Source organism: Lepidochelys kempii, chromosome 5 (assembly GCF_965140285.1).
Source record: "Lepidochelys kempii isolate rLepKem1 chromosome 5, rLepKem1.hap1, whole genome shotgun sequence".
Lineage (NCBI taxonomy): Eukaryota > Metazoa > Chordata > Testudines > Cheloniidae > Lepidochelys > Lepidochelys kempii.
In genome coordinates, this window is record NC_136384.1 from 84,979,109 (window position 1) to 85,123,287 (window position 144,179).

At 41.2% G+C, this 144,179-nt stretch overlaps 1 protein-coding gene across 4 annotated transcripts; it reads right to left on the bottom strand.

Moving 5' to 3' along the window:
• Nucleotides 1–1,246: 1,246 nt before the first annotated feature.
• Nucleotides 1,247–88,710, bottom strand: LOC144930558 (uncharacterized). Of its 4 annotated transcripts, none has more exons than XR_013635825.1 (5): nucleotides 8,492–8,595; nucleotides 6,704–6,803; nucleotides 5,697–5,728; nucleotides 4,903–5,038; nucleotides 1,247–1,577 (listed from the first exon to the last, which is right to left on the bottom strand). XR_013635825.1 is itself a non-coding variant. In XM_078852858.1 (5 exons), the coding sequence occupies exons 1-5, from the start codon at nucleotides 88,406–88,408 to the stop codon at nucleotides 1,560–1,562; spliced, it is 321 nt and encodes a 106-aa protein (XP_078708984.1). In that variant the 5' UTR covers nucleotides 88,409–88,710; the 3' UTR covers nucleotides 1,247–1,559. The 4 variants fall into 4 exon arrangements, 3 of the variants coding, with proteins under 3 accessions (XP_078708984.1, XP_078708982.1, XP_078708983.1); XM_078852858.1 differs by lacking the exon at nucleotides 8,492–8,595 and adding an exon at nucleotides 88,344–88,710 and having other exon boundaries at nucleotides 4,933–5,038; XM_078852856.1 differs by lacking the exon at nucleotides 8,492–8,595 and adding an exon at nucleotides 88,344–88,710 and having other exon boundaries at nucleotides 4,907–5,038.
• Between the last annotated feature and the right edge of the window lie 55,469 nt (nucleotides 88,711–144,179).

The window sequence follows — 144,179 nt, forward strand, 5'->3', positions numbered from 1 at the left end:
GTGGGGACACACACAATCGACTATATAAAAACAATGTCTAAAAAATCGACTTCTATAAATTCAACCTAATTTCGTAGTGTAGACATACCCTTATTTTTTGCATATCTTTTTAAACCACTGACCATCAGACTACAGGCCTTAAAAAAATACCAGTTTGAACTACTTAGAGGCTTGGAAACTCTTAAAAGCTGGCAGTGGGGACTGTGGGGAAGCACCCACTTGGAAGTGTTATACATTTAATACTCTGGGGGTCACTGACAGCCATTGCAGTTTGCTGTATCCTTCAGCCTGCTCTGATCTCTGCTGGAGGAACCACCATAACCTGAGCTAGATGAAGAATGGTGGGACACAAAAGGCATCTTTGACCACACACCCTTCATGAGCTATGCCAAGCTGTCTGCCCTGCAGCTCACAATCTGGTGCCAGGAGCACAAAGCACCATTTTAAAAAAAGGATACATACATGAACACCTTATATGAACTGCTACTACAAGGAAAAGGTAGTAGACACGACAGTACCCATCACTAAGTTGGCAGAGATGGCAATGGCCAAAATAGCTATGGCTGGGGCACAGGTCAGTGAAAGATTAATGCCATGGCTGGTGAAAACACTGCTTAGTTTTAGCAAATCATGGGATGTACTGTTGAGTAAACCAATTAGCACCGTACTATCACTGGCTGGCATTAGGCAGCTTGTGAAATCAGAGTGGATGGGCTGTGAAAAAGAAGGAAATTCATTCACAGAATCTCTTGAGGAAGCCCTGATGGGGTTGGCAGAGTAAAGGGATGTTGGAAAAATCTCAATCCACTGGGAAGGGGAGCTTGATGTAAAGAATAGGAAGTACAGAAGGAAGTGGTGACATCAAGGGACATGATTGTGTGGAGAAAGAGGTCTTAGAAGACCACATTGTGGAACAGATAAGAGGAGACATAGAAATCTAATGTTCCTATACCTTGGAAAGGGGACAGCATGCCACAGTGTTGCAAGTGGGTTATTCTGGATTGGGAATAAAATTATTCTATAAAAGGTTATTGCAATGCAGATGCCGTGAAAAAATGAAGTGCAATCTGTGCCCTGGGTTCTCGATTTCGTCCTTCTTTCTTTAATGGAAATACAATGGGTCACCACTAAAACATTTAGATTGCCTTAGTGACTGAAAAGGTGTTGTTAAACCTTTCCAGATGAAGACTTTTTTCTTAGCTTGAATTTCAAAGAGATGAAGAGACAAAAATTAATGAAATGCACACTAAAATTTATATTCATTAAAGAAGCTTACAATTAAATTGCATGCATCAGGGAGGGCATGTCTGGGAGCTTTTATCATTCACTGCCTGCTTAGGCTTTGTTTGTCCTTCTGGTGATTACGGTGGTAACAGTGGCAGCTCTGGAAGGACTGATAGTGGTGGCTGCGACAGTAGGGATGGCTGCTGTCCTGACTTTGGTAGCTCTTGCGGTTGTGGCTTGTGAATTGCCCGCGGTGGTGGCTGAACTGGCAGCTCCAGCTGCAGTAGGCTTATTAGCTGTGGTGGTGCCGGCCGGTGTGGCAATGGTATTGCCAGCTACGCAGGTGATGGTGGCTGGAGAAGTTAAATGAATTTTTTTAAAATAGTAAATTTTCAGACAACATCAGAACATAGAGGATCAGACAAACCTTTACAGAACACTGTCCTACTCTAGGAAGACCACTCATTCTTAGGGTATGTATGAGGGCGTAATTTACAGCTTGGGAAGACAGCTTGCTAAAGAGCATAGCCACTACTGCAGAGGGGCTAGCCACCCCAAGTATGTATCCATCCAGATGTTAGGCACACACTCAGGGCCATTTGCACCACTGTGGCTACACTCTACCTATAGCATGCCAGCTCAGCCAGCACTAGTGCAGGCATGTATGTCTCCTCGATCTGGGAATTACGCCCCCAGCCTCCAGTGTAGACATTCACTTAGAGAGATTAAACCAATAGGACTCTACAGAGATCACACTGAAATCCATATGGTTTAACTGATTACATCCTTTCTAGAGAGGTTTATTATTATTTAAACTAGCTGACAGAATTCCATGGCAGCAATTTGATTTTCAATTACATTTTATAGGATATTCAAAAAGATAACCAAAGAAAAGCTCTCATTCTTTATTAAATTAGGTAGGACTTTTCCAGGAGGGATCAAATGCTGTTGTAGTTTTATGTGGGATTATCCCATTCCAGGGAGGGTAGCAATGCAAACATAAAAGGGAAAACATTACATAATTTAAGAGCTGAGGTTCTGATTCTGATCCACAACAGTGTATCTGGACTGGCTCAATCGGTGCAACTGCTGGTTTGCACTATTGTAAATGAAAGCAGAATCAGGCTCTAAGACGTCACATGGAGCAGTCTAGCTAGTTTATTTTAGATTACATAATACTTATAGGAACACTTTGAAGATTAATCTTAAAACTAGTGAGGGAAAAATATTGAGAATGATGGAAAGGGGGCTATTCTGTCTTGTTTTGTTGGGCATGACTAAAAAAATCAATTTTTGTGGTATGTTTTGAATGTTACTTAAGTAGGATGTATCTTGGTTGTAATTGAAATTGTAATTTTGAAATGGGTAATATTGTTTGTCTTGTTGTGTATCCTGAAATTACATATTTAATTCTGATTTAACCAGAGGGAGTAAAGAGGCACCAAAACAACTCTGAATGCTTCATGATCTCTTTTTCTTTAGTGTTTTGAAATAGAAATAATAAGACTCTTTCCAAAATCTACATTAACATTCTATTGCTGTTAAAAATTCTTCTTGAAGGAAGTGAAATAAAAAATACTTTATCATGAAGGTGTTTCAAAACCACTTGATCAAAACTGATTAGGTGAATTCTTGACAAGCTGAAACAAAATGTTACTGTTCATGAATATGTTCAAGGGGGCATTTTCAAAAGCATGCAAGGGATTTAGGAACACAAGTCCCATTGATCTTAAATAGGGCTTCTACTGCTAAGCCCTCTACACACTTTTAAAAATCTCCCCTAAAATTCTTGAATAATTAGGAAACTGATAAATGTTTGGGTCTCCTTAAAACACTTTTGTTGGGTTTCATATGTAGAAGTTAGTGATAATAATAACTGTGATTCCAAGAGAAAAAAAAACACAAATTGTCTGAAGTTCTGAAGGAAACAAGTGCTTTTGTGATGCTCTTATTTTATATTAGGGTTCTCTTCATTAATGGTTTGTAAAGGGTTACTAGATGGTCAATGAATGTTATAAGCAGATTACAAACATGAACAGAATATGTTCTATATGATTGTAAACACATCAATGGAAGCTTTTATAAATGGTTACAATCTATAGTTATAAACAATCTATTGAACAGTTGGACTCTAAAGCAATCTATTAAAATCAATTTATTAAATCATATGTTATATTTTTATTAATCTTTTCTAAATCATGGATGGATGGAACCCTAATACAAAAATTGACTGTAGTAACTAAGTTTTCCAGTTTGGTTACTGGTTCTTGAAACAAAGGAGTTCAGCTAACTGGTAACAGAAATTCTCCCTGAGTTATCTGGTGCTCAGTAAGAGTAGAACAGATTTTATTAAGTACATTCAAAAGATTCTATTAAGATTCTAATCACTATGTTAAAATACAGGAGAGTACATAATTGGATTTTTTCTAAAGATATGTTATAGCTCAAACAAAAGATTTGGATTTGCGGAGAAATTATTGTGTGAGGTTGTATGGTCTGTGTCATGGAGGAAGTCAGACTAGATCAGTGGTTTTCAAACTTTTTTCAGGCAACCCAGTTGAAGAAAATTCTTGATGCCCATGACCCAATGGAGCTGGGGATGAGGGGTTTGGAGTTTGGGAGGGGCTCAGGACTGGAACAGAGGGTTGGGGTTCAGGTTTGAGGGCTATGGGATGGGGTTGGGGGTTGGGGGTTGGGGTGCGGGAGGGGGCCAGGGCTCTGGGCTGGGGGTGCAGACTCTGGGGTGGGGCCAGGGGTGAAGGGTTTGGGGTTCAGAAAGGGGCTCCAGGTTTGGGACAGGGCTCAGGGCTGGGGCAGGGGATTGTGGCATGGGCTTACCTTGGGCGGCTTCCAGTCAGTGGCGCAGCAGGGGTGCTAAGGCAGGCTTCCTGCCTGTCCTGACACCGCGGACTGCAATGCACCCCGGGAGCGCCCAGCAGCAGGTCTGGCTCCTAGGCGGAGGCACGGAAGTGGCTCCATGCGGTTCTCGCCCATAGGCACCACCCCCTCAGCTCCCATTTGCAGGTTCCCGGTTAGTGGGAGTGCAGAGCTGGTGCTCGGGGAAGGGGCAGCACACGGAGCCCTGTGCCGCCCCCCTCCACCCTGCCGCCTAGGAGCTGGTCCTGCTGCTGGCCGCTTCCGGGGCACAGCACAGTGTCAGAACAGATAGGGACTAACCTGCCTTAGCTGGGCAGCACTGCTGATGGGACTTTTAATGGCCCAGTCGGTGGTGCTGACCAGAGCCATCAAGACCGAGTGCCTTAAATTCCATGAGCCAGTATTGGGTTGCGACCCGCAGTTTGAAAACCACTGGACTAGATGATCACGATGATCTCTTCTGACCCTAAACTCTATCAGTCTATGAAATGGAATATACTGTTTGCCTCTGAAACCCAGAGATCTGTCAACAAAATAAAAGAGTAAATAACCTCTAAACCTTAGAAAGGAAAAGCTTACCCCAAGTAGGAAATGAACTAACTGTTGTACTGTCAAAAGTGCTGCTATGCTAATCCCCCATGCCACAGAGCTACTGACAAACCCGACCCATAAACAGCGGGGACAGAAAGAGTGCACCTACGCTAATGCTAGTATCATAGCAGCTATACTGCAAGTGCAGTAAACGGGCACACCACTGAGAATTGCCTATAATATTATCCAGTGTTAATATGTCACACTCACATACATGTGGGAAGAAGGAAGACACAATACCAAAGCAACGCAATTCCTGTGCTCAGTGTTGATAGCATAACCAATGTACACATGCAGGGTCCCTGTCTCCAGGATGTCACAGTGCTTACTGATTTTAGACACATGACTGAAAAAAATAAATGAAATATGATGACAAGACTGTTTATGAAAGAAAGAAAATAAACTTTACAAGAAGTCTTTTCTCACTTTTGTTTCCTACGTACCATGAAACATGTTCAGTGACCACAGTTACGGGTCACATTGTAGTCTATGTCAGACAACAGTATGTTCTGTGACACTGGCTTGTGAGAGGTGACATCAGTTTCCAGTGTCAGCTAATATAATGTACATATGTATACATATGGTAATAATGCTGAGTGTTGTATTCAGTGAAACAGGATGTGTTGTGTGCAGGCTGGTGTTGTTTGTGTGAAGTCACATTGCATTCTCTGTGAGGTTTCACGTCTTTTCTGTCAGGTTCCAATCTACTGAAAGTGAGCTCCATGCTAGGTCACCTAATGTTTTACTACATATTGTATTCCATTTCAGGAGATTTGGGGATCAGTACCTGGTGAGATGTTCTCTTTGGAGGAGTCACCCTTTCTTCAGTCAGTTGATATCGCACTGTATATGGAATAACTCTGCATTCCATGTGAGGCCTTGATGTGTTGTGTGTGTGGTTACATTGCCTGCATAGTTGTATTATGTAAAACAGTAGAAATATCTTAAATAGAACAATGTGTTTTTGTTCAAATTTGGAGTTTAAAATTGGAACACAATCTTACCAGGAAGCCAAGAGATAAGGAACTACAAGGATCTATAATATAAAGAGAAAAGTAGTTTAGATTTAAGATATGGTACTAACTAGAGCTAATTGAACCTTTTTCTGTTGAAAAAGGCCTTTTTGTGGAAACTGAAATGTTTTGAAGAAACATATTGGTTTAGAGAAAAATTTAATTGGGAAGTCATTTCTGGCCAAACTGAGAGTGAGACAACACAGTGGTTAGCAAGCTGGCCTGGGATTTGGGAGATCCAGGTTCAAGTCCCGGCTCTGCATGATTAAGAGCACAAGTTTGTCCTCCCAGATCACAAACACACTTTCTCACACACAGATTTTTTCCTTCACAGGGCCCCTACCAGTGAGGCAGGAGTCTGTTTTTGGCACCAGCACAAGAAGAGTAGGGTTGGGAGAGCAGAGTACTGGAGGGAATCAAGGCAGCTTGGGTGGGGGAGCAGTGGGAACCTGGGACTTGGGGTTGTTTCAGGGACGTATCAAGGGACAGCTTCAGTCATTCCATCGCTGCTTCCTGTTTCCCATTTGAACCCCCAAATCACTCCCCAGTCTGTTTTCCCTTGAGCTCTGTCCCCAGTTGGTTCCCCCTTGAACCAGTTCTGACTGTTTCCTCAGCCTGTCCATCCCTCACTTTTCTCTCCTCCAAATTCTGGTGGCACGACCCTGAGGTAGCTGGTGCTGCTACCTCTTACTCCCTGGTGACATCTGAATACAAGGCTACTCAACCCGCTGGGTCCAAGCTTGGGCAACTAGCCAGTGCTGCTGCCCATGTTGCAACATCCACCCTGCTATTTTTAGTGCACTAGCTTAAGCAGAGCTAGTGCATGTCTGTCTACCTGGGCTGGGAGGCACATTCCCAGCTGCAGTGTAGACATATACTTGGAGAACAAGGGAGGCACTTAAACAGGATGAATGAAGTGTTCACAAATATATTACAATGGTTAATATATGATCAATTAATGTAAACAGAATATGTCAGCACAAGCTGTTTAGTCTCACCTTCTCTGGCTGCCTTTCTTCATCTCTCACATATTCTCGGCAACCAGCAGTTGTTGCTATCCTAATTGTGACATCACAGTGAGAGTTCTTTATGGAGAGGCTTGCAACAGTGAGGAGGAAAAGGCAAGTGAGAGCAATTTAAAGTATTATTAAATGAGCGTGCATTACACTCTTATTCATGGTATATGCAGTATATATTTTTCCAAAACTATACTGAATTTTTGGCTGTTTGTGAGCCCCAATTTGGAAAAGTGTTTAGAAATTTTGAACCCAGAAACAACTGCAGGTGCAATTCCATTTCAAATCTTCACCCTTGCAGATCACCAGGGTATAGGGAAGCTAGGAGAGGATGTTTAGGAAGCAAATCAAGGACAAGAGATTACCATGTCCCACTAGACCACTGACAGAGTTGTCTAGATGTTGGACAGTATTCTTGCCCAGGGTCATCCATAATATAGATTCTACACTTTGACAGAACCTGTTTTGTGTCAAGATGACAAAGACTAGCCACTATATGCAGTCATTTGACCCTTCATCACTTGAACAGACTCTTCCATATAATATTAAAAGAGTACAGTAACTTTTTAACCTAACCTTACACACACACTCAAATATAATAAAGTACTACTAGTACCTAGCTTTTACACCACACTTTTCATCAACAGATCTCAAAGGGCTTTACAAAGGAGGCCAGTAGCATTATCCCCATTTTACATATGGGGAAACTGAGGTACTGAGTGGTGCAGTGTGTTGCCCAAGATCACCAGCAGAGCCACGATTTGAACCTAGCACTCTGAAGTCTGAGTCCAGTGCTCAATCTTCTAGACCACACTGCCAAATATCCTGTTTCATTGCCTGTTCCTGGTTGGAGCCTTCTAGGGCATTAGTGAAATGTTAATAAACAACAAAAGCAGCTATGGAGACCCTGTTTAAAGTTTCTCTGTGCATAAGAACTATACATTTTGATACACAATGGGTTCTATACCAGGGCACCTGACCCTGCATCACTAAAGTCAATAGAGTTTTGCCACTGAGTTCAGTGTGCAGGATCTTGCCCCAGCTCAGCATTTCTTCATCTAGTGTGCAGTAAATTTGTCTGTTCTTACAAGGAATATGCCTGTTTTAGGACTATGGTTATTTGGACCACAAATTGACCAAGTATACTATTTTATAACTAGTACCCATTTTACGAGCAATAATTAACAAATTGTCAGAGAGGAAAGAGAGGTGCTTGATATCATGATTCTAAATAATATCTCTTGGGGCAGGGGAATGGGACTTCAGATATGCTTTCACAACTATGTTTTTTTTTTATCTTGAGAATATTTTATCTCAAGAATATTTTACATCTGTTCTTTCTTCTGTGAAAGCATAGTCCATCAGATCACATGCTGTGTTCCCTTCACTGATTAACTATTGCCTTGTGTTTCCCCCACTTCATCTTGTAAATGTAAAGTTTCTTCTTATGCATCTGAGGATCTGATTATGGAAGGCATTGCTTTGAAGGTTGAAGGGACATACATACATAACAGCATAGAAGGGGAGTGCTGTAGGATGCTGTCAAATAGTAAAAACAAGATTACCTTATCCAAAAAAAATGTAAATCTGTGTAGAAACTTCCCCCTGGTTTGTGCAAAGGCTGAAATAATATTCAGGGAGTAAGTCCAAAAGGAAATTTCCAGCAAAGATTGACAAGAAGAATCTAGAATGCATGTACTACATGTAAATACAATGTACAAAATAGAATATGGAACTTCCAGAATACAATAATAACTAAGCATCACATACTGAATAATTCTTTATCCCCAAATTGCATATATGCTGCTGCTGACTGAAATCCTAGTTGATAGCTTTTGAGGCTTGTTGCGTAATGATGAATGTCATTTGTTGATGGAAGCTGAGAAAAGATTAAGTAGAGATTTCCAGGGTCAACCTATTTCCCATCCATTCAGATTTACTATCATTTCAAAAGCTTTCTTTGCTGACATACAGAGTCACACGCTGATGGCTAAACTTTAAATATGGTAAGGGATTAGACAAAGCAATATCTTGTTGCCACTGCTGTATCCAGGTCTTTATTTAAAATATTTTTGTGCTCCCCATGAAAACTGCAGGATCAAGTATTGACATTTTTGTATGCCCAGCTCTCCCATAGAATGAATGAGTCTAATCAATTCAAAAGGAAATTCTGCCACTTAAAAACCCTGCTCATGATCATTTTGTTTTTTTACAACTAAGCAGTCCAGATAAAGGACACATAATCATCACCTTTTTACACACTACATTTCCAGAGATTCATAGAGATCTCAGACACTTTTACTTCATTTAATTTTACTATCAAAGGGCTTCTGAAACATATATTCTTATAAAATTTACACATGTGTGTGCAGTCAAGTCAGGTAACTGCACTTAAGATTCGATTTCTGTGCAAATGAGAAGGTGGCACTTCTCATGTGTAAATGAAAAAGTTTCAGAAGCCCTTTGAAAAATGTAGCCAGAGCAATCCTATTAATTCTGCTTTTGTGAAGAATATGTGCCTTACTGGAGTTGTAAACAAGTTATATAATGTAAACGACCTCACTGAAGTCATTTGCATTGTTGTTGTGTTGGTCCCAAGATATTAGACAAACCAGGTGGGTGAGGGCCAATAAGAGATATTACGTCATTTACCTTGTGCCTCATTGAAGTTGAATAGCTGATCCCTTCAGCCTTTTTGTTTGTTTGTTTTCATATTCTGGATAATCAAGTGCGGTAGTTGCAGCTACACCATTATTCCCCTGTACTGCACCTTTAAGTTTCTAAGGTGTTTGTAGGAGCAGTTGTTATTTTCTGACACTCAGTTGATGTAACACGAGGAGACAAAACACTGTGCTGTCTCACAAAGACCTTTGTTATGTTTTATCGGGTGCTCCAACTTAAAATAAAAATTGAAACTGAACCTACATGCATGGCCATTGTGTATGGAAAATCATAACAGGTTAAAACATTATTAGGTATTAAAAATACCATCTGTAGAACTGCCAAGTTTTCACCAGGCATGATATTATGCAAAACGAATGAATTAATATTTTTATAAAAGTGCAAATTAATACTGGCAAAAGGCATTGGCTCTGTCCTGGTAAAGGACATCCTTGATTCATCACCAGCAGTACGGCAAAACTTCTCATGCACACAGCATGTTCTTCAACTGCACTGCGGGGCGAATGGGGCACTTCGGTCACCATGGCCCTTGCAGTTCTTGGCCTTTCTACTAAGATTGCCAGCTAGTGTAAAGTATGGGGGTGAGTTTACACCATGGGAGCTGGAAAACAGACCAAAATGAATCTCATATAGGCCATCAAAGATCCATTAGATGGGAACAACTTTTCATCCCTACTGGCATGGGTTAGATTGAGGCTATGTCTACACTAGAGACTTTACAGCTGCATGGCTGTAGTGATGCAGCTGCACCGCTGTAAGATCTCTCATGTAACTGCTCTATGCCAACAGGAGAGAGCTGTCCCATCGACATAATTAAACCACCTGCAATGAACGGCGGTAGCTATGTTGGCTGGAGAAGCTCTCCCACCGACATAGTGCTGTGCACACTACCACTTATGCCAATGAAATGTATGTAGCTTGGGGGCGGGGGGTTTCACACCCCTGAGCAACGTAAGTTTTGCAGACATAAGAGGTAGTGTAGACATGGCCTTAGACTGGTGATCTACAGGCAAAAGAGTCTGAAGCTCATTAGCAATATCTTTAGGTATCCAGTCTCCTACTAAGTGCCAGCCTCCGTTCCAAAAGTTGATTAAATCAGGTTCTGACCTGTTGAGTTTACACAGGGAGCATCCTCCCTCTCTGACTACAAAGGTCAAAACTCTCACACACTGCTCAGTGAAAACACTCCTAATTAAGTGCTCCACCCCATTCTTAAAGGAACAGCTCTCATTAAGCAACACACACACACACACAAACACACTAAAAATACAACAAATATTAACACAATGATCAAATTCACTTTCAATACAATGTGCTGTAAGGTAAGATCATTCCAACTATTCAAGATCCTCACACTAATTAAAGAGGCTGATTATATAATTCTGTCTCCCACGTCAGTTATCAGTAGGGTCTGAGGCTATGGGCCACTTCCAATTCAGCTGTAAGACCAACTGGTGACAAAAGCAAACTGGGACCCTGTGTGAACCAGTTTGTAGAGGTAGTCTGCAAGACAGTACTAGAATATTGGGTGTCATTATTCCTGGATTCTGTTCCTGCCTCTGAGGGGCTAAAAGTGAGCAGGCCTGTTTAAGGTGTTCCAAATTAGGTACCCAAAAGTTGAGGCTCCCCAATCACTGAGCCTTATGTCCTTACTGTTTTTTGTTTTGTTTTTCTTTGCAAATGTGGCAATAAAACGAAGTAGAAGAAATATCAGCACATTTCATAACAGAGGCAGAAGAGCTCATTAAAAGATTTGGGCTTGTCTACACTTAACAGGCTGCAGAGGTGCAGCTGCATCTGTAGCACTTCACTGAAGATACTACCTACACTGACAGGAGGGCTTCTCCCACCAGTGTAGGCAATCCACCACTCCCGAGTGACATAATTATATCAACATAAATTGCTAGTGTAGACAGACCAACCCTCTATTTCCCACCCACTGTGTGTTGTTTTGTCTTCCAAACTACTTTTCTTCCAAGAGAACAATTTTTATTCCCAACAAATATTAAATGTGGGAGTGCAATCAGCTATCTACATAAGGCAGAGACGCTTTACAGGTTTAGTGGAGAAGCATATTCCCATGGTCCATATATCATTTTATAGCTTTTATCTACTTTGAGTAATTTTGTTTCAAGGTTCCTCTTGTATTGAGGGATGAATCATACACCACACAATACAGTGAAAACAGTTAGATACCTCTCAGGTCTCTACCATTAATTTTTTTTGCGTTATATTTTAATGGTAAATCACCATTATGACTAGATACATGGGTTTTAAATTATACAGCTGTGTGCACATACAATATTATTTACACATTCACAGACATAGGGAGGTAGTTATGAATTAGGAAATAACCTGGGATCACTAGCTACTTCTTTTGAGACACATTCCAAACCAGGAATCAGTTTGCATCAGCGTTTGCAGTGAGATGTACTGCTCTAAAAAGCCTCTCTGGATCAGATAAAACTATACTAAGGCCTTGATCCTGCTCCCATTTCCTTCTTTTTTTAATTAAAGATACAGAAAAAGGAAAATAAAGTTCTAGCATTAGAAATGTAAAATATTAAGAATGGCTTTCATTTTAACAATATTTCTTATTGCCTGTCCCCTTTCACTATAAAATGTTTTTAGCAGGAAATCCCTGATTGACAGTCTTTTAGATGATATTAAAGATCATAATAACTGGGGGGAAGGGAGAGTAATGCATAATCCACCAGTGCGGACTCAGCTGCTCATTCTTTCTTCCTCATTTCCAATAAAAGGGCATCAGACAGCAAAGAAGGGTGTGGGGAGCAGGCCTCTTGTCATTGAGGAGGTAAAATAAGGGAAGGAAGTTGGACTGCGCTGTTCCATCTGTCCCGGTATCTGGGCACACATTGGCATATAGCTCAGACCAAGACACAACCAAGAAAAAAGCAAACAGCAATACTCTTCTTGCCCTGCTCCACTCCCCTTTATCACTTTTCCAGGTATAACACTCCTCTTTCACTCCGGCAGCGTGTAAACTGGTCCAGCTTACACTAATTTATACCACAAAAAGAAAAGGAGTACTTGTGGCACCTTAGAGACTAACAAATTTGAGCATAAGCTTTCGTGAGCTACAACTCACTTCATCAGATGCATACATTGGAAAATATAGTGGGGAGATTTTATATACACAGAGAACATGAAACAATGGGTGTTACCATACAGACTGTAACAAGAGTGATCAGGAAAGGTGAGCTATTACCAGCAGGATAGCTGGGGGCGGTGAGGGGGGGACCTTTTGAAGTAATAATCAAGGTGGGCCATTTCCAGCAGTTGACAAGAACAGGAGGGGGGGAATAAACAAGGGGAAACAGTTTTACTTTGTGTAATGACACATCCACTCCCAGTCTTTATTCAAGCCTGTTAATTGTATCCAGTTTGCAAATTAATTCCAATTCAGCAGTCTCTCATTGGAGTCTGTTTTTGAAGTTTTTTTGTTGAAGAATTGCCACTTTTAGGTCTGTAATCGAGTGACCAAGGAGATTGAAGTGTTCTCCGACTGGTTTTTGAATGTTATAATTCTTGACATCTGATTTGTGTCCATTTATTCTTTTACATAGAGACTGTCCAGTTTGGCCAATGTACATGGCAGAGGGGCATTGCTGGCACATGATGGCACATATCACATTGGTAGATGCGCAGGTGAACGAGCCTCTGATAGTGTGGCTAATGTGATTAGGCCCTATGATGGTGTCCCCTGAATAGATATGTGGACACAGTTAGTGATGGGCTTTGTTGCAAGGATAGGTTCCTGGGTTAGTGCTTTTGTTGTGTGGTTGCTGGTGAGTATTTGCTTCAGGTTATACCAGCATCCCAACCTGTAACTTGCACCACCACCATTAAAGTCATCTCTGAATTTGGCTTCCTCAAGCCCTCCTGATTATGAAGAGAGAGATGCTCTTCCAATCAGTGAACAGAAAATTTATGATGTGACTTAGGTTACCAACCAGTTTGAATTTCAAAATTAATACCTAGAATAATTACAGGCAGCATGCTGTTAATAAGCTATCAAAGGGTGAGGGGAAATTAAAAACGATATGTTCATACCACATTTACTAATAATTAATAAATTTGAAGAAACCACATTCTGCTCATGCATATTGTGAGCAGAAAAGGAGGTTACATTTGTTAGTGAATTATTTGCTGTGAATTATTTACTTATCTCTAAAACTGATTTGATGTGGAGGTCACAGATGGCTAATATGCAGCACCAGCATATACTTGAACAGTCATTTTTGTAACCCTGACCACACTTTTATCAAAGCAGAAATCAAAGGTACTCTTTTTGTAATCTTGTTTGTGCGCTTCATTCTATTATACCAGTATAATCTTTTTGATTATTTCCCTAGGAGTTCTGTACAGAAACACCCAGAAGAGGCATATTAAAGGAGGTTAAATATTCTGAGATATCCATCAGTTACACCAAGAAGCTAAAAGGAACAAGGAAATAAAAAATGACTTTCCAGCATAAATGAAGGGTTCATTGCGGCAAAACGATCACCTTTTCATTTCTGAAGCAATACAGGGATATCTCCCCTGCACGGGGTCTGTTACAGATAAAATTGCCTCCCCCACTCCCATGTCAGCTGTAGATTAAAATACATTCACTACCATCAAGGACAAAAATTCTATGCAAAAATTATGTGGTTTACAATTGCAGAAGAAACTGAAATTTGAAACAGAGGAAACCAAAAATTATAAAGGATTGCAGCACACTGAAATTGCATGTTATCTTTTGCAACTTTTATCATTTTTAATCTTGGATTTGCTCACACTATAACCAGTTCTAGGTGGGGAACAAAGGGCCAAATCCTGATCCCAGGGAAACTCATGACAAAAGTTCCCATTTGACTTCAAATTGGACCAGGATTTGAAAACAGTCCGATTTCCTTCTCCAGACAGATTTCTTCAAAGACTTAAGTCTTCCCTGTTTTTTGTCTATACACAGAAACACCTTACCTCTACCCCTAACTGGCAAGAAAATTGTGCCCTCTCCTCACAGAAGACGACCTGGCCACAATGATCCATGCTTTTGTTATTTCAAGACTGGACTACTGCAGTGTTCTCTAGTACCTGTGCTACAGCTAGGGTGGGAGAAATTGAGAATATACTCAAGTGTGGAAACAGCCACTGTACTCTGTTATCAACTCTTTTGTAGCTGCTCTGCCACTCAAAGAACATTAACCAGTATTCGGCTTAAGCCTTATCTACCAAATGGGTTGACCTACCCTCCTTCCTTCCTTGGCTGGTAAGAAACTTAATATGTCCCCCTTCTGCACATGCTTTATGAAAAGTCTTTATGTACATTATCTCACAATCTTTTTTCCACAGGACTCATTCAGTGCACCTGATGGCAATCATCAAGACTGTTCAATAAAGAAAGAGGCTTTTGTAGGACCCCCCTGACCTTATATAAGTCTGGTATTTCCTAACTTCTGAGGGCTAAAATTTGCAAGCTTAATGTTCTTTTAACTTGGAGGGTGGGAAGTTTGGGAGTGAGATAATGTGTGGTAAAAAAAATAAACGTGCTCGTTCTCTTTCATTTATGGTAGGCCCATACTTTCAAGCTCTTACAGCTCAAGATCTGTGCACCTGTTGGTACATTTATGGTAAGTATGTCTAAAGGACTTAATGCCACTATATTTAGAGCATGTTTGTGTATGTACTTTTTCCACACACAAATACCACAACTACACATTCAAATCAGGCATTTTCATAAATGAATGCTTTAAATCCAATTTCTGTGTTAAAATGCCTGATGTGTGCATTCAATTGCATCATTTGCATGGAGGCATCGAGGCATCTGAACTACAGCTGTCGTGAGGTATTGCAACAGCTCACATGGGTGCTGTTCAAAGTCAAACTGTTCCAAAACGTTTCAGCATTTCAGAATTGGAAATTTATCAGAACTTTCCGTTACCAAAAAAAAAAATGATATTTTAATTTCTCTTTCAGATTTGGGATGAAAATAAGTTAAAATATTGGAATTTCCCATGGAATGGAAATTCTGATTTTCAGCCAGCGTTGCAGACTAACCCCTGTGCTCAGAGAAGGTTTAGACAACTAGTTGTTAAAATGTAAAGGGCCACCAGCACCTCCTCTGCACTTGCACTTTCGCCACTGCTATCACGGTGGAACTGCATCAGTGGGAGAAACTGTAAGAAATGTTAGGGGAAAAGGTTAGATCGGCAAAGCCAGAGGGTTCATTGTGTTGTACTGGGATTATACCTTCAAGGCTTGAGCTTCCCAGACAGAGAGTCTGAATGGAGTGTGGTGACGTTCTTGTTATGCATAGCCATTTGAAAGAGGATACATAATAAAGCAGAGCACTTACAAAGCAGCTTAAATAGTGCGACCGCTGAATATTAATATGCAAGAAGATAGAGAGCTACCTAACAAAGTCACACATAGGGAAATAGGCGGCATGTCTAGTGAATAACAAATACGAGCAGCACTGTTACCATTGGAGCTGGAATGGCACACGTGCAACACCGAATATTGTTTATATGACTGGAATTTGTTTTATGATGGGATCTGCTGTCTTCACAAAGGTGCCCTTAGCTGTCCAAAAGATACTGAGAAATTACAAATGCACAAGGAGTGTTAAGAAAAAGAGAACATCAATTCTGATTGCATTGGAAGTTCTGTCAAGGTTACTGTTTGTCTTGCCACTTTACATTGTTGTTCATGGCAGTATCACTCAGAGCCAGCTTGCTTATGGTAGGTGTGATGTGACACTAAATAACACAGATATCAGAGTAGCTTTCAGTCTAAGCCCCAAATTTCCTGTGTGAACAGTGATTATAACCCTGTTTAGAAACAATATTCTAAAATATATGTCTACTGACCAAAGGACAAGACTTGACACATATTCTTTCCTATATGAGTGGGAGTAAAGGTGCAGGGAAGGGAAGATAGAAACAATAAAATAATTCTATTAACAGAAAACAAAATCCATAACCATAGTAACTGCTCAAGAGTTACAGATCTGATTACTGCCCACCAAAGTGCCACCCATATGGCTCTGTCAATGTGTATCCTGGCGTTCTGTTCAAATTAATTATAACACAACCAATTAGACAAAACAAATAGATATCTGGGCACCTAGTTACCCCTCAAATGAATGTGTTACCCCTTCTTCTTAATCTGTCCCAACTTGTATTTATCTCAGATACCCTGCTTCCTTCCCCAGACCTGAAGAAGAGCTCTGTGTAGCTCAAAAGCCTGTATCTTTCACAAAACAGAAGTTGGTCCAATAAAAGGGATCTCATCTACTTTGTTTCACTACATTGATAAACGCAGTATTGTTTTAGCCGTGTCTCCCCAACACACTGATAAATAGCATTTAAAATAAAATGCACGTAGTCTTGAGCCAAAGCACCTACCTTTCTTAATTGAGTATTCATGGCAGGCAATTACACTGGTAATAGAGGTATAATCAGAAATTGACACCACTTTAAACACACAAGGGTGTTTAGTTTTCCGATGTGGTGTATAATCTTCAAATTATTTCTTCCTGGTCTGAAAAAGGCCTTTTCCTAGTAATCAAAACACATCAAGTCTTTTTATGCTGGGCTGAAGACATAGGATAAAAATGTATAAGGGATGTAACATTCTTGCTTCAGGGCAGAAGCAGATTACTAATTGTCTGCCAACAGGAAAAAATTCCCCTGTTATTCTACTGCAGCACCTTGTGCTGGCTACTGCTGCAGGTGGAACCTGTGAGGAGGTGGATCACTGGCCTTACCACTTTGGCAATTCCTATGGAAAACCCTACAGTTCATGTAGCACACTGTTGCAAAGTTTGCATACTGCATTTCTTCCTACAGGAGCTGTTTTTCTGTGTTCTTCTTTTACTGTTCATTTTGTATTACAGCAGCACTTAGGAACTTAGTCATGGACCAGTAACCCCATTGTGCGAGGTGCTGCACAAACAAAGAGTTGTAGACAGCTGCTACCCCAAAGAGCTCACAAACTAAGTATAAGATGAGAGAAAAAACAGGTACAGGAGAGCACAAGGAAACAATAGGATAATATTGGTCAGCATTATAGGCTGTGGTTTCAGCCACCAACTGACTGTCAAGTAGGTATAAACAGGATAAACGATTGTCAAGTAGGTATAAACAGGATGGATCTGAAGGAAGACAGAGGTGACTTAGTGGACATTTTTGAAGGACAACCTGGAGGAAGAGCATGATGGTGCTTGTTTGAAAGTTTAGAGTGCTTCCCTCAGCCTGTAACATACAAGAAACAAACAACGAACAGTAATAATGCCAGAATAAAGTGGCATGGCCTCTGAAGCAAATGCCACCTCGAGGCATGTAATGGATTAAATTTAACCTGAACACACACTCTGGAATCTTGCTTTCTGATAATGCATTTATTTTGCTGTGCTCCCTAGAATGACTTGCTTTTAGACTACTTTTATGTCCCAGCTTCTAAATGCCAGTCATATGTATGCGTGCCAGTCAGCTTGTCCATGTGCCTCTAGGTTTCTGGTTTGTGCAATTGTCTTAGGCTGTGTGCTGCTCACTGAATGCCAGTTCAGCTGTGTGTTAAGTAAACTCCTTTCAGGCATGTAAATGATCTGTTATTCTTCTCTGCATTCTTAAAATGGCTTCTCTCTAAATATAAACTGGATTTAATGATAGCACAACCAGCAGCAATTATGATTTTGCATTTCATTATATTCAGCATTTATGAAGAGCCTCTGATCATTATATATATACTTGTATGGCAGGCTCTGAAATGTAAGAGTATTGTGTCTGAATGCAGTCATCCAGCTTTTTGATTCCTGAATGAGTGTCACTCTCTAGATTCCATCTCCTGCTTTCACAAGGAGGCCTGATTAGCTACATAAATCTCTCTTATTCAGATGGAAATGTTGCTTGAATTTTTCAATGCCATCAATAAAAACTTTGACACAAGACTAGTTTCATAGTGTGATACACAAGGAAATAGCTACAGAGCACCATTAACACAGCTGGGATCTTCACAGATTAGTCAATCGAGTAGAATACAGTGAAAGTGCCCTATGTTGCACCTTTCCTGCTAATACTCTTCCTTGGCACTTTGTTGTGCTGCCATCATTGTAGATCAGTGGTTTTCAACCTCTGTCCCTGGGGCGGGGGGGTCCACAGATTATGTCTAAGAGGTCTACAAAAGGTGACTATGACAATAAAGTTTCAGATCCCAGAAAAGGAATTCTGTTTTTGTGATTAATCAAAAGTATGTGAATACCCCCACCTACAGGTCAATACCTAGAAGTGTTGTCATTACCTTAGGGCTTGTCTATATTACCCACTGGATCGACGGGCAGCAATCGATCCAGCGGGGGTTGATTTATAGCATCTCAACTGCCGAGCACTCTCCCATCGACTCCGGTACTCCACCACGGCGAGAGGTGCAGGCGGAGTCGACAGGAGAGCGTCAGCCGTCAACTTACCGCAGTGAAGACACCATGGTAAGTAGATCTAAGTACGTTGACTTCAGCTACGTTATTCATGTAGCTGAAGTTGCGTAACTTAGATCGATCCCTCCCTCCCACCGCAGTGTAGACCAGGCCTTAGAAGCCCACAGTTTAACACCCTTTCTCACGATGCATCAAATGCCATGCCAAGCATGTGCAACATTTATCGTTGAAATCGGTTCAGTCAGTTTTCAGTCTAAGACTTAACTTACTGGGAGGCTGGACAGTAAAGGGGGGGGTCCCATTTTTGATAGGTCTAGGTTGGCAAGTGGAAGCTTTTCAGGAGCCCCAGAAGGAATTCTGGGAAGACTGGAGACTCGAGGTGCTATGCAGCCTCTCTATTTAACCTCTGTCTGCTGAAGGTACAATCTATTATGTTTCTAGTATGTGTACTTCTGGTAGATTAAAAGTGTTACTGCTATCCAAAAGCCCTTTGGCAGTAGTGACTCATGAATTCAATTAATAAAAATGCCATGCTTGAGAAAAGTGGTTCTCATTTTTGATGTCTGTTTTCCTGGAGCACGTGCCTACAACCTCTAAAAGCACAGAGGACAGCTGGCCATTGTCAATGCATCAAATACTATCTGAAGATAAAGGGAATCAATAGCCCATTTGAGTAAGAAAAATATATCTTGGCATTGCTATCACCTGCCAATTTTAACAGCAAATTCTGATGTTAACACTTTAAATCTGTCCTGTTGGTGAAAGAGACATGCATGTTTGTTTCACTAAAATTAAATTACCAACAGCCTATATTCTTTAGAGAAAGAGAAAAATGATGGTGATCAGGAAACTACTGCAATCATTTCCCATGGGGGTCAGTTTGTGAGGGGAGGAATGAGGGAGGAAGGTGATGGTATTCTACCAAGCTCCACTCACAAGATGCCACTCACAGTAAATTATATAGATCTTATTTATATGATCTTCCCCATTTCTTACGTGATGAGCACTGAAATAGTTTACATCTTAAACATCAACATCACTAGGCATCTGAATTAGCTTTCACTGAGATGAACGGGACTGCTCACACTTCTCTAAATTGTTGTTTCAGGTTCTGCAAAGGCAAGCAGATGTCAGTACCTTGGCTACACTGTGCTCATGCTTTCAAATCTCTCTCAGCAACCAAAACAGCTAGAGGCTTAGGACTCGTCCACATGGGAAAGTTGGTTTGATATGATTTGGAGGGGGAGGTGGGTCTTAGCCTAAATTGCCTAAAGCTCACACACAATTATTATTATTTTATATTTATCTGGCATTTTATCTCACTTTAAATAATCCACTTTGAAAGGGAAATAACTCCAGAATGAGTTACATCTGAATAAGGTTTGTGTGGAGGCATTCGTATTTCAGATTACATATTCTGCTTCTGGCTATCCTCCCACTGCTTTCCTTATGGTAGAAAAACATTCCAGAAAAAACTTCCCCACATGGACAAGGCCTGACTTTCTTTCTTTTTCGTTTAAATGAAAGTTAAAGTTGTGGACAATGAGAAGTCAATAGCAAAGAAGTGCCTGTATCCCATATCAGCTGAATCTGCTATTTTCTGAATCCATTTGGGTGGGTGAGAGCCCTCACATGCGCATGCTATCTCTGAGAAAGTGCTGAGTGAACACCCCAGAGTCTGGCTTTTCCTGAGTCCATTCACAAGGATTGCCTTCTGAATCTACGTTAACCCTGCAGATTTGGCTTCTGGAACGTGAGCCTCTAAGTCAGTGGTGGGCAACCATGGGCTGCAGGGACATGTTGGCCGCCGCTTCCCGCACCCCCCATTGGCTGGGATTGGTGAATCACAGCCACTGGGAGCTGCGGGTGGCCATGCAAATGTAAACAAACTGTCTTGCGGCCTGCCAGCGGATTATCCTGATGGGCTGCGTGTGGCCTCCGGGCCACAAATTGCCCACCACTGCTCTAAGTGGTACCCCAAGACTTCCAGGGACTGCCCCTACATACCTTTGCTAATTCTGTTGAGGGAGGAGAGCAAGGTGGTTTGATCAACCTCCTATTAACTTCTGAGGACAGGCTGACCCTTCTAAAGATAGCGTCCTTATTTGCTCACTTAGTCTATTGGGACTGTACTGTCTCTGCTGCTTAGCAAAGCAGCAATTGTACTGACAGGGGCAGAGGGCATAGAAAATGTTTCCCCTCTTTTGCTGCTATTTACCTTCCTCCCTTTCCCAAGAAAAACAACAAACTCCTTTCCCTACCTCACCCCCTCACACCTTATCCCCAGCAGAAAGAGGCAGAAGAAGAGCTGGAGACTCCAAAAAGTTCACCAAGAGCCTTGCTTTTCCAATTTAATTAATGTGGAAGGTGCTCAGCTACTGAGTGGTGAGTGTCAGTATAAATTATAAGAGACATACAGTATCACTTCCTGACCATTCTGAAGATCTTAAGTATATTAAATCTGATGCATGGGTTACCAAATTATCCCCTCTCTTTATGTAATTTTAGGTTGAATTAATGGTCCTAGTTAAGTATTTGTAATGGGATTTTCCTGGCTACTCAGATTGCGTATTTAAAGTGGCAATTTAAAGTCTTAATTACAGAATAGCTTTATTATTTTCTTTGACTTCCTTGGTTTTTTATTTTACTTTTGATCTTCTCCTAAGTTTCATGAAACCTTAATAGAGAACACTGTGACCTATGCATGACTAACACTGTTAAAGTGATGTGGATTCCCTAAAGTCTGGTAGCAGCAAGAGACTGGACTCTTCACAACGGGTCGTGTAGGATGAGAACACTGGATAACATTTATAAACCAGTCTGAGAACACTTCAATCTCTCTGGTCACTCGATTACAGACCTAAAAGTTGCAATATTACAACAAAAAGACTTCAAAAACAGACTCCAACGAGAGACTGCTGAATTGGAATTAATTTGCAAACTGGATACAATTAACTTAGGCTTGAATAGAGACTGGGAGTGGATGGGTCATTACACAGAGTAAAACTATTTGCCCATGTTTATATCCCCCCCCCCACACACACACTGTTCCTCAGACATTCTTGTCAACTGCTGGAAATGGCCCACCTTGATCATCACTAGAAAAGGTTTTCTTCCCTCCGCCCCCACCCACCGCCCCGCTCTCCTGCTGGTATTAGCTCATCTTAAGTGATCACTCTCCTTACAGTGTGTATGATAACACCCATTGTTTGATATTCTCTGTGTATATAAATCTCCCCACTGTATTTTCCACTGAATGCATCCGATGAAGTGAGCTGTAGCTCACGAAAGCTTATGCTCAAATAAATTGGTTAGTCTCTAAGGTGCCACAAGTCCTCCTTTTCTTTTTGCGAATACAGACTAACACGGCTGCTACTCTGAAAACTGGAATACTAATGTTTGAGGACAAATATTGGAGGTGCAGGGTCTAAATAACTTATTTTAACCATCTGAGCAATAAAGGGTATGTCTTTATAGCACTTTGGAGCAAACAGGTGCGATCCCCCTGTGCAGCTTGACAGACTTGAGATAACAGGGCTCACACTAGAACCCTAAAAATGGCAGCATAGACAGCACTTTGAAGTTGTGGCTAGGGCTGGAGCCTGGGCTCTAAAGCCCCGGGAGGGCAGTGGGGGCTTCATAGCCTGAGCTCCAGCCCAAGTCACAAGGAACAGGGCCTCTGATTAACACAGGCAAGAGAGAGTTTTGTCTGCTTTTTCATTCTGATGTTAAGTACTCTCAACTTGGTTTATGGATACACCACTTACTTGAACCAGATATTTCAGATATCCACTTGGTTTGGAGGAATTTTAGTCTAGTGCCTCAAGGACTAGAGATCTGCCTGAATATTCCTTTTAGGAAGGAATTTGGAACAAAATAGAGCTTTGGAAATGGGATAAGGAGACATGTGAGCACCTTCATAAAAAATGTTCTTATTTATGAAGGTTACATGCATAATGGGTTACTGCAAAGAGATCCTCCATAGAAGGAACACTAAAGTTTATAAAGAGGAAAGAGGATATTATGAATAAAGAAAATACAGGAGAAAATAAAATAGGAGTTAAAACAGAAGAGATGAGACTAGCTGTGACTTTCAAAATCTATCCCTTTTACTCAGATACATTTTATTCTGTCCCCACAAAAATTTAAGTAGGATATATCTGGAATAAAAGTCAGCAGGGTTTGGGGTTTTTTAAAGCTTTTTCAAGCATCCTTTATGTCTGATGCTGACTTGAAAAACTACAAGGCTAGGTATCACCAGATCAATCTGACAGGACTACCATTCATTTTGTGAACTGTAAATCTAATGGAAACTATTCAAAATATAAACCATTAGCCTATAACAAAAAATACTACAGGGTAATTATTGTAGACAATTTGTTGCCCAAGAAAGATTTTTTCCTGCTAATGAAGGTTTATGATAGAAGGTTCCTAGGAATCAACAGTGTGATCTGACACTACCTCAAACTATAGTTCTGAAACAGTTCTGCTTGCAGCGTAGGTATGCAAGTGGTAACCTACTCTCAGCTTCTGTTTAGCAAGCAAGAGTTTCTTCATTGTATGTTCAGTTTTGATTAGCCTTGGGGAAACTACATTCATGTCTAGAAGAGACAGATAAGAATGCTAGCCCTGATTGAACTCTGGTAAGACACCATCTACCCAATCACAAGATAAAGCAGTAACTGATATGGGCATATCCTCGGTGTGTTTTTCTGGCTGATACAGTGTTCTCTCTTCCCCTAATATTTTTTTCTTATTTCATTCACAGACTTAGTGCTTGTGAGTGAGGAAGTTATTACTTATTAATGCCACGCAGGGAAGTATTTAATGAGCTCAGAAATTCTGGGCAGGTATTCAAGCTGGTGGTGTTTGTTAGCTAGGGGTCCCTCACAAAGCTATTTGAACACAGCCCTTGTTGAGGTTGAAAACACCTGGCTTAACAGAAGACTTTGCAAAAGAGGTATAAAGCTAGGCTTACAGTCTTCAGCCCAGTGGTAAGAATCTCATTCACTTCTACAGGAGCAGGTTTGGGCCATCAGGGTGAAATTCATCCCCATGCAGACGGCTAGCACAAGGCACAGGAGTCACTTAAACCCTCAGACTAAAGAGGATTTTTTAAAAAAAAAAAAGTAATGAGAAAAATAGGCAAATAAACTGGCACTAGCTAATCTGAGGAAGGGACAAGCATTTAAGTGACACATAGGCCTAATGCTTGCCCAGTGGAGAGAAGTGAATTCTACTGCAATAGAATAAAAGAAACTAAGTCCCTTTATTATTCAAATTCTTCACAAAATAATAGAATCAATGGTGTAAAAGAAGGTTTCTATATTTTCTTTATTATGGAACATCTTCTTAACACAAAAAAAACACAAGCACCAAGATATTTACTAGACCCACTATCACACCTACCCACCCCCACCCAACTCTCAACCAGGGATTAAAGAAAGAGGAAGCACAGCTCCCCATACTCTTCAGAAAGTAGAGGCAGAGTTCCTCCTTCTCCCCCACCAGAGCTTTCAACATAAATTTGAACTAATGCTACCTCCTCCTCCATCCCCCATGAGGACCTCAGGCAATGCCCCTTGTTCTATGGGCCATCGACCTTGGGGTATGTCATAAATATAAAGGGAAGGGTAAACCCCTTTAAAATCCCTCCTGGCCAGAGGAAAAATCCTCTCACCTGTAAAGGATTAAGAAGCTAGGATAACCTCGCTGGCACCTGACCAAAATGACCAATGAAGAGACAAGATACTTTCAAAAGCTGGTGGGAGGAAAAAACAAAGAGTCTGTCTGTGTGATGCTTTTGCCAGGGACAGAACAGGAATGGAGTCTTAGAATTTAGTAAATAATCTAGCTAGATACGAGTTAGATTATGATTTCTTTAAATGGCTGAGAAATTAAGCTGTGCTGAATAGAATGGATATTTCTGTCTGTGTGTCTTTTTGTAACTTAAGGTTTTGCCTAGAGGGATTCTCTATGTTTTGAATCTAATTACCCTGTAAGGTATTTACCATCCTGATTTTACATTTTATGGTGATTCTTTTTTACTTTTTACTTCTATTAAAATCCTTCTTTTCAGAAACTGAATGCTTTTTCATTGTTCTTAAGATCCAAGAGTTTGGGTCTGTGGTCACCTATGCAAATTGGTGAGGATTTTTACCAAACCTTCCCCAGAAAGTGGGGTGCACGGGTTGGGAGGATTATGGGGGGAGAGATGTTTCCAAACAACGCTTTCCTAATAAATAAACCCAGATAAACGTTTGGTGGTGGCACTGGAAGTCCAAGGGCAAAGAGTAAAATAGTCTGTACCTTGGGGAAGTTTTAACCTAAGCTGGTAAAAGTAAACTTAGGAGGTTTTCATGCAGGTCCCCACATCTGTACCCTAGAGTTCAGAGTGGGGAAGGAACCTTGACAGGCTACATGGGGCATGTCTGAATATTATTAATAATAATATTGCTAAGCCAATTTGCCCTGATGGAGGTGGTTTTTGTGGGAGGAGGAGGAAAATATGGAGGGGAGTTATTTACAGCTAGTTACAACAGACAATCCTAGTAATTCCTGCATTAATTCATTTTAGAAGACAATGTAGTGGTTTCCTCCTTGTTTGAAATATTTCAAGCCACGGTCCTCAATCATTTATTTGTAGAGAAGCAAACAAAACAAAATAAATATTCTGAACTGAATGGCTTGGTAAACAGCAATTACAATCATTTGTGATATCTAAAGGGAGAAGCATCTGACAGAAAGATTTGGTTCTAAGATTGGTAAATTGAGTCATGATCTGTTTTATGTGAAATTTCTCACTCTGTGAGTCTCTGTTAGACTGGATTGTTGATAATGGACAACATTGTAATTGTTTGAATCATCCCTCATCTGCCCTTTTTCCTTTTTTGCTATCCATACCACTGCTTTGCCCTATGTCCCCCAGACTCGTGGTCATCTTTAACCATTCCTTTTCCTTCCCCACCACACCCAGATTTCACCAAATCTTATCACTTCTTCCTTTGTAACATCTGTAAAGCCTATCCTTTCCTCTCCATCCTGCCTGCTAAAACCCCGATTCATGCCTGGATTCTATCAATTTATCGGTTTTCCTCCTTCCTGATCTCCTCTCTTCTACCATCATCCCCCTCTTCATTTTAGCCAAAAATCACGTTTTTTGCTTTTGGAGTAGCAGCCGTGTTAGTCTGTATCCGCAAAAAGGAGTACTTGTGGCACCTTAGAGACTAACAAATTTATTCTTTTCACACACAGTTCTTACTTGCTTCCTTCTTTCAAATCCCTTATCTTACTTGCCCATTCACTCCCTATATTTTACCCCAGGGTTAGGCAAACTATGGCCCGGGGGCCACATCTGACCCCCCAAACATTTAATCCGGCCCTTGAGCTCCCCTGGGGAGTGGGGTCCAGGGCTTACCCCGCTCTAGTGCAGCAGTTGGGGAGTGGGGTCTGGGGCTTGCCCCACTCCGTGCAGCTCCCAGACGCAGCAGCATTTCCCTTCTCCAGCTCCTATGTGTAGGATCAGCCAGGGGGCTCTGCACGCTGGCCCCGCAGCTCCTATTGGCCATGCAGGCAGCATGCAGAGCTGCCTGGCCATGCCTCCACATAGAAGCCAGAGGGGAGACATGCCGCTGCTTCTGGGAGCTGCTTGCGGTAAGCGCTGCCCAGAGCCTGCACCGCGGACCCCCTCCTGTGACCCAACCTCCTGCCCCTCCCTCCCTCCAAATCCCTCGGTCCCCGCCTGGAGCACCCTCCTGCACCCCCAACCCCTCATCCCCAGCCCCACCCCAGAGCCTGTACCCCCACCCAGAGCCCTCACCCATCTCCCTTCACCCTAACTCTCAATTTTGTGAGCATTCGTGGCCCGCCATACAATTTCCATATTCAGATGTGGCCTCGGGCCAAAAAGTTTGCCTGCCCCTACCATAGACCCTGAACAGGAGCATAGAGGTTACAACTGTGCTGGACCTTGTAAAACCAACTACAAGAACACAGTCACATATGAGAATTTTGAAAAACTTGATGTAGATTTGGGGTTGAAATACAAGATGTCAGACCATTGAGAAGATACTGATTATAAGAAGTTACCGGTAAAATTTGAGATCAGATTCCAATGTGTACACTGTATCAATGCTCTACATTAATTATAATTACTTACACACATAGTACTCAAATACAATAATGCCATTAGCACATAATCCTGATGCTTAAAGCAGTATTAGGCACCTCATAAGCAGCACTTCTTGCCAGCAGTAAATGGGACTCAGTTTCAAGGATTTACAGTCACTTACTATGCTACTGAAGCAAGTACTGATTCACTATTATAGAAGCTCGAACACAGACACACTCACACAGTTCCCTACCCCCCTCCTAAAGAGTTTTAGAAAAGTCCAACTGGGCATTGCAGGATCTCACAGTTATAGGGATAGCTGCACTTTAGATTTCTTTTAGTCCCTCTAGTTCTCCACCCTCTGGGGACAGGTTTTGCTACCTTCACCCTCTCTGTGGGAAATCTGCACTCCAACCACTCTCAGGCTTAGACAGCCCTGAAACTTTTTGGCCCACTTCCAGAACCATAGAACCTTATTCCCAGCCATTATTAGAGGGCTCACAAATTATTTAAAATGATACTATCCTATTCCCATACACTATATATCTGCTACGCTAGCAGGGATTTATCTTCTATACTACTGGCCAGACAGGCAATACCAGGCCACAGGATAATTTTGACACCTCCAGATGATTGGTAGGACCGTAAGAATGGGGTGCAAAGCCCCTTGTGGGAATTTGTTTTATACTTTTTGAATTTATTATAATTTTAATAAAAGTTTCGGTCATAAAAATCAATACAGGTTTCAATGGAAAGGGAGAGGCTTGATAAAAAATCGTCTGATTTCTGGGACACATTCATATCCAGATTTATGATCCCAAATTACAGAGACAATGGTCTCTATATACAGCCTTACTAGGTCACCTAGAAGTTCAATTCTTTTTGTTTTAAGAGGGGGAAACCCTGCTGTATTCTGGAAGTGTTCCAACTTGAATGCTTGGGGCTTCTAGTTCCTACTGTAAAATAAAATGGATAATTACACAGACACAAGAGACTGTTCAAGCTGGTCCACTAGTGACTTCTTGTATAGGATAAACATTTGTTGAATAATATAGTCTGATTTTTAATACCTATAATTTATTCAACAAAATTACCAATGTTAATTGCACAAATTATTCACGCTGAATTATTTGACCACCTCTGGAAACAGTTATGAACATAAGTGCTAAAAATAAAGTGGCAAAAAACTTCTGTTGGTCTGTGAATTTTAAAATGCAAATCAGCATTAACTTACTGTAGTTACATTCTTTTCCCTTACAAAGTAAGTAGTTTATATATGAAATCCAGTATTAAATTGTGCACCACTGGTTCCCATGCACCACTCATGGGCACTTGTACTCTGATGAGTTTTAAATAAGAATTGCATTAACCTGAAAGCAAATGTTCCATGTTTATACTATTTATTTTCCTCCCTGCAATATACAGTAGGGCATTAAGTTCTATGGAATCCATCATTTGGCATTTGTATCATGCAGAACTTCTGTGGTGAAATTTTATAACCCATTGGCAGAAATGATGAGACTTTAAACTAGCAATAATTTTCACAATAAGGAACAGCCCTTAGAGAACCACTGTACTGTGGAGTTTCACTTAAATTTGATTTCAGATACTTTTCAAAATCCTAGAAAAAAATGTTCTTGCATATATTTTCAATTTACTGTAAAGAGACCCAGGAGATCATCAGACATCACTGATATTTTAAATGAGAACATGACAGCAAAGAAACAAATATTTTAAAAAGTTGTTAGATTCTATAAAGATGGATGGGACTCAGCCAAAAGACCATCCTTATCAATGCCAGATTGTTAACTTGGGAAACAATTCCACAACCTAAGAGATCTCAGAGAAGTCTCAGACTGTCAGAAAAGTCTTCCTGATATTTAACCTGGATTTTATTTTTCTTTATTTCATTCCATTCTAATTAATGTTCTGCATCCATGTACCACACTCATGGCTTGTCTACACTTACAGTGCTGCAGCTGCACAGCTGCGCCACTATAGTGATTAGGGAAAATGCTACCTATGCCAACAGGAAAGCTGCTCCTCTCTGCGTAGGTACTTCACCACCCTGAGAGGTGGCAGCTATGTCAATGGGAGAAGCCCTCTCATCGACATAGTGCTGTCTACACCTAGGGTTAGGTCAGTGTAACTACATCATTTAGGAGGTGTGGATTTTCCGCACCCCTGAGCAACATAGTTATACCAACATACACCTGTATTGTAAACCAGAGCTAAGTCTCCAGTCTTAAGACTTATGAATAGGCCTAATTTTACTTATGAAATAGTTCCATTGATTTAAATGGGATTACTGACAGTATGTAAAGTTAAACATGTGCATAAGTTTTTGCGAATATTTTAAAGGGTGCAGATGGCTGGGAATTTAAGCTCTGATTCTTCAGACTCTCATAATGTCTTTACCATGTTACTGCTAAGCAAAGTTATACATATTTGGTTCTTTTAAGCTTGTAAGTCAAAAACCAATTCCTCTAGCATTCTGAATACAGTTCTCACCCTTCTATAAAGGACTGAAATGTTATTTAAAAACCAATCAATCAACTTCAAGCCTACCACCATTTCCACATGCCATCCACTTCTCACTGGGTCTTCATTGTCTCTAGAATTCCCCTAAAGTTTCTCAGGGGCTAGGAGATGACTGTAGGAAACATATAGTCCCTGAAATGAATACCCAAATCTGAATCCTCCCACATTTAGGAAAGGGGCTCAGAACCCAACATTAGTTAGGTGAAGATATGCAAATAAGGAAAAGGGGAAAAACCCATACTGAATATGCATCAAACATAGGGGCGTCAGCGTATCATATAAAAAAGTTGCATCCCAGACTTGGGGTAGTAGGAGAAAGAGATGTAGTCCTTAGGAGGTGCCAGAATGATGATCACTGATGATGAAGGGGGACGGTGATGGTGGTGAGGAAGATGATGGCTAACATTTCAGATTGTTCTACAAGGGATGGTGTGAGTATATGGATGTGCAAATATACATTCTGTAGTATCTCTATCTACCTTACTGAGTTGGGGTGTTTGTGACTGTGCTAAATGTATTAATAAACTATTTGTAAATATTGAAGTGTTCCTATAGTGTGAATGTTGCAACAGTGCACATCGGGGTTCTTAACTATATAATAATTTGAATAATACTGGGCCTGATCTTGGAACAGGAACCTGTCAACCCTCAAAGTGATGATTGGGGATTCTTAAGTAATCATTATAGTTAATACATAATCTATAGATCAGGCTACAGATTGGCACCCAAGATGGGACACTGAGAAACACACAAAGCCAACTTCCCTATCCAGGATAGGAACTCACTTTCAGTAAAATCTAAATTGAAATCTGACTAATCTCTCAGTCAGAATTTGGTGCCAGTCAGAAATGCTGCAACTCACCAGGGACTTCCTCTTTTTCCTCAGCTGTTTCTCTTTTGTTTCTTTGTCTCTGGTATAATACTTCTACTTTTCTTAACTGATTAACTTTGCAATAGAGGGAGGGATATGTCCTCCAGGGGAAAACAGAAGACAGACACAGACACAAACACAAACACCACCCAAAAAAGCGCTCATGGTCTTGACCATCAGACTAACTTGGCATGCCTTGTGGGTGACCATCTGTCTCCCAATGTTAGATTTCCATGGAAATTGTGTAAGGATCCCTCATTGCACTCCAAGGGCATCCTCATTGGGTATTATTGACTAGTCATTGAGGTTTAGAATCTTTATACACATGTTAAGGGGGCTTTGTAAGTTGAATTGTGTCATAAAATTACCTGAAGTTGAAATTGCAGTTGCATCAGGGCCTGGTGACCCACACTCTGAGGTTGTGGGAGAGTTGATTTTTTTTTGTTTTAATTAAGCCACAAAACAGCTACAGTAGTTCATTCCCCTTAGCTCTCTCAGGCTGCACCCAGACCAGTCTACTGCCAGCTTGCCCCTTCCTGCTCGGTAGGTCCGGGCTGGGTAAATTACCTCTCAATCAGCTAAGAGCACATTAGCCATTAAGGGCAGAGAGAGGGAGCAGACCCCCCCTACACACATATACACACTTTTTCTTGGGAGTTGTTTAAGTAATTGTTGAAACCAGAAAAGTTATTTTTTTATGGAGGAATGCCTCTAGTATTAGTATAGTATTCAGTGCTTATTATGTGGTGTTAGAAATTATGTTTTTCCCCCTATGAAGCAGTGAACAAAAAGTGAACAAGGAAATTAACTGTCAACTCAAGCTTTAGACAGCACCCCTAAAAATAAGTGCTTACTTTTTCAGAAAAGTCAGCTGGCCTTCAAAATTGAGAGTGGTCCTATGTTTCTCTGTTTCACCTGTGAACACAGTGCCATCAAGACCTCAGTTTATGAAAACCAAACCAAACCATAAACCCCACCTCTAGGTGATGTATTAAAAGTGTGTTTGTTCTGATCTCTGCATGCTATTTCAGAATTAATAAAGTCACATGCAATAGCCTCTAATCACTGGGTTTGTGTGTCATACACAAATTGTGTCATTGTGTCTTTTTTAATACATGAATATTGAGAAGATATTATACTGCTATTATTTCTCTTACCCACTTGATGTGAAATGCTAAAATCTAAAACAATGTGTGTTTCATCTGTAATATGCCATTGAGAGGTTCCCCCTTACTCTTGATCCAGTATACAACTATCAGTGCGTGTAATTCTTTCCTTCATCTTTGACCTATCAATTATATTTGTCAACTAAACAGCCAAGGCCTCATTTTGCTGCAACATTCACAATCTGTCCGTATCCATAAACAAAGTCAGTTACCTTGTTAGCGAAACAAGCGGTTATTCTGTGAACAACAATGTTCAAAGCTGAAATAATGATTTGGTTAAAGAGATACTGTCAAGATGTTAAGCCAAATGTTTAGATTCTCTGGCTCCCCTGGCAGAGAAAGTAACTAAGCAGAATTTGGGCCTCTGCATACCTCCACCCACCACTAAGGATCAAGCTCTTTAGTTTTACTTATAAAGAAATTTAAAATTTTACTTAAACTGATGGTCAAGAAAATAGCCACGCCCTCCAGATCTACCATTATAACCAAATGAGAGACATACTTCCTATTCCTGGGGCTTGTCTGGTTTCCTGTTGTCAAATTATCCCATGTTATGGTAAATGATTTATTCAGGGTACTATAAGTAAGGACTTTGATGCCATCTCACAGTTATTACAATCAGGGCAGCAGCATCAACAGGATTTAGATTATTTCCTAGGATGCTCGTGCTCTAGGCTGAGTAATGCAAGAGAAACAGTGGGAAGTACATTTGTGTATGTAATACTTTAGTAATGCCCTATTTTATATTTCTAAATATAATACCTAAATACATTTGTTGGAGCTGGTGGGTAATTTTTCCCCCTACAAAAATGTTTGGTTGCCAAAACACCAAAAATGCTTAATTTTTGGGTTACTAACATTTTGAAGAAACCCTCAACATTTATGAAAACAGATTTTTTTTCTAACATTGGGTGTTCTAGTCTAGGTGTTTAACGCCACCAAAACCAATATAGTGCTTTACCCTTTCAAAGGATTATACAAATATTAACTTTGCATCAAAACATTCCCACAGAGTAGATAGGCACATAAGCAGATGGATACAGGAGAAGCACAGCATAATGCTGAGACAAGTATGATCAGTGTAATAAGCAGAGCTCACAGAGCATTATGAAGCACCATTTCAGAAAGTGTTCTTGGCCCCACCAAGTGTCAAGGTTGCTTTACACAACAATAGTAAAATATTTGTCCTGTCCATGCTAGGAACTCAAAATATTTTCAGCCCGAATTAGTACAGATGGGGGTCTAGGACTCGTATATTTATATTAGTGATGATCTGAACAGAGAAACCTGGATCTGAATTGTACAGCTGGCTCTTCTTTTTAGCAGGCTGCACCAAAACTCATGACCTTTTGCAGAGGTGGGTTGTCATTAAAATTGAGCAGGAACTGGAATTTCCATTCCATGGAAAAATCTGCAGTTTTGAAAAAAGTTAGTTCTGAATCAGAACAAAAAGCTGGAATAAAATCCTGTCCCAAATTATTCATGTCAATCAGGTGGGGGGTATCTCACTGACATGAATCTGACAATTTACGGCAACTGACTGACATCACTGCAACTTTGAGGGAGTCAAAGGAGCCTCCTGTCACTATCTCCTTGGATATTCAGAAGGGCTTTGACTGTGTATCCTAGGATTACCTTTTTTACGTTCTTGCTAAACTCAGATTTGGTAGTCAATTTATTTCTTGGATTAAACTTTTTTATGTGAACCCCTCTTCCAGGATCATCACCAGGCGCATCATTTCAGAACCATTGCCACTTCAGAGGGTTACGAGACTGAATTGCTGTTCCCCACCCTCCGCCTGTGCTGTTTGACCCAGCCCTAGATCCTGTAATTATTTCTATTTGTACAAATCAACATATAAACGGCAACAAGACAGGCCAAAGAGAGCACAAGTTCATGTGATATACTGATGACACTCTTGTTCATATGTCTAAACCTCAAGATTCTGTTCCAAACCTATTCAATCTAATTAATGAATCTGGACCCCTCTCCAAAAAATCAATTGAGAAAAGTTGGGAATCCCGGGCATAACCAAACATGCTCAGAGGGATATCTATAGTAATTTTTTGGGTTGCCACCTACAATTCCAACATTTAGGGATACTCATCACCCAGTGAATTAGAAAATCTGTTCAAAATTAATCTAGAGCTCATTTTACCCCAGATACTGAGAGATGTGGACAGAGAGAACCTTTACCCTTTGGGGCAAAATTAATAGTATCAAAATGAATGTGCTTCCCCAAATATTGTATATACTGCGTGGTCCCCCAATTACTATTCTTCAGTTTTATTTTAGCAAAATTAATGAATTTTTTAAAATATTTCTCTGTGGGGATCTGGGAGGCCAAGATTGGCTTTGTGTAAATTACAACTCCTGTTTCCCCAACTTGCAGCATTATCATACAGCCTTTATCCTTAACCAGGCAGCCCTGTGCCTCCAGAACATAACAGGACCTGGCTGCTGGTGGAACGGCAGTTGGTCCATCTCCTTCCATTGGCAGGAATACTGGGTTCAGATTATAACCGTTTGGATCATAAAACGTCCCATACAATATTGGCTACCAGACACTGGCTATAAAATTTAAATTCCATCCCCTCTCACACATTAATGCTGTACTTTGGAGCAACCCATTGTTGAAAACTGACAATTAATCATTAATGAGAAAAGAGAGGATGCACAAGGAGATAATGTGGATCTCTCAATTGATCCCAGAGGAGCAGTTTCTGCCAGTATAAGCACTCAAACAGTACAGCCTACCTGGACTAGCTGCATGGCATTAGCTGCAGCTTAAACATCTCTTGAAGGACATATTTGGATCTGATGTGCTGGGAGCACCACACACACTAGAATTGTTGTTGATGTGGAGAGTGCTCCATAGGTTCACCCAACCAGCGGTAGCCTGTTATGATGCCATGGCCCAAAAGACCGTCGTTAACATTGATAGCCTGTGCCAGCCCTGGAACAAAGATGTGTGTATATCCTTGAACCCTAGGCAAAGGGAAAGCACCTTGCCAAAAAAATTAAAAATTCTACTACTGATTTGTGGCTAAAGCTGATTCGGCAGAAAATTATATTTCTTTCACACTAGTACGCACATAGGTTACAGTGCATGGACCTTCCCAAAGCAAACTGCTGCTGGAAATATGGGTCTCCCCAGAGCCACTCTGTCTCATGGGTTTTGGGACTGCCCCAGAATCCAATTCCTTTGCCTAGACATAGGCAGGAAGATCATCATGATACTGTATACCCCCCTTTTAAAAATTACTGCCTAGACCTGTGTCTTGGGATGTATCCCATCAGCTTGAAAAGCTCGTGGAAAGCTTGATTCTCTAGCCAAGAAACCCATATTGAATGGAGGGAAGAGTAGACTGCCTCCAAGGACACAAGGTTGGCATAGCCACTTGGCTGATCTGGCAGTTAAAGATTGGGTAACATTTTGGAGAGGAGAGACCTCAGACAAATTTGAAGAGATTTGATCCAACATTTTAGAAATCTTTGATTAATTCCTAGTGGATGATAACCAAGATGTCACTCTCCTGTCTCCTTTCTACCCCCTTTCTTCCTTTCCTTTTCCTTCCTTTCGATTCCTTTACTTTTTTGTTCTTTTTCTCCTCCCCTTATTTTTTGGGGAACATTTGCAATAAATTATAAATTAAAAAAAGACAATGGGTTAATTATTAAAGAGGTGTCTAAAATATTTCTCTAAGAAGTGTCTTTTCACATTATTCTCTTCAAATTATCTATTATTTGAAATCTCATGTGCAATGTTTGATATCCAAGGAGATTGCAGTAAAAATCTTTGTGTGTCACAGAACATGCTAGCTCAGGGATTCCCTCAAGATACCTTTAGGTGAGAAAAGATGCTGGATCTATTACTGGTTTCCCCAGCAGTAACTTCACTTTACTGAATAATTCAGGTTGCATAATTATCTTCCTGTCAGGAAAACTAATCACCATGTTATTACAGTGCCAGAAAGGGTAATTAAAAATTGATTACCAGAGCTGTCAAATTTCCTCCAAAGCAATGACAAAAGATTTAGAATCAGGTCCTTGAATTTTTCTGTTGTGACACTTAAAATGCATGAAAATAAACTTCACAACATTATGAATCTGTATCAAGTCTTTTAAATATCCAGTGCTGATCTCACTTATAGTAGAATTGCTATGCTAATTTAGTTTGTTAAATGGAAGTGTTATTTTGCTGCTGAAACAAGGAGTGAAGGCAGCATTTCATTTAAAAAGGCAATAACTGTGCCGATGTTGCCTGAGGCATGCACAGGCTATGAAATCTCTGCTGCTTCAATTACAAAATTCTTTCCAGGCTTATGGAAATATCACTCAGTCATTTGATTAAGCATCAAGCACAGTAATCTGTTTCTTATCAGTTTAGTTTACTTTTCATGATCACTAAAAGGATGCTATATTTATTTGGTTTCTCTCCCCACAGCTTGTGGAGCTCCGAAAGTGCAGGATGGCTGTACATGCAGCCTAAGCGAGTAAGCCAAATGTATACATATGTGAAACACTATCAAATGGTTGAGAAAACTCGAAACAGATTTCTTGCAAGAATATTGCAATGCCTGTATTCTGCTGCAGATGGAACCAAGGATGCACTGTGACTTTCTGCATTATACTTTCTGTCATACAACCCAACACTTAAATTCTCATCTTAATTTTGGTGTTAATGAAATTGATAAGCTAATTGAACTGGCTAGCATTTTCTGGAAGGAAATAGAGGGCACTTTTTTGAAAAATTCAGAACAAAGCTTACGTTTAAGGACCATCCCCCTCACTGGTTTCTTCCTGGGACAAAAAACACTGGTATGGTCCTTTGCATGATTGTGTGAAAACACACTGTTCATCTGATCACATTTTTCAATCATTCCTTATTGATTAGAGGTCATGTAAAATTAGGCATCACACACAAGGGACTTCCCTCAAATGCAGGAGATGTGTTGAAGAGAAAGCCACATATTGCTGACCCACACTGTACAAAGCTTCTCTGCATGACTCAGTGCAAGTCAGGATGAAGCCATAATTGTTAGTACGGGGCTTCTCCAGAACATTGCAAATCATTCAGAACCGTTATCATAGTACATGCATTTTGGACTGTACTATCCATTAACCTAAAACAATGACATGTCATTTCTGACCAACCAAGATTTGAACCTGGATCTTCTGAAGTGGGAGCCAAACATATCTTATGTACAGTTCTGGTGTTGTGTGGCACTTAAAACGTTGAAAAACTAATAAGGCAGAACAAGTATGAAGTTCAGCAGGCCAATTTTAGCTTTGGAATCAAATCTACTGGATTCAGGGTAGTTACAGCAGAGTTTAATTTGGTTCATTATGAGACTATAATATACTTCAATATTTGCTATGACCTTTGGTAAACTGAAATGACTGTTGGAAAAAATCAAAACTAGATGTTTCAGCTAAATCTTATGATCTAACATGAAGAAAAGAATAAGAAATAGGAATTTCCTTTTTCGTTTATCATCCAGATTTGACATCTCAAAAAAAAAGAAATTTAAAGAGTAAATTCATTTTCAGTAATATATTAAATTACAAAAATGTAATATTTAATAAAATGATAGTTTTACTCAATTTCAAATCAAGTGAGACTCCTAATCTGAAGCACATTATCTAAGGGAATGCAAGATAAAGCAGCACATGACAGATTTACTGCCAGAAACCAAACTGACTATTATAAGTTTATTTTTCTTGGATGTGAAGGTATATTTATTATAGGTCTGCAGCAAGCTGTGCCAATGAAAGTCAGTGGCTGAGAATGCATGACAGGTGTTCATCTCTGTTTCCCTCCAATTATTTACAGTTCTCCTTTGCAAGGACATGGGGCATCATATCAGCTTTGTGTTTTTATTTTTATTATTAAACAGAGCACAAAGATAATACGTTGCTTTCAGAGGGGGGATGTCATTTATAAACAGTTGGTAGATGCCTTTCATAAAGAGATCTATGGTTAGTTAATATAACCTCTATCTACTGCGGAATTTAAGACATTTGAGAATATAATAGAAGTCTGTAAAATATTGCTGCAGGGGGTGGGATATCAGTTTAGTTTTTTCAATAGGTCTAATCCTACAAGAGACACCCCTTTAATACATTTGTTTTCAGCAATGGAAAAACTGCTATCCTTATCATGGAAGTAATCTCAATAGACTACTCTCAGGACTAGGATTCCAGGTTACTCATAAGAGTAAGTTACAGGAGAAGGTCTCCAAAGTCACTTTTAGTAATAGGTGAACCTCAAAAGTTTTAGAGTTTGGGCTTGATTCAGTTCAGCACCAAAAAGTCCAGATGTTTCCTATATGAAAAAGTCTTATTGAATTTTATAGTGATAACACCAATTGATCTCAAAAATGCATAGAAGTTAATAGAGAATAAACTCCTTTCTGTAGAAATTTAAAAATCCTTGAAATGCAACAGAATTTCTACTAGATTCGAGGAAACATTTGCATAGGACGCTCCTGAATGTTTTGGACCTCTGTCTCACAACAGGTTCTCTCATCAGATTTCTGATGCTTCCTATCTGTAATCAAACCAGAAATCCAGAAGAATGGCTTTCCAGTAGCCTCTCTTCAATTTTGTTTCTCTCCTGACTGGAACCCAGAAAGGCAGAGGTGAGCATAAATGAAAAATTAACAGACCAAGCAATTGGTTTGGAGTTTAAAAAAAAAAAGATTCTTAAGAACATAAAGTATGAATGAAAAGACACAAAAGTGTTGGAGTGTGGGTGTGGGAGACAAGATGCTACCTTAAACCACACTGTTGATACAAGATCCTGAAACAAAAACAAAAAATAAATGATAGCTAAAAGATCATTTGTTATTTACTGACTTTCTGCCAAGTACATTATTGCAGCATATAGGCATTTTTAAAATCGTTTGAACAACTTGTCTAAACTATGCTCCTGGAAGACAATATCTATTTGCAATGTGGAATATATGATGAGGAAAACCCATTACATTTTCATTTATTTTAAGGATCAGCACAGCCATAGACCTTGCTGTCAGTGATGATTCTAGAACTCATTACTCTGTGAGATTCCACGTGGTCTGTCTTGGGTATGTAGGAAAGCAATCCTAATATCTCGTGTGTCTACATATATAAAATGTCAATATTAAATGAGGTTTGCAAGGATGCCCATTTATTAGAACTAATGAAGTAATATTTTTCTCTTCTCTTATTTCTACTGTCTAGAAAATCAATCAGCTGATTAATCTAAATTCACAAGCACATTTTTATATTGATCTCACTGCTTCCAGAGTATGTATACAAACCTGAGAATGCTCATTTTGTAATGTGTTGGTACAATGTTCATTAGACAAAATAAACAAAGAAATACACGAAAAAACACATGATAAAAACAAGACTTAACTTTCATTTCAGCCACTATGTTGGCTGCCACGTGTTCATCATTTCCCACCTGCTGCATGGTATGATTTTTCATGCTTTAATTCTGGGAAGGTGAAGCTCCTTATTGCAAACCTTATGGGCGCATCAAAGCATGTGCTGATGAATGAACCTATTATTCAAGGGACAATTCACTGCAGCTTTAGCTGAAATCTCCCACTACTGCCAATGTGGTCTTTTCATAATCTTGCTTGGCTTCAGTTAGCATCAGTTCGCTATGTTGTCCTTTCTGTTCAACCAATCTATAAGAAATTCCTTTTACCAGATCAATTTTGAGTCATTATGTTTTTAATCACTTAAAAAGTCTCCAAAGGTTTTTAAAATCATACTAAGGCCCTGATCCAGCAACACATACAAGCACGTATATAACTCAAAGCACTAAAGTAGTCCATTGACTTTAAGGAGACAACATATTTACTTAAGTGCTTTGTTGGATATTACTAACTTTCTTTTACATATAAGCCTACTTCTCTCCCTTTCCTCTGATCTATGCAGATAGACAGTGTACATCAATCTTTCCCCCCTCCCACTGACATGTTGCGGTCAGTTTTCTATAAAACAAGCTTTTTTCCTTAAATGAATTTTGATGTGGCATTTCATCAAATGTCAAAGGAGTATACATAGGGTCATATTCTACGCTTAGCCTGCATAAAACATTTACTGTCATTAACTTAATATGACTTGTACTACAACAAGAACTGGGCCCTTTGTTTTCTCTGGCAGGAACAATGGCCAAGAACTTCAACAAGTTAAGCAAGATCCCATCATAAGCTTCCCTGTTAAATCTAGGCTGACAAACCTGAGGATGCAGCAACAATGTGTAGCTAAAAAGCACAAACAATGCAGTACATGTTGTTTCCCTGGGGAAAAAAAAAGGGGGGGGGACGACAAGTAGAACGTATAGGATAAAAGTTGAGCAACATTGAAAAGGATGAATGAGCAAAGGTAGGCTTGGACATGGGCAACAGATCTGAATGCCCAAGAATACTGGGGAGTTCAGATTCTAACTCCACAACTCAGGCTCATTTCTATTTAGAAGCATAGCTGAGTAAGGCCTATCAGGTTTGTTATGCCAAAGAAAGATCACTGAGCAAAGAGAAGAGGTTTTAGTGCCCCTCTTTTCCTTTAATTGTTTCCCTCAGTCAGTCCCAAACAGAAACCCAGGTCCACATGATACCATACAACGCACAGGAAAGGAGAGCAAAGGCTCATGGGTGGAATTCTAGCTGGCCTTTTGGGCAGTCTCTCCTCTTTGCTCTGATATTGTGTTGCTGGGCCCAGATTATGCCATCTGACTTTAAATCAAGCATAGATTACATTATATTATATTTAGAAATTGGTCCTAGCCCATTCTGTCCACAAAAAACGTTTTGCAGAGATCACACATATTAACTTGAAAGAACCCTACTGATGAAATCTGGAGATTTGGTCCTGAATATCACAAACTCAACAACATCCAATATTTGAAGTTCATATCAAGACACACCTCTCATAGCTACAGTATGTTTTAATTTAATACATATATGCATACATCTCAACTTCCTTACTTCAGTCTCATTGCTTCTGTCCTTATATTCTTCCCAGTTATTTATGATGCACCAAATTCTGCAATCCTAACTCAGGCAAAACTTCCATTTATTTCAGTGGAAACTTTGCTAGAATCAAGGACTAATGAGTTTGTCTGCATGCTTTTATAAATATGTGCATTATGTATGATCTTGCTCTCTTTCCTTGTTAAAATGTAATATTTTGGATTATGAAATGTGAAATACAAGTTCCCTGCACTCATGTACACTTTGCAAGTTAATAAACTAAGCTAGAAGTTGTGATCAAATCCAATTTCCCTTTTGTTTTCAGCAGATGGATGAGGACAGTGTCGCTAGAGATGCAGGGGCTCCAAGGTGGGTGAAAAAAGAGCTTATGTTTGTTTGGCAGCATTTAAGACATGGATGGTCATAGGTTTCCCTCTCATTCAACATTTTAGTCCTTGAATAAGGAAAGCTGAAAATAAGAAAAGAATATGAAACAGAACTAGATGGACCCCAATGAGACATATTGCTCCATTCTGTTCTAATGTGCTCCTGGAATGGTATAAGTGATAGAGAAGAACAGGGAGGAGCAAAGTTTACAGGACAAAAGCGTTTGGAGGAGGTACCAGAAAGTCAGTCTGTATATGCATGGATAGAATCCTAGCTGCAATTTCTCTGTATATAGATATCTTAATAAAGAACCAGTTTACTTTGAGAAGCATGGAGGTATTATGTTATAACCCAGCACACATTACAAGAACAGTCATGTAAACATGTTTCTCCTTTGCTCCGTGGAATGCTGTAAAAAGAGGGTGAGGCTCAGTACCACCTCTCCAACCTCACTCCAACCTCCAACCTCACTCCACCTCTCCAACCTCACTTCACATATTAAGAAAAGTGAAGAACTTTTATAAACAATGCAGTTGGAGGAAATACATGAATACATTTAACCAAAACTGGTTACTGAACACATACTGTACTCACACGCTGCCCTCGTGACCTAGAAGTGTTAGTGAGTCTCAACTGCATTATTCATTTCTGTTGTGTGCAATCAAGACCTATTAGACTTGTATTACTGCAGAAAAGATGATTTTTCTAAATGCTGAAGAGCATAAAATTCTTTCTTGCTGCCTGTCCCGTCCGTGATTAATGCAGGATAGATGCCAAAGCAAGATGTGTGAATACAGAGCCTCCAATGTAAAATCATCTGTGGTGATCCAGCTGGTAAAACATCTCTAGCTAGAAGTGGCAGCTGTACAAAGTGGCAGACTCCCTGATGCACACTTCAGTCACTGTTGCAGCTATGGAAGCTACCAAAGGCATTAACAAAGTGACACGTAAAAATCCAATTTATATTGGAAACAGATTCTTATTAGTGATGTTTGTCATGCAGTAGATGAGTGTGCGCATCCTGGACAATGTTTTAGTGCGCTGCCATGAAGCACAGATAGGCTGTTTTCTACCATAATTGCTGATCTGCAACTGCACTTTCATGGGGCTGATTGAATCTTTGTATAGTTAAATTTTAAATGGTGCTAGTTGTCTCAAGTGAATGAATTTAATTTACTATAGGCTTCAAATCTCAAAATAGAATACTTCTACCGGAAAATGTCACATGAGGGAGAAAATTAATGATCCAAAGTCAAAGAGGAGCCCAAACCTGCAAGAGATGAGCTCTTGAGAGGTGCAACACACCCTGTACTTGGCCTCATTTGACGGAGCTCATCATTTCCCAGCACCAGGTCCAAGGTTTAGGAGTTCAGATGTACACCACTGACTTTGCAATGCATATCAACTAAAATGTCAAAAAATTGGATAGTTTTCCATGAACTTTTTTTTCCCCTGTGTTTTTGTTGGAAAACATTTGAAAATTTACAACCAGCACCAATATCAATCTCTTTGTCCTGGAAATTATGCTGTAAATTTTGCAACACTGGTCTCTCCCGTGAGCTTCCCAAAGAAATATATCATGGCACAATAGCCTTTTCCACAACATTACAGTACTTTCAGTGCTAATAGAAACAGAAAGCATAGCAGTGTGGAAGGGGAGGGGTAGTAAATAGCTAACTCTTCCATTTCAAAGTGAATTCAGACTCAGGTCCTGTATACATTTAAACTCATGAAAGGAGCTGGATTGACTGCCTTGGACACTGCTGTAGCACAGGTGACATCACACCCATATTGATCATGCATGTGCCTCAAAAGTTTATTCCGATGCAACTACTTCTAGCAATTTGAAACTGAACATCTTCCAACCCTCAGACTCCACAGACTTCAGTAGGAGCTAGGAGTGCTTGGCACTATGCAGATTTGGCTCTTTATTCACCATGTTTATTAAATCCTTAGGCTTTCTATTGAGATAGCAAAACAAAGTGCCACCCGTGATCTGTGATGGTGGTCTTTCCCTCCCCATCCCCCAGCGTGCCCATGAACTGGAATGAGACACCCCAACTTATTTTGCATAGACCACAAAACATTCACCTGGTGGTAACTGCATGACCACTGTTCATGGACAGTTCCATCTATAGACTTTCACTCTATGTGGATCGGTTGGCCCTTCCAGGAGTTATTAGAAGTGTAGCTAACATCTTTTAGTTTACTTTATTCTCATTCAGACTGCCAAACGCCTCCTAGATGTACCAATATATCTGTAAGAATAAAGTTCACATCATCTGACAAGTCTGCTTTATCAACACAGACCTTCTGACAGTGGCACTATTTCCTAGAACAGCTTCTCTCGGTCCTCTGCAGTGCAGGGTGCACATCAGGAGAGCACTTTAAAGTGTGTATGGTAAGCGGGAAGAATATATGCAAGCAAGAATCTAGGACTCAAATTCAGTCCTTCATTACTATGTACTGGAAGTGTGCAGGATTTCAATAACACAAAGAGCCTATAGGAAAACATGAGGCAGGAAACTGCATAAAACCAGATTAGGCTATCCAGCATAAGAGTTGCAGGAGAAAGAAAATTCACTCAGATATGCACCTTTCTCCTTCTATGACCTCCACTTTAGCTTATGGGCTAATATAGTGGTTACTGCTCTTCACTCCCTGCGGAGGAGGATTTAAGTCATTGGATTCACCTACGTGTAAATCAAGTGATCTTTCCTCCCAGCTGACTGTGGAACTACCCTCTGCAGAAGCATACTCAGAGCCAAACCAGAACCCACCTCTTTAGCATGGAAATGGCAAACAGGGTACCCTTCCTGGCCATTGCCAGTATCATCCCGAGCAAGGGTACTGTAGGACTGTCAAAGTGCAGAGAGCCTTGCACAAACTGTTTTCTAATGAGTGAATTTCCCCTTTTATTAATTTGACCTTGATGGATTAACCAGAGTGTATTGATCTGAATGGCTCAAGATTCATTCTGACACTGATCACTCAGTGTATGGCACCCTGGGACGATGACTGAGAAATGAAAGCTTAAGTCAGTATTTTGTGTGGATAAACTGCTAGCACCTACATATTACAATATGGTATTCTATACCACTAGCGTAGAGTACTCTAGTGATTTCATTTGTTTTTGCTTATTTCTTCTTGTAAAATCAGGGAAAAACAACTGGCCTATAGGTTAATAAGTCAATCAGAGGGTTCTCATGGAAAGAGGTTAGAGGTGGAAGAGTCCATCCCCAACCATAGGTAGCACAGGCTAGCTGCATTTTATTGCAAAATCCAGAGGATTAAGATTTGGCAAAAGTATTTTTCCACTGAACAGCAACCTTTCAGTGATTGAGGAACTTGTGACTAGTGAAGGCACAATCACTAAGTTTAATCTAGAGCTTATTTTTGCTAACTTTGTTTTTTTGCTTAAAAAAGCAACAGTTATGGTTGCTTTCTCTAATGTTAAAATCACACTCTGTATAACAGATCCAGTGAGGAATGCTAAAGAAAGCATAAATGTCCACGATGAGATGATAAAATCTTATCTTTTCTTAGAGAGAGTCTACGGTTGGTAAGTGCTCTGTGATAAGATTTTTCTTGTCTATAGGAAGAGCATGCTCATTTTTGCAGACATTACTGCACTACAATTCTAGATAACACAGGCAATAAATTAGGACACGGTTACAGGGAACATTTATAGTTGGTCTAGAGGTTACAGTGAGGAAGTGGGAAAGAGGATTCCTGTGTTTTATTCTCACCTCTGCCACTAACTCACTGTGTGACTTTGGGCAAGTCACTAAACCCCTTTGTGCCTCAGTGTACTCATTTAGGAAGTGGACTTCTTACTTAGTGGTACCTGACCCACAGGGGATACTGAGAGGCTGGAGCTGAGGAACCACACAGGATGGAGGAGTGGGATGCAGCTGAGGGATGGCTGGCCCCTCGTTCCCCTGCTCTGGAACCAGCATGGTTGACCCCTCCATTGGAGGTCAATCTCCACATCCAGGGCAGTAGGTTGCATATATCCACATTTCCCACCACATAAGCTGAAGGAGGAAGAAACTTCTGAGTCAGCCCGGAAGCGAGTAAGCAAATGTACCCACATGCATACATGTATGTAACGGGAGCACTCATTCTGAGCCCTCCAATGGGTGGTCGTCAAACTTCAGTCTTTCAGCTTTGATACCTGACATGCTATCTCTGCTGACTAAGTGATTGTGAGGGGAGATGTTGGAACACTGCAGCCTCACAATCCTTGCACCTCTCCTCCCCATCCTTTTCCTCTTCCTATCACTCCTCCTCTGCTCAATATGGCCACACTCCTATTAACTGAGCTCCTTTGCCATTCCTCCAAGCTCCACTATATTAACACACAAAAACTTCCTTGTGAAGCAGTTCAGTTTGCTACACAATATGCCTCTCACAAACCCACAGCAACAAGGAAATGAAAAGTTAAGCCCCCTAGCAGTACAAATCCTCTACTCCTTCACCAACATGCACACCCTAAACCATTACCACATCTATTGAACACCACAGACCTCACACCATACACTTAACTCTGCCCCACTGTTGCCCTCTACACACACACTTACCAGTTTTTCCTCACAATCTCTCAGCCTCAACACTAGTACTCAGTTGTGTCGGGAAATGAGGCATCCTCAGGGAATTAGAGTTGTGGTGCGTGCTCTGTGGTGTACACTATGTAACACCACCAAAAAAAGGGGAACATGACATTTGTTAACCATCACTCTGCTCACATGCGCCATACCTGCCCCCTCCTGTCTTGTGTATTTATATTACAAAGTCTGGGGGGGCACCCTGATCCTGCAAGCTGTTCCAGAAATAGAAGACCCTGGTTCTCATGGACAGCCTCATTGAAGAGCATCAGTTTGCAGGATTAGGTTCTGGGTATGTAAGAACCTAGCCCAACTCCTACTGAGACCTTTGGGCATTACTAAAATACAAATACAAATATAATACTGCAGACATTGTTAAAATGGTTATATGTACTATTTGAAAGTAATTAGTGTTACAGGTTCTCTAGACTTGTTTACTACTATAGCACAGTAAAGGAAATACGTAGTTCCGTAGCCCACAGTGGAGTAGATAATAGAAATAATACCTGTAATAGCCTAATAATGCTAATTACTCAGAATAAATATTGACATGTTTATTGAAATATTGACATTTGGGGGGAGGGATAGCTCAGTGGTTTGAGCTTTGGCCTGCTAAACCCAGGGTTGTGAGTTCAATCCTTGAGGGGGCCATTTAGGGATATGGGGCAAAAATTGGATATTGGTCCTGCTTTGAGCAGGGGGTTGGACTAGATGACCTCCTGAGGTCCCTTCCAACCCTGAGATTCTATGATTCTATGGCATCCATTTGTAAAGGTACAAAGTATTATTATTGAATATTTAAGGGATAGGTGATATAGTATACATGCAGTTTCCTACTAAAGTCCTGCCACATTTCAAAACAGGTGACACATTTTTATCTGTGCTCTGTTAGAGGAATTTAGCTAGAAGGAAAAATATGCAAATTCACACAGTTGATTGGCACCTGTGGAACTCCTTGGGAGCACCTCATTAAATCCCCATTCTGATTTTAAACTGGGCTAGACAAGAGAAGCCGGCTGCTTTATTCTCTTAGGACACCATATAACTGAGGAGTGAGAGGGCAAGAGAGAGTTAATGCAAGTACAGTAAAAATCCCTTAGGAGGACAGATTTATCATGGAGGAACCAGATTATAAAAAGTTACACAGATAGTATGCTAATGTTTTTACAGGGTTAATAGTACAGCAGGTTTCTATGTAGGGAGAGTGGACAGAAAACAGCTTACAGCAGAGAAAGTGATAGACAAGGAGCAGTGTATTGTTATAAGATGAGCTTTTCAACCCCTTGCCATATCTTTATTAGTGTTTTAAATCCTTGCATTTTTGGAATGTGATAGTTTACTTTCAGAGCATTCAGAAGTAGTCACTCATATCTCCTCTTGCCTCAGACGCACGCTCTCTCACTCTCTCCACTCCTGCAGAGCAGAGAGCATGTTGACCTGCACCAGATTTAAAAAAAGAAAAAAAGAAAAAAAGCAAGCAGCTTTTGGCAGTGACATCAGCCATAAGGCAAAGGTTGCAGGCACAAAAGAAGGCTTCAAAACATTGATTGTTTAAAGAAGACAGAGGAATGGGCAAATAAGAATAAAGACTAAGATACTATCAGTCTATATTTGGCTGCGTCAAGTGGTGAGTCATAGTTAATAAGAGAATGCCCTCAGCATCAAATCCCTTTTTAAGGAAGAGCATTAAAAATTCACCTGCCCTTCAAGCTGGCTCTTTTCCCTTACTTGTCATTTCAGTTTCCTGACTCGCCCATATATCTTTACACTTCCTTCTTCTCCAAGAACTCATATCTTTTAAAACTGTTAAAGCTCCTTGTTTTAGTGTTTCCCAGTAGTTGCCAGATATAAAACTATGTCCAATTTAGATAGTAACAGTTGCAAATAAGTTAGACATGATGTAAAATCATTTTTTCTGTAAAACAAAATTGGCTGAATTTGGCCCATCCTATTACACACACAATTACATTAAAAGAACATTAAGGCTGCAAAGTCAAGAACTCATAATTTAGGAAATGCCAGACATAAAACTGTCTTTATTCAGCCCTTTGTGAGTAAGCATTATGACAGTCTGCAATTATATGATCACATATGATTTTTGCACAGGAGCCCTGCCTCTTTCAGTGCACAGGATGGACCTGCACTGTGAATGAATCATAGTTGTATAGTAAAGGAGGTTGTTGTCTTGAGCACCCCTGCCTGATTTGCTACAGAAGTTGGAAGGTGTGTTATGAATGAAGATTTCAGGAAGAGAAGTGAGGGTCTCAGAATTAAGCCAGTTGAATGCTGTCCGAGGGAACTGGATTCTATCCCTGCCACTGCCACAGAGTTCCTGTGTGATGCTGGGCAAGTGACTTAAACCAAACTCTTCACAGCTGGTCATGAAATGTGTGTTCCTCATTTTCCGGGTGTCCAACTTGAGAACCTTGAGTCTGATTTGCAGAAGTGCTGAGTACTCACAGCTGCAACTGAAGCCAATGGAAGCTGTACTCTGAGCATACAAATTACTCTGAAACATCAGGTCTCAAAGTGTCTCAAATTGGACACCCAAAATTAGTGAACACTTCTGACCTTGAGCTCTGTGCCTCAGTTTCCCTTCTGTAAAATGGGGCTAATACTCCCCTCTTACCTCACAAGGGTGTTGTGAAAATAAATTCATTAATATTTGTGAAGCACACAGATGCTATAGTGATGAATCCCACAGAAAAGCCCATGAGAAAATTCAAATTTCTGTCTTCAAAGCAGAGTTTTAATAGTGTGCAGTAAATAAGGTATTGGGACATCCACTGAACAACAAGGAGAAAATAATGATCAGCAATTCAATATTTTAAGTGCACTGAATAAGGCAGGAATCTTGTGGATCATGTAATTAAAGACTGTATCATAATGCAAATGCATAAGGGAACTGAATTAAGGTTTCAGTGGCAACCCTAATGCTGGCATTTCCTGAGAGCTTGACTTTGCAACCTCAGTAGTGGTCTTTTAATGTAGTTTTTGGTTGGTCAGTTAACCTAGTACTACAAACAACGCTCTTAATAATAGTTGGGTCATCATGTTGGACTGTAAAGCTCTTTTTACAAGAGAATGTGAATGTTGACCTTGATATACTTTTGCTCTTTTTAACAAATATCCCAGCTTCCACTTAGACCTTTAGGATCTCATTTTTGAAGGGGCCTCAAACCTGATCTCTAATTTGCCATCTTCAAATTTTATGAAAGCAATCAACAGAAGGTACAAATGACAGAGTTAAGATTTCTTAGTTGTAGATACAAATATTAGTTGCACCTGCAAGTCAGGTAACATTTGCATTCACAATTGATAATACGTGCATCATGGTGTGAGAGCATATGTAAAATTAGAGTCTGTTCCTGAGAAGTAGACCCTTGGGGATAATTTTTCTTTCAATTCTCTGTGTAAGTTTGATTAACTTTAATGGTAGCTAGATGCCTACACCAAAGTGGCAATAGGGTGTACAGTGATAGTGTAATATTACACTATATCACCTTGTAAAATCAACAGCAGCTGTAATGTAGACATGCACAGCAGAAAATTTCCTGTAGGTCATATACTTTATCATATATGAAATCATCCTGACAGACTACCTCAATTGACAGTTTTATCCTAGTGCATAGTAGACTTGATTATGCCTGCACACAAGTAATTGCTCTTTATGGATGGAAATATTACCAACAAAAAATGTTTATTACCTAGCAGTAGACCCTAATGGTTCTATTGGTTAATCATTTATGCTCAATTTTTATGTACTTTACAAAGAAAAATATTTTAGGAAATATTCCATTTAAGTTACAGCACACTGACATGATATTAGCCAAGATCTTGGAATATGCTCAAATGCCCTGAGTATATGGCAGATCCAGGTCCAGGATTTGGACCAAACTGGAGGCCCCCAAAGAACCAGTCCCAGAACATGCAATTAGGTATTTTTCAGTATTGTGTAAATACTCATGCTGTGCTGATATGGTAAATAAAAGCAGTTCTGTATCTCATCATGTAATCTCAATAACTTTCCTGAAGGACTTCCCAATAACTGAAGACCCAAGGGTTACTATCCCTTTCAAGATACTCCTACTACCGAACAGTAACTTTAGTATAGTTTTGTGACCATTCTCACCAGCACCTCACTCTCTTAGGATATGTCTTCTCTGCAATTCAGAGTGAGACTCCCAACCTGGACAGACAGATTTGTGTTGGGGGTTTAAGCCAGAGCATTAAAAATTGCAGTATAGACATTGGGGCTCAGGCTTTCAAAGCTAGGAGGTAAGAATAAAAATTACTTTTTGAAGTGATCAAATGATGGTTGTCCTTGTAGTTTTTCTGCTCCACAACTCTAGCAAGGGTTTTGTATAATTCTATTCAGTGAACAAGATTAGCCTCCCTTCTCCCAAGGCTCTTTTAGCTGTTTCCTCCACTTTTACGAATTAAAAATCCCTTCCTTCACCTTGCATAACTACTGTAAAAGATACCAGTTTGAACAAGCCTGTGATTTAATTAGCACGACTAAGAACATACACCAATATGCTCACAGGTACATCCTATTTTATTAGACATTTAATCTGAATGCATCCGATGAAGTGAGCTGTAGCTCACGAAAGCTTATGCTCAAATAAATTTGTTACTCTCTAAGGTGCCACAAGTACTCCTGTTCTTTTTGCGAATACAGACTAACACGGCTGTTACTCTGCAATCTGAGGTAAGTCTGTCAGTGGAGCATATTTATTCCTGTTGTAACTGCTCTGACATCAGCAAAGTTACTTGCAGAAGGGACAAAGTGGGCCCCAATATATTTAGACCAAAGAAGATAAGTACACATTTCTAAAGTGCATTAAAAGAAAAAAAAACTCATTTCACAATCCATTTTGTATTCTCTGGACTGTATATTTGGAGATAAGTAAAAACAAATTTTTAGCAAAAAAACTGATTTTTTGGGTTGTTTAATGTACCATTCTGTGGTTGTGTATGTTCAATAAATAAACCATTAAAAATTTCACCACAGATTTTACTAGAAACACTCAGCAATTGACATTGTATTATTGATAGTAAGAAACAGCTTTGTGTAAACCTAGAGCCATAGATTCCTTTAATTACAATGATATATTGGGCACCTCAGAACAAAAATAAAAGGCATTTAAGACAAAATGAATCATGCACAAATAAAAAGTGAAGGTTCTCAATTAGGGATGGATTTAGGAAGACTGAGTGTGTTTCTCTTACTGCAGGCCATGCACAGAGAAAAAGACTGCCACATTATGAAGCATGCCTCAGTTAAATGGCAAGATTCTGCTCTCAGTTACACCAGTGTCATTGCATTACACATCCTAGGGCAGTATCTGGCATCAAGTGTACATAATATACAGTATTTACAAGCAGGCATTGGCCTGAACTGGGACACTGTATTCAAAATTTGATGAAATTGAAAGTACAGCTCATCTCCACTGCAAAACATCACAAGGGCCAAAAACACTTTTAAAAAGAGTCAGCCACATTTTGGCTCAGTTTTCTCTTAACTGCTGCCAAGTGTTCTGGGTAGATTGTGTCTACTAAGAACAGAGGCTCCAGGAAGGAATTACAGCAGATATGGATTTCGCCATGTCAGCATTCCCCAAATAAGTTTCACAAAGGACAAAACAAAAACAAAACAAAAAAGCTTGAAAAAGTCTACAATTAAACCCATATGTAAGGGGACTGTTGCCCCCTTATTAACATTCAGTGGGGGTGTTTTAGTTTCTAGCTCCCAGTACTAAAAAGGGGAAAGGGTCGATGGGGAATCAGGACCCTGAGACTGAGTCCCCAGGAACAATGGGGAGCGGCCAATGCTCCAGGTCAGCCTGAATGACAGGGCAAGCAGGCTAATCAGGGAGTCAGGAGGCCAGGGAGCTCCCGTCCTCCGTGTGAGCTGGATTTGTGTGGGTCAGACAGAGTTGGGCCGAGCTAAGAAGAAAGCAGGGGCCCAAGCTGAGCTGCGGAGCAGAGCTGTGCCAGATCCAGAGGGACCAGAAAAGCAGCCCAGAGAGAGCAGACCCTGTCCTGGGAACACAGCTGCCGCAACCAGAGCCAGAGGGGCCAGAAAAGCAGCCCACGAAGCAGGTCAGTGCTGGGAGCAGAGTCACAGAAGCAGCCTGCAGAGCAGACCTGTCCTGGGAGCAGAGCTGCAGCAACCAGAGCCAGAGGGGCCAGAGAAGCAGCCCAGGGAGCTGGAGGCAGAGCAGCAGCAGCAGCAGTGCTGAGACAGAGTGGTGGAGCTGGGGCTGGAGCAGTCCGGAGCTGGGTGTGGTGAGCAGCTGGGGAGAGTGAGGGGGACCCTGGGCAGCGGGCCCAGCACAGGGAGACGCCTCAGCCAAGAGGCTCTGCAGGCCAGGCTTGGATCATAACCCCGACAGGGCGGGGGCGACACTGAGAAGAAGGGTCCTACCACTTAGAGCCTGAGAGTGTGTGGCCACCATCAGAGTAAGTGTCCAACCCACAGCATCCCTGCAGCACAGCCAGGGCCTGAGAAGAAGGCCTGGGACTTACAAGGAACAGACTGTGAACTGCCCTGATGTTCCAGAGACACTGTTTGTGATGTTCCCTGCCACAGAGCGGGGTGATGTGTTTCCTTTAACCTTTCCCATTTCCCCTTATTCTTTTTAAAATTAATTGTTGATTAAATAACTTGCATTTGCTTCAAATTGTATGTAATAATCAGTGGGTCAGAGAAGTGCCCAGTGCACAGAGAGTACCCCGGGATGCAGACACCCTAGATGGATGGACATAAGTGTTGGGGGGGTCTATGCATCCTTTGTTCATTTTGGGCCAGATTCTGCTTCCAGCAACACTTCCATTGGATTCACTTATGCAGAGACAAGCCCCTCATTCCTTGTTTTATGTTTCAGAGGGCACAAGGTGTTCAATTTTGAGCTGCAAAATTGAATCCGTCTCATCTCCCCCCCAACCACAAAGTTTAACCCGTTATAGAGATTGAGACCGATATGTCAAGCTTCAATTTGGATTCCAAACTCTTCAGAAGTTGAAGTATAACTGAGCCATGGTTTAAGCCCATAGGTAGTGTCTATCCCTCCACCCCCCTCACACTGACTGCAGAAGTTTTAATGAATGAAGATGGGTTTGTTGAGAAATTCCAGCAATCAAATGTCATTTTCTGGAAGAGGTGAGGGTGGAGAGAGGGTGATGAAGAGATGGGAATTGTTTATAAGACCTTTATGGCTGTTGTATTTTAAATAGGCTGCGATTGGGCTTCCTTATTTCAAATGACTAGTTGATTTTTTATGTGATTTCTGTATTGTTTCAACAACAGCAAGTAATGCAAAGCCACACTCAGGTAAGACATTGTTATTTTGTTAGCTCTCAGTTGCAGACCTACTTCTTCAGAGTGCCATCTTACACCTCCCAGGGCCCACCATCTCCAGGAACTGACAGGTCTCACAGTCCTGCTTGGGTGAGGCTGATTGTGCCTAGAAGAACTCTAACCCCTTCTTCAGCCCAGTAAGTAGCTGTCACGTCTTTACCATCATAACTCCATCCTTAAGGATGTGTTCCTATCCCACACATATCCTTCATATAAACACATTAAGGAAAAAAAATCTTGTGCCCTCACTATATGGAAGTATTAATTCATCACCAAATATATAGACTAGAGCACATCCTACTTGACACCTTTGTTAATTATAACCAGGCCTCCTACTTGCTAGTTCTGCACAAAAATTTCATCCAGGCTGTACCTGTGGATTTCAAGTCCTTTACTCAGATGACTCTGCCTAAAAATAAGCCCCTCTATAAATAAATCTAAATAAATAAAATCAGATGAACTCTCAGGAAGAGTCTGATAGAACTGAACCTTTTGGTTACTTGACAACAAACCATGAGATGTTTTTAGAACCTTGCTAGTTCTGTAAGTGAAATTTGAAGGGTCTTTACATTCTGTTCCTAATTCACCATTAAATAACTTCCCAAATAGGCATTTGCAAATGGGAGCAGTTGCTAATGCTCTGCAAACCCTGCATGACAAGCCACATTTGAAGTTCCTGGCCACCATTATTTAGGAGACTGAGGTGACAAAAAGCATTAGAGGAAATTGCCAAGAGAACAAAACCCACCTACTCTTTCAAAATTCCCATTTCTCAGGATCAATGGGGCTGGTTTTTGGTGAGTGTGAGAGAGCTCCTCGCTAGTCAATTTAAACTCAGAAAAGACTTTTTCTGAAGGTCTAAGAAGGGATCAGAAATCCAGTATGTAAACAAGAATGTTGCTGCATCCTCAGCTGCAAAGAGGTGACCACCTTTCCACTACCCGACGGAAACACTGCCGACCATAGTATAAAGATATGGCAATGTTCTTCAGTTTAATTCCAAGAGTACATGACAAATGCATTTGGGTGATGCCTGTCCAGATTATACGTAATTGTTATGTGTCCAGGAGCTTTCTAGCTGTACTGAAACTTAAGCTTAGTCATGCTACTACTGTGAGCTGAAGTCCAGGCACGTTATTTTCTTAGCACCACCTATGCTTTTTCACATCTGAGTCCCTTGGCAAAATGCCAAGAAAGCAGCAGGAAGAGACCCATTTAAGATCTGTACTGTTTTTTATGGAATATCCAAGGATTTACAAATAGAGCAGGGCCATAAAGCTTTGCCAGTAAAAGGGTACCAACTCTTCACATGGAGGTTTTCAGATGCCTCTGGTCATTGATTTGGGTTCCTGTGCTCTCTAGGTTTGCCATATATTTCACTCCAGAAAATTCTAGCTTTCTGGGTATAAACTGCAGTTTTTAAGTTTCCTATGTGGCTGATCCTTCTACCCAGAAACCACACATTTTTGGATGTCACATGTACAAGTTCCAGGAAAGATGAGGGGGTTTTGAGACTATCTGGATGCTTCAGTCTACCCAAATTCTTTCCAAAAGTAAATACATTAAACGTGTGTACACAGCTTTATATACAAAATTTCTGTTAATTGTATTTCTCAAGGTTCTATGGAGTCATTAGTGCTTTTTGCTTGGCTAAATTAGGTTGCTGGATGAAGGCTAACCGATTGTGACTCAATCCTGATGAGATGGAAGGGATACTTGTGAAGTATCTAAAAGGAGTGATGTCAACATCACTTATTGGGGGCACATGACTGCCTTGTGCCAAAATGGTTTGCAATGTAGGTTCCTTAGTGGATCCATCACTTCTCTTTAACACAGAAGGAACCAAGGGGATCCAAGAGGTCCTGAATCTGCAATCTGAGCTCCAGTCAACTTCAGAATGTGGCACTTCAAACCTTAAAGGCGTTGTCCTTAGTTTTAGCTGTACATGTGAATTCAGAGAGGTTCTGGAGGCCCAATCATGACATCCAACATACCTCCAAGGAATCTGGAAAGGGTCACAAAAAGAATAAATATCTTTTCGACAGACATATTATAGGAACAGGGTTTTTGTATGTTTGGGGAAGTTTTTTTCAGGCTACAGATACTTTCTGCTCCCATAAAAGGCAGAGATCCTGAGAGAACAGCCAGAACCAGAAAAGACAGAAGGGTAGGAAATAATACTGAGAGTACAAAAGAAATTATCCAAACTTTTTCAAACTACATAATAGGTTTCGTTCAGATCCAGCTTGAATTTTGGCCAAGGTTCCAATTGTTTTTCACCTCATCATCTATTTCACACATCCTGAGTTCCAAAATATTTCTCTTTGTGTCTGTAAATTATATGTGATGTGGACTTGTAAGGACAAAAATGCTAGTAAAACCCTCAATCTCAGTTGTTTGAAGGCTGGCCTGTTGATTTCAACTGATTTGCGGCATTGCTGGGATCATGTGTACCCTTTACTCCATATTAAAAAAGTATTTTATCACTTGGCACTCAGATTTAAATGAAATGCTGATATTTATTATTGTCTCCTTTCGAGCACAAGAGGCTCTTACTTAAGCTCCATATGAAATGTTGATTTATGACAGTATGTAAGCTATATTTCCCATTTTCATAACACAGTTCTGGCAAATGCACTTCACGGGTCCCTCAAGGACGAGCTAAGAAAACACAGCAAACAAAATCCATCATGACATGGGCAAAGCAATGGGTCATGGTCTGTTGAACTGAAGTTCAAATCCTCAGGAACTCAGGATATGCCACACTGGAACAGCCTCCGGTGGAGGCTACTAAAGAAGCATAATGTGCCTATTTGTGCAACATTATACTATAAATCAGGATTGAAGGGAACAGGGAAAATTCTCTCTGATATCAGTTGGTGAAGTTAGATAGGTAAAAGGTTGAATAGCTCTTGAAATTCATCTCTGCTATAGCTGCAGATGTTATGACTATTTGTATAATATCTTATTTCCTGGGAACATAGTTTTCCAGACTCCTTTTTACCCATCTAAGCACAGGTTTACACTAGTTATGGTAATTTCACATCTGATTTCCTGTACTACTTTTGGTTTTCTTCTCCAGTTGACACCACCTGAAATGAGCTACATCATCTGTATACTCCAGTAACTTCTTAATATCCATATTGACTGCTGTGCATGACTTTGATGCAGCTATACAAATAAATCTATGCTATTTGTTAGATGCACTTATTTGCTTCATTAATATTCCATAATAGGGAGTTCTATAAAATGATGAATACTTCTGCCAACATTTAAAAAGAAACTGGTACTCAGTGTAGGGCTCCTAAATGGCCTGATTTTCAAGAGTGCTGAACGTGTGGCAGCTCCTGGGTGCCCAGTACTTTTGAATATTGGGTCCTTAATGGAGCAGGAGGCCAACTTTACATGCTGTTTAAAGTCCTAGCCAAAATATTTAACCAATTTAAAATTTATCTTTAATTTCATTGAAAGTTCTGGTCGTCAAATGAAGTTAAGAGAAAATTAAAAAGATAGCCTTCAACAGGCCTTAAATATCATCTCTCTTCTTGCTTTTCTCCTTTATAAGCCAAACAATCAGACCTTTTATCCCTCTCTTGTATTTGGTGAAGTTTTTACATACATCCTAGTACTTCTAACAGTTTTCCCTGAAGCTGTTCAAAGATAGGACACAAGCTGAGCTGTCCCCTGACAATCCCTCAGGTAAGCACAAAAATGACTTAAAGCCATATCTGCCCCCTTCCTCCATCTCTACCCATTATCGCTCCAGCACAGATAAGGATCTGACAGAGTTCAAGGTATTGGTAAGAAAGAATCCTAGTTAGACTTATTTATTGCTTTTATTGCTACTGGAGTGCCATCTGCTGTCACTTCCCTTTTTACATTTCTTGAGATTTGTTTTGGCAGAAAGTGTTAATTTGACAGCCCCAGTTTTTTCCATAATATTCCAATTAATAATAATTTTTCCAAATCCAAAAATTAGCCCAACTATCAAAATGTGGGCAGCTCACAATGGAAATTCAATTCCCACACCTGGAGAAGCCAGTTGTCAGAGGAGTAAGTTACCATTTTGCATACTTACCTGTTGAGATCTCAGGGTGAAATTTGGATGCTTTGTAACGAGCCCATGACTGAAAGCTGCCCCCACAATTAGTACAAAAGAAGAGTTATTAACCATAACAGCCAATATAATGTGGTCACTGTGCTGATGCAAGATGATATTGACCAATCCTAAGCTACATTTAAAATTAAAACACTACTTTATATATATGCAATACTTAATTCATTTCTTCTCTAATGTTAATATCATAGTAAAAATCTTTTTCCTGGAGGGTTTACATTTTTCACTTCCTACACTAAGTATAAGCTTATATTCCTTTAACAATCACTTTCATTCAAGAACCCTAGGGCATTATCATAAAACAAGATATATACATGGAACTTACAACAACAGTATTTCATTTGAAGAGTGAAGCTGAATGCAGTCTAAGTTGAACTAATGGCACTTAACCCTGTGTGCTGCTCTGGCCAGGTGTCCGAGCTGTTTCCAGCCTAATTCCCTGTGTTCCCTGTTCCACTAGTGTCCCCTCAATAACAGTGCCTCTAGGGAACATAGGCCTCCTGACTCCAATCCAACTGATCATGATATATCTTTTCTATTTTACAAACATTTTAATGTAAACATTAAAATCAAAGAATTGATGAGCAAACCCCACCCTGTGTCGGTTACTAGTATGTAGCCAATTTGCAGTCTTGTGTTTACCATGGACTCAGGGCTGGCCCACTCTTTAAAAAGTTAGGTCGATGTACCTACACAACTCAGGGGTGTGAAAAATCCATACCCGAATCATGTATACACCAACATAGCTGTGTCTACATCGGGGGTTAAGTCAATGGAACAATGCTTCCACCAACCTAGCTACTGTTGATCGTGGAAGAGAAGTTCCCACAGTGATGGGGGGAAAAACCCACAGGAATGGAGAAGACTCCACAGAAAGATTTTGCTAGACTTGGAGACAGTGATGTCCCATCAAGAACTGTACTGCTAGGGAACATGTGCCCTCTGAGTCCATTTCAGCTGATCATGATGTAAATAGTTTCTCAGAATGGAACAGAACAAACAGATGTAACGGTCACTTAAAAACACAGATACAATGAATGTTATATAAAGCACATTTAAGCTCTGCACAGCTATGGCCTAACAAACCCCCACACCTAACTAGTGAACTGCAACCCAAGATTTCTAGCCCAGTTTTCTAAATTAAACAGGTTTTGGATGAAACTCTTTAACACCATAATTTTGGGTGCAAACAACTTGTAAACCTTTTAAAGTTGACCCATCGTTGCCTTTACACATCCCTAAATCAAACACCTTCCCTTTAAACATGAAAAAGTGGCATTCAAGGCAGTTCCGTGCATTTGTTTTTTCCACATAATAACTGCATTGCACCACTGGCTACTATGTTTATAGGATTTAAAACTCCTCTACCTTTTTTTAAATTGAAAGACAGGATAAAAAACAACCACCCCAAATACCGACCATTGCAAGAGAAGCCCTCTTTACCAGATTCCACCTTCATACTAGTAAATGACTCCAACGTTAGCCACATTGGAAATGAGCGAAGGGGGCTTAAAAGTAAACTACTCCCCACTATACAATATGTAGTAGTGGGACCAGTGGATAGTTTAAATGAGAGAGAAATGCTTGAGCACCTTAATTGAATATTCAAACTATCAGTTAGCTTAAATGAGAAAAACAGCCTCCTTCTCTAAGGGAAAAAGGCTATCCAGGAAGAATAGTCTTCTGATTAATGCACTTCACTGGGAATCTGGAGATCTGCCTTCTGTTCAAATCTCCACCACAGAATTCTTATACATTTGTGCAAGTCTTTTAGCATCTGTGATGTGTACTTCCTTACCAGGCAGGAATGCCAGGAGGATAAAATCATTCATGTTTGGGAGCTAGTCAGATCCTACTGAGATGAGTGCCAGAGGAAAGCCAACAAATAAGTGACTGATGCACCTCTGAATCCAAATAATGCTAACAGGCCAAAGTCAGAGACATACTTATGGTTGTCACTTTGATAGACTATGGCCTGGAAGTTCAATAGCAGCAGCATCTGGTCTCTAAACAATGCAAAGTTAACAGTGAAATTTCTGCTAGAGAACCCTAAAGTCTTAGGGTTTACTTGATTTTTTTCCTATTTTGCAAGTATTGCATATTCTACTACTGCCATTTCTAACTGAGGTGACTGTAACATAGTTGTGTTCTTTGCTGACGCCTAGTGGCCTTATGCAGAACAACAAGATGGAAGAGTTTAAATAAATGATGTTTCTTAATAAAACATTTTTGCATAGGCTTCTGGACATAGTTTGGGATTCAGCTACACTGAGTTTCACATGTACCTCATCTATTAGTCTGTAAGAACTAGTTCATATAAATAGAGTTATAGTTTTTGGGAGTACTTGTGACACCTTAGAGACTAACCAATTTATTTGAGCATGAGCTTTCGTGAGCTACAGCTCACTTCATCAGATGTATGCCGTGGAAACTGCAGCAGACTTTATATATACACAGAGAATATGAAAAAATACCTCCTCCCACCCCATTGTCCAGCTGGTAATAGCTTATCTAAAGTGATCATCAGGTGGGCCATTTCCAGCACAAATCCAGGTTTTCTCACCTTCCACCCCCCCACACAAATTCACTCTCCTGCTGGTGATAGCCCATCCAAAGTGACAACTCTTTACACAATGTGCATGATAATCAAGTTGGGCCATTTCCTGCACAAATCCAGGTTCTCTCACCCCCCTCCCAAAAACCACACACACAAACTCAGTATCCTGCTGGTAATAGCTCATCCAAAGTGACCATTCTCCCTACAATGTGCATAATTAAGGTGGGCCATTTCCAGCACAAATCCAGGTTCTCTCACATCCCCCCCACCCCCATACACACACAAACTCACTCTCCTGCTGGTAATAGCTCATGTTACTCTGAAACCTGTCAGTTTTTGGGAAGCATGGTGATATAATACAAGCCCTAGGGAGACAAACTAACCACCAAAACATACTCATGTAACTCAGAGTTAAAAAGCCAATTTTTCAAAGATGCCTGACCTAGCTTCTAAAATTACACCTACTGGTTGTTTCCACTAAATCACCTGCATGCATGTTAGACACATTAGTGCATGCATATCAGTTTTTGCATGTGCAGGTGCGTACCTTGTTACTCAGTTTATTTGATTAAGCACAAAACTGTATCGCCCAAACATTTGCATGTGCAATTGTGCTCTTATGAAATTGGAGGCAAATTTTGGTTTAAAATATTTTGTGAAACCTAGGCCTATTGACATTTTAAAATGGGAGAAGGGAGAAACTGGAAGTCTTAGTGATTCGTTAGGATTATTCAAGGATGACGGAAAGCCTTTCAAGACGAGATAATTGGTTCCTGGGTTTCCCAGATCACTGTTTTGTGGCCTTTGTGAAATGAGTTTGATAGCCTCAGTTACATTAATAGCGAAACAAAGTCCACATTTTAGACACAATAATTAGAACTACATCGATCCTTGTTTTAGCACAGAGGCCCAATTTGGAAAGACTATGAAGATCTAACCCACCTTCCCCTCCCCCCCCCTGTAATTGGTACCCCCAGGACATTACTGAAGCTACATTAGCAGGATAGTGTGAAGAAGCTTACACTGGGATCTGTGATGCCACCACCATGATCATGAGAAACTAGCAGATTTGTCAGCAGTGATTTCTAGGAAGAATTTTACAAGCAACATTCATTATATGCCCCTACATCCAGCACAGTCTGGAAATCTATGCAATGCCACTTCATAGTGATTTTTTTTTTTTTTGTACATAGCCCTCTTTTGTTCTGTGCTGATTTTTCTGGCTAAACATTAACATGCTTTTGATTTGTCCATATAGTTCCCATTTATGAGATATGGGAGAGAGGCCAGTATGAGATCTTTAACGAACTGAAGACTCACTACAAGTGGAAGAGACAATTATGAATGGAAAAATTAATCCAGGCTTCTTCAAGTGGGTTAAACAATAAAAACCAAGTGGGTTGTTGTAGGCAATGTCACACACACACACGTCTGAAATAAATTGAGCAGTTAGATCATGAGAAAGATGGTAATAATCTTCAGTAAAGATATGTACTGCAAGCTGTCTGTATATCTATCATCATTTGAAGATTACCCAACAAAGGTAAACTGTAAATTAACACATTGGTAACACATTAACCTTTGGTAAAGAAGTTGAGACACCTCTGGATTAAATGTGACCTACATAAGAGAATACATTCATCTAAAACCTAGGTGTGTATTTCATTTTTGTTACATAGCATTTGCTCCCCAGAGGAAGATGTGCATTGCTTGGAGAATGCGGTCAGAGCCAAAATATAAAGTCATTCAAATGTGGAGGACAATATTATATATCTATTCTGGGTTAATGAATTCTGATACTAGATTTGCATGAAATCTGTTCTCTGTTTTTGTAATCTTGTGTCCACTGAGCTTCATGGTTGAACCCACAGAGTTTTTTTGGTTTTGCAAAGAACTGGTGATCTCCCGTCAACTGTCACATACTTGTCTGAGATCTGAATTGGGGACCAGCAGACATCTTTGAATATAGTAGTTCCTTTGTTTCTGGGTATAAGGGACTGGGGCATAGGCAGTCTGGCCTACTGATCACAGCTGGGCTGGGGTCCACACATCAGGATTGGTAGTTGGTGAGCAGGGATCAGAGGAATTGCTAGAGTTGTGTTCAGGAAGCAAGAGTTGGGGTAAAAAATCAGGCTGGAGTTGGAGACTGGTGATCAGAGGTGTACCAGGCTGGAATCAGGAGACAAGGTGATGTCTTGAGTTGCAGTGGGCCAGAAGTCTGTGTGGTTGCCCAGACAACTTCCTGGCGTGCCCTACAGGGTTAAATAGGGTGCTTGGCCAATCAGAGGGCTGCAGGATAATGTCACTCTAGCTCCCCTTGGGTGGTACTTCCTGCGGTGCCTTTCCACAGTGCGCTCTGGGTGTGGCTCTACGTGGCCTTCTGGGAGCACAGTGGGAACGTCAGCCATTGCAGATCTGAGTTCTAGTCCATGGATCCTCACAGTGGGTAGTGAACGTGAGCACCAGATGTTCATGAAGGTGGGATAGCCCGAGAGACATCTTATACCTAACACCTAGAACTTTCATTTTCAGATTTTGTTAGCACATTGCACTTATACAGCATTTTCATCTATGGATTTTAAAGCATTTTACAAGCCTGGGAAAGCATTATTAGTCCCATTTTTACAGATAATGAAACAGAAGTCAAGTCAAGAATTCCCAGTTCTTCTCCTGGTGTGAGTTATATGCCAGTAGAGAGAGATTCTTAGAGGTGCTTCCCCTCCCATTTGCTATTGTGAATGAAATGGGAGGTTAACTGAACAATCACAACATCTGGGTCAACTACAGCAATTCCTTACATGGCAGAGTAGTGTGTGTGATCCAGGAACTTCTTGATCCCAACTGGCAGAGGACACATGGGATTCATAGAGGGATCCCCTGGTTCATACATATATGCATAATAATCCATCAAAGAGTGGCACGTGAGATCTCTAACAAAAGCCAGTAGCCCACTGGTTGTCAATCTTTGCGAAAGGTACACATGGATAATATTTAAGGAATTATTTATTTATCCTGAAAAGTATATTTGTAAAATTTTGAGATTAAAGCAGGTCACCAGGAGGGAACATACTGTAGGAAGGCTCCTTTCAGTCAGGGTGGTCATATATTCTTCTCTTTATATTTGGTCACATGTGTTTTGGGCATTGTATGTCTCACCATGGATGCCTGTTTGCATACTGCGTTAATCAAGAGATTGTGAAATCTTCAGGAGAGGAAGTTTACAGGAAAAAAAAAGAGAAGAAGGGGATCCTGTTTATGACTAAAAACCATGTATAAGCGGGGGAATAGTCCTGCTATTGTGGGGAACTTTCCTGGCTTCTGCACTACCCCGGTGAAGTGGGCTAGCGAAAGGATCTGAGTCCTAGCTCCCACTTCCTTTACCCAGTGGCCTCCTTGCCCTTGAGGACTACCCTTCCACTCTCCTGTCTGGCGGAGTCCTCGTAACCCCAACAAGGCTGGGCCCAGGATTCCTAGGGGGGCTCAACCCCCAACCCTGCTGTAGTCACCTAGGACAGGGGCTAGGGTGTCCCCACTCCAGGGTACTCTCTCTGCACTGGGCACTTCTCTGACCCACTGATTATTACATACAATTTGAAGCAAATGCAAGTTATTTAATCAACAATTAATTTTAAAAAGAATAAGGGGAAATGGGAAAGGTTAAAGGAAACACATCACCCCGCTCTGTGGCAGGGAACATCACAAACAGTGTCTCTGGAACATCAGGGCAGTTCACAGTCTGTTCCTTGTAAGTCCCAGGCCGCCTTCTCAGGCTCTGGCTGTGCTACAAGGATGCTGTGGGTTGGACACTCGCTCTGGTGGTGGCTACAGGCTCTAGGTGGCAGGGCCCTTCTTCCCCAGCATTGCCCCCGCCCTGTCAGGGTTACCAATCCTCCTTCGAGTCTGGCCTGCAGAGCCTCCTGGCTGAGGCATCTCCCTGTGTTGGGCCCACTGCCCAGGGTCCCCCCTCGCTCTCCCCCAGCTGCTCACCGCACCCGGCTCCGGACTGCTCCAGCCCCAGCTCCAGCTCCAGCTCCACTCTACCTCAGCACGGCTGCTGCTCTGCCTCCAGCTCCCTGGGCTGCTTCTCTGGCCGCTCGGCCTCTGGTTGCTACAGCTCTGCTCCCAGGACAGGTCTGCTCTGCAGGCTGCTTCTGTGACTCTGCTCCCAGCACTGACCTGCTTCCTGGGCTGCTTTTCTGGCGCCTCTGGCTCTGGTTGCTGCAGCTCTGCTCCCAGGGCAAGTGGCCTCTCTCTGGGCTGTGCCTCTGGCTTTGGGGCTGCAGCTCTGCTCCCAGGACAGGGGCTGCTCTCTCTGGGCTGCTTTCTGATCCCTCTGGATCTGGCACAGCTCTGCTCCCCTGCTCAGCTTGGGCCCCTGCTTTCTCCTTAGCTCAGCCCCACTCTGTCTGACCCTGCAATTCCAGCTCACAAGGAGGACAGGACCTCTCTGGCCTCCTGACTCCCTGACTAGCCTGCCCGCCCTGTCATTCAGGCTGACCTGGAGCATTGGCCTCTCCCCATTGTTCCTGGGGACTGTCAGTCTCAGGGTCATGATTCCCCATCGACCCTTTCCCCTTTTTAGTACTGGGAGCTAGAAACTAAAACACCCCCACTGAATGTTAGTAAGGGGGCAACAGTCCCCTTACACATGGATTGTTGGTTTATATTTTGTGGTGCAAAGGTACTCCCTGAATCCTTCTCTGAGGAGGAATGGCAAAGATAGGTTTGTCTTATGAATGGAGGGTCACAGCCAATCTGACTGTAAAATGCTGGTAGGACTTTGGGTGAGTTGCTCTATAAGACAGGAAGATATGTAGTTAAGTAAGTCATGGTTCTAGAATGTGTGTTATGATATTATTTTGCATGTAACCATTTGTTTTCAATAATTCTACTTGCTATCACTCGAATCACTATACTTTGTTAGATAAACTTTTACTTGTTTTCACTATAAACATATCCAAGTGCTGTGTGTTAGGCGGAGTGGTGATCTGAGGTGTAACTGATACGCTGGGGTGTATTGCTTCTTTGGAAGCAGTGAATCTGTGACTACTGTGAGGTCTAGTCTATGTTAGGAAATTAAGTTGGGTTTGTTTGGTTTTTTTACACCCCTGAGTGACACAGTTAAACTGACCTAACCCCTGGTGTCGACAGCACTAGGTCAGTGGGAGAATTCTCCCATCGACCTAGCTGCCACCTCTCAGGGAGGTGGATTCCTTACAACAACAGGAGAAGCCCTCCCATCAGCGTAGGTAGTCTTCACTTAAGTGCTGCAGTGAGGCAGCTGCACTGCTGAAGCATTTAAGTGTAGACAAGCCCTGAGCATCCAGTAGAACAGGGGTTGGACACACCAGGAAGATGCTCAGGGGGCTTGTGGTGTGCCTATCGCTAACCTGGTGAGAAAGAGCAGTCTTTGTAAGCCTAGAGAGGAGTGCCTGTCTCGCCCATGGCCAGCGGAGTCAGAGAGCTGACCCACGGCAGGCACAGACAAGGCTTCCTCACACTAAGGGCAGGTGGTAGCGAGGTGCCTCACAATGCCCTGGTAAGCACCACACTATTAGAGAGAGGTGGAGACAAACCATTCTCAATCAAGGGAAACAACTATGGAACGTCCTCCAGAGGAGATCAGTCAAATCCAGAGTTTGACTATCTTTAGGAAATGTTGCAAAACCTTCCTCTTAGAGAAAGCCTTTCCACCAGAAGAGATGCTCACAATATGAACACCCCCCTCTATTCCCACAGCCCTACTAGAACTGTATGGAAAAAAACACCTCAACCCTACTCTTGCCATTTTCCTGGGAGGCTGAGGCTTCTGACCATGAGCAGGGTCTCAAAACGACATCTCCTGGGGAAAACAGGAAACTTAATAGGTCTAGGGATGTAAGAATATTCACTGGGGCCACAATTCTTGTTGGACTCACCACAGCCCTAGGGTGGGAAAACAACCTTCACCCCTCAACACCACCAGCCTGCACCTGCAGCCCTTGAGGAGGAGTGATGGATAATAGAGCTAGCTGAGAAATCCACAATCTATTGCAGACATTTTTTTTTAATCAAAAATGTTTAAAGGGAAAGTTTACAGCCAGTTCTAATGAATATTTCAGGGCTCAGCTTATGGGCGAGTATTGAAAAACACTTCAGTATCATTCTTGACAGCAGTGTGTTTCACCACACTGGTTATCAAGAAGAAAAAAACACACAGCCTCCTTTTTGCATTCCAGTTCTCTGGCTCCCAGACATGCACCTAGATCCAGTACAGTGAGAAGTTATTTTAAAACTACTCACATATACAAAATGTTTTTCTGACCTGAAAGGGTCAGACATGTTACCAGGTCAGCATAGGTTTGGATCTTACCCAAAATACCATGCTGCCAGCCAATCCTTTAGTGTCTAAAATTAAACGTTTATAATAAAGAAAAAAGAAAGAACAAGAAGAGAGATGTTAAATGGTAAAACAGTCACATACATACAAAGACTTCAAAAGTCCATATATTAGGTTCCTCGCAGTATTGGTGGGTTTTCTGGCTTGAAAGTCCCTCTGGAACACATCCACAGCTTGGATGGGTCATTCCGTCCTTTGTTCAGAGCTACAGTTTGTAGCAAAGTTCCTCCAGAGGTAAGAAGCAGGATTGAAGACAAAATGGAGAAGATGCTGCTTTTTATAAAAAGAAAAGGAGTACTAGTGAAACCTTAGAGACTAACCAATTTATTTGAGCATAAGCTTTCGTGAGCTTCAGCTCACTTCATCGGATGCTTTTTATAGTCTTTTGCCATGTGGCCTGTACTCCCTTTGTTTCAAACACAAGCTTCCCAGCACATGGCTTGGAAGCCTTTTCTGCCCATGCATCCCTTACTGAGTCATGAAGTGTATCCTCTGCCTTCTCTCAATGGGTAAATCGTATAGCTGATTGTTCTTACAGGGCCATCAAACAGGCTAGGCAGTGCTGCTGCCAAGCTGTCTAGTGGTGTCATCCAGAAGCATAGCACAACTTTTGTAATACAGACATACATACATATCTATAACTCAGAATACAGAAGTGATACAGACATCTAAATAAGATCATAGAATCATAGAATATCAGGGTTGGAAGGGACCCCAGAAGGTCATCTAGTCCAACCCCCTGCTCGAAGCAGGACCAATTCCCAGTTAAATCATCCCAGCCAGGGCTTTGTCAAGCCTGACCTTAAAAACCTCTAAGGAAAGAGATTCTACCACCTCCCTAGGTAACGCATTCCAGTGTTTCACCACCCTCTTAGTGAAAAAGTTTTTCCTAATATCCAATCTAAACCTCCCCCACTGCAACTTGAGACCATTACTCCTCGTTCTGTCATCTGCTACCATTGAGAACAGTCTAGAGCCATCCTCTTTGGAACTCCCTTTCAGGTAGTTGAAAGCAGCTATCAAATCCCCCCTCATTCTTCTCTTCTGCTGGCTAAACAATCCCAGCTCCCTCAGCCTCTCCTCATAACTCATGTGTTCCAGTCCCCTAATCATTTTTGTTGCCCTTCGCTGGACTCTCTCCAATTTATCCACATCCTTCTTGAAGTGTGGGGCCCAAAACTGGACACAGTACTCCAGATGAGGCCTCACCAATGTCGAATAGAGGGGAACGATCACGTCCCTCGATCTGCTCGCTATGCCCCTACTTATACATCCCAAAATGCCATTGGCCTTGGCAACAAGGGCACACTGCTGACTCATATCCAGCTTCTCGTCCACTGTCACCCCTAGGTCCTTTTCCGCAGAACTGCTGCCTAGCCATTCGGTCCCTAGTCTGTAGCTGTGCATTGGGTTCTTCCGTCCTAAGTGCAGGACCCTGCACTTATCCTTATTGAACCTCATCAGATTTCTTTTGGCCCAATCCTCCAATTTGTCTAGGTCCTTCTGTATCCTATCCCTCCCCTCCAGCGTATCTACCACTCCTCCCAGTTTAGTATCATCCGCAAATTTGCTGAGAGTGCAATCCACACCATCCTCCAGATCATTTATGAAGATATTGAACAAAACCGGCCCCAGGACCGACCCTTGGGGTACTCCACTTGATACCGGCTGCCAACTAGACATGGAGCCATTGATCACTACCCGTTGAGCCCGACAATCTAGCCAGCTTTCTACCCACCTTATAGTGCATTCATCCAGCCCATACTTCCTTAACTTGCTGACAAGAATACTGTGGGAGACCATGTCAAAAGCTTTGCTAAAGTCAAGAAACAATACATCCACTGCTTTCCCTTCATCCACAGAACCAGTAATCTCATCATAAAAGGCGATTAGATTAGTCAGGCTTGACCTTCCCTTGGTGAATCCATGCTGGCTGTTCCTGATCACTTTCCTCTCATGCAAGTGCTTCAGGATTGATTCTTTGAGGACCTGCTCCATGATTTTTCCAGGGACTGAGGTGAGGCTGACTGGCCTGTAGTTCCCAGGATCCTCCTTCTTCCCTTTTTTAAAGATTGGCACTACATTAGCCTTTTTCCAGTCATCTGGGACTTCCCCGGTTCGCCACGAGTTTTCAAAGATAATGGCCAATGGCTCTGCAATCACAGCCGCCAATTCCTTCAGCACTCTCTGATGCAACTCGTCCGGCCCCATCATCATATTTGGCAAATCATAACATTTTTGCAGATATCTTACATGGCCTATCTGGCACAACTCATTGTCATTTTACGATATTAATATTCATAATATCCTCAGGTGTCCCCCAGATTCCATACAGCACAACACAAATCATCACAGAAACTTTAAAACTGAACACCTCTACAGGGGCTTTCTGTATTAACAAACATTGAACCTCCAGCTATCCATCAAGATATAGCCACAGCATGAGAGCTTAAATGTGCTGAAGACTACCCAAACTTCCCATCTGGGGGTTATGGATAATATACCTCAATAATGCCTGAAATTGCGAAAGGCACTAAACCACTTCATGTCCCTGAATCCTGGCGGGAAATGGCAAACAAGCACATTATCACTGACTCAACAAGCTGCCCTCCCAGTTTTGACCCACCACGCAGACTTTGGACCAGGCTGAACAAACTACATCTGAACAAACCATTGAAGATGCTGCTACTCAATGTACAAGTAGAAAATCAAACACTTCCCTTTATGCAACTGTGGTGAGAACATCCAGACCATTGAACACATCATACAGCAATGCCCCAAATATAGTTTCAAACGTGAAATGGAGGTACAGAACATCACAGGAGGCCTTAAATGACTTATGAACCTACAACCACATCTATAGCATGTTGCTCTGCAGACCCCAAGTGCATGAGAGAGATGGTGGGAAGCATACTTTGTCAGGTGAGGGAAGGAAGAGTTCTACTTCCAAAGAGCTTTGTGGGGTGGGGGGGAGACTCCATTTCCCCACATCCAGTTTTGTTGAGAGCCATTAAGGAACCTCCTGTTTTCCCCACACTATTTGGCAGGGTGTACTATAGTCTTCTGTTCATCTGGCCCTTTTGATTGTCTCCAAACACAGCCACAGCTTTGGTCTACTACTTCAGTCATCTGGGGACAAACCCAATCTCCAAGCTGAAACATCAAGGGACTTACTCATTCCCATGAGCAATCTTATTGCCATGTATAGTCAAAGAGCAGGGCAGAGTCAAACTCCAGCTCTGGAAAAGGGGTGTCACCTTACGTGACATAATACCTTTGGGAATGGATTCTTTCATCTAAGATGTGAGAGAAGCTTCTGAAGCAATCAAATAGAAGTACCTCATCTCTGTGACACAGAACAAAGTCAGATTTCATTCCTCCTTTCTAACCTAAAATGCAAAGCTGACCAAAAGCTGGTTTATTTTAAAAACCTGTTTGCTCTTTAATTGATAGAATAGTGACCTAAAAGTTGGGGAAAGATCTATACGATCATTATTTACTAAATCTGATTTTAAAAAGTATAAGTAGGAAAGTAATTTTGTTGCCTTTAAAAAGACATTCCTGTGAAGTACTGTTAGATATGGCAAACAGTGCTGCTGGAAGAGATGCTAAAAAATGATGCAGCTGGAAATACTGTGTAAAGCAGAGGAAAAATGCTCTCCCCTTCCCCCCCCATTCTTCTAACATCAGTCCTGTAATATCTGGCAGTGCCTAGAAATGTAATTGCTGCTGGGAAGATGCGTTTGTGCTGGGAACCTGAGTCACAACTGTTCAGTCAGTGTTCTTTCAGAGAGCTTGCTAAGAACAGGGAGGAAGAGTTGAGTGCTGCATCAAGTATTGTCAGCTCAGAAGTAGAGTCATCTTCCTGGAGCACTAATGCATATATTATAATTTCAGGAATCAGTCAAGAGGAAAGTAGGCGTTTGCTGGAAGCCACCCAAAATCCAGTAAGCTCACACTGTGCTCTGCTGGCGTTCATTACTAGGTAAGGTTTTCAGTAAACGTGAACGACATGTTCAATTTAATAAAAAGGTTAGTCAACACAATGACTAATGGTGAACATAAAGATGAAGCTATATTTTTGTGAGAGGAGTACAGGTAGAAAGGACCAAATGTTCCAAGGGATTCGTGATGGGATGCAGAGTCCCTCACTTCCATGTCACAGCCCTGATTTAATCCCAAACTCATAGTGAATGGCAATCAACAGTTGTTAATAATTTGACAGGCTTTCTGGCTGCCTACATGAAATGAGTTCATTCATCTCTATCCATTGCTGGGTAATTGTATTACAAGAGACATCATGACAACTGGCACCATTAGTTGAGAGACATCAGCACAGAGGTGCAACCACTCTCCACACTAGCAAGGCAGAACTGCTTAATCATTTGTTAATAGCCTCATTTCTTCAGATTGTTTCATCATCAGACATTCCCCCCCACAGCACCTAGAGAGGGTGACTTAAGAGCAACAGAAGTGTCATGCACAATTAAATCCAAGATGCTTCATTAAGGGCTCATAGCCAGATATTTGGCCTCTGCCCTCTTGAGCACCATAAGCACAGCGTTTGCTACCTGTGATCTGGCTAGTGAACCCCAGGTCTTTTCCTACCATTCTGTCCCTCCATGAGATGCATTGCAGCTTGCAAATGTCCCTTGCAACCCAACACATGGGCTTCCCCAAGTTAGAAAATTCATGTTTCATGCAGTAGTCCTATTCCTGGAGATGCACCCTCCAGGTGTGGTCCCACCATAGCACTGAGCACAGGTCTGCCTTCTTCCACCAATCACCCAGCTGTGCTGTGATGCCTCCCTTTCACGCCCCCTCCTTCAACTGGAGCACGCTCAGTAGGCCTGCTTAGGCAGGGCTTCCTGAACCAAAAGTTGTTTCTCTACCCCTATCTCCCAAGTGTGGGATTATCCATCTCATCATAGGACTAATGACCAATCATTAGTGGTGACCTATATCAATGACCTATATCAGAGGCACATCCATACAAAAGATGCTGAAGCTGCTTTTGCAGAAAGAGATTCCTCAGCAGAGCCTGGTATCTTTGAAAATGCTGAAATGGCAGCTATGAATCAGGAGGGAATGGAGACTAATATGGAGGAGTGGCAAGACTAGTTTACACTAAACGTTGCCAGAGGGGTACCACTGTTTCAACTTTGAGAGGCTTATACTAACAGAAAATGTTTATTAAAACAACATCAGAATTATAAGAATTGAACTTCGTCTCAGCCCGTGAGTTTTTTACTTTACAGGACCCTCAAGGGAAAAAAACACAGTATTTAGAGAAAAAGAATGCTCACTAGTCATGCTTTTATGTTACAAAAACTCATTTAGGATGAACTTTCCCAGATTGTAAAAAAGACCTCACCCTACCCTGCTATCTTTTTCTGTACCTTCTCATGGCAGGATTAAATGTTCTTGCAGATTTGTTTGTTTGTTTGTTTTAATTTCTCCAGCAGAAAGGGGATTGCTGAAAGGAGGTAAAGATGTCACCTTTAAGTCCAAAAGAGGGAGGGAAAATTATAGCCTGACTGGTGGGAATGAAGGGGCTCTTCAAAGGACTGTGACCGAGGGCAGACATGGGGCTTACCAGTATTTTCTCCTCCCATTTACAAATTCCTAGCATTGGAGAAACAAACCTGAGTTACAGCAGTCTCATTTTCAGAAGTGTTCACTCTTATTTGGAGATAAAAACAAAAAAAACCCAGACCCTATCTGTTTTTCCAGAAGTGCTCCCATGCCTGTCTGTTGGAGCTACAAGTTAGTACCTCACAAAAGTCAGGTCTCAACTGCCTTAACTTAGGCACCCAAAATTAGTAAACACTTCCGAAAATATGGGCCTATACACACGTGTATGTTACTAATTAGAGTACAACTAAATCATGTTACAGTGTTCTGAAAGAGCAAAATGCTAGAAAAACACTAAGCATTTTTTTAAACACTACAAACGACAGCTATCAAATGTTAAAAGAAACCTAAAACTCGATGGGCCACAGCCTGGGAAGTACTGAGTATATGCAACTCCTAGTGGCATCAAATGCTAGTAAGCAGGTGCTCAGCACCTTTGACCAGCAGGATTTGTTTTCCCAGGTCACAACCAAGGGTTCCCTAATGCTTCAAGTTGCACGCAGATGAGAAAAAAAGAAATTGAACCAATTGAGAATCGCAGGATTTTATTCCCCTCGTGTCAGGTAAGTTAAATTTTTGAAGAAAAGTTTCACTGAAGAATTAATTTATAACTAGGGACTAGGACTAGGGAGTAGTAGTCCCTATTGGTCCAAGATGTAGACTCGACCACAGTTTATCATCCCATGTCTTTTAGTTAGCAAAAATGGACACTCTCTTTGCTGACTGCCTTTTGTTTGTGTAACAGTCTCTCCACTGGATGGCAGAAGAATCCCACTGTTAATTTCACAGTCATTTGCTGTAAGTCTTACCACAGAAGATACGCATAAAATAACACATTGCATATAAAATGTAGTGTACTTCTTTTCTACTTGCATGCAAATGGATAGTAATCTTACTCAAACAAAGCAGATAAATCCAGAGAATAAATCCATGAATTTCAACTTCCACTTTATTTAGATTAAAAAAAAAAAGAACACCTGTCACTGGCAATGATATTGAGGGGAAAGGGGGTTTGAAGGAAAGAGCAGCTAAACAGTAAAGTGGGTAGTTCCATGGAACAACCGAAAAATTCCAATATTTAGTGTTGTGTTACACTCAGATGGACCTATTATCCTCAGTGCTACATAACTTCAAGAGAGACAGTATTATATATTATATGAAATCTCTGCAAGCTGCGTGGAAAGAATACTGTGTGCAGATGTGGTCGCCCCATCTCAAAAAAGATATATTGGAATTGGAAAAGGTTCATAAAATGGCAACAAAAATTATTAGGGGTATGGAATGGCTTCCGTATGAGGAGAGTTTAATAAGACTGGGACTTTTCAGCTTGGAAAAGAGACAGCTAAGGGAAGATATGATTGAGGTCTATAAAGTCATGACTGGTGTAGAGAAAGTAGATAAGGAAATGTTGTTTACTACTTCTCATAAGACAAGAGCTAGGGGTCACCAAATGAAATTAATAGGCAGCAGGTTAAAACAAATAAAAGGAAATATTTCTTCAAACAACACACAGTCAACCTGTGGAACTCCTTGCCAGAGGATATTGTGAAGACCAAGACCATAACAGGGTTCAAAAAAGAACTAGATAAATTCATGGTGGATAGGTTCATCAATGGCTATTAGCCAGGATGGGCAGGGATGGTGTCCCTAGCCTCTGTTTGCCAGAAGCTGGGAATGAGCGACTGGGGATGGATCACTCGATGATTACCTGTTCTGTTCATTCCCTCTGGGGCACCTGGCACTGGCCACTGTTGGAAGGCAGGATACTTGGCTAGATGGACCTTTAGTCTGACATAGGAGGGCCCATTCTTATATTTGTACGTGCTACTGCCTGTGAAGGGATTCATTCATTGCAAGATCACCTCCTCATGGCCAGGCCTGGCATCACAGCCATCTCCCTATATGGCGCCCCTTCCGATAGTCCCTCTCTTGCTGCAGTGGGGGTCTCTTCCCGCAATTTGGTCCTAGGGCCAGGTCACATTTTAGTACATCCCTTCCAGGGTAACAGAGTGCAAAACCACTGCCTAAAAGGCTTTCTGCCTTTGAATTCAAATGTTACAGGTGATTGCTGTGCATTAGATACCTCACACACTACTAACAAGGAAGTAATATTAAGATAATCAGATAAAGAAAACTTGAGTTTGTGGGATGCATGGGTCAGATGGATGGAGGAAGATTGTTGAAGAAAGGTTTTCCAGGGACTTGTGCAAGGCACCAGTGTGTGTGGTTTGATGCTGCAAGTGTGGTTTGATGCTGTGGCTGACTGGATGGGATATGGTACACCGCGCTTTGCAAGGCTGGGTGAAGACTGAAATGTAGAGGAAGATTGCTGACCAATGACTTCCATGTGCTGTTTACTGTTCATTGTGATTGTGACTTTATGGTGCTTTGCACTATGAGAGAAGGTATGTATGTAATAACCAAAACACTTTAGCAGCAACGATCCAGACACCCTCTGATATTAACATTTGCACAAATGAAGAAGTGTTTGACCATAAACATTTATGAATGAATCTTAAAATTACATCTCCTAATATCACTGAAGAAAACGTTCCCCTCTTATTTCAGTTCTCCAGGTGGTGTATAGAAAAGCAGGACAGGCCCTAGGTTTTGTGGAGCCCTACATGAAGGAACTTGATTTGATTGGGGTCCCAGTCAGATTCACTCACCCTATTGTCATGTTCATGTAATCACAATGGCCCCTTGCTAACTCCTGTCTGCCTGCATAGATTCATAGATATTTAGGTCAGAAGGGACCATTATGATCATCTAGTCTGACCTCCTGCACAATGCAGGCCACAGAATTTCACCCACCACTCCTAAAAAAGACCTCACACCTATATCTGTGCTATTGAAGTCCTCAAATTGTAGTTTGAAGACCTCAAGGAGCAGAGAATCCTCCAGCAAGTGACCCGTGCCCCATGCTACAGAGGAAGGCGAAAAACCTCCAGGGCCTTCCAATCTGCCCTGGAGGAAAATTCCTTCCCGACCCCAAATATGGCGATCAGCTAAACCCTGAGCATATGGGCAAGATTCATCAGCCAGATACTACAGAAAATTCTTTCCCGGTTTCTTTCTGCAAACCTATCAGGCTGTGGTTACAATCTGCAGATATTGACAAACCCCATATGTGGGCTGGAAACCCAGAAAATGGAGCCAGAGAGCAACATTTAAGAGTACGGAGCAGAGGTAGCTCGCCAGTGCAACAATTAGATGTAACTATCAATAGGAAGACAGGACAATGCTTTGGCTGGTAACTCAATGGAAAGCAGAGTTATGGGGGAAGAGAGAGAGGTGTATACTAGATACTTTTAAGTTCTGGGAACCATCAAATACTATTAATAAAATATTATCATAAAGTAGAACTGGGCAAACAATTCATAAAATACAGTTTGTTCTACAATTTTTACCTCTTTTCTGGTCATGAACAGATACAAAAGTCTCTAATTTCTTAATTTGCAGTTATTCACAAGTGTATTTAGTGAATGATTTTAAGTTATTTGATTATTCATGACCAGGTCATTGTGAATATTCAAAAGGTCACATTGTGTCACATGAGCTTGTTTGTGTTCCCTGACTGGAGAAATTCTATCAATCAACTGTGAAGTTTGAATTGCAAATTTTACACTTGACTATGAAATTTCAAGTTTGCTTTTGGTGACTATTTAGCTGTGATTATTTAGACTCAAAGTTAATTTTCCATGAGCATTCATGCTAGCAAAGTTTGCTCACTAATAATATTTACTGAAAGCAAACACTCAAGTGAGCAAATGCATGCATGTAAAAAGATTAAAACAAAGTTATTGGAATATTCACACATCAAGCATTCACCAAGTCAACCATTAGTAAGGTGATCCTATTTGTATGCACTAGTCTTAAAGGGTCACCTGAGAACAACCTGAGGCACTCTCCCCATAGGCGGTGAGCATGCTCGGGGAAATTATTTTTTTAATAGAAATATAGCTTTAGCTTCCATTGAACCTCTTCATTGTTAATTCTCCCAATAAAATGTCTTCTACTAGTGTTCTGATGTTCCACCACCCCGGCCTCCCAAAAAAATCATAGTGAAAATATCAGTGGGGCCTACTCAGCAAAACTGTGGAGACTGCTTAGTTACTGGCTGAGTTTTTTCCCCACTTTTTAGATTGTCTGTCACTGACTTATGGCCAATAGCAGCTGTGCCAGCACTCTGATCATTGGATCATCACATAAATCCCACCCACCCCCAGGGTAAACCTGAGGGACAAAAGCCGTGCCTCAGAGATTGGGAATGGGCTGGAGACAGCTACAAGGCTAATTAACCGATTAGCCCAGAAAGTAGAAAGGCACAGAAAGAAAGCTCTCTGAGAGTGGGTGTGGGGAGACTAGTAGGCTTTTCACAGTCAGAGCCAAGAGAGATCTTGCAGAGGGAAGTTGCCTTCTGTTTCTCCCCCTCTTGTCTGAGTGAGCTAAGAATTGTATGCTGTTGTAAATATGGAGCTGCACAAGTTTGTGAAGATGATGGGAAATAACGCTATGTGAATTGTAAAGGTGTTTGGCCAGGTGGTGCTCTCCAAGCAGTTTGTGGCTAGAGGAGAGATTTCCCATCACTTGATCCTAGCCACAATTTAGTCCTAGACTTTGTGCTCTGACCTTTAACACATATGCACACACTATCTTATCTTGTGTCACTCCAGCAAACAGTGACATGAGACTAACAGGTGTCTGGAGTTGCAGCAGGTTGGTGTGGCGATGACCGACAGAATTGTGGCATATCATATTGATGTATCATCATTCTTTCATTTGCTTACTGCTGAACACTCTAATATAATCAGATTTTAAAAAGATATTTCATTCTCCTGATAGGTCCCAGCCTGGTACCCTGATACTGCAGCCATTTGTTGATGTGCAGAATAGGTTCTGAACAGGAAGCAAACACAAAAGTGCAGGTTTCCTCACATGGTTCCAACAGTCTGCATCAGCTCAGGATTGATAGGTACCACCCGAGGACCAAGGTCTCCATTCCCATGTAGTCTTCAGCCACTGTTAAGACTGCAAACAAGAGTGCTAGTTAGGTATCTCTCAGAAATAGCAGTATCCACTGGAAGTTGGTCTGAGAACATGTTCACGTCACATGGCCCAATAAACAGCTGCTTGGTAACAGTATCTGTCAAGGTGGGATTTTAAAATGATGACACAGAGGTGAAAGTCTCCAGCATACCCATTACAAATACCCTGGGCCCTTCAGCACAATTCCTTATTGGATACTATGGGCCTGATTCAGCACCCTTTGAAAATTATCCGGTAACATTCCTGTTAACTTCAATGGGATCAGGAACGGGCTGTACTTTGGAAGTAGTATTTTCTTCTATCAGCATTATACCTCCCCTTCTGCCATGGAGAACAAAGCACTGGAAGATACTTCAAAGATTTTCAAGGGAGGCTGGAATAAACAGGGAACTAACTATTTTGGGTTTTATAAATGTTGTTGGTAAGCATTCACAACCACCCATCCAACCTTAATGCATCTACCTAAAATTTGTGAAAAGATGAAAATAGCAAGTTACTAGGAGATTTTGGGAAACTGATCTCTAGAGTACAAAATGGGATTTTATATTCTCCTTTGGATCGACTGTACATTACAGTCTGCCTTGAGAAGGGACAGTCATAGCTTTTCACCCCCCAGGAACAGACCACAAAAGAGAATTGTGACTCAATCTCACTTCTTCCCCTGGTCCGAGAGAGAGGGCAAGATTACCTTGATGCTTTTTATGGTGTAGCTTATTCTCCCTGTGCAACTAGTAGACACTTTGGCCAGCAAGTTAGGAGGGTTGGGGTAGAGTAGAGCCAAGACTTCTTCCTCTCCCTTCCCCAATCTGTACCCACCCTGCCCACAAGTAGCATACATAGGATGAGCAGTCCCTGCCTGCTCTATCTGAAGAGGTCTTATTCACTTAAGAAGGGGACTAAAGTGGTAAGGGGGAACAGAGTTAGTTTCCCTGTTACTTGCTGAGGCAGGGGAGTAAAGGGGCTAGAGTGTCACATCTAGTAATTGGTTATTTGGAACCTTGTAGATGGTTTGCATGCTTTACCATCCAACATTAAGGGGGAGTGAGCAGTTAAATTGGATGAGGTGAAATGAGAAAAGGAAGAAGTATTGGCCATGAGGAGCAGATTACTGATGATTTCCAGAAACACTAAGTTTGGTTTTTTGAAGGTACAGAAATTGGTCAATAATTGCATTGTTTTGGGGTTTTGGCTGGACTCCACTGAAACACACTTTCCACCATCTATCCATTTTTAAAAGAGGGGTTTGTTTGTAATTTTTTATAGAGGTGTGTATCAGACATTTATCAAACTACTATATAGGTAATTTACAGTGCTTATTACAGCATAGGCTATGTATGCCCCTGTGGAATAGTTTGCTCTTATAATTAAATAAAGAAGATACTTGCCTTATTTTGTTCCCTCTCTGCATTGTGTTTATGTAGCTGAACATCATTATCACATTGTGGCTGCAGTATTTAAAACTGGAGCAGGTGGAGATGAAAGAATAGAGATGAAATCTTCCCTCAAATGTTCAAGCCAAACCCATTAGAAGCATTTCTTTATGACATCACTGGGACGCAGTGGTTATCTGGGAAGAAAGTGTACTTGCCCTGAAGGACTGTCAATATTAAGTTCCAAAAGAAGCTGGAGCTATGAGAGTGTCAGAACAAATGGACACTTGTGCTGGAATTTTTTCTCCCTGCATAAAAGTTAGACTTTATCTAAGTTCACAGACCAAAGAAGGAGAATCAGTCTCTGAGGCAAATATGCTCTACCTTGTACCAGAAGAATCAACATTATGGCAGTGAGGGCTGTGCCTTTGAGGGCTGAGCTTCCCAGACAGACAGTCTGGGTGGAGACCTGTGAAGCTCTTATTGTCATGCACAGTCAGGTGGAATTGGACACAGATCATGACCACCACAAAACAGCACTTGTTTGGAAATTATAAAAGTCAAACAAAAGACCAGAGGGCTGACATTTTTTACTTCATGCTTTTGCAGTTCAGTAATGTTGGGTTAAACACTGTATTCATCTGCACAAGCATGAATTGAGAGTAACACCTTTGCCTTCACAAGAGTTATTCCTCATTCACAATGGTGTTGCTAAGAGCAGGATAAGTTGGTGGATATTATAATCATTGCTTGACAAGTGTTTTACATAGTACTAATCCAGTCATTGCAACCCAGACCAATCTGGTGTTTGTTGCATTGTCCAATCATGAATATTCAAAGCTTGAATGTTTTGAAAAGTTAAAGTTGCAAATGTGAGGTGGTGGGAAAACCATTCATATTTTGGCTATGTGGAGACAGATATCATGAAGGATTTTAGTTCATTTCTGGTTAGGGGATGGTTTCCCTTAAAGAATCTGACAACTCCAATCAGATGCCGGATGCAAAATACCACCCATCACCCATACAGCTGTTACATCTTCGTAAGAAGCAAGCAGTGTCACTCTGGTCAGTAGCAATGGGAACTAAAAAGCTCTGTCTACCAGCCCAATTCTTGGCATACTTGCAGAACATACTCTAAAAATTAGCCCACTCAATCCCTCTATTTAATCCTCACACAGCTAATGGCAGATAAAGTGGTTCATTTTAGCTCAATTATCCTTAAAAATTTGCTATTTACAGAAAAAGTCCAATTTGAACAATTTTCTTCCTATGATATTTATGAGGTAGGGTGGAAGGATATTAGTTGTGCTTTTAAAAAGGGGACTTGTATTTAAAATTGCCCATATTACAGCAATGTTGAGAGACTGGGGAACGCAATGCTGCTTAGGGCTTGCCAGCACAGCTTGTGTACTGATTTTAATACATTGATTTAGAAATCCAGATAGGTGAACTGGTGCGAGCCCCTGGCATGGATGAAGCTATACTAATACAAGCAGTTTTTAAAACCCAGTAGATCTCATTTCTGTGTGTTTACAAGTGATTGATGATTAATTATTAGCAATTAATGGGAATAATGGGTGAGCAGTAAATTAGGTGTAAGTTTCAGGAGACACTGGATTAAGAAGCCCTAAATGTCGTACAGTAACCTCCCAGATATATATCACAGCCAGCTTAAGAAAAAGGTAGAATTTCAGGTCTGAAAGAAGAGAAAGTGCGGTAATCTGACATACACCAATTAATTTACTGATTCAAAAACTCCAGTACTGGATCTTCAGAGATCAAGGAGGAAGGGGAGGGGATATTTAACAATACTGGGGTAAATAATTAAAGGACTCTATAGAAGTTAGAGAGAAAGTCTGTAATAGCAAACAGATTTTACTGTTTTAAACAAGATATTGCACTATCAGAAGCATATTGCTCATCAAGTGGTGCCCACACTCATAAAAGAGAGAGTAGATCTTTTTCAGAATCCTTCTCTCTACGTTCCCCTGAGACATACTAATGTGCAAAGCTCGTCAGGTATTATTGTTGTGAGTCAGTGAAGCAGTCACTGTGTGTCACTCAGAGCACCAGCTGTCGCTGTAGAATAGCATTCATTCCATTGAACAATAAACTGAATCTCCCCCCGCCCCACTAGCTGTAGTCTGCTCTGTGGCTTACTATGATTTAACACATGTTACTCCACACTCTGTCTGCATTTGGAAGCTCAAAGCTGATAATACAAGCACATGGAATCACACTTGATAGTCTTTGTAAACTGTTCACTGTGGGTTCTCTCTTTAATATTAAACTTATAAGCTTCCTTCCTGATGAATGAGATTGCAGGTAGATGAATGAGAAAGGAAAAAAAGACCTAGGAAGGTAATTCTGCTGTCACATTGTTGCTCAGGCCATTATTATTCTCAAGTATTTCTTGATTAGTAGCTCTGCTGTGTCTGCTTTGGTGGTCCGCACTTTACTGGAGCCCTACTGATAAGGTATCCACCATCTTTTTTTGGGGGGGAGGGGTGAGTTGGGGGATAGGTCAGAGGGAAGAGCTAGAGAAGAAAATAAATGTTTTCATTCAATTAAAGATTAAAAATACATCTTTGCATTAAAGACAGCATGACATTATTCAGTTTAGAAATCAGGCTCCTGAATGCTGGCTGGATTTTAAGGTATCTGAAATGATAAAGCAATATGTTACAGATTAGGGACCTGGATATTCAGCTATCACTAAAGATTTGCTTGACTCCCAAAATTTTGGATGCCTGCCTTCCTCCTCTTGTTGTCCGAGCTGGCCATAATCACAGCTCCCGGGGTATCAACGATCTCGTTGACCTCACAGGATATGTCTACACTACAGTTAAAGACCCGTAGCTACCCCGAACCAGCTGACTGTGGCTCATGGGCTGCATCATAGATATTAGGGCCCTGGGACCCTCCCACCTCACAGGGTTCTAGAGCCCAGGCTCCAGACAGAGCTCAAATGTCTACACTGCAATTAAATTGCCCCTTAGCCTGAGCCCCCCTGAGCCTGGGAATTAGCTGGCATGAGCCAGCTGTGGGTGTCTAATTGCAGTGTAGTCATACCCAACGAGACCACACCTACAGCTCAGCTCCCTCTCCCTGACCAAAATCAGGCTCCCCAATCTCCAACTGACCCTCAACTTCCCAGTCCCTCTCACTGCCTCCCTTTAGAGTCTTCAAACCCAACTGTGTCACATTCTGCTTTGTTCAGTTGTGTGCACTGAAGATTCCCATGGTTAGAAACTTTCCATACCGCCTTTTTAGATCCCCAGCCCGCAATCTGAAGACAGAAGGTAACCAGACAGCAACAAGCAAAAAATGGCTTTCAGCAAAGTTAGGGGGTGGGACGGTATCTACTTGAACTACTTCAAAAAAGGTTAAGGTTAATTTTTGTTCCAAATTTGCAGGAGGTTCAGGTTTGTTCTCCCTCCTCCCCCTTTTTGGAACTCGACTGCCCGTCTCTAAAGAGGGGAAGAAAGCAGCATGGGTTACAAGGTTTAGAGGTAGGGTCCACAAGCCCTCCCAAGCACTCTCCAGACTAACTTTATTCAACATCATTATTAAAAGTTCAAACAAAACATGAGTCCAATCTTTAAGATTCAGAAGCTCAATTAATATTTTGCATCCCCCAGTCGTATATACACTAAGAATGATATTTCTGACCACAGTTTCAACCCAATGAAAACAGTAAAAACCAGCAACCAGCATCATCTACAAATTGAGTGTGAGCCTCTTCCAAAGATTCTATCTCCCTCCCACCCCACACAGGTCAACTTTCTGCAAGTTGCAGCACCAATTTGGAACTATGAGCAACCTTGTAAGTCTCTCATCCATGAATTCAGCTTTTCAAACAGAACAGTCCTCCTTTGTATGGTCCTTAACACAGTTTACTGGCACAGTCCCAAACAAAAACCAGAATGTTGGAATAATTAAGGCTACTGCTAAAAATGTACAAAACTACTGTGACACTGAGTGATCATGCCTAGAGCTGATCGAAAAAATGGATAAAACCTTCTGTTGGAAAAAGCTGTTTCAGCAAAACTGAATTTTTTGGCAGAAATGTATCCATTTCAACAGAAATTTTGCAGAGAGAGAGAGAGAGAAACAGACAGACAGACACAAGAATAGTTAATAGCTTGGTAGTAAGAGAACTCACCTGAGAATGTGGGAGAGCCAAGGTCTCAAATTCCTACTGTTGGCTATTCTAGGGTGAGAGAGTGTCGTGTATTTTCTTGAAAAATTTCAAATGCCTCATTTTTGCCCCAGTAAGGAATGAAAGTTTGAAAACCTCAATTTTTCACAAAACAGAATTCTTGCTTTCTGACCAGCCCTTATCATGACTGACAGCTTAAGTTTCCATGAGTATTTCCATATATGAGCCAGGACAAAAAACTGTCAGTACACATAGACTACATCATGGTCTTGCAAGACTTGAACTTGATTTTGTGAAAACAAAACAGAAAATCCAGGAGTAGTTCAGCTCCAAGTTTCCTTTTATTATCCAAAATGCTAAAGTTCAATTGAAGGTCTGGTTTGAGCCTATTTCTTTTTGTAAAGCATTCTGAAGATGAAGTTCTACATACGAGTAACTATTACTGCTACTAAACAGGTCTGTTATCTAGCTTGTCTGCGGGCATTTCTCTAGCCCCTCTGGTTAATAAATATTTCAACATGAACCTGTCTTTAATGAGAAACAGAGATGTACAAATACACTGGTTGTCATTTCAAGCCACCTAGGAATGTTAGAGGCATAAAGAGATCAATTTTTCAAAGTTCCCATATTTTATGTTTAAGTTAAGTGTCACATGTAGGGACAGATTGATTTTGACTGCTGTAATGGAAAGCTAGCCTCCAGAACAAGGAAGAGAACTGCTTCTGGAGATTGTTGAGTATCTACTGAAACTTTTCGTAATGGTGTTTTGAAAAAAATTATTCCCCATTCCTGTTACATCACGTTACACTAACGCCAAAAAAATAACTCTGTGTATTTTGTATAAAATGAAGGGTCCTAAGCTTTGGGGCCTCTTTTCATGGATGGCAGGTGAAGCTTCCCCAGGGGGAGGCTAGCTCCCTGTCCCACCTCTTCCACCCATGGCCTCTCCCACACTCCATCCCCGCTCAGTCGTAGGCCTGCTCCCCTCCATGACCACCGCTTCCTATGTCCCTCCTGTCCACTCTCCCTCCCCACGAGGCCTCCACCACTCGCAGAGATGCAACAAGCAACCTCATGGCGGGGTGAGGAGAGGAGGGACATGGTGGAGGGGTGTGAAGCGAAGAAGATGAGATGAGACGAGACGAGAGACTCACGCAGCAGCGGGCAGTGTGGGCCTCAAGGAAGGTTCGGAGCAGATATTGGAAAAGGCAGAGCACAGGCTGGACACCTGGGCCGTGGTGGCCCTGGCATTCGGTGGTGACTGCATGAGGGGAGGCTTAGCCTCCCCTAGCCTATTATACCCACTGCCTCTGTCTCTTTTTGAATGTTCTTTCCTAAATCCCAGAAAAGTGTACTGTTGCATGTAAAACTAGAGGTTGGTTTGTCCTTCATGCTTCTCTTCTTTAAGACACCTTAGTTAATGTTTGTAATTATTCTTCACAACATTCAAAAGGTAGTTAAGTTGTTATCCTCCACTATATAGATAGGGCAAGGGTCAGAGAAGGTAAATCAATAGCTAGAGGCAAAGGCACAGCAAAGTCAGAACCAGGGTAAGAATTCCTGGCTCCTGGTATTACATACAAGCCACTAGACCATGCTACATAACTTTATCCTGGATTTCAGTTAATTATTGTACACCAGATCAGTAAGTGCTCAGCATCCCTCTGAATTATGTGTTGCTAAGTTATTTGATCTACACTGTACAGAGCAAGAATCACCTAAGTAATATTGGCCAGAGAACACTGTACCATTAGCAGTGGCTGAAACTTCAACTATGTGGTGTGCACTCCCTTCATTCTACAAACCGGTGGCAGATTAAGGTATAAAATAACTAAGCTACAGCTTAGGGCCTCTAAAAAAGAAGCATGACTTCATTTCAAATTTTTATCAAAATCGGTTGATAAAAGAGATATAGGAAAAAGATTATCTCTAAATATAGACATTTGGGTTCAAATATGACAAAAATATACACATCTGGCTACACAAATGCCCTTTCCCTTCACTAATTGTTCATTATTGACAGGCAGGAGGCCAAGGCTGAGAAAACAAAAACGATAATTGCGCTTGTAAAATTAGTATTTCTATGAGTAAGTCTGCTATCATTCTCCTAAGGCAGCGTTTTGTTGGCCAGCTGCTACTGGTAAAATTCTGAACATGCCTTCATAACAAGAATGAAAGGAAGTCTTATTACTGAGAAAAATCGGGGAAAAATATGAGGTCGGAGACAGCAGTGTCATGAAGCAATCCTGCCAAGCTCATACTCGTATCTTAGTGTGTTCTTTCTTCTTTTGATTAGTACATACGTTCAATTGTGTATTTAAGTGCGCACGCCACTTTCTGTTTCATGGGCTATCCATCGCTTCATATGATTGAGTTTGCAGGTGATCGTTTTATGGACTTCAGTCAAGCGGATCTAGAGGAGGATAAATTTTTGTTGGCTTCCCTCTGTCAGTTTTGGGAACCTTCACAGTAAGTATTGAAGAGTGCTGACGAAAGAATAGAGGGTTTTGAGAGAAGTGAAGGAAGAGGTAGATATATATCAAATATTCTGAGTACTTGGTGAGCAAGTTATTTCAAACGATGTGCATATATGATTTATAGGCTATTAAAGCCTTTAATATTCATTATATTTGTTTGAATATAGGCTAGTTTTTCTCACTATCTCAATGCCTGTATAGAGATTAGTAGTCTTTTTTCTGCGCATATAGCTTGTTGTCACTCTGTGTGTGTCCAAGGTGTTTACTTGAGATTAATCAGTGGTTCTGGGGGAGACAGAGGATAGAGAAGCAAATGCAAAGAGATGTCTGCCTAGAAAAAAAGACTGGGATTTTCTGCTCACCGGGTTTGGAGCACGCAAGATAATATTTTATTACAGGTAGTATGCTATGTAAAAATTCCTATATAGATTTATAAATCACATATCATGTGCATAATACATTGTACTTTTATAATATAGCAAAATAAAAATCCCAACAATTCATTATTTCATAGTGAAAATTAAATCAGAATAAACATTTGTAAATATATTTTATATATAGTCTGGATAAATTTTGTATTTTCCAAACAAAATTTAACTTTTTTTCATTTATTCATATGAAAAGGAGAATTTTCGTTATTCATGGTGTAAAAAAGATTATATAGCCTCTCTTGTTTTCCTGTGAGAACATAGATAAAGTAGCACTAACTTTCACAGAAATATCCTGCTAATATAACAGAGGCTTTCAATATATATATATATATATATATATATATATATATATATATATATATATAAATAAAAATATTTGTTGTTGCATAGATATATACATCTCAATATTTATTATTAAAATTAAATTTTTTAGTTGTTTCAATAAAAAGCTTTCTGCTACTCATTTTAGTACTAATATTAGGTAATTCGGTATAACCTTCTACAAAATAATACAATTTATTGGAAAAATACAACCCGCATACAATTTTTGATGGTTGGCTTATTACCTGAGTAAAAACAACAGGAGTACTTGTGGCACCTTAGAGACTAACAAATGTATTTGAGCATAAGCTTTTGAGAGCTACAGCTCACTTCATCAGATGCATAGAATGGAACATATAGTAAGGAGATATAGATATAGATACAGATAGATACAGATACACACACACACAATATGAAAAGGTGAAGTAAGAGGCTAATTAATTAAGATGAGCTATTATCAGCAGGAGAAAAAAAAAACTTTTGTAGTGATAATCAAGATGGCCCAATTAGACAGTTGACAAGAAGGTGTGAGGATACTTAACATGGGGAAAATAGATTCAATATGTGGAATGACCCAGCCACTCCCAGTCTCTATTCAAACCCAAGTTAATGGTATCTAGTTTGCGTATTAATTCAAGCTCAGCAGTTTCTCGTTGGAGTCTGTTTTTGAAGCTTTTCTGTTGCAAAATTGCCACCTTATAGTCTCTGTATATGTGTGTGTCTCTCTCTCTCCTTACTATATGTTCCATTCTATGCATCCGATGAAGTGGGCTGTAGCCCACAAAAGCTTATGCTCAGATTAAATGTGTTAGTCTCTAAGGTGCCACAAGTACTCCTGTTCTTTTTGCGGACACAGACTAACACAGCTGCTACTCTGAAATCTGTTATTACCTGAGTGTAATTCAGATAAATATAACTAATAGTTGAGCTTGAAGCTTGTGGGTTATCCACATCCTATATCCTCTATTGCCTCTTATATCCTTGATTGCCAAGAGTCTCACTGCATATTCAGAAAAGGAATTCCACAATTTAGATGCCCCAACACAGAAGAAAAATTTCCTGAGAACTCGTCTAGGAAATTGTATTATTTACTGTATTTTTTTATTTTCTATTTTTTTATATTGTTTTGTTTGCTTCTACTTTACATACACAATTAGTTCAAAGAATTGGTCTAAAATTTATTTGTCATGATGTCATTGTTACAACGGGGGCTGCTGAAAATTATTATTCTATTTTTACAACTTCACCATATATATATATATATATATATATATATATATATATATATATATATGCGCAAATATAAAGCTTTCGTGTTTATATATTCAGTGTCCTTTCTGTGAAAATAATAAATTCATTTTTTAATGGTATGGGGCCTCTTACATTTGACATAGTTTAGGGCCTCAGATTGTTATAATCTGGTCCTGCTACAAGCCCTCTTCTGAGGTGGCAGTAGGCATTCCATGCCAACACCAACAGACGCTCAGAATCACATTAATACATACCATGAGAGTTGACAATGAGAAAGCACCTTTCACAATTTGTTAGGCACAAATATAACCCAATAAACTGTGTACAAAATAAGACACGCAGGAGTCAAACTAGAAGCCATCAGAAGGGTGTAAACACTCAGTTTTGGGGGGAGGAGGGAAACGACTGTTTAAATACAAGCGAGTATAAGTAGTGGTAATGGGAGGATATTAAAAGGAAATGTTAAGATGGATGGTTCATCAAAAACTCTCCTGGTCATCTATTTCAGACATTTTATAGGCCTCCTAAAGAGAGTTAGCATAAGCTCCACTGCTTGAGACATTTTAAACTAACACTGTTAAATGTACCATAGGGAACAATCTAGCAGTGTCAGGGCCTAAGTGACCTGACAGAAGGCAGAGGTGAAGAAGATCTGTGATTCTGTGTAAGTAAATACAAGTTACAGTGTTGCTCTATAGAAGTGAGAGGCAGAGAGAAGACGGAAGAGGAACCTTTCTAAGGGCTTGTCTACATGGGTGTTTTCAAACTAGATCTACTTAAGTTAATCCATTTTGAAAATGCTTGTGGACGCACAACGCAACCCATCATTGCGCACCAACTCCATGTTTATCAGGAACTCTGGAGTCCTCTTGTAAAGTGGACTATGTTTGGTCTTTTGTTCATGTACACACAATTGCTGCATACCACTTTGTACATTCTGCCAATGACTATCCCACAAAGCTTTGCAGGCTGATCATTACTGACCTATCCATTTACCTGTGTGCCCTCTCTCTCTGTCCTAGCGTCAAGTGTTCAGAATGATCCTTCTCCCCTTTAAAAGGTGCCTAGAGACAGATATTGCCCATTTGCTCCCAGATCCCAGTGTATCATTAATCTGGCAATACAACTGCAATAGTGCTCCAGAAACCCCACAGCAAAGCTTGTGCAGCTGCATGGAGTCGTGCTGAATCGCATTGCCATCTGGGAAGAAATGTTGATTCAGGAAACTATTATAGCCAGCCACAGAAATAAGGACCTTTTTGTGGACATTGTAAAACAGAGGTCCGCAAGGGGTCATGGCCAGGACACCAACCGGTGCCAGCTAAGGAGCAAGCCACTCAGGAGAAAGTACATTGAAATAAGAGATAAAGAGACAACCTGGTAAGGGCCATGTGATCTGTTCATTTTCTGATGAACTGGACAGGATTCTACGCAATTATAGTATAACCTGTTCCAGGCACTATCGGAGCCTGCTGCCTGCACTCTTCCCCACACCAAGGACAACTGGCTAGACCCATCATAGGATGAGCAGAAAGATGCCAGAGAGGAACTTCCCCCTGAGAGGCAGGATCTTTTTGTGATGCAGGACCCTGATGACAGCCAGCTGGAAAGCCAGCCCCAGTCCTACCCTGCTATAGCAGACTGCAATTTCAACCCTGCACCAGCTGAACCCCAAGCAGAAACCCAGGCTGGCACGGAAGAGTCAAATCCCCCAGAGAGAACTTGGTCATGTACATACCCATCTTCACAACTTGGTATTATTGGTGGTGGAGGTGGAGCAGGATGTGAGCTAGGAGTTCCCATCCCCTTCTATACTCCATCTTGTGCTGCTTCAAAATGGCATCCCCAGCATGGTACCGTCACATTCTATACTCCGCCTCCTCTCTGTCCTTCTTCCTGTAGCAGATTTGAACTGAAGCATTTTTTGTACAAAATTAAAGAATCCATGGAGACATTGCTTACAGGAAAGGAAGTTTGGTTAGTTTTTGTAGGTTACATGAGGTATGAGTGCACTTTGCACACCCAGTCAAGGCACAAACAATACCTCGCTGAGGTACAAATGCTCTGTAGCATACCTTGTAGGATCCTATCTATTTCTCTCTGCACTTTCTCTATGTCTGCAGTGAAATATAGCAGAACTTAAGACTGAGAAATAGCTCAGTTTTGCATATTTTAGGGAGGAGTCACATGCCCTCTACCCCCAGTATAGCTTGCAAGCCTCTTCACTCCCGCAGTGCTTCTCAGGGGTTGGAGGGGACCATCCTGATGAAATATTTCACAGCATATCTCACAGGTCTGCCCTTTGCCTTTTGGAATAAAGCCATTCTCTGCCTCCTAGCCACCCACCTCAGCATAATGTCACTGAGAGTGAGTGTATCCACTTTAGGCTGTCAAGAAGATCACTATCCAGCTCACCACCCCTCCATGACTCCTCCTTTACACCTCCAACACTATAATAGTGCCTCTAGCACACAAAACAAAACTGCACAAGCCAACCTGGAACCTGGGGTCAGGTGGGATGGTTGATTGGAGCTAACAGCATGAAAACAGACATAGGTGATTGATATCTAAATGCACCCAGCACCCTCCACGCACACAACCTCTGATCTTTCCTCAAGAATGGGAAGTCTCAAGGAGGAAAGACCGCTAAGGGTGTGTCTTCTACACTGCAATTAAAAACCTGCTACTGACCTGTGCTAGCTGACTTGGGCTAAGGGGTTGTTTAATCACAGTGTGGACTTCTGGACTTGGGCTGCAGCCCTAACTCTGGGACCCTCCCACCTTGCAGGGTCCCAGAGCCTGGGTTCCAGCCCTAACCGAGAAGTCCACTCCAACGTGCAATTAAACAGCCCTACAGCCCAAGCCAGCCACAGGGGTCTAATTGCAGTGTAGACATACCCATGTACACAGTAAAAAAAAAAAAAAAGAGAGAGAAAAAAGAAAAGAAAAGCTATCATGACTTGCCCATGATATGAATAATAAGCAACTGTTCCCCCCGCACACACACACCCCGTACTCCTACAGCCACAGCACCTACAACAGTCAGACCATCAAGGAAAGGGCCTCTATGTGCTGCTGACAGAATGGCAAACATCTCCTCAGGTTGGCCAAACACATGGCCGAGTCAGAGGATACCCAGGCTGGCTGAAAGGCTGTACATGAGGCCCCAGAGGGAAAAAGAAATGCAGCTCTCTCAGAAGATCATGGCAGTGACCAAGGACAGCATCACAAATGCAAAAGAGATCACAGAAAAAGAGATTCAGAGGCAACTCTTGGGTGCGATCTAGAGCCAAAATGTCACTGAAAATTTTGAGGTGAGGCACTTAACCCAGAACTCATGTGAACAAGAAAAGCCAGAGGTGAGGAATATATTTGCCTTTAACTCCCTTCTCCTGCTCCCCCCACTCCCATTTTGTTGTTCTTAGAATGCTGTTACTGTTGCACTTTGAGTTTTGTTTGCATTCTTGCGGTAATTAAATGTCTATAATTGGTTGCTTAAGAAGTTTGATTCATTACATGTATTTCCAAATACAAAGACATTTTTCCATTGCTTTTAGTGATGCCTTATTTTTTATTGTTGTTTCATAATAAAACTGTTTACAATACTTCCATTATGGGTCTTTGTTGCATTTATTTAAAGGATTCTCTGTGTTAAAACTAAAATAATTCATAGGTTTTGACAAAAGCACATAGGGAACATTACACTTCAACCACCCACACAATGCCCCAGTGCTCTCATTGTCTGGATCCCAACATCCTCCCCACAGGCTAACATGTTCAGGCATTCAACTCAAAATGTGAACAGTAGACATCCCTGACAGCATTCCCCCAGCTGTTTGTTTTCTCTGTGGAAAGAGCTGTTCAAACCCCACAAGCAAGTCTCTGCACCTTGGCCTCGTACTCATTGGCAAGGCTTTCCCCCTTGCTCTCGCAAATGTTGTGCAAGACAACCTGCAGTTAAAATGGTTGGAACATTTTTTTCTGCTGCTTCCAACCTAGTCCCCAAACAGCACCATGTGGCTTTCAAACAGCTAAATGCACTCAGCTACCATTCTGCAACTGCTGAGGTGATCATTAAAATGCTCTTTCCTTCTGTCCAAGCAGCCTGTGTGTGGCTTCAATAACCAGGGCACTAGCAGATAAGCTGGGTCTCCCAGAATAACTGGACCAACCTCCATACCATTAGTGTCCTCAGTGCCCGTGGAGGCAGTTTTCTCTCCATTCATTTAAATGGCACCAAGTTCCCAAAGATCCTAGCATTGGGGACCCTCCTGCCCCCACCCCTCCACACACTTATTTGTGCCAGGAAACCTGCAATGGTGGGCCACCAATCCTTGGAGCACAATGGAGAAAAACCCTTTTTGTTTATAAATTCTGTGTCCTAGCAGCAGCAGGGAGAGCACAAACAATAAGCAGATGGGTTCCATGAATTGCTCCAATAAATTTTGGGAACCCTATGTATGCAGAGCCGTCAATATTCTGAGCATTACCTCGCTTTGTGACCCAGTTAGATAGCACCGTACCAATGGCCTAGCAGATCTGCTTGGAAATGGCCCCAGTAGCTCTCCTCATGTTGAATTGGTTGACTATAGACCGGTAACATTTGCTCAGTGGTGCGAGGGGCAAAATCCAGTGCCGAATTCATCCAGCTCAGTGCTGTAACACAGTCCAAGCACCCTGTGCATATTTTCACTTGTCACCATAGCAGCACGGAGCACTGTTGGGTCATGCTGGCTGACAGCATTTTGGAAGTGATGTGAGCCAGCCCAGAAAAGCCTGAAGCAGAGACAGCAGAAACATGGGATTCAACAAAAAAAATTCAGAGCCACCTGCCTTCCCCCAATTCACAGCTTAAACATTCCCTGGATACACACTGCTCAGCAGTGCAATGAGAGACAATGGGATACCCCCAGAGAATGTTATGCCCTGAATCTGCAGCGAACTGCTACCACGTGTTCACATGATAGAAAACTGAAAAACAGGTGTTCATGTGCACACAGTTGGTGCAACTAGCATAGTGCAAGTTATCTGAAGTGCATTAAAAAAGTTTGGAATTAATACCTCCCCCACTTGTGTAGACACACCCTAAGTTTTCCAGAGTAGGAACAGGAGAATGGTTCAGACGGATTTTTAAAACCAGACAGACATATTTGTATATGCAGAAATAAATCTGAATATGGGAAGTTTGTTTCAGACGGAGGGTTAGAATTTTGTGCTGTGATGCCTGGAATCTGCAGCTTCATATCATGATCTTGCATCGAATGCAGCCATCATTACATCCTGCTACATTAGATGGAGTGGTCTGGCTGCTTTCATGCAGTGACTCAGAAGAGCCCTGCATTCCAGAAACCAGTCCCTTGAGTCTGGGGAGGATGATGAATAGTGCTCACCACTTCTCCATGCCTGGCTTAGAAAAGTCACGTACTTCAGCATAGCCTGTGGAATTAATTACCGGAAAATATCACTAAAACCAAGAGCTTAGCAAGACTCTAAAAAGATGATATTTGGAAAATCAGATAGAAATTATATAAACCCTCATGCTTCTGGGCATAAACCAACCATTGTTTGAAGGGATTAGGAAGATTCTTCCCCTGTGGGCAGGAATTTTCATAATAGTCCACTATAAGGCTTCTTACACACTTCCTCTTAAATACCTGGCACTGGTCACTGTCATATGCAGGATACTGGACTGGCCAAATTACTGATATGAACCAGGATGACAACTAACATTGAATTTGTCCTTCAAATTCATATGCTTAACTTTAATCAATGGGATTACCCACAGAAGTAAAATTAAGAACATGCCCAAGTGTTCCCAGGACCAGGAACTAGGTTTTCAAAATAACAATTAGTCTCACAGGTATGCTCCATTTTCCAGTGCTGGTCACAGTATTAATGTCAGCCTAGCCTAAACCAAGCCCTGTTGTTGTGCATTTAGTTTTTATAGGCCCAAATAACTGCAACCAAAATCATCTGATTACACCACATTATTAGTTTGAGGCCACTAACAACATTTTGAGAAGTTGAGCCCCTAATCCAAGAAGTATGTGTCAGCTGAGAGTGGAGAAAAGAATATCATCCCTGGGAAGAAAAATGAGTGCCTTTCCAGCTAGGAAAAAGAATAATACATGTAAAGAAATCAAAACTCAGGGCTGGCCTATACTGGGCATTTTTCCTCTTGATGTAGCTATGCCAATGTAAAACAACATTTGTGTCAGGAAAAATTGCATCAATGCCTCCCCTGCTTTACACCAACACAGCATATCTATACTGTGCAGGGTGGAACCAATGGAAAATCCCACAATATAAGCAAGCCCTAAAATGTAAAGTGTCTTAATGTTTTGTCGACCACAAGAAAGCAAGAGATTATATCTTTAGATTGTAAACTCTATAGGTCCCCAGAATATGTGAAGCTGCTACCAACTTTTCCTCTTCATCTCTAATGCACACCAAAGAGAGCTGCAATCCTAACATGTCTTTATTGAGCAGTGTGGCATCAGAGGTTTGTAATTTGAGCATTCTTCCTGCCTCACAAATTGGAGTTCTATGTTTGTATAAAAATGGTTTGATCCCTTACTGAATTCTCTTTGCCTGCTGCATTCAGGAGACAGCTTGCACTGAATTACAGCAGATACCACATGCAAAGCTACATAATTAATACACTTGAAAATTAACCTAGTGCTCACTGAAGAGATTTCTTCTCGGTAACATGATTCTGAATAATCATTTATCTCTTGCATTCAGTTACCAAGCCGTCTGCAAGCATCAGCAGCTATTGCAGGCACTTACATCACTGATATGTCATTCTTTCATGCCCATACCATATGGGCAATAATAACTTAAGTGGATGCTAGCAGATGTTAAGCACATAGTGCCTGGCTTGGAATGTATGTTTAGGCCTAGACTGTTTGGATTTGAGATGTTTTATGCTAAAACATTCTGTCCCGCCATGAAGAGATATAGATGCTGTGTTTAGACACAAAGCAGGGAGAAACAGATGGCACTGCACCACAGTTTCAGGGAGTTGATTGATTTTTCTCAGACTAACAGGACAGCTATTCTAAGGAGGAGGTAGAGAAATGATGGACTCAACTTTTGGCTTTAGTGCTAGTAATGAGAATTATTTTTTTTAACTACACAGAAAATTAAGTCTCTCTCCTTCTTTGCTGCATGTGCTCCATCCTTATTTATTCTGTGTTCAGTGCAATTCTGCTTAATTCTTAGGAAACAGGAGAGCCAATATTCATTCGAAACACTCCATTTTTACAGTGGTGATGCTCAGGATAAATTATCCCAGGATGTTTTTTCAATTATCAATGTGGAGGCTGATTGCTTCCCCTCCCCCCACCCCATCCCCCATTTTGCCAAGGAAGGTCCCCAAAATGAACAACTGGTACAAGAGAACATTTGGCAACTAGTCTTTACCAATTCTCAAACAAAAGAACTACTGTCCCAAAAGACTGATCTGGTAAATGCGTAAGCCCCAGAGAAATGCAAAGATATGTAATCACTATCAGGCTTACCTCCTCAATACTGTAAGCAAAACAGCAGAAGTCATAGATGTATCTGGTGTAAGCTCTCAAAATCTATGTATTTCATACAGTATATACTTGGTTATAGGAATAATCTACTGTGATGACTAGGGTGAGAGAGATGTGTTAAGTTAAGATGTGTGATTTAACCTCTCACTTCTCCACTATGTAAAGGTACAGTTGTCCCAAGTAAAGAAGAGTATTTCTCTGGCAAAAGTGGGTATCGGGTGGGTGGGGAACTAACCCTATATTAAAAACTTTCAGCAGCATAAAGCAAAAAGTTGCAGATGGCAATGGAGTAGCACCCTGTTCCCAGAGAGCAAGGAAGACCCTTTCATGATTAATTCAAGTTTTGGACAATCCTGGGAATTTTTAAAACTTCAGTATCGAATGTAGAACATCTGAGATACAACTAAGGACAGTTTTTAAGGGTCTCTTCCATTTTGTCGTAGGCTAACGAGCTCCATCTGCACAGTCATGGTCTTGAAGGGTTACGCTTCCTTGTTATACGTTATAGAGAGTTCGTGTAATTACTACCTTTTTAACCTTTTAACTCCATTTGAGTTTGATACCAAGTTCAAGTGTTCTACCACCTCTCTCAACATACATAAGGCAAGTAGTGTGATAAGTTTTTATATCTACATCAACTTGAGAGTGCAGCCAAAGAAGCTAAAATAGATTGAAATGCAGAATGAACTGTAAAGATTACAACTGCAAGTAAAGAGATAGAGGTACCTGCTTCTGATGAACCCAGAAACTCTTACAGTCAAGTAAAATGACAAATTGTTTCCTTAGGCAAATTGCAGTGTTGCTTAGCGTGAACTCTGCTTAGAGAAGTTTAACGAAAGAAAGTTACTGCACAGTGTGAGTGTTGTTGTATCCAACAGTCTCTTTCTGTGAGGAAATTTAAGGTCCTTCAAATAGTGGCAAAAGCAGTAGCCTTCCTTGCCCCCACCATGTTTCAAAGTTGTGGGAGGGGGTGACAACCATCCCACTCATATGACTACTTTCCATGGATTTGGGGTCAGGACAGAGAGGTTCATTACCATGCCCTAAATATGGAGATGAGTAAAGGGGCCACTCCATAAGGGATAGATACAAGATCAGCAGGCCCGCGCACATGTGCACACACCTGGTAAGTGAAGGGGTACCTGAAACCGGCTGTGGGCAACATATGGTGGGCTGGTGTGTTGAGTCAGGGATCTGAATATCATCTAATCCAACTATCAGCCTCTTTGCCCCTCACCAACGGTGCCAGATTAACAGTACAAGAAAGCCCAACTTTGTTTTTGTGAAGAAGTGACACAACAATTTAGTGTTCCCAGCTCACATGATTTCATGGAGAATCTCACAATATGGCATTTTTCTAAAAGCTCCAGTTGCTGGAGTGTTGGGATTATGTGAAAAACCTCAACTTTCATTAAAAAGAGTTAAGTGTCTATCCCTCCGTTTTGTGGAGCACAGCTTGAGGACATGAGCCATCAATGCTCTGACACCAGAAGGCAAATAAATAGAAGTCAAGATTTGGGGCCTGATTCAGTTTCTGAACACATACCATTGGTAGCATTGCAAGTCTCCCCCTCAGTGGGCTAAACTCAATAAATACAAATATACAAAAATACAGCAAAGTCATCCCATCTTTATAGACTTCCAAAATAAACATAGGAGCAAACTTCTGAAAGCCATCCCCCAGCATTGTCAATATACAGATTTTGTACCAGCACGAAAGAAACCAATCTAGCATGTAGATACATCTAAAGGTATGCAAGAAAATTGCCTAAACACAGCAAAAAATTAAGCTCAGAAGTAAACCAGCCCCAACATACTGCAGCAAAATTTCACATCAGAGCATGCCACAACCCACCATCGACATTGCAACACTATGTATAAAAAGCACCCATAAGCCAGGGATCCCTGTCCATTGTCAACTTCTTGGGTAGAGGGCAGTAGCCAGTGGCAGACCTCATGTCCTGGATTGAAGAAGTAGTAACCCTTTCCCTGGGAGACCAAGAGAAGAGATGAAGGGATCCAAGCAGGAGTTACTTCTCCTGTCCACGTACTAATGCTCTCAGCATTAATGGGAAGAAGAGGCTAGGCCAGGGATCGGCAACCTTTGGCATGTGGCCCACCGGGGTAAGCCCCCTGGCGGGCCGGGCCAGTTTGTTTACCTGCCACGTCTCCAGGTTTAGCCAACTGCAGCTCACACTGGCCGTGGTTCACCGCTCCAAGCCAATGGGGGCTGCGGGAAGCGGCGCGGGCCCAGGGATGTGCTGGCCGCCGCTTCCCAAAGATCCCATTGGCCGGGAACAGTGAACCACGGCCACTGGGAGCTGCGGGCAGCCGTGCCTGCAGATGGTCAATGTAAACAAACTGTCTGGTGGGCCGCCAGCAGATTACCCTGATGGGCTGTGTGTGGCCCGCAGGCCGTAGGTTGCCCACCACTGTTTCAACTGCTCTTCCCTCAAGATATTTGTGAGGTGACCCACCGCATTGTCCCCATCTTCATTCTTTAGCAGGATCACCACTTGGTGATCTGAAAGTGAGAGTGAACACTACGCTAATGACATTTGCTGAGGATACTAAATAGGAAAGAGTTGAAAACACTAGCATGGCCAGAAAAATATCACAAAGGAACCTAAACAGGACAGAAACTGGCAGAAAATAAAACAAGATTTTGCTTGGAAAAATGTAAGCCAGTACAGGTGTGGGGAGGAGGGAATGATCCAAAGCATGTATACCTCATCAATATTTCACTGAGAGAAACAGAACTAAAATAAATAAAATCTTGTTTTTGATGCAAGACGGTCACCGTATGCTTCCCTTATAGAGCTCTGCAGGACAGAAGAGAAAAAGGTTTTAGTTCAGGGTTTTGTTTTGCTTTAATTAAGGTCTCAAGACTTTCAGAAGAGTTCAGCATGTTGCATACCAGGCTAGTTTGGGGGGGGGGGGAAATCTGACTGTGATTGTCACAGTTTGAGTTGCTGAGTTCTTTTGAAGATAACCTACAACAACCCTGAAAACCCCCAGAAGTGCATGTTTGGTGGTAAGGAGAAGACATGACCAATCTGCTATCCTTTGGATGGAGCATGCTCTCCTCCTATGCAGCCTTAGTGGAGGAGGGGAAGACACTGGATTTTCAAGATAATGGTTCACTGTCGAGCATTCTCAATTCTCCTCAGCATCAATGTAAGAATGGTAAGGCCCTATTAAATCTGGGGCACCCAGCACTACACAGAATCATGCCTCAGCTATAGGCCAAACCCAGCTGGGTGTGTGTGTGTATATTAAACTCAGATAGCTGTAAGTGTTCTAAACAATGAGAAACATGCTATTGAAAGGATTATGCTTAGTATGGCAATTTACAGTAGCATCATCAGGTCCACGCTTTTGATTTTATGAGCATTCTGGTGAAGATAAATACACTCTGATTTTAGCAGGCACATACTACTTTATTTGTGAGTTACACCAATTACTAGGTGGGAAGTAGCTATTCCATTTTAAAAAAATTAGGACAAGTTTAAGAACTAGATATGATGTTTCCAGTGGCATGAACTAAGACCTTTTTTTCTGCTTTAACAGAGCTCACATTATCCACCTTGGGATATTCATTGTCTGAAACTTACTAAACATTTATAAAAATGTTTAAACTGGACAAAGATTTTGGCTCATAAAGCAGTTTGGACCAGCTATAAATAAAAGTGAAACATTCCAAGAGAGTGGACTTAGAGATAGCTACTTGAAAAAAAGTTTTAGGTGATTTCCTGGGGGTGGGAACAGACAAGGAAATTCAGTTCTCTTTACTTGGAAAATGGGAGACTGAACTAGGACATCTCAATACCATGAAAACCAAGTGCATTAAGATATGCCAGCTTTGTGTTATTTTAAACAGAGCAATATCTTTTCCAAAGTTCTTGATTAAATCCTGCTCATATTCTGAAGGTACAGAACTTCCATTTCCAGAGTATTCAAGCCAACAGTTCTTTCTCCATGCATTATATTCTGAAGTTGTTTGCAGGGCTGTTGCAGCCATGTTGGTCCCGGGATGAGAGAAAGACAAGGTAGGTGCGGTAATATCTTTTACAGGACCAGCTTCTGTTGGTGGAAGATACAAGCTTTGGAACTGCACAGAACACTTTAGTTCCAAAGCTTGTACCTTCCACCAATGGAAGTTGGCCCTGTAATAGATATTACCTTACCTACCTTGTCTCTCAAATTCTAAAGGCTGAAGTGTAGCTTTTACTAGTTGTATTACAGTAGCATAATCAGGTTCCAGTGGCTCAGGACCCCATTATAGCAGGCACTGCACAAGTCTGACTTTTGGCTGACATGCTAAGGATTGAACTAGGCGCCAGAGCCAACGGCACAAGCTACTACAGTTTGAGCTGAAGCTCTGTATGTTGGGGCTATAAACAAACTCATACCCTCTGTAGATTGGCATAAAGGAGAACTTATAAACACTCATCCACCAGCAGGTTGCACAACAAAGCAAGGCAACTGAGCCTGCCTCAAAGAGCCTACAAGGTAAGCATTTAGCCACTGACCCAAATAGGAAATGACATGGAACCACATTGTCCCACGGGAAGCTGTGAGAATGATCGAATCCTTTGCTCTGGGGGACATATAACTTACCCATCACTGCAACCCTCTAGCATAGGAGCTCCTAGCATAACCACACATTTGAGGGGCTACAGGGGGGACATGGAAGCCTTAGGAAGCTCAACTCCCCCCCCCCCCACACACACACATTTATAAGGCTCCCTCACAGCCTAGCCCCCGCTAAGTAAAAAGCTAGAAACAAAGCCTTTCCATAAGGGCCATCAGCAGTCCACCGAAAAGCTTGTGCACGAGACTGGACATCAGCCAGATGAAAATTTAGAGAACCCCACGTAAAATAAAAGCCATTCCCCCCTTTTAAAAGCCAGACATAAATAGACCTAAGCATTCCTCAAACAGAGTCCAAAAAGCAAGCATTAAAGAGCAGATTTATACAACTACAGTCCCTAACACAACAATATCCAGCAGAAGTCACCTACTTGACTTTGTGAAGAAGAAAAGGATTAGGAGGAAAACACTAGCTCCCTTTTCATCCCCATCAGCCTTCCTATAAGCCTGTCTGCTTTGATTCAGGCTCATCCAGCAGCTTTCTTCGGCATATCCCTCTTATTTTCCACAGCTGGGTCAATCCTGCTTCAAAAAAAATCCTGCACTCAGTGCAAGCAGCTGTGATCCTCCTTACCTGAGGAAGTTAACCTCCTATTTGCCATGCCCTAGGCATGCTCTTTCTGCTCTATTACACAGAGGATATCCCCACCCCAATATTCAAAGGCCCTGATCCTGCAGTGAGCTCCGCCTGGGCACAAAACTCCTAACACATGGAGTTCACAGCAAGTTTGGGCTATAAAACACTATAGAAGTGCTAAGTATTATTTCTGTAAAACAGAACTTGACAAGCAGTGAAGAGGTTATATGGCTTGTACACCACAGCTTGAACTCTGTGACATAGTCATGAGCTATCTCCTTATCAGTGAAGCAGAACTCTAAAATCACAGAAAAACAGTTCATTCAGCAATGTGAGTTACACAACTATGATAGCGAAGGGAACCTCCAGAGTGTCAGAGGTGACGTTCAGAAAAGCATATGATCTTCTGGTGCCTATCAGAAACTCTTCCAAATGTCTTTGACTTACAAAACTAGCTTGAAAATACGTGTATGCTCTTTTGTGTAATTTATTTTCCTTCCTGCTTCTGGTTAGACCAGAAATACCACAAGTAGAACACTTTTCACAGGCAGACCTGCCAAGTTTTCCGCTATTCCCAATAGTCTACTACTTTTATGCCTTTAATACTGGCCTACTGGGAAACTCTACCAATGAACTGCTTCTTTCAGTGCCAGGCTATAGGCTTAGTCTGCAGGGGTGGAGGTTTTGGGGATTTCATATGAAATGTATGTGGTAAGAAACAGCCAAAACACCACTAATATATTTAAAGGGGCACAGTCTATTCAAATGTGGTCAACTTTACCAGAAGGAACCAATTTGATTTTGCTGAAGTTAACCTGCTCCTTTCTCCTCACTGCAAATTTTTATCCTTCTCTAAGCAAGTTTTACTGTTTTAGGATTATTTAAAAAAAAAATATTTTTGTCTCCCCTTGTGGGTGTGTGAAAGACCCACAACAGGGGAAAAATGACTAGGTCATCATACAGGGGAACTGATTGTTCACAAGTGCTGCCAAATACACAAAGGGCCTGATTCTCCCCCTTGTCTTGAGCCTTATGGAAGTAGTGCCTTGAATTCTTAATACTATCTGACAGTCTTTAATTAGGGGCTTTAATTACATGGAAATGTCCTTGAAATTCATTTAAAATACTGTATTTCAAGCTACCTCCAAAAATCCGTGGAATTAGAGCTCAATAAACAGCCATGCCATTGCAGGAGCTAGCATCACTTTAAGACCTTTCCTCACTCACACAGTCCTTTCAGTCTCCGGGTTTAAGCACTCTGCTTGCAGCCAGCCCCAGTGCATGGTAGTAGGGAAGGGAAGGGTCTTCACACCTTCTCTCTTTTGTGCGCCTATTTAAGGTTAGGCACAGCACATTGCAAACTACGCTGTCAGTGAGGTTTCTGATTTTCAGTAGAGCCTTAAGTGGCAGCAGTATAACCTAGGAACTGGGAACTATACGTAGACAGGCCTCAGGCATTTTTTACCATTGTGTCATTTAACCCTGCTTACGGTGGTAAAGATAACCAAAGCCAGTTTACACTACAGCATTGTGTAGCTGCACTGGAGCTAAATAATGGCTACAGCATGTGCTGGTGTAGATGTTGCGTAACAAGAAAACAGTGCCGAGTCAACCTCCCTAAGTAATTCATTAGGAATCTGTATGTTACACTCATATGCACTAGCATCCAACATGTTGTTTGCAATGAATGTACATTAAAAGAGAAATTATCTCATGGATTTGTGCAATCTGAAGCATGTCCTATCAAGCTGACAGTAAAAGTCATGTCTAGGCAGTTTCTCCGTGAACTGCCTACATTACAGCTACATTAATGTCCGATACCTTCTTCAAACTGTGAGCAGAGCACATTATCCACACATATAAACCTCTCCTCCAGTCCAATTACTATCTGTAGCACTCAGTTATGGATAAGAGTCACCAGACTCTCTTCACCTTCATACTCAGGTTATATATTTTGCCCCTGTGCCCTGATCTACATATGCACAGAGTCTCTATCTAACTTGGTAATCAGTGGTAACCTGTGCATTTATTCCTGTTAAATCAGGAATTACGATTCCTTTATCCAAGTTTAAACCTGGAGGTAAATGTAAATAAAAGTGCACTGATACAGAGGATTCACACAGGCATAGCTCTATGTTAGGGAGGGTGCAGATAGGAGTAGCTTTGAAAAGGGTCCAGGACAAGGTCTCTTCTACGTGAGGCCATATGACCTGGCCAGTGTAAACTTGGTGTGGGACCAAGCAGAGGACTTCAGTCTCCATCCAGTCTTGCATCCAATGAAGTGAGCTTTAGCTCACGAAAGCTTATGCTCTAATAACTTGGTTAGTCTCTAAGGTACCACAAGTACTCCTTTTCTTTTTGCGAATACAGACTAACACGGCTGCTACTCTGAAACCAGTCTCCACTCAATCCTACCCCCTCCTCTTATCTCTTTGGAGAGTCTAGCACTGCTGTCTTCACTAGCTGTGCACTGTTTCTGATCTCCCTAAGAACAAGGACTGTCATGGTGCCCAGTCCCTGCTCTAGGGCTAAAGAGGGAAGATTTCTTGCACCTTTTCATGCCCTCTTGAACATCCATAGAGTGTTGGGCCCAGTCTTCCCCTGCACAGAAGAAGTCTACAATGTCCTGCAGAGAAAAGGAATATAAAGACACTTTCAACAATCAAAGATGTGCATGTAGGAAACTACTTACTACACTGTGGGTTTGTCCTTAACTTTATCAGCATTTATTCCTTTGATTGAAAACAACCCACACAGTTATGATGAGGGCCCTAATCTGCATCCGTTGCACACAAATGATTCCCATGGAGATCAACACAAATTCAAATGCACAAGCAATATGGGATCATGCTTTAAAGGTGGCATCTTGAGACCTGGGTTTCCCCAACTCTACTATTAGATGCTGTTGAGAATAAATTGGTTTAGTTGCACATTTATTTGCCAGCATGAGGAGTGGCATTGGGTTTTTTCTTTCTCCAAACTCTGATCCCCCCATTCAGGAGCTCTGTAGTCAATTTATGTCCCAGAGGGGCAGACCTGTCTGTGGACCTACCTGTGCAGAAGAGAAGGAAAGGGGACTAGGGCATCAGGGCAATTTCTTTGATCTTGCTTTCTCTTATAGAAACCCATAGCAACGGGTATATCTATATTTAAAAAATCCCACACCCTACCAAAACAAGACACTGCAATACACACACTTCGACATCAGGGGAGAAGATAAGAGAGCAAACAACATGTGACAGCTGTGTGGTCATGTTACTTAATGTACCACTGGAAGGCACTTGGAAACTACATTGATGAGCATGGTAAAAAAAAACTATATAGAATAGAAGCAAGTTCAATTTCCCCTGATTGTTTTGGGTGTCTGTGTGTGTGATCAAAAAGCTCAAAGGATGCAAAAATCTATAAATAGAAGGAAATGATATAATGTAAATGTGAGATGTAAGCACTGCAATTGACTATTATTGTTGATTGTTAGCCAGCAGTTTCAAAGATAGTCAGATGCTACTTTATATATATATATATATATATAGGATTGTATGGCATGAACTTCGAAAATGAAAAATTGAGTTTAAAAATACCTAGCAGCTAGGTTAATTTTTTAGTACAACTCAATAAAGATGGGAGAAGGGCGTAGCTTGATGATCTACAGCCAAGGAGACAGTAAGGAGCCAAGAAAGCCCTTCCCCATCTCTATTCCCAGCACCAGAGCTGGCTGACAATTGGAGGGTCAACGCTGATAAGAGGATGTAAACAGGAAGTAGCAGGTGCAGTAGCAGAGATTCATGGGACCTCCCCTCTGAATATGTTCTTGGGAGCTGACAATGGGTCCCCAGCTCCCCATCTGTTTCTCCTGAATAGATAGGTCCACAGGCAGGTCTGCTACCCCTGGAGGGTAATTAATTGCATAGCCCCTGCATGGGGGAAATCAGGATTTGCAGAGCTCTGAGAAGAAGACAGAGAGCTCCTCTGGGCTCCCACATGATCTGATTATGGAAGGGCTATGAAGACATGCTCTGCTCTTTATTAGGCTGGCCTGGCTGGTCTCATTACTGATCAGGCCACACCAGAGCTCCATTCTGGATAAAATTTGCCTCTGTGCAGAGGACCAGCACTATTGAAGTCCCGCTTACGTCCTCAAAATAGGGTTTAAATGGTGCATGGTCCTTATGCTTTGCTGGCTCCCTGTGCACAGGAATGAATTTGACCCTTGCATTGAACAATGGCAAACAGCAAAGAAATGTAAAAATCACAGTTTATTCATGGGCAATTCAAAAACAGAAAACAGGGCTAAAATCACGGAATAAATTGTTCACTGCAAATAGTTCATCAAGTTCTAATCACAGGAGTATGATGCAACATCACAATGTTGCAATGCAGAAATCTAAACAATAAACATCTGCAGCTGCAGAATCCAAGCTTATACAGCCTAATTTTTAAATTTGAGCCCTCAGATCAAAGCACCAAATTCTGCTGTTATTCAACTCAGTGCCCAAATGTAGAACTGGACATATTGATTTTAGCACAGAGGTTTGATATTTGCTCACACATCCTTCACACAATCCCCCCACCCCCTTTGCTGGTGGTGGTGGAAATATTTATGGATAAGTCCTCACTGTCCAGCTCTATGTAGGTGTCTTGCAAATGTGGCACAAAACATTTTCTTCAGACCTGCATGAGCCACAACCACCTTTAGTTGAAATAGTTCTACATCATCTAATTCTAACAATGGTTATGTTTTCAAAAGCTCTTACTATGCGATGGCAGTTTGCTGTCAAGTGTGGTGGCCGAAGGTTGAACTGTCCTATTACCCCTAAAACGATTCTTGCAGAGAGAGGGCTGAGGCACATTGATGAGACAATGTAAAAAAGCTTGTAGAGCAGCTACCTGTCTAGTACATGCCCTGTGGACAAGCAGAGGACTTCACTCCCCATCCAGTCTTGCATCCGATGAAGTGAGCTGTAGCTCACGAAAGCTCATGCTCTAATAACTTGGTTAGTCTCTAAGGTGCCACAAGTACTCCTTTTCTTTTTGCGAATACAGACTAACACGGCTGCTACTCTGAAACCCGTCTCCCCTATGTTCACTCCACAAGCATTAAATTCACTTTTGATTTTAATAATCTAAATAACCTACAGAAAGCCCATGAAAACTTCATTGAAGGCTCACGAAGTTTCTGTCTTTAAAGAAAAACAGAGGAATAAAGCCTGGTATTCAGCATAAAATGGCTTTAAAAGTATGCAAAATGGGTAACCTTAATACACATCTGTTGTGTCTGTTGTTCCAAAGCACAGGGTGTTCGTATTTTAATTGTGAATTGGGTATGACAAAGCCTTACTGTTCTCCTAATGTATTTTTTCTTTAGTGGAGTACATCTGTATTATTGTTTTTGTAATATATTTTGATAATGCTGCCTCTGTGGTCAATGAAGTTATTTGTGCACTCCCACAGCTTACTGAGCAGCTTCCCAATGAATCACTTTCCCGCCTTTCTCTGAGACACCGAGAAATTATTATGACAGCAGCAGGTAGGTGATTAATTCAATTTGCCCTTCGTGCTCGAGGCTGCACAGTAAATCATGGTACAGTTAGTCACCAGTGTGCGGAGCCGGCAAGTACATTAAAGTTCCCTGCAATTACTGTCTCTCTTTCATTGTATTACATATTCTCTTGGTTTCAATTTACCCCTCTTTTTAGAAGCTTTCACTCCTTTTTCCATCATTTCCATTACTTCCTCTTCTTTTCATTATCCTATTAATGATGAAACTGTAATTTGCACTGGATTTTTGTGTTTAGCTACTTACACATTTCTGTTTATACCAAATAACCTTAAATTATCCTAGTCTCCTATAGATCAGGAGGTGAGACTATGCTTTTAATTTTTATTTGCCAGCAATTATGCTGGTGAATTAACCATGTCAATAAATTAGGACCATTGTTCCCAGCAATTGCTTCATATATTGGTACATTACTCTCCTTGGATGGACTACTTAGAATTCTAGCCTCCCTTTTCCTTTTATACTGATCATCTTCTATGTAGAAACCTTTACCAGGATGCATCCTAGGATACAAACTCCAACCTCGGATTCAGAGCAACCCAGGATCCAGGGCAGATGGCAGCATACTCAAATAAATGGGAACCAGCTGACACTGGCTAATATGGCCATGGCCCTAGAATAGTCTTAGAACCGGTGCAGTTGCCCCAAAAAAGTTAAAACCACTAGATTAGGAGAATAAATCCACAAAACTTTAAAAATGTCAGTTCTCAAAGGGTGCAAATAATCCAAATGATATTGCAGAGAAATGCAAGACACTCTTATATGATCCTTCAATACAGGCAAACACTATGCGGTGACTATTGATTTTGTAATACACTGCAGGACTTCCCAGCTGAACTTTCAGCTTTTGCTGCTGTGCTATCAATTAAACTTTAACTGAGCAGAAGACTCAGTGCAGTGACCTTGTGCAGATACAGAACATCCCGTCACCAAGAATCACTGCTGTGGATAAAGGATTGTTACTGTAAGCCGCTGAAGCAGACAATGTTGCATCATGTTCATAATGAAATAGTACAGTGTGCAGGCAAAGAGCAACAAGAACAAGAGTCCAATCCATAGTGAAAAGTAAGATACAGTTGCATATATACATATCTATGTATATATCTGTTATATAAAATATATAAAGATATATAACATCTCTTTAGAGAGCCTGAATGCTGTACCCCTGCACAGGAGTGAATTTCACCCCCTGCCTCTATACTAGCTAACCTTAAAGTAGTCTAGGCTTTTAAAGACAAATGGCCTTAGCAAGACTTCCACTGAGCTCAGTGGAAGCAGGAGCAGGCCTATCATATAACATGACATAATTGAAATAGATGGAGTTACTCCAGAGATTAAAACTGCCGAATATCTTCACACTATTAATGGTCAATACTAAACACAGTTTTAGCAATATAGGGCTAAGTTTTCAACCTTGAGAGCCACGTTAAAGTATCAGTACTCAGTTCTGCATTCGGGCACTCAGATCAGAGCTTAGGCACCAGAATATCTTTTCTAAGTGCTTAAATGCTGATTTGAGCGCTGAAATGCAGAACTAGGCACCGTACGTTATGTACACATCTTTCAAAAATGGGCTCACGTTTCTAAGGAGATGATATAAAAGAGGAAAAAAAGAAGGGAGCAGTCACTCCACTTTATTAGGGGATGTAGTCTGTATATGAGAGAAATGCATATCTCGTATGAGCTTTGGGAAAATGGGATAATGAAAGAGTTGTCATTTTCTGAAATTTTTTTTGTAATCTTGATAGTAAGGGTCTTGTATGAACTAAAAGATTGCAGCCTGACCTTGTGAGCCATAATATCACATTTTCCTCTAAGATCACTTTCTATGAGGTTTGTAAGCCATTAGGCCCTGTATGCAGGCCTTCCAAAACCAGGCTAGCTCACATTTAACCATAAGGAATGTGATACATAGGCATGTATGTGCAACAGCTGGTGCAGGTAGCATTCTTAGGAAAGGCAAGGACACAGACTTCTTGCAATGTTAGATAGCTCCATTTGTGTCACTGTGTAACAGAAAAGCAGTTTCAAGGACCCTGAATAGGAGTGCAGGGCTCCTTTGTTGAGATGGGCAAAGACTGAAAGCTGTGTCATTATAGGAAGCATAACTTACCTATATCATTATCGTTAGTTAATTATTTGGATTGCAATTGCACCTAGAGGCACCAATCAAGGATCACTGTGGTAGTCGCTCTACAGCCACGTGGTATAAAGTCAGTCCCTGCCACAGGGAGTTCACAATCTGGATTAGGACAAAGTAAAACAGGTAGAAGAGACAAACAGATAGGCAAAGGGGAAAGGGATGAGGAGGAAACAGTAAAGTGAGCAAGTTCTGTTATCTTAAGGTGAGATGAGACCTCTCTGTCTGCAGTTGTCAGGGTGGCAGTGCTTTGTAGGCATCACTGCGCAGGTGAATTTAAAGAAGACATTAGATGGAAGGTAAGGCAAAGACTTTGACATTATTAGGTTCTTTCAAGGAAGTTTCTTCCACTCCTAAGGGGCAGTCTGGAAGAAAGAAAGGAGATGTTTGAATGGCCACCACTATATTATAATTGTATCTGTCATGGATTTTAAACCTGATTTCCTACATTCCAAACTTCCATAAAGAAACTAATCTGTTTGAAATATCACATCACATATCATCCCAGGTTAGAATTTTACTAGGAATTTTTCTGGGTGCAATGATATTAAGTAATGAAGGACTGTGGTAATGGGCAAATGGCTTGGATCCCTTAACAATTCACACTTTCAGACTTTTTAGAATTTGGCAGTTTCTTTCAGGTGTAGAATTTATGTAAAGAAAATCTAATATTGTTAAGAGTGTTGGCAAGAGTCCATTGAAACATATGAACCTTATCTTTTGTTAACTTTTTGTCTATCTGCCTTTTTTTTTTTTTTTTTTTTTGGAATGCAGCTACACACTGTACTTCAGATAAGATGATACACCAGATCCCTTGTCATTAACTCTGGAGATGTATGTAAACTTTTTTAAAAAGAATCACAACAGCTTGTTTTTGAAATGTCTAAAAAAAACCCTTACGTTAAAAAAAGTAACGCCCTTCTGAATCACTGCGTAGCAATGGTTTTCAGCCTTGATACCATAACTCCAAGGTGGATCACAAAGTTATTTTCTGTGGTTTTATGCATTTTCTGAATCTAAGATTTCCTTTTTTTTTAAATTTATGTTCCTAGGTTTTATGGTTGCAGCAATAACCTTCCACATATAAATTTCTGCAATAATTGGCCTAATTTAGTATATTCTTTGGGGAATATGCATTGTATGGATTTTTCCTGTAAGAATGCATAGACATTACTTAAATGTGAAATTACCAAATGTATATGCACTGAATCTAATGCCTACTTTGGCTATATATAGTGCAATGAACCTTAAGAAAACTCAACAGCCTATTTATTATGTATTACCATACGGCACTATCATTTCTTCTGAAACAGTGCAAAAGACTGTGGGGCACAGACTCAAATGAATTTGGGGATCCCAGGTTTTGGTTTCCAGGGTGGGAAATGGTTGTGAATCCATTCCCTGAAACATGGTAGGAGGAGAAGGATTACATGTCAATGACATAACCTCTCCTTTCAGTTCAAACTTGTAAAAAGGAGTGCGAGTTCAATAATAGCAAAGACTATTGAAGAAGGGTAGGGGATGGTTTAAAAATATTTAATTATAATATAAATTAGGTTTGATTAGAGAGCAGAAGGGACAATATTTACCAAGTTCAATAAGGTTTAAAAGTAACATGAACACTATGAACTATGCATTACTGTCAATAACAGCAATATTAAGGAGGCTAACAAGTGATGGCTGCAGTGAAGATACTCAAATCTGAGGTAAGATTTCTTCAGTTGATATTGGTCTTATAGACTCCTACAAATCATTTGTGGGGAGAGAAGGTTTCAGGGAAAACAACCTCTCAGCTTCTGCAGGGTCAAAGGCTGCATCTGCTAAGGTAAAGCAAACATTTTCAAAATAAAAAACTAGACACCTTTGTGGTGATGTATTTTACAGTCAGTAAGGAGTCATAGAACAGACAAAAGTACACCTCTGAAAAAAATCTGTGCTGATTCATAGATACTAAGATCGGAAGGGACCATTATGATCACCTAGTCTGACCTCCTGCACAACGCAGGCCACAGAATTTCACCCACCCACTGCTGCGAAAAACCTCTCACCTATGTCTGAGCTATTGAAGTCCTCAAATCGTGGTTTAAAGACTTCAAGGATCAGAGAATCCTCCAGCAAGTGACCTGTGTCTTATGCTACAGAGGAAGGTGAAAAACCTCCAGGGCTCTTCCAATCTGCTCTGGAGGAAAATTCCTTCCCGACCCCAAATATGGCGATCAGCTAAACCCTGAGCATATGGGCAAGATTCATCAGCCAGATACTACAGAAAATTCTTTCCTGGGTAACTCCAATACCACCCCATCTAACATCCCATCACAGGCCATTAGGCCTATTTACCATGAATACTTAATTACCAAAATCATGTTATACCATCTCCTCCATAAACTTATCGAGTTTAATCTTAAAGCCAGATAGGTCTTTTGCCCCCACTGCTTCCCTTGGAAGGTTATTCCAAAACTTCACTCCTCTGATGGTTGGAAACCTTCGTCTAATTTCAAGTCTAAACTTCCCGTGGCCAGTTTATATCCATTTGTTCTTGTGTCCACATTGGTACGGAGCTTAAATAATTCCTCTCCCTCTCCGGTATTTGTCCCTCTGATATATTTATAGAGAACAATCCTATCTCCCCTCAACCTTCTTTTAGTTAGGCTAAACAAGCCAAGCTCCTTGAGTCTCCTTTCATAAGGCAAGTTTTCCATTCCTCGGATCATCCTAGTAGCCCTTCTCTGTACCTGTTCCAGTTTGAATTCATCCTTCTTAAACATGGGAGACCAGAACTGCACAAAGTATTCCAGATGAGGTCTCACCAGTGCCTTGTATAACAGTACTAACACCTCCTTATCTCTACTGGAAATACCTTGCCTGATGCATCCCAAGATCGCATTAGCTTTTTTCACAGCCATATCACGTTGGCGGCTCATAGTCATCCTATGATCAACCAATACTCCAAGGTCCATTTCCTCCTCCGTTACTTCTAATTGATGCGTCCCTAGCTTATAACTGAAATTCTTTTTATTAATCCCTAAATGCATGACCTTACACTTCTCACTATTAAATGTCATCCTATTACTATTACTCCAGTTTACAAGGTCATCCAGATCCTCCTGTAGGGTATCCCTGTCCTTCTCTAAATTGGCAATACCTCCCAGCTTTGTATCATCCACAAACTTTATTAGCACACTCCCACTTTTTGTGCCAAGGTCAGTAATAAAAAGATTAAATAAGATTGGTCCCAAAACCGATCCTTGAGGAACTCCACTGGTAACCTCCCTCCAGCCTGACAGTTCACCTTTCAGTAGGACCAGTTGTAGTCTCCCCCTTAACCAATTCCTTATCCACCTTTCAATTTTCATATTGATCCCCATCTTTTCCAATTTAACTAATAATTCCCATGTGACACGGTATCAAACGCCTTACTGAATTCCAGGTAAATTAGATCCACTGCGTTTCCTTTGTCTAAAAAATCTGTTACTTCCTCAAAGAAGGGGATCAGGTTGGTTTGGCACGATCTACCTTTTGTAAAACCATGTTGTATTTTGTCCCATTTACCATTGACTTCAATGTCCTTAACTACTTTCTCCTTCAAAATTTTTTCCAAGACCTTGCATACTACAGATGTCAAACTAACAGGCCTAAGGTTTCCCGGATCACTTTTTTTCCCTTTCTTAAAAATAGGAACTATGTTAGCAATTCTCCAATCATACAGAACAACCCCTGAGTTTACAGATTCATTAAAAATTCTTCCTAATGGGCTTGCAATTTCAGGTGCCAATTCCTTTAATATTCTTGGATGAAGATTATCTGGGCCCCCCGATTTAGTCCCATTAAGCTGTTTGAGTTTCGCTTCTACCTCAGATATGGTAATATTTACCTCCAAATCCTCATTCCCATTTGTCATGCTACCATTATCCCTAAGATTCTCTTTAGCCTTATTAAAGTTGTTACTAACAACTTCTGACTCAACATTTCTTGGAGTGGAAGAGTTATTCCAGTAACTTTAGTGTTCTGAGTGAGTTTAGCATGAAATAGTGAATAGGTGTTACTAGTATTCACTTTGAGCAAAAGAACAGCTTTGAGAGAGTCTACATCCTATAAGATGTTTCTCTTCACTCCAATTATGATTCTTCACACTGAACACTTGTCCCTACTGGTCTGTTTGTTCTTGGCAAATTCTACTTTAGCAATGTGTCTTGAATGACTGTACTGTTATAAAAGAAAACTAGACAGTCTGATTGATTAAATGAAAAATAGGATATTTCAAGAGTCCCGGAGGAAGTCACTGAGACACTGGAATATCAGTGTATGGTCACTGTGTGTACAGTAGAACCTCAGAGTTATGAACACCAGAGTTACAAACTGACCAGTCAATCACACATCTCATTTGGAACTAGATGTACTCAATCAGGTAGCAGCAAAGACAAAAAAGACCAAAAAAGAGAGAAAGCAAGTACAGTACAGCACTGTGTTAAATGTAAACTACTAAAAAAGGGAAAGTATATAAAAAATGTTGACAAGGTAAGGAAGCTGCTTCTGTGTTTGTTTCATTTAAATTAAGATGGTTAAGAGCAACATTTTTCTTCTGCATAGTAAAGTTTCAAAGCTGTACTAAGTCAATGTTCAGCTGTAAATTTTTGAAAGAACAACCATAATATTTTGTTCAGAGTTACAAACAACCTCCATTCCCAAGGTGTTTGTAACGCTGAAGTTCTACTGTACATCTCAATCCAAGTCCTGGTAAAAGAACAAAGAAGGTAACAAAATGTAACTTTATGTATCTTTCACCAAGCCTTCAACTCTTTTCAGCAAGCACGTGGCTATGTCTAGAGTGGAGTGGTCCCTAACATTAAAGAGGACTTGATGCCACCTCAGCGCAATAAATGCTTTAGTTCAGCAAGCAATTGTAACTTCAGAGGTCTTGGGTGAAATATTAGCCCCACTGAAGTAAATGATAGAGGGCAGGAATTCACCCAATGACTCCCCTTCTTGGCCTTTCCCATAAGAAAGAGGTTAATGATGATCAGAAGACCAAAAGCAAATACTCCTTCTCAGAATTATAGAGCTCTTTAACATCCAGAGCATGCCTTCCAAAGAAATGCTGATTTAAAAGGTCTCATTAATTAAATAGAAAGTCAGTTCATAGAGAAAAGATGAGACTGTCCATTAAATCACTGTATTTATGTAGAACACTGCATACATTAAATCACGGTATTTATGTAGAACACTACATTTATGTAGAACACACAATGGGGTAGAGTTGAAAGGATAAACAAGTACAGGAGTTTGCAATTCCAGTAAGCAACAATAATATCTACCTGAATTGGGTCACGGCCCTGGTTTTAATACCAAGGATATTTAGCACTTGGATGAGAATATGAATAGGTATAAACTGGACTGCATGTCAAATCATCTCCTAAGGAACTGGATTTTTCCATTGGATGTCCAGCCCTCATATTAGGAAGATTTTTCTCTGATCAGGAAGAAGAGGAAATTGAGATTGGCCTCTTCAGCAGACAAACATTCCAATTGCCTGGAACCATAGGGTTAACCATGACTAGCTAACAATGTTAAACACATCTTGCCCGTGTGTACACCAACTGTTAAGTCATGTTTAACATCATGTAATTGGCACAACTCCTCTAGGCTGTGTTTTAACACAACCTAATTTTCTAGCCCAGTGTCTGGGTGCCATAGCATCGGGTAGATCATTCTTTTCTAAAATGTACATCTACTGCTGAAGAAGAAATCAATGAGACAGTGGGAAGCCTGAAAGATGGAAGAAACAATAACTGTCAAATTTAAAAGAAAATGTAAAATAATTTGTTTGTGTATCTTTAAATGGAGAATCTGCTTTGTTTTACCTTTACACAGCATTATTTAAAATGCTAAATGTTTTAATTCAAATGTTGGCTGCGAGTGAGGCTTAATGGTGACCACAACTGTGTTCCCAAAAGCAGAATACTGAATTTGGGAAACTCTCCATCCCTAGACTAATAAGTGGGTAGAATGCAACTGCACAATCTGTGAAAAACTGATATGTTATTTAGATAATGCCTCCTACCGTAGCTGGTAGTATATTGGCTCATCTGAGACATATTGTCATCAATGTGGCCTCTAGATGATGTGGAAAGGGATTGATGGGAGTTGATTTTGGTAGAGAATTATAAAGTACTTCTCAAAAAAAAAAAAACATTTTTAAAAAATTATTTGTTGGAGCTGAGAATAGGGTAAATAGTTGTCTGGGTGGGACTGATCACCCAGAAAGGGAGCAGATGGGCCTAGGGAATTCCTGGCAGAGATTAGATCACATACAAATGAGTCTTCTCAAAATAAGGATAGGACTGGGAATGGGCAGATGGAACACTGTAAAGGCTGGCGGTAATATGGGCAAAGAATACTTCATTTTAATTACTAATTTTTTAATTGAGAGCATTGCAAACAGGAATTGGGTGGGATTGGGCAGCTGCAGAAGGACATCTGGGACAGGAATAAAGGCTGGTAGAGATTTGGGAAGAAAACAAAGGCATTGCTTTATTAGGTGCCTTGACAGCACTGGGTCATATGTGCCTGGGTCTGGCAGCCAGCTGGGGATTTCCCTTCTCATCCTGGTAGACATAAAGCTTACCCCAGGGGTAATGCATTTAGTCCAACATGAGAAAGTGACATGCAGACAGCACTGCTCTTCAGCATTTCTAGCAGGGCAATTTGTGGAACATCATTGATGCCATCCTTAGTGGAAAACCTGAATTAAATCCAATTCAATTATCTGAAACAGGCAGGCAGGTAAGGAAAGATGAAGCCAGGATCAAATTCCTTGTTCATTTTATGTTTTTAAATTATGTAAAGCCAACATTATACTGGACACTTTCTATTTTACACATTTTAATATTTTTTGTTCAGTGAAGACAAGTTAAATGTTTATTGCTATTGATGTAGTATCTGGTTCCCATATTTATTTATTTATTACAGTTTTTAGTAAAATGAGTAATGATATCATTTGTTTGTCATAGTTCATTATTTGCAAATTGAGAAAAGTGCCTCAAACTCAAGAAGGTTGTTAGTTAAGATTTTACCTGTGAATAGCAAAGAATCTTCTCAAAAGATGGAAAATGAACTTGGTGGTGCTTAGTAGTATATTAGACATACAACATGGCCCATCAAGATGACAGCTTTAAGAGGATCAATCACAAATTCCTGGTGCAAGTTGAAGTGTGGATGACTCTGAAACCTGTAGAACCTACTACTACATTTTTCACTCACAACAAATGAAACTTCACTACTTGTTCTGGAAACAGACCGCACACCTTCTGAAGCCATAATCATAGATAATTAAACAGGATATTTTTCATGACTGCATATTAATTTTCCTTGCTAAATATGGAGCTATTTTAAAAAATCAGAATAACGTCAGTAGAAAACAAACAAAACAACCCCTAGCATCAACTTCTTAGTAGGGAAAGGTAATCTAGGTCCAGGGTATAGATGGAGGCAGTTGGCTCAAAATTCAGCAGCACGCATCAGCCACATTGCATTGTTGGAGAGGGCTATGTGAATAAATATTCAGTTTGGGTGCAAACCCCTTTCCTCACTCTCACACCCCAAATACTGTTTTTGGTCAACTGGGAACAAAATGTTTCATTTAGATCTTGAGGGCTGGTGGTTCTTTTTGTTTTTTAAGAATAGATATGGTTTAATTTTTTGAAAAAAAAGAGGGAAATTCCAAAACAAAACTTTGTTCTGAAATGAGAAGTCAAATTTTTGCATTTTGGAAATGCTGAAATTAACTGTTTCACCATTTCCATTTTGTTTTGTTTTTTAGATTGAAACCATTTGTTGAAATTAGTTGGAATCAACCTGAGTCTGCATTTTTCAGTGGAAAAAAGGCTTGGACAAAAAACTTCCACCCCTCAACATTTAGATACTAAAAAATAACCTTGCCTGCAAAACCAAAACATTTACTTCTAGAATTCACAAAATTATTTTTATGATCTAAACTGAGCCTTACATTTCAGCTAACATCTCATTGGAACCAAGCTGATATTTTGAAACAGAACTGTTCTTTCAAAGTCACATATTAGGCCACAACAATGTAGTATTACATATACTATACCATATCCTCAGAAGGTGTAAATTGGTGTCACTACATTGAATGTCAATAAAACTGTTGAGGATCTAGCCCATTATTAATGCTATATTGTTATTAGTATAACTTTTATTTAAAAACTATTTTAAATGATAATACGTATGGCGTGGAGTAGCACCGGTGTGGTAGAAGGTTCATTCGTGCAAGGTATTTTATAAAATATATAATGGTTGCAAATAAAGGGTAAAATCTTGCCTTTATTGAAGAGAATGCAGATTACTTCAGTGAGGTCAAGATTTTACCCACAGTGTCTCCCTTTGTGAACTGAATTGCCAGATGGAGTTAATAAACCCTGTTTTGCCATTTTGATAGAGTGGTGACATTCCTGATAGTCCTGACATTCCACCACCATTACTGGAACCTTACTAGGAGATGTATTAAAACCCCTGGAAATTATAAATAGAGAGAGAGGAGGGAGAATGTAGGATGGAGGGGGAAGAGCTGCTATACAATGTTTTTGATTTATTTTTTTTTAAATAGATCAATTGGAATACGTAGTAAAATCAGCTTTCCCACCCACCCCAATCCCTTATATTTTTAAAAAATAAAACAAAAATCATTAAATCATTTAGGGCTATTTTATAATCACATTAATAGATATCATTTCACATGTCATTCTGGAATAATCAACACACTCAAGAGTCTGTGTGTTCCCCTGGTATATCCTTAGCTGCTTGTGGCACCCTATCTGCATCTTTTTGTCTTACACAAACATGCTGTTGTCTCCGCAGGATTCATGCCTAGGGGGTCTCGTTGCTTAACTGCAGTTTTCATAAGGGATTGTGCAAATTACAGTTAAAGATAATACCATTTCATGATATGGGGTGGCCTAAATATTTGGACTCTGCCTACACGGAGTTCCACTGATGTCAGGGAAACTATACCTGGGACCAAGTGTCTGGGTGGCACATATTTTTGCAGGATTGGGGCAATAGAAAGCTCTTCTCCATTAATTATTAATATTGCTACATTATTTATCTATAGTCAGCATCAGGAGCCTGTTGTGCCAAGCGATGTGCAGATAGAGAGGTAGACATGTTTCCTCCCTCCAGAGTGCATAAATTAAACTAATGATTTTAGCTGTAACAAGACAAGAATATAATTTGAGTTAGGTGAATATTAAAAAGGAATGATAATGTGACATGTATATTGCCAGCTGTAATCCAGCCCAAAACATTAGTGACCAAGAATTGTTACTTTTCCATTGGCTGTTTTAACACCTATGTGACATTATTTTGGGGGTGGGGGGTTCAGTCCAGTTTCCAGGAGATAGGTATCCATATCACAAAACTCAGCATTGACATTAGCACCCTCATTTTCAAACTCAGAAGAGCAGCCAAAGTCTGAACAGAGGGCATGGAGATTTTATTTTCCCTTCAACCTCCGTTTAGCATTGATGGGGTAGTGTAATGGAGCTTTCCATCTTCTGCATCCGTCCTGCAGATAATTAAGACTTCAATATCACCAATGTTGAGTATCCAGTACCATTCTCAAGCAGTAAAAAATGGAAAAGAAAAAAGAAAAAAAAATTAAAAAAGGAAGATGATGACTCTCCATTACTTATCAGTAGTATTAGTTCTTAAACCTCTTCTCAGGGCTCCATCATTGTATAGTTTAGCAAACTGATCAGCACTTGAATTGATCTGATAATCCGTCCAGCTGAGGGCATTGACGTATCACTCGATACATGAGCTTGTACACTGCACAATGACAGAGGGAAAAATCAAGGTACAAAAAAATATTTTCTTCTTCATCTTATATAGCACATACATACATTAAAGAAAATTGTGATCAGGCTATGTCTTATCACTGTAAATATGAAACATAAAAATGTATCAGGCAATCAAATGGGAAGAGTGAAATAAACCAAAAAAAAAGTTAAGACACGCCTGATTCTATTGTACCTAGACAAACATGGTATGTTTAAACAGCAGATAATGGATCACGGCTCTTACTAGGGATCAACTTCTTAAAACCACTATCACTATCAATTATTAACCTTTTTTGTCTGTTCTGTATGATAAAAGTTAGCTTGTAAGCTTTTTGAGGCAGGGACCATGTCTACCTTTAAGTTTAAATAGCCCCTAACTCCATAAGGCTTTGATTGGAGCTCTGGAGGCTACTATGATATAATAATAAGTAGGGCCTATTTGAAAATGGAGTTTATATTCTGTGGGGTTTTTAAGTAGTTTTGTGTTCTTTTTTAAGCCAACTTGCTTCCTGGGGCCAAGGGAAAAGGGAGGAGAAACACCTTTCATTTGGAGTCACCAGAGAGAGATTATTAGGATAAATGACACTGATTTTATTCACAGGGAATAACAAAATCCTCAGAAGCAGCTGCAGCAGATAAATACAGGTTCTGCACTGCTTTTAAAAACTGGTATCTCCTTAAACGGGTGACAATAGGACTGTCCATCTCCTACGTTATATTAGGTGAGGTGTTGGGTCATTCAAGTTAAGGAGCATGGCACAAATAATGCAACAGAGTGGAAACATAACAAACACCAAACTAATGTTACCTTCATTGAACTCAAGTACCCAAAGCAATTTCCACATTTAGAGGTAAAAGAATCACCCTGTCAGCAGTACATAGTTTTACTGATACATATTTAATTATATAATATTTATTCCTGGGCCCATTACTATCCCGTAGCAGCCAATGAATTCTAAACCCGCCAAGAGAGAGTGGTACAGGTTTCCTTTTATTTAAGGAAAATGGCTTCATTTAACTATTTCTTATTTGGGCAAAGCCTTTTTCAGTGTACCTTCCCCTACAATCTTTTAGTTTCTGGATGCAAGGCAGTTTACTTTGATTCCAGTGATGACACTCTACTTCTCTATTTATTCAAGGCCCATCATAGTGGTGTGCTACTCTGTTTCTTTGCCTTCTTCGCTGTGCCATCTACTCAGTCACTCTGCTTAGTATGAGATGATGTGCCAGGCAGGACAGTAATAAGGAATGGGCTGAGCTCCACAGTTCTGACCAAAGTCCATACCAAAGCACTGTTCACCTTAAGACCATGGGAAATTCTAGATTTATCGTAAAATTCCACAGCATCGCTTAGTAGGAGGTGCACAGAAGTTGATTTAATAAGTTTGTATCACTGTCCTCCATACCCTTCTACTGGATGCACCAGCTTTTGGGTAGAAAATAGTTTATTCCCTGTGTCCATTCTTTCTTTGATCTCTTTGCTGATACTACCAAGAAGGGTGATGTTATGGTTGTGTGGGCACCTGTCCAAGGGCAGTGAGGCCATCAACTCATTTCACAGAGGCCACAGAAGAGCTATCAAAGAGGAATGATGCACCCGCTCCTGCAACATGCAGCACTCCCCCTGAATTAAAGGGAAGTTGAGGATGCTCCCCAACTTGCTGGGCTGGGCCCACAGTAGAACTGAATATTAGGCCATATTTTAATCAGCAAGCAAGAGGTAAAGTTATCACATTAGCAACATTCCACATTATCTCAAGAGCCTTCCCAGCATAGTTCTTGGAGAACAGTTTTAAAATCACATTAGGACCATTCACCCTTCTTACGTAGTAGAGGCATAAATATATATTAATGAGTGAGGCAGATTAATGAGAAGAGTCTTTTTCATACTCATAAACCTGAAATTATTTGTTACATATAGTACATTTCCTATGTTATCATCTATAATCTTCAGCAGATGCATGTGAAAAGTAGAAGAGCAAAGAGTGCAAAGAGAAAAAGCACATTATGAAAGGGAATACTTGGCCAGTCATCAGAATATTTGTTACACAGTTCAAAACTCCTGCCAGTAGCCCGATTAACATTTGCAATATTTCCATAATTGCTGCATCACTCCAACACTTGTATGTGAGTAAACATACTATGTTTATTTAATTGTTGTTGACAGTTGGTTTCTCTCAAATACCTAAATCACCAAAAAGGATTCAAGACTTGTGGCACATGTTAGTATAGTGAAAAAACCAGTGCATTCATTTAAACTGTCCGACCAGTCCTTGTACACTGTGTATCATGCTGGTAAGACTGAATATGTGAGATGGTGTTCAGATAAATTCTGAAATGTGACTGGAGGTTGACAATGACAACTTGTATAAAACACTTCATATTGTGCTGAGACACACAATGATGAGTACTCCCTAGATATCATCAAACTACATGCCAACTTCCTCCTTCTCCCTAGTAGTCACCAAAATACATGCAGATAATTCAAAACATCTAAGAAGCAGAAGAGTGCTGGTTTAAGTTTACTTACTCAAAACCTCATTTTAAAAAAATTCCCACTGAAATGAGCAGAAATGTGTGTGAAAGAGCCAGCTAACCTTTCAGTAGCACCCATGCCAGATTAGACAGGCAACTCCATTTTGCATTTAAAAAATCACCACTAACATTGTGACTTGTATTATAACATATATTAATTATGAATAACTCACTTTGTATTGTGCTAACCAATTATTCCTCGAAAGCAATCCATCCATTTTTACAGCCCTGTAAAATTCTCATCATTTTTACTTACAAAACACAAAAGACTCATTACCTTTCTCAGATCAGCACATATAATTTTGTTTACACCCTTTTTTCTTAAGCTTTAAAGGAAGAGCTGTTCACTTTAAATCTCTCTAAATCAAGTAAATAGAAAAGCAATCTAGCTATTCAATTCAAAACACAAAATCACTGATAACTCTGAGCTATCCAGTCCTAAGAGCATAAATCAAAGACCTATAACCACATATCTATGATTAAATGATCCCCAGTACGTATAGGGACTTCTACCCTTGCTCACCCCACAAAATCAATTGTGATACATTTGTGACATGCAGGCGTGGCCTTTTCAGGGTCATGAGTTTGCAAGGTGCTAAATTTTTGCAACTGTAACTTGGCTCTGACACTGCAGTGCTGTTGACATACAATACCTGATCCTGTAAACCAGCTAGTCATCATGGCACCATCCCTTCTCCTGCTTGTTTACGATAAATGCAGGGCAGGATTCAGCCTGCTGCAAACATTTGCTTGCCCAAACACACTGTTGTGCAGCGTTTTCTTCTCTCTCTCTCTCTTTGGTTATAAAAAACAAAAATCCCACTAGAATCAGTTTCTCAGGAGATGCATGCCAAGAGTGAAACACACTGTACCATTTTCAGAACATAATTACTATGTGGATTGAAAATAAATGTCAGTTTTATTTTATTTTTAAAAGTAGTGGCAAATTTTGCATTTTAAGGTTTTTATTGTAAGCTGTTAGAGTTCAAGGACCATTCCAGCCATGATTTTCTGCATTCTGCTCTGCATATAGATAAAACAAGACATGCACATTTTACTTCTGTATCCCTTTGCTATCCTCTTTCAGTGATTTGAGAATGTGTGTATATGTTTGTGTGCACACACACCCCCAAACATACATATATACCAGAAGGTGAAGGGAACTTGAAGTAACTCGAATACCTGCCGTGAAATCTTGGCTCTATTGAATTCCATGGGTACTCTGGCATTGATTTCAATGGGCCAGAATTTCACTTCTGAACAATAGTCTCTAAAGGATATTATATTATGGCAAGGCAGTCTTTTCAACTTGTCAGCCTCAGCATCTCCCCTGTCTAGTGGGTAGGGGGCCTAGAGTAAATCAGTCTTACTCCAGAGGGTTTTTTTTTCCCCCTCAGTCTGCTTTATTTTTTGGTACTTTCAAAGTGGGTCTTGGGGTAGACCCATACAGTAATCTTCAACCAAACAAAGACTCCTATACAAAACAGAGACTCCTACACAAAAAAGGAATAACTTTCCCTGCCTTCTCTCCAGGGTGTTGCCTTATTATGCTGGCTTCTGAGTGCCAGCCCTTACCCAAACACAGTTAGCTTGCCTGCTTCCCCTATGGGGTGGAGAGAAGCCTTCCACCTAGAAGAAGCCTTTTCTCTCTACTGCAGTCAGTCAATGTCTCTCTCTCTCATCTCTTCTTTCTCTCTCACATCAGAACAGAGGTTTTTAAAGGTCACAGGCAGCACTTAATTGGACTCAGGTGTCTCTAGTTGACCTGAGGTAACCTCTGATCGCTATCCAGTATGATTTTATTATATACAGTACCAGAAAGTTATGAAAAATATGGCAATATGGCTTGTAATATGAAGCTTGATTTTCTTGTAATCCAAATGTCCTTCAGTATTTGTGGGTGGACAGCACCATGGCATATTGTCATATTTCTGTATGTGGAGGATAGCATTTATTCTGTTAGCAAATTCCAAAAAGTATATGTACTTCACCTTTAAGGCTCCTTCAAGTTCTCTGTTATTGCAATCAGTACTCAACATATGCCCATGAAATGTCTGTGGTGGGATGGTTTGCTGTGCTTTGCCCGAGCCAGAGAAGAATGCAAAGAAGGCTTTTTTGGCCCATATTCAGGTTGAAAGCATGTTGCTTATATGCAGTGTCTCAATTCTCTCCATGATTAACAAACCACATTTAGCACAGGTCTCTGCTGCTTTGAATATCTCTTTGAACATTATCCATAATGCTCCCCTCCTTCTCTCTTCCCCTTTGGAAGTAATGTAGAAATTAATGCCAACAAAAACCCTCCTAATGTACATCTTAAATTCAACAAGAATGAGAATGAGCTGCATTCTAGGTTGGGGGGGGTAGCAGTTTGAGGAATTGTGTAGGGGTGACAGGAGATCTTGTGAATTCCAAGGAGAACAGACCCAGCTATTACTAATAAGTGTGACTTCTCCAGCAATATCTCAGGAGAGTTAGGGCACCGCACAGCATGATATACGCTTAAAAGGAAAGGTTTGTCTTCAGATCATGCCAATTAAAAATTTAAGCATAAAGGAGAAAAAATATTTCAATACTTTGTGTATACTTCATTTACAAAGTGCAAGCCCCAAAGCTGTTCTTTTTTTTCCTGTACAGTTATTTTGCTTGGTATTAAATAGAATCAAGCATGTGCAAACCTTAAATTTAGATCATCAGCTATCACAACAGCTGAACTGTTCCATTAGGAGGCAGGTGCTGTTGATCGTATACACATTTCTCTGCTTAGAGCTGTGCTCATGGACAGCATATACTGTACATTCCAGCCTCATGATGACACAGCTGTACTCCAGGGCCAAGAATTTTTGCATTCTGCACTGCGGATGTCACTTATCTACCAGATTCCAAACGCTCAGAAACCACATTTAGAGCTGGCAATATCACTGTTAGCACTACAAGATGGAGTGTTATATTCATTTATAGTCGCTTGATTCTTTTTAAACCCACGACCCATCCCTTCCTTGAAAAATAGGTGTCATAAAATTCATTAATAGGATATAAATATATGTAGAATGTTCCTATTAATTTCCAGCAGATTCCTGAGGCCTGTCATGAACTGTGACTGACTTCTCACAGGAGCTTAATTAAGGATCTTGTCCTTTGTTGTTTGAACTTGCCTTGACTAAAATAGGGGAGAGAGTATAAAGCAATCTAAGTCATTTTATACAAAAAGGAAGTGCATGCAGTTCCTAGTATGTCAGGAATTAGAGAAATCTAGGCGAGAAATCAAGCTAGGGTGATGAAGTACACAGTTTCTGTATAGCTGAACTTACTGTAGTGTTCTGGTGTCATCAAAGCTGAAAGACTGCTTCAGGAGGTGTGGTTTAAGGCATGATAGCTGCCCTTCTGAACTGAGGGATCTATTTTGCATACAGTTGCCTGTGTTTCTGCAACTCTGCAGAGATTTTTGGTAGGGTCAGCGCTAGCTGTTTTGGCATTTCAAGCAACCGATTATTTTGTGTTCCACCCATAAATCAAAGAGGATCCCCTTTCCCTAAGTCATTTTACATTGTTCTGTCCTTCCTCTGAGCCTCTGTTTGGTTTCTCTTTTCTAGGCAAGGAACTTGCCTTCTCTCTAGGATACTCTCTTCTGACACTTGTGTACTAGGAAAAGGACTTCAGAATATGGGATGTTTTGGCCAGTTGGCTTCTTCTGACGGAGTCATCACGACTCTCTTCCTCATACCGTTCCCACAGCCATGGCACACCTCTTAAAATGTGTCATCCTAAACAGATGGCAACAGAGCCTCTGGCTCCATAACCGTCCTCTTTTCTGCAACACAGATTTCAGCTGCTAATTCCGAGTGGAAAATTCCCACTCTGAAGCAGCCACATAAGACTTAATGTGACCAGTCATGACTTCCCTTTCCCAGACAATAAGCTTGTAACTCTCTCTTACTTGCCCTAAGGAATGGTGTCAGAGGAACAAGCTCAATGTTCAATCAGGTTTCAGAGTAACAGCCATGTTAGTCTGTATTCGCAAAAAGAAAAGGAGTACTTGTGGCACCTTAGAGACTAACCAATTTATTTGAGCATAAGCTTTCGTGAGCTACAGCTCACTTCATCGGATGCATAACCTATTTCCCCTTGTTTTTTCCTACCCCCCCCCCCAGACGTTCTTGTTAAACCCTGGATTTGTGCTGGAAATGGCCCACCTTGATTATCATACACATTGTAAGGAGAGTGATCACTTTAGATAAGCTATTAGCAGCAGGAGAGTGGGGTGGGAGGAGGTATTTTTTCATGCTTTGTGTGTATATAAAAAGATCTTCTACAATTTCCACAGTATGCATCCGATGTGGATGTATTGTTTCTTGACTTTAGCAAAGCTTTTGACACCGTCTCCCACAGTATTCTTGTCAGCGAGTTAAGGAAGTATGGGCTGGATGAATGCACTATAAGGTGGGTAGAAAGCTGGCTAGATTGTCGGGCTCAACGGGTAGTGATCAATGGCTCCATGTCTAGTTGGCAGCCGGTATCAAGTGGAGTGCCCCAAGGGTCGGTCCTGGGGCCGGTTTTGTTCAATATCTTCATAAATGATCTGGAGGATGGTGTGGATTGCACTCTCAGCAAATTTGCAGATGATACTAAACTGGGAGGAGTGGTAGATACGCTGGAGGGGAGGGATAGGATACAGAAGGACCTAGACAAATTGGAGGATTGGGCCAAAAGAAATCTGATGAGGTTCAATAAGGATAAGTGCAGGGTCCTGCACTTAGGATGGAAGAATCCAATGCACCGCTACAGACTAGGGACCGAATGGCTAGGCAGCAGTTCTGCGGAAAAGGACCTAGGGGTGACAGTGGACGAGAAGCTGGATATGAGTCAGCAGTGTGCCCTTGTTGCCAAGAAGGCCAATGGCATTTTGGGATGTATAAGTAGGGGCATAGCGAGCAGATCGAGGGACGTGATCGTTCCCCTCTATTCGACATTGGTGAGGCCTCATCTGGAGTACTGTGTCCAGTTTTGGGCCCCACACTACAAGAAGGATGTGGATAAATTGGAGAGAGTCCAGCGAAGGGCAACAAAAATGATTAGGGGACTGGAACACATGAGTTATGAGGAGAGGCTGAGGGAGCTGGGATTGTTTAGCCTGCAGAAGAGAAGAATGAGGGGGGATTTGATAGCTGCTTTCAACTACCTGAAAGGGGGTTCCAAAGAGGATGGCTCTAGACTGTTCTCAATGGTAGCAGATGACAGAACGAGGAGTAATGGTCTCAAGTTGCAGTGGGGGAGGTTTAGATTGGATATTAGGAAAAACTTTTTCACTAAGAGGGTGGTGAAACACTGGAATGCGTTACCTAGGGAGGTGGTAGAATCTCCTTCCTTAGAGGTTTTTAAGGTCAGGCTTGACAAAGCCCTGGTTGGGATGATTTAACTGGGAATTGGTCCTGCTTCGAGCAGGGGGTTGGACTAGATGACCTTCAGGGGTCCCTTCCAACCCTGATATTCTATGATTCTATGATGAAGTGAGCTGTAGCTCACGAAAGCTTATGCTCAAATAAATTGGTTAGTCTCTAAGGTGCCACAAGTACTCCTTTTCTTTTTGCGAATACAGACTAACACGGCTGTTACTCTGAAACCTGTCATTATGCAAGGCACTGCATTTAGCCGTATGGAGTGGAAATCTATCAACTGCATGAAAAAACTTGTACAGATACAGACAGACATCATCTTCCTTTCCAAATGCAAACAGACGGACATCGTACCAAAAGGACTGAAGGTAAAAAATCCATTACAATCTACATACCACACAGACTATGCTGACAGCTTGTGCCACACGCTCTCAAAGAAACTGCAGAACCACCTGATCAACATCCTCTACAGCAAACAGGGAAAGATTAAGAATGAGCTCTCAAAAATGGATACTCGCATAAAAAACCAACCTTCCACACAAACTTCCTCGTGGCTGGACTTTACTAAAACTAGACAAGCCATTTACAACACACATTTTGCTTCTCTACAAAAGAAAAAGGACACTAAACTATCTAAACTACTACTGCCACAAGGGGCCACAGCAATGGTTCCCTCAACCCACCCAGCAATATTGTTAACCTATCCAACTATACTCTCAGCCCAGCAGAAGCAGCTGTCCTATCTCGGGGCCTCTCCTTCTGCCCCTCCACCCCACGAACATGATACAGTTCTGTGGTGACCTAGAATCCTATTTTCGACATCTCCGACTCAAGAAATATTTCCAACATACCTCTGAACAACATACTAATCCACAGAGACCTCCCTACCAACACTACAAGAAGAAGGATTCTAGGTGGACTCCTCCTGAAGGTCGAAACAGCAGACTGGATTTCTACATAGAGTGCTTCTGCCGACGTGCACTGGCTGAAATTGTGGAAAAGCAGCATCACTTGCCCCATAACCTCAGCCGTGCGGAACACAATGCCAACCACAGCCTCAGAAACAATTCTGACATCATAATCAAAAAGGCTGACAAAGGAGGTGCTGTTGTCATCATGAATAGGTCGGAATATGAACAAGAGGCTGCTCGGCAGCTCTCCAACACCACTTTCTACAAGCCATTACCCTCTGATCCCACTGAGAGTCACCAAAAGAAACTACAGCATTTGCTCAAGAAACTTCCTGAAAAAGCACAAGATCAAATCCGCACAGACACACCCCTGGAATCCCGACCTGGGATATTCTATCTACTACCCAAGATCCATAAACCTGGAAATCCTGGGCGCCCCATCATCTCAGGCATTGGCACCCTGACAGCAGGATTGTCTGGCTATGTAGACTCCCTCCTCAGGCCCTACACTCCCAGCACTCCCAGCTACCTTCGAGACACCACTGACTTCCTGAGGAAACTACAATCCATCGGTGATCTTCCTGATAACACCATCCTGGCCACTCTGGATGTGGAAGCCCTCTACACCAACATTCCACACAAAGATGGACTACAAGCCGTCAAGAACACTATCCCCGATAATGTCACGGCTAACCTGGTGGCTGAACTTTGTGACTTTGTCCTTACCCATAACTATTTTACATTTGGGGACAATGTATACCTTCAGATCAGCGGCACTGCTATGGGTACCCGCATGGCCCCACAGTATGCCAACATTTTTATGGCTGACTTAGAACAACGCTTCCTCAGCTCTCGTCCCCTAACGCCCCTACTCTACTTGCGCTATATTGATGACATCTTCATCATCTGGACCCATGGAAAAGAAGCCCTTCAGGAATTCCACCATGATTTCAACAATTTCCATCCCACCATCAACCTCAGCCTGGTCCAGTCCACACAAGAGATCCACTTCCTGGACACTACAGTGCTAATAAACGATGGTCACATAAACACCACCCTATACCGGAAACATACTGATCGCTTGTCTACAGCCAAGCTCTGCGATACAACCGCATTTGCTCCAACCCCTCAGACAGAGACAAACACCTACAAGAGCTCTATCAAGCATTCTTACAACTACAATACCCACCCACGGAAGTGAAGAAAGATTGATAGAGCCAGAAGAGTTCCCAGAAGTCTCCTTCTACAGGACAGGCCTAACAAAGAAAATAACAGAATGCCACTAGCCGTCACCTTCAGCCCCCAACTAACACCCCTCCAACGCATTATTAAGGATCTACAACCTATCCTGAAGGATGACCCAACACTCTCACAAATCTTGGGAGACAGGCCAGTCCTTGCCTATAGACAGCCCCCCAACCTGAAGCAAATACTCACCAGCAACCACATACCATACAACAGAACCACTAACCCAGGAACCTATCCTTGCAACAAAGCCTGTTGCCAACTGTGCCCACATATCTATTCAGGGGACACCATCACAGGGCCTAATAACATCAGCCACACTATCAGAGGCTTGTTCACCTGCACATCCACCAATGTGATATATGCCATCATGTGCCAGCAATGCCCCTCTGCCATGTACATTGGTCAGACTGGACAGTCTCTACGTAAAAGAATAAATGGACACAAATCGGATGTTAAGAATTATAATATTCCTAAACCAGTCGGAGAACACTTCAATCTCTCTGGTCACGTGATTACAGACATGAAAGTTGTGATATTACAACAAAAAAACTTCAAATCCAGACTCCAGCGAGAAACTGTTGAATTGGAATTCATTTGCAAATTTGATACAATTAACTTAGGCTTGAATAGAGACTGGGAGTGGCTAAGTCATTATACAAGGTAACCTATTTCCCCTTGTTTTTTCCTACCCCCCCCCAAGACATTCTTGTTAAACCCTGGATTTGTGCTGGAAATGGCCCACCTTGATTATCATACACATTGTAAGGAGAGTGGTCACTTTAGATAAGCTATTACCAGCAGGAGAGTGGGTTTATATGTGTGGGGAGGGGGGTGAGAAAACCTGGATTTGTGCTGGAAATGGCCCAACTTGATTATCATACACATTGTAAGGAGAGTGATCACTTTAGATAAGCTATTAGCAGCAGGAGAGTGGGGTGGGGGGAGGTATTTTTTCATGCTTTGTGTGTATATAAAAAGATCTTCTACACTTTCCACAGTATGCATCCGATGAAGTGAGCTGTAGCTCACGAAAGCTTATGCTCAAATAAATTGGTTAGTCTCTAAGGTGCCACAAGTACTCCTTTTCTTTTTGTGAATGTTCAATCAGCGGAGGAAAGTTCTTAAAGAGGTCATGAAAAATTTACTGGCTGGAAAGTTATAATCCAGCAGAGGAAAGGCCCATCAGACTAATGATTGTGCCCCTCCTCTACAGAGATAGGGAAGCAAAGAGGAATACAGAACCCCCATAATAGAGCAGGTGCCCTGACCATCAGACAAGTGTTCGGGGGTAGGATCACCCTCCCAATAGCTCTAGCAGGAATAGTGGGGGAGAAAGAAGCCATCACATCAACTTGTGCATTTTTTAAAATCAGAGCCCCGTGGAAGAGGAGACTTTGCTTTTCTTCACACCAACCTGGGGCTGCTCAGGGCGGGGAGACAGTTAAAGCAGTCTTAGAGATATACCAAAGAAAAGAGCAAGCTGCTGGGGGCTCAATGTCAGCAGAAAATACTGAAGAGGTGCTGTAGTAGCACTTCTTAGGGGGTGGAGAGGTCATTTAGGTGAATATGCTGCTCCTCAAGCAGCTGTGGAGTTTGGCTCAGGAAGTGGCCTTGCATACTGAGCTGACATTCTCCTGATTAGTTTGGCTTGATATGTAAACTCCAGAAGGCCACATTCTGTATCCTGACAGGTTTCAGAATAACAGCCGTGTTAGTCTGTATTCGAAAAAAGAAAAGGAGGACTTGTGGCACCTTAGAGACTAACCAATTTATTTGAGCATGAGCTTTCTTTATTCTGTATCCTGTGACCTGGATAAGGTCCTATGACAGTAGCAGTTAAAACAGGAAGTAATAAGTGAGATGGTCATTATTAAATACTGTAATTAGAAATGACTGGAGCATTGACAGAGTTCTTCCATTTGTTTTCTTTAGGTTATGGGAAGAGAAGGCAAAGGGACTGTAGTATTGAAACCAGCCATTGGGAGAAAGTGCTACATTTTAAATCAGGGGCACATGAACTTTATACTAGAATATTTGTCAATTTAGTTTTTCTTGAGTGACCTGCCTTAAATTCTGAGTTCAGGATTTTTTTTCTTCCACTGCAATAGCTGACAGCATCAGACCTGGCAAGAGATTCAATTTAAGGGTTTGCCATCAACCATTAAAATGGAAAGAGAAAATTCTGAACTCAAGAGTGGGCTGTTCCAAATGCAAATGTATTTAGAAGGTTCCAGTCTACATGTACATTCTTAGTGAGTGAGGCTTTAAATGTTAGCAAGATTTTCATAATAGCTTTGCAGTTCAGCTTTAAATTGCTGTGATAAAAGAGCCTCTAATAAGCTAACAATTGGGAAAAGTGTGCAGAACTATCTACTGTAGATGGAATGAATAAATCATGACTAGAGTTTACAGAAATTGTTTTAACAGATAGTAACTTTTGAAGAAAAAAAAACTTCTACTTTTTAAATCAGGCAGTTTTATTATATTTTTTTTCCTGTTCGAAAAAGAGACAACTAAGCATTTGCTCATCGAACTTAATGACATGTCGAGACTGAGATCCCTCAGGTGCACAAGGTCGCTGAACAGAAAATGAAGAAAAGTAATGCAACTATTAAACCAGCTCAGGTCTGCAAATAATGGCATATGATTATGGTGTTGAGAAAACAACATTATGTAACTACCAGCGAAAACCACCCAAACTCTTTGTTAGTTTTTTAGGAGGGATCCCAAGAGAAGGTATTTCAGGCAGGAATTTTTTTCCCCACAAACGTTTTTTTCTTAAGGCACATGCAATCTGGCAAAAACCCTCCGGAGCCCAAAGTCCAAAGCATGCTAGGAACATGTCATTTCTCACATCTCTTCAGATTACTAAACCAACTGGCAGCATGAATCCACTTATGCTGAAATTCAGAATGGATGTTCATTAGGTTAAAAAAAATGTTTCCTAAAAAGGGCCTTTACCTGCTTTACTTACATCTCTTAGAGCAATGAAAGGGAAAGATTTGTTTGAGGTTTCATTCACTTTTCACCATTTTGCATTTCATTCAGGGTTCAGATGTGCCTTCAGGATCTGATCCAGCACCCATCAAAGGCAATAGATGTCTTTCCATTGATTTTAATGGGCATTGTATCAGGCACTTAAGATAGAGCACCACATTGGGGCAGTGCAGAGACACTCACCCCAGGGAAAGCTATGATAGAATGCAAGCTGCTGCATTCCCTATTGTTGCTAGCCAACAATGCTGACTTGTGTGTAAGGTGAGGGTGTATTGATGGCCCCACCTCCTCTCTAACCTTTTTTGAGTGCCTTGTACCCTGGGAGATGTAAGGAAGGAACAGACCCTGAAGTCCAGGGAAACACAGACTGTTCAGGAGCTCAAAAAAACAGGCGAGGAGTGCAATTTGCTCTCTCTCCACCTCTTCTGTGCAACCACAGAGTAAGAGCACAATCTGGTTCTTAGTACAGGCACTGAAATCAGATTATTTGTACTGTGATCTGAGACACTGTAGTACCAACCCCACACTATTCAGTTTTAATTGTTTTTATGACTCAGTTTCCTTCTCTGATTCTCATGGGCCCAGTGCAATGGTTCAGTGTTTGGGTTGCCTCTGTTCAATTCCCAACAAAAACACTGATTTCACTGTATAATTTTTAATTCCTTTTAGAAAGAGTTCTCTATTGTGCTAAACTTTATAAAAACTACAAACAAAAAATAACTCTATTTTGGGCCTAATTTACCACACTTTACTTTCAAACCCTTGTTTCTCAGTGCTGGGCATGTTAAGGTGACTCATTTTATAGTTCACAGAATATCACGGTTGGATGGGACCTCAGGAGGTCATCTGGTCCAACCCCCTGCTCAAAGCAGGACCAATCCCCAATTTTTGCCCCAGATCCCTAAATAGCCCCCTCAAGGATTGAACTCACAACCCTGGGTTTAGCAAGCCAATGCTCAGACCACTGAGCTACCCCTCCTCCAAAATATAGGATAAGTAAAAAAGTTCAGATATCAAGTCATGTTCATAACACCTAACCTTAAAAGAACTTAAAAGAGTAGAATAGTTATGTTCTCCTTTCATAGCCTGAATCTGTCTTTATACAATTTAGCAGGAATCATCTGCAGTTCTGCACTTTCTCCATATATTTCAATCACTTGGGAGCTCCTGAGTGTTTTAACGGTCCAGTGCTTACAGAGGTGCATTATGAAGGTTTTGGTTTCTTTGTCTGCGTTGTCCAAAAAGGAAACCTGGTCCTATTTTTGTTCATCAGTTTGCCGCAAGGGACATTTCTATGCTTCTGAGACTGGGTGCACCCTATTTTTTTCTTAGTGCAACTCCTGGATGAGAGGAGAACATTGCTGTTGCCATTTCTACATCACTTCATTTAGCTGAAGTTTTCATTCCTCTCCCAATGACGGTGGGGGTGGGGGCAGAGGGAAGCATTGTTTGTCTTAAATTATACCTGCATGATTGTATTCTTTGTTCCAGCTGCTCTTCACCCACTCTTGACTGACATGTCCCCAGCATTGTCCCCCACATCACGCAAAGAAGTGCTACACATCGTACTTGTCCCAGATTTTACATTATACTATGGTGGTATCTGAAATGAAAACTGCAGTTCACAAATGCCAGTTTTCATACATGCAAAGAGCATGTCATATTTGCCTCTTTAACATTAGTGAAGCTACTTTGCAGATTTTTCTCCCTTTTGTTTCCGGGATAGCAGAAAAAGAAGACGGATATAAGCGGACATGGGGTTCCATAGGTTCACTGAATACCCAGAGCAGTAAATGTTCTACATATTACAACCAACCACTAACCATTAAGAAGCTGGCTTTTCTATAAATGTAGTTATTGATCCCTAGGTCTTAACAAAATAACACCCGTTGCAGCAGTAGAACTGCAACACAAGTACTGGTTGCTGGAAAGCTGGTTTCTGCCACGTTCAATTTTTACCACACCTACAGTTGATTTTTATAAAGTGATTTTGGTGCTTGAGAAAGCTGTCAAACTGACAACACTGAAAAATAAATTCCCCCTAGGCCCTGATCCAGCAAAGTGCTTAAGTACATGCTTCACTCTAAGCTCAGGAGTAGACCCAGTTATTTAATTAATAAGATTGTTCACATGCTTAAAGTTATGTTTAAGTGCTTTGCCAGACGGGGGCCCTAATTACTGACAGGTAAAGCACAGACAATAGCAGTACAAGGTCCCCCTTCATCATCTGCCAATATCCCCCAACCCTGACACAAAGGAACCATGACCACAAGAAAAATGGGAGTACATTTTTCATGCCAAAACTACTAGCAATAGTGGCTGTTGATACCGTCACTGTGTTTGGGATGTAAATGCTTTTCCACTAGGAACGATGGAGATCACAAACACATTTGCACATAAGTCACTAAACAGTTGTCAGCTGCTGGAAACCCATTCTTGCTTCCCTCAAAACAACCAGATCCAGCGGGATTTGACTTTGACAAACAGCAAGCTATTGTGTCTTTTCAAGTTTTCAGTTCAGATTGACCTGAGATCTTGTTATTTCTAGGAACAGTTGAATCTGTACTTGCCGCATGCTCTAGAAGCGTTTTTAAAGGGCTTGTTGACAGTTCAAGGCGGTCTGTATAAGGCACTTGTCCAAATCTGGTTGAAGTCAGCCATTTTTATTACAGTAGCACCCAGGGGCCCCCTCAGGATCAGAGCCCTATTGTGCTAAGTGCTGCACAAACCCCTGCCCTATTCAGTACACAGGTTATCCATATACTCACATGTGGGAGATTTTCAGAAGACACAAAGGGCAGCTAGAAGCCTCACTCCCTGAAAGTTGCACTATACATACTATTGCCCCTTGGCTGAACAGTTAGGCAATATTCAAGGTTTTGCCCTGTTATTTTCATTAAGAGGAGTTAATTATATGTGTCGGGTATATTGTGTGGTATAATCCTTGATGGGAACATTGAGCCTTGAGGTGGCTCTGGGGGATCAGATTGTTGCTTTGGTGGGTGTGCATAAAAACTCTGTGGGCATGGGAGGCAGTTACACCTTGTGTAAAATGAATATGGCTAATATAATGCTATGGAGGTTAAACTATGGAAGAAATGTGCATTTTCCCAGGACGTGTGCAGTGTATATTGGAGAAGGGGTAAAAGAAATGCAAACAAAACATGGTGCTTAATTAAAATCCTATTAGGGCTCCAAAAGGGGCCACAATAGGTTGTGCTTTCTTTTTCAGATCTCTGTGTGTTTTGGAGCAGGAGATGAAAGTGGAAAGTAATCAGAACTCTAGTGGAAGTAGAATGTTTCCCTTTTAAGTCTCTGAGCTGCTAATAGCTTTGGATCCAAATCTCCCCACTGTATTTTCCACTGAATGCATCTGATGAAGTGAGCTGTAGCTCATGAAAACTTATGCTCAAATAAATGTGTTAATTTCTAAGGTGCCATAAGTACTCCTTTTCTTTTTGCGAATAAAGACTAACATGGCTGCTACTCTGTCATAAATATAAAGGGAAGGGTAAACCCCTTTAAAATCCCTCCTGGCCAGAGGAAAAAAATCCTCTCACCTGTAAAGGGTTAAGAAGCTAAAGGTAACCTCACTGGCACCTGACCAAAATGACCAATAAGGAGACAAGATACTTTCAAAAGCTGGGAGGAGGGAGAGAAACAAAAGGGTCTGTGTGTCTGTCTATATTCTGTCTTGGCCGGGGATAGACCAGGAATGGAGTCTTAGAACTTTTAGTAAGTAATCTAGCTAGGTACGTGTTAGATTATGATTTCTTTAAATGGCTGAGAAAAGAACTGTGCTGAATAGAATAACTATTTCTGTCTGTGTATCTTTTTTGTAACTTAAGGTTTTGCCTAGAGGGGTTCTCTATGTTTTTGAATCCAATTACCCTGTAATGTATCTACCATCCTGATTTTACAGGGGGGATTTCCTTATTTCTATTTACTTCTACTTTTATTAAAAGTCTTCTTGTAAGAAAACTGAATGCTTTTTCATTGTTCTCAGATCCAAGGGTTTGGGTCTGTGGTCACCTATGCAAATTGGTGAGGCTTTTTATCCAACATTTCCCAGGAAAGGGGGGGTGCAAGTGTTGGGAGGATTGTTCATTGTTCTTAAGATCCAAGGGTCTGGGTCTGTAGTCACCTAGGCAAATTGGTGAGGCTTTTTACCAAACCTTGTCCAGGAAGTGGGGTGCAAGGTTTTGGGAAGTATTTTGGGGGGAAAGACGTGTCCAAACAGCTCTTCCCCAGTAACCAGTATTAGTTTGGTGGTGGTAGCGGCCAATCCAAGGACAAAGGGTGGAATATTTTGTACCTTGGGGAAGTTTTGACCTAAGCTGGTAAAGATAAGCTTAGGAGGTTTTTCATGCAGGTCCCCACACCTGTACCCTAGAGTTCAGAGTGGGGGAGGAACCTTGCCATACTCTGAAAAGCAAGCTAGTAAGCCTCTGTGTAAATGCAAATTACCTAGCTGATGGGCACAAAGGAACTGCAAATAATGAATACATCTGGTCAGCAAACAAGCTACTAGAAGACTCAGATTATGGCCCTACAGGAAAGGGAGGTGAAAAAACAAGTCAAGCCTGAAAATAAGGGGTACAGGTTAACCTTAAGGGTGTGTGTACAGTGCTAAAATCTGAAGCTGTGTCTCAGCTATTACCTGAGAATAAACTTAGATTCATAGATATTTAGGTCAGAAGGGACCATAATGATCATCTAGTCTGACCTCCTGCACAACGCAGGCCACAGAATTTCACCCACCACTCCTGCAAAAAACCTCACACCTATATCTGTGCTACTGAAGTCCTCAAATCGTAGTTTAAAGACTTCAAGGAGCAGAGAATCCTCCAGCAAGTGACCCATGCCCCATGCTACAGAGGAAGGCGCAAAACCTCCAGGGCCTCTTCCAATCTGCCCTGGAGGAAAATTCCCTCCCGACCCCAAATATGGCGATCAGCTAAATCCTGGGCATATGGGCAAGATTCATCAGCCAGATACTACAGAAAATTCTTTCCTGGGTAACTCAGATCCCACCCAATCTAATATCCCATCACAGGCCATTGGGCCTATTTACCATGAATATTTAATTAACAAAATCATGTTATTCCCATCATACCATCTCCTCCATAAACTTATCAAGTATAATCTTAAAGCCAGATAGGTCTTTTGCCCCCACTGCTTCCCTTGGAAGGCTATTCCAAAACTTCACTCCTCTGATGATTAGAAACCTTCATCTAATTTCTATTCTAAATTTCCTGGTGGCCAGTTTATGTCCATTTGTTCTTGTGTCCACATTGGTACTGAGCTGAAATAATTCCTCTCTCTCCCTGGTATTTATCCCTCTGATATACTTATAGAGAGGAATCATATCTCCCCTCAACCTTCTTTTAGTTAGGCTAAACAAGCCAAGCTCCTTGAGTCTCCTTTCATAAGGCAAGTTTTCCATTCCTCGGATCATCCTAGTAGCCCTTCTCTGTACCTGTTCCAGTTTGAATTCATCCTTCTTAAACATGGGAGACCAGAACTGCACACAGTATTCCAGGTGAGGTCTCACCAGTGCCTTGTATAACAGTACTAAAACCTCCTTATCCCTACTGGAAATACCTCGCCTGATGCATCCCAAGACCGCATTAGCTTTTTTCACGGCCATATCACATTGGCAGCTCATAGTCATCCTATGATCAACCAGTACTCCAAAGGTCCTTATCCTCCTCCGTTACTTCTAATTGATGCGTCCCTAGCTTATAACTGAAATTCTTTTTATTAATCCCTAAATGCATGACCTTACACTTCTCACTATTAAATGTCATCCTATTACTATTACTCCAGTTTACAAAGTCATCCAGATCCTTCTGTATGATATCCCTGTCCTTCTCTAAATTGGCAATACCTCCCAGCTTTGCATCATCTGCAAACTTAAAGCTTGGTACAGCAGAGAAACTATTGCAGACATGGTCTGTTGTACAAGAGGGGAAACTGAGGTACACCACCTCATGAATTTCATAAATGACTAGTGAGTGGGGTAATTCACTAGCCTGACAATAGAACAAAATAAGGACAGCCTGGAGGTAATTCTTCTGTTTTCCCTGCAATTAGCAAGGAAATTTGTAAAAGAAAGTATTATTATTAAGCTATAATCTGTCCCCACCAGGGGGTGGAAATTGTTTCTTTTGTTTTTCAGACACTCTACAAGCGAGCTGGCGCCAGCGGGAAAAATAACCCACAATACCATGGATCTGTGTTTTGTGTTTGTCTGTGGTGTTTGTCTTGTTGCTAGCATTACTGTGTTTTAATGAACAGAAAATCTCATGATGGGGGTGGGGAAATTGGAATCATGTTTTGCTAAGGGGTGGGGAATGGTAACATGGACACAGTTGTAAGGCTCTGTGGTGTCAGAGCTGGGAAGGGGGACACTAAGGAAGGAAATTGGAATCATGCTTGCTGGAAGTTCACCCCAATAAACATCGAATTGTTTGCACTTTGGACTTTGAGTATCGTTGCTCTCTGTTCATGCAAGAAGGACCAGGGAAGTAAGTGGGTGAAGGAATAAGCCCCCTAACAATTCTGTTTGTTTACACAGAACATTCACAAAGTCCAGTTTCCCTGAACACAATAAAAACAGACAACAGCAGGCAGTTTCCTTCCTCACAAGCTTGTCTTTCCAGTGAACTCCCGGCCCCGAGGAGCTCTGTGTCCCCCCACCACACTAACAACTGAGTCTGTTTCTCTTGTTTTCTGCCCACTCCACCACGGCGAGAGGCAGAAGCGGAGTTGACGGGGGAGTGGCAGCTGTCGATCCCGCACCGCGAGGACGTGAAGTAAGTGATTTTAAGTTGATCTAAGATACGTCGACTTTTACGCTATTCTCGTAGCTGAAGTTGCATATCTTAGATCGATCCCACTCCCCCCCAAGTGTAGACCAGGCCCTAGACACAGTCAAACAATCCCTTAGTCCTTGCATTTGCAACCAGCCCCTGGGAAACTCCTCGTATTCTCCCTAGGTTAGTTCTTCCCATGCAGTTCAGTGCCTTGGCATAAAAAGGGACTTAACTGCTTCTTCCCTTTATCTGAATGAAGGGTGCTTAGCCCACCCATCAAAATTAACCAGGTCTGTGATTTTCTAGTGATCAAAGACGCACTTGATGGCAGCTATTAACACTTTTCAGCAAAACAATATTATGATGGCTGGTAAATAAAGTCTCTCATTTTCATGTGTATGTATGTCTTACACATACAAGTGTGCGTATTATTTGATTACATGAAATTAAATATATTCCTTGACATTGTACAAATGACATAATATAAATATGACTTTATTCTTCATCAGGTCTCACAATTCAGTTGCTTTCAGAAACATTAAATTCCCTTTTTTTAAAAAATTAACAAAAGAAATCCACTCTGTGAACCAAAGTTTTAGATAAGGGTGTCTTGGTAGTCTCAAAAAAAAAAAATTGCATGTGCACACTTTGGACATGTAAACCGCATATTTGTGCGCACAAAATGAAGAAGAGTGTTATCTAAATTCCCATTTCCATGTATAAATATAAATATTGCAAGAAAATACATTCAGGCACATTTGTGGCCCTGCTTACTTGTTTAAGTTGTTGAACACACACAGTTACCATGGACTTCAGTGGGACCTGAATTTCTCTGCTCTTCTTAGAATCAGGCCTATTCTTTTGTTTGACAAGTCATTCTAAGTGCCATGAATTGTAAAAACAAAAGGTGAACAACCCTAGAGAAAATTCCACCTGTGCTGGTGCACTATAGTAAGGGAGGAGCTAAAATACAAACAGGCAGTTTTTAGAATTGATTTGTTATCATTCCTTTCATGGTGCAGTGTCTTCTAATAATTACTATGAGACAGAAGAGTTGTTAGATGATTCTTTTTTAAACCAATGTTTGCTTGCAGGTCAGATCTATACACATGCAATCAAAAACAGGCTAGACTGACGTGCTTCATTTATCTGCATTGTTTTGCATGAGTATGTTCCAGGATATTTATTATTGAGCTTTGTTACATAGGACAAATGTTGCCAGCATGGTACAACTTTGGGTCAAGTTTGCTATGCTAGCCAGGTTTTGTTTTTAATGCTTAAATTAATGTATCTTTAAATATTGACTGAGGGAGTAGATCAGGAAAGGGAGTTTAACTCATTGCAAGAGAATGAGATTAGGAATTCTGTGGGCATCTCCAATTTGTATTATCTGTGCAGAGGACAAAATTATTTCCTGGGGATAATATTAGCAGGCAGTATTTTCAAACAGTAATATTAAATCAGTTCATTGAACTAAGTGAGAGGCAAAAAACTTCCACTTTTTAAAGGATGCCTAAATCCTAGTGAGGAAAATAGAAAGGAGCATAAACTCTGGCAAATGAAGTGTAAAAAATATAATTAGGAAGGCCAAAAAAGAATTTGAAGAACAGCAACCCAAAGACTCAAAAAGTAATAGCAAAAAAAAAACGTTAAGTACATCAGAAGCAGCAAGCCTGCTAAACAACCAGTAGGGCCACTGGATGATTGAGATGCTAAGGGAGCACACAGGACAATCAGGCCATTGTGGAGAAACTAAATAAATTCTTTGCATTGGTCTTCACAGCTAAGGATGTGAGGGAGATTCCCAAACCTGAGCCATTCTTTTTAGGTGACAAATCTGAGGAACTGTCCCAGACTGAGGTGTCATTGGAGGTGGTTTTGGAACAAACTGATAAACTAAACAGGTAATAAGTCACCAGGCCCAGATGGTATTCACCCAAGAGTTCTGAAGGAACTCAAATTGAACTAACTGTAGTCTGTAACCTATCATTTAAATCAGCTTCTGTACCAAATGACTAGAAGATAGCTAATGTGACATCAATTTTTTAAAAAGGGCTCCAGAGGTGATCCTGGCAATTACAGTACCAGGCAAACTGGTTGAAACTATAGTAAAGAATAAAATTGTCAGACACATAGATTAACATAATTTGTTGGGGAAGAGTCAAGATGGTTTTTGTAAAAGGAAATCATCACTCACCAATCTGTTAGAATTTTTGAGGGGGTCAACAAGCATGTGGACAAAGGGGACCCAGTGGATATAGTATACTTAGACTTTCAGAAAGCCATTGACAAGGTCCCTCACCAAGGACTCTTAAGCAAAGTAAGTTCTCATGGGATAAGAGGGAAGGTCTTCACATAGCTCGGTAACTGGTTAAAAGATAGGAAACAAAGGGTAGGAATAAATGGTCAGTTTTCAGGCTGGAGAGAGGTAAATAGTGTTGTCCCCCTGGAGTGTGTACTGGGACCAGTTCCATTCAACATGCATAAATGATCTGGAAGAGGGTTAACAGCGAAGTGGCAAAATTTGCAGATGATACAAAACTACTCCAGATAGTTAAATCCCAGGCAGATGGCGAAGAGCTACAAAACTGGGTGACTTGGCAACAAAATGGCAGATGAAATTCAATGTTGATAAATGCAAAGTAATGCACATTGAAAATCATCATCCCAATTACAGATGCTCCCCGATTTACTCAATAGTTCCGTAACGCCTTCCGTAACTCAAATTTTGTGTAAGTTGGAAACATATACCCGACCATTACGCAAAAAAACCCAAAAAACCCACCACCCTGCTATTTCTAACTTACAGAACTTTTTCCGTAAGTGCGGATTTGCATAAGTTGGGTCTTGTGTAACCCAGGGAGCGTCTGTATACATATAAAATGACGGTCTAAATTAGCTGTTGCCACTCAAGAAAGATCTTGGAGTCATTGTGGATAGTTCTCTGAAAACATCCACTCAATGTGCAAACAGAATGTTGGGCATCATTAAGAAAGGGATAGATAATAAGACAGAAAATATCATATTGCCTCTATATAAATCCATGGTATGCCCACATAGAATCACAGAATCATAGAATATCAGGGTTGGAAGGGACCCCAGGTGGTCATCTAGTCCAACCCCCTGCTCGAAGCAGGACCAATTCCCAGTTAAATCATCCCAGCCAGGGCTTTGTCAAGCCTGACCTTAAAAACCTTTAAGGAAGGAGATTCTACCACCTCGCTAGGTAACGCATTCCAGTGTTTCACCACCCTCTTAGTGAAAAAGTTTTTCCTAATATCCAATCTAAACCTCCCCCACTGCAACTTGAGACCATTACTCCTCGTTCTGTCATCTACTACCATTGAGAACAGTCTAGAGCCATCCTCTTTGGAACCCCCTTTCAGGTAGTTGAAAGCAGCTATCAAATCCCCCCTCATTCTTCTCTTCTGCAGGCTAAACAATCCCAGCTCCCTCAGCCTCTCCTCATAAGTCATGTGTTCTAGACCCCTAATCATTTTTGTTGCCCTTCACTGGACTCTCTCCAATTTATCCACATCCTTCTTGAAGTGTGGGGCCCAAAACTGGACACAGTACTCCAGATGAGGCCTCACCAATGTCGAATAGAGGGGAACGATCACGTCCCTCGATCTGCTCGCTATGCCCCTACTTATACATCCCAAAATGCCATTGGCCTTCTTGGCAACAAGGGCACACTGCTGACTCATATCCAGCTTCTCGTCCACTGTCACCCCTAGGTCCTTTTCCGCAGAACTGCTGCCTAGCCATTCGGTCCCTAGTCTGTAGCTGTGCATTGGGTTCTTCTGTCCCAAGTGCAGGACCCTGCACTTATCCTTATTGAACCTCATCAGATTCCTTTTGGCCCAATCCTCCAATTTGTCTAGGTCCTTCTGTATCCTATCCCTCCCCTCCAGCGTATCTACCACTCCTCCCAGTTTAGTATCATCTGCAAATTTGCTGAGAGTGCAATCCACACCATCCTCCAGATCATTTATGAAGATATTGAACAAAACCGGCCCCAGGACTGACCCTTGGGGCACTCCACTTGATACCGGCTGCCAACTAGACATGGAGCCATTGATCACTACCCGTTGAGCCCGACAATCTAGCCAGCTTTCTACCCACCTTATACTGCATTCATCCAGCCCACACTTCCTTAACTTGCTGACAAGAATACTGTGGGAGACAGTGTCAAAAGCTTTGCTAAAGTCAAGAAACAATACATCCACAGAACCAGTAATCTCATCATAAAAGGCGATTAGATTAGTCAGGCATGACCTTCCCTTGGTGAATCCATGCTGGCTGTTCCTGATCACTTTCCTCTCATGCAAGTGCTTCAGGATTGATTCTTTGAGGACCTGCTCCATGATTTTTCCAGGGACTGAGGTGAGGCTGACTGGCCTGTAGTTCCCTGGATCCTCCTTCTTCCCCTTTTTAAAGATTGGCACTACATTAGCCTTTTTCCAGTCATCCGGGACTTCCCCCGTTCGCCACGAGTTTTCAAAGATAATGGCCAATGGCTCTGCAATCACAGCCGCCAATTCCTTCAGCACTGTCGGATGCAACTCGTCTGGCCCCATGGACTTGTGCACGTCCAGCTTTTCTAAACATCTTGAATACTGCATGCAGATGTGGTCACCCCATCTCAAAAAAGATATACTGGAATTGGGGAAAGGTTCAGAAAAGGGCAACAAAAATTATTAGGGGTATGGAATGGCTTCCGTATGAGGCGAGATTAATAAGATTGGGACTTCTCAGCTTGGAAAAGAGACGACTAAGAAGGGATATGATTGAGGTCTATAAAATCATGACTGGTATGGCGAAAATAAATAAGGAAGTGTTATTTACTCCTTCTCATAACACAAGAACTAGGGGTCACCAAATGAAATTAATAGGTAGCAGATTTAAAACAAACGAAAGGAAGTATTTCTTCACACAACACACAGTCAACCTGTGGAACTCTTTGCAAGAGGATGTTGTGAAGGCCAAGACTGTAAAAGGGTTAAATAAGAACTAGATACATTCATGGAGAATAGGTCCATCAGTGGCTATTAGCTAGGATGGGCAGGGATGGTGTCCCTAGCCTTTGTTGCCAGAAGCTGGGAATGAGCGATGGGGAATGGATCACTTGATGATTACCTGTTCATTCCCTCTGGGGCACCTGGAATTGGCCACTGTCGGAAGACAGGATACTGGGCTAAATGGACCTTTGGTCTGTCCCAGTATGGCCACTCTTACGTTCTAAAACCTGCTGGTAGGCAAGAAGTTAGCATAAAGGGACACAGATAAAGTAGCCTTTTGAAATACTTGCCAATGACCCTAACAACTACATTTCAGCCAATTATTATTAACTTGTGTTTGCATCTTATTCAGCATATAAACTTTTTTTAATCAACTTTTTTTAAATATGTATATATGCATCTGAATGAGATTTGCCTTGAGTGGCAGTGGAGACAGCCAAAAGGGGAGACATAAGAAGGGTTTTGAAAGAAAAGAGGGGAGCTGCTTGACATATAGGAGCAGTGAGGTCAATCTAGGTGTAGAAAATCCAGACATACATGTATATGGCTCTAATCCAGCAAAGCAATTTAAACCCATGCTCAACTTTAAGCACATGGAGTAGTCCTATTGGCCACAATAGAACTATTCACGCTTCTAAACTTTATGCACAGGCTTAAAGCATTTGCTAGAATAGGGCCAACATATCCCCATAAAACCCAAGTTCAGTGATGCACACATAAGATCTGGCCTCTGTGAACCCAGAAAGGAACAAACATTTCTATTTCTAACATTTCACAGCCGAATTATAAAATGTTTCGGAGTGCTGACAATTTTTAAGCCAAACCTTTTATAGAGTGTATAAACCAGTGGGCCATCTCACTGGCCAGTGCATCAAATACAGCTCCCAGCTGTGGCGGAATAAAATCTCTTGCTTTCTTCAGTGATGGGTTTATTTCTCAACACCAGAACTGTCCAACATAAATCAAACAGTTCAACTAGGCCTTTTTCTTTTGTCCTGGATAGGATCCTGCATAAGACCAATCTGGCCCCCAGTAGCTCTCGCTTCCCACTAAGCAGCTTGTTGGGAGTGGTTTTTTGGTTGGTTTGTTGGGTTTTTTAAGGATCAGGTGACTTGCATGCTCTCATCTGATCCCTGGCCTCAAACCAATCACCTGGGATGTAGTTAATTAGGTAAGGCTACGATTTTGTCAGATATTTTTAGTAAAAGTCAGACAGGTCACAGGAAATAATGAAAAATTCAGAGAAGTCCATGACCTGTCCCTGAGTTTTACTAAAAATATCCATGACAAAATGAGGAGCCTGGACAGCTGGGCCAGGGCTGGGAGCTCCAGGGGCCCCTATCACCCATGGGAGCTGGGAGCTCCGCTGGCGGCTCTGAGCTGTGAGGGTCCCCCCTACCTCCCACAGCAGCCGGGAGCGGCGGGGAGCTCCCGCCGCCCAGGGCAGCAGGGGTAGCCCACAGCTCCCTGCCTCTGGAGGCAGCAGGGGACCCTGCAGCTCCGAGCCCATGCTGGCTGGGGTCACGGAGGTCTTTGGAAGTCACGGATTCCATGACTTCTGTGACCAAAATCGCAGCCTTAGTCATAGGTGTGGCAAGCCTATGACTTAAAAGGCCAATCCACCCTCTAACAGGGTGGATCCATATTTCAAGAAGGCTCAATGGTAGATAGGATGCACAGCTACCATGGAGGGGAGTGGTCACAGTGAAACAAGAGATGGATGGCTTCAGGGGTTGGGTACATGGGTGAAAGTAGGCCAGTACAGGCCGGTAAGAAGCCAGTATCGGCCTGCATTCAGTCAACTTTAAAGCACTTTAACGTCGCTGCCCCTTTTGCCCCACACTACCGGCAGGGCCACCGATTGGGGGGGAGGAGGGGGGCAAAAGGGACAGCAACATTAAAGTGCTGCCAGGACAGCACTTTAAGGACTCTCCTTAAAGACAGGTTTCAGAGTAACAGCCGTGTTAGTCTGTATTCGCAAAAAGAAAAGGAGGACTTGTGGCACCTTAGAGACTAACCAATTTATTAGAGCATAATATTATGCTCTAATAAATTGGTTAGTCTCTAAGGTGCCACAAGTCCTCCTTTTCTTTCTCCTTAAAGAGCTGCCACAGCAACAGACCCTCCTTAAAGTGCTGCCGTGACAGCGCTTTAATGTTGTTGCCCCTTTTCCCCTACCCCGGGCCACTGACGGGCCCTTTTAAATCACTGCCAGAGCCCTGGGAAGCGCAGGCCAGGCAGCGCAGATGGGCTGGCTGGAGGAGGCTGACCCCCAGCCCCGTCCCTTCTGTCTGAGGCTCCGCCCCTTCCAGGGCCAGGAGCCAGGCCCCCG

Bases quoted from the DNA above. Each gene is read 5' to 3' on its own strand.
- LOC144930558 (XM_078852856.1), bottom strand. From the start codon at position 88,408: ATGGGAACTCCTAGCTCACATCCTGCTCCACCTCCACCACCAATAATA. The intron at 5,729-6,703 runs GTGAGACTAAAC...TTTATATTATAG, and splicing joins AAGAAAGGCAGCCAGAGAAG to ATCCTTGTAGTTCCTTATCT. The intron at 5,039-5,696 runs GTAAGATTGTGT...TATTTTTTTCAG, and splicing joins CCTTATCTCTTGGCTTCCTG to TCATGTGTCTAAAATCAGTA.